At 38.3% G+C, this 116,999-nt stretch overlaps 1 protein-coding gene and 2 long non-coding RNA genes across 4 annotated transcripts; 2 read left to right on the forward strand and 1 right to left on the reverse strand.

The window, feature by feature from the left end:
• Positions 1-219: 219 nt before the first annotated feature.
• On the reverse strand, positions 220-77,253 carry LOC129446070 (NLR family CARD domain-containing protein 3-like). Of its 2 annotated transcripts, XM_073873774.1 has the most exons (11): positions 77,198-77,253; positions 56,751-56,858; positions 56,523-56,630; positions 56,370-56,427; positions 38,709-40,759; positions 37,587-37,760; positions 36,070-36,243; positions 29,323-29,496; positions 27,015-27,188; positions 26,507-26,680; positions 220-2,149 (listed from the first exon to the last, which is right to left on the reverse strand). In XM_073873774.1, the coding sequence occupies exons 1-11, from the start codon at positions 77,245-77,247 to the stop codon at positions 2,053-2,055; spliced, it is 3,342 nt and encodes a 1,113-aa protein (XP_073729875.1). In that variant the 5' UTR covers positions 77,248-77,253; the 3' UTR covers positions 220-2,052. The 2 variants fall into 2 exon arrangements, with proteins under 2 accessions (XP_073729875.1, XP_073729876.1); XM_073873775.1 differs by lacking the exons at positions 36,070-36,243; positions 37,587-37,760.
• LOC129446079 (uncharacterized) lies at positions 33,818-35,507 on the forward strand. The gene is made up of 3 exons (XR_008645034.2): positions 33,818-33,971; positions 34,123-34,224; positions 34,306-35,507. It is a non-coding gene; the product is annotated as an uncharacterized lncRNA (long non-coding RNA).
• A 29,956-nt stretch (positions 77,254-107,209) lies between the features above and the next one.
• Positions 107,210-111,891, forward strand: LOC129446075 (uncharacterized). The gene is made up of 3 exons (XR_012372335.1): positions 107,210-107,411; positions 108,146-108,228; positions 110,946-111,891. It is a non-coding gene; the product is annotated as an uncharacterized lncRNA (long non-coding RNA).
• The last annotated feature ends 5,108 nt before the right edge of the window (positions 111,892-116,999 follow it).

Consider the following 116,999-nt stretch of genomic DNA (forward strand, 5'->3'; position numbering starts at 1 on the left):
AATATTAAAATCGCCAATAAGTAGAATTCTGTCAAATTTAGAATTAATACTGGCTAAGAATTCAGAGAACTCAGAAATAAAGTTTTTGGTGGTTTTAGGTGGATGATAGACCACTGCCACCATCAGCGAATTCATCTGATCAAATGAGAAAAGTTGAACTTCAAAACTTGTGAAAGTGTCAGTTTCTGTTGCAGAACAATAGAAACAATTTCTAAAAACTAGGGCTGTCAATAGATTAAAAAAATTAATCTAGATTAATCGCATGATTTCATGAGTTAACTGCGATTAATCGCAAATTAATCGCACATTTTTATCCATTCTAAATTTACCCTAATTTAACACTTTTCAGGTTTTTAATATTCTAATCATATATACATATATAGATGCTTTATGCAAATGTATGTTAACAACAGCCTGTTTACATTTTAACAGAATCACCAGCCATTGTTTTGTATATGATTTTTCCTTTCAGAAGATTTTTCTTTCTCCATTTTTGTTTGCTGCTGCATCATTTGTGACCTGTGCTGGCAAGTTGAGTCGGAATTAGCAAATTTAAAAAAAATAGTTGTTCATATTTTGACATTCTCTATTAAAACATAGAACAATGCATGATTTGTTGAAATATAACAAAATATGACAGAACTACACGTGTTTGAAGTTGAAAGAGTCAAATTACCACAAACATTTCCACATCCATACATTATATTACCACATCAATACCTTAAAATCACTGGTAAAACTAATAGATTTAGCACACACAAAGCAAAAACATTATCAATGTATGTTCAACTTTTTTTCCTTTTGTTTGATTGACATTGAGACATACTGCTTAAAATCTAAGTGATCTAATATAATGTTACACATCAGATAGTTTTACCCAACAGTTAACCAAACATTTACTTAAAACATAACAGATTATAGAGCCTACCTGCGTGAATTCTTATCAAAACAGATATTTGTAAAACTGTAATTTTGTGTAGATGTCTATATATCCAGGTCGCGCACTCGCGCGTCTGTGTGAACGCGCTTCAGATATCAGTCAGTCAGCTTGAGGGGATCGCTTTTGAGTCTTGTCGCTCTTAATAACTCTTTAACATTAATCAGGTACCGAACTTTATCTCTCTTAATGACTCTTTTAACATCAAGCAAGTCCTGCAGTCTATTTTCTAAGTCATGCATAAAAGCGAAACCAAAATGAATTGAGACGCATCTTTGTATTACATTAAGCATTAGGAGGACGGTAACGTTACACAGACGTATAAATAAAGTTCATATCAGATGTCCAACGAGCATTTAGAGCATTGGATTTGGTAGACAATTTGCTTAATGTTCTTATTTCTATGAAAACCTTTTACTCATTTAGAGAGAGTCACATTTGTCTGCGTCTCTGTTCATTCAACTATGGGCTGGACCAAGGGTCAAACAGAAATTGCGCGTTGCGTTAATCTCCGTTAATAAAATTAGTGGCGTTAAAATGAATTTGCGTTAACGCGTTATTAACGCGTTAATTTTGACAGCCCTACTAAAAACGGATGCCAGTCCTCCACCCCGGCCAGAAGAGCGGGGAGAGTTAAAAAAAAAATATAATTGGGAGGTGTACGTTCTGAGAACGGGCTATTGTTTCCTACAGAAAGCCACGTTTCTGTCACAAATAAAAAATCTAAGTTGCCAGAGTTTATAAAATCATTAAACATCCTTTAAAAAATGTTTTTTAAACGTTTAACAAGCATGTCAGTAGGACGTCTAATTTCAACACAAAAAAGACGTCTAAAAAAGGCGTGGCAAAAACTTTCATTGTGGATACTCAGTGGATGTTTTTTGAACGTTCAACAAACAGGTCAGTAGAACGTCTAATTTCAACACATAAAAGATGTTTAGAAAAGACCTCGTATGAACCTTGTCTCTGGCTCCCCACTGGACGTCTTTAAAACGTTCAACAAGCATATCAGTAGGAGAGCTCATTTCAACACATAAAAGATGTCTAAAAAAGACGTTGCAAAAACTTTCATTTTGATTACTTAGTGGACGTCTTTTAAACATTAGACAAAGATGTTAAAATGACATCTTTTGGATGTGTTTTTGCTTAGTGGGTTGTTTGATGTCGTCATCTGTAGCTCTTGTAGATGATTGATACGGTCGAGGCTCAATACTGTAAAACATTGATCAGACATTAATATACACTCATCACAGTCATTATCAACAGACATCATGTCAGAATCATGTTTATATTTATCATCTTACGTGACTTTCATCATTATACATTTATTCATTTAACAGACCCTTTTATCTAAAGTGACACATAAAAAAAATAATACAAGCAGGGGCGGAGCGAGGGGGTGGCTTCTGAGGCTCAAGCCCTGAATGTTTTGTCAAAAGCCCCAAATCTTTCAGATCTGTAAAATTAATTCATCCAGTACGCCAGATGGCGGCATTCAGCTTTAAACTCTCCAGTCCCCACTCCGTTGAAAACAATGAGAGATTGAAGGAAAAGGCAAATTAATATGCTGAATCTCCCCACAGTAAACGCATTTTTCAAAGTGTTTATTATTACAGTGCCTTCTTTATTATTACTGTAAAAGTGTATATTAATAGTTATGTGATGTATAAACACAAATCAGAAAAAGTTGGGACACTGTATAAATTGTGATCAAAACAAGGAATGGAATAATTTACTAATCTCATAAACTTATATTTTATTTACAATAGAATATAAATAACATATCAAATGTTGAAAGTGAGACATTTTGAAATGACATGCCAAATATTGGCTCAATTTGGATTTCATGAGAGCTACACATTCCAAAAAAGTTGGGACAGGTAGCAATAAGAGGCCAGAAAATTTAAAATGTACATATGAGGAACAGCTTAAGGACTAATCATCATCATCAATCGGCTGCAAACAGGGTAGGTTGACAGTCGGTCACTAATTTTGTCCAGTCCTCGCGATTTTTGGCAACTTTTCGTAGTTCGCTCATTGTTGCTGGTACATCCTTGTTGATAAGTTCCCCGATATATTGGTGGTATAGTTTTCGCGCTCTGCCTTGACCTCTTTTGCCGTGTCGCTGTTGTGGGGTGTACAGGACGTACTTGTTGATCAAGTCACTCTCATGTCTTCTTAGGGAATGTCCTACAAATCTTAACTGCCTCTGTTGTACTTGAAGGACAAGTTGGTTGCGGCCGACTCTTTCATAAACCTCTTTATTGCTTTTCTTGTCCAGACATTTTATGCCTAGCATGATTCTGTAACAGTTGGTAGCAAAGCTGTTAAGTTGGTCTCTGAGTTTGCTGTTAAGGATCCAGCTCTCGCAGCCATAGACCAGGATTTAGACACACGCAGATTCAAATATATTAATTTTAAGTGTAATTGGAATAGTTCTTGACTGGAATACATTCTTCATCTTCCAGAAGGCCCCCCATGCTTGACCTTTTCGGATTTTGATGTCAGATTCGCTAGAGGTGATATGGGAGCCAAGATATTTAAAGTTCTTTGTCAATTTGATTGTTTGTCCATCTAGCTCTATGTGCTGATGATTATGTGTTGCCATGTCCAGACTGGAATGTAGTCATAGCTTCTGTTTTGCCTATATTAACTTGAAGGCCTACTCTCCTGGCCCACTGTGCTGTTGTTGTGAGTTGTTCCTGTGCTCTATCCAGGGTGTTTTCAAACAGGGCAATGTCATCGGCGAAATCCAGGTCAAATAGTGATACTTCTGGATTTCTGCTGGATTCTTTTAAATGTGTTATGATTCCGTGCGATGATGTGTTCCTCGCATGCTCTTCTTCAGCTCGTGTTAATACATAGTCTATGACGATTATAAATAGGAAGGGAGCTAGGGTGTCACCTTGTAAGACGCATGTTGTAGTGTGGAAGTGGTCAGACAGCTTCCCTTCTACTAGTACGTGACTCTTTGACTTATTGTATAGTGTGCGGATCGCACTTACTATTTTGTCTGGGATCCCATAATGACGTAGTATGTCAAACATGGTTGATCTCTTGATGGAATCGAATGCCTTCTTGAAATCTACAAAGGTGATGTAATAATCAAGTTTCTTGTCTTGAAAGCCTTCGATTATTCTACGCAGAATGTGGACTTGTTCTGTGCATCCTCTCCCTCTTCTGAAGCCAGCTTGATTGGCACGTAGAATCTTATCGATCGGATCTCTTATTCGGTAAAGAAGGACTTTGTTGTATACTAATGTGACCGACATTAGGCTGATCCCCCTGTAGTTGTTCATTATTGTGAGGTCTCCTTTTTTGGGCAGTGGTACTATCAGGTTCGTGGTGAACTGTTCTGGTGCTTTTTCTTGACCGTATACATCGTTGCAGATGTTACAGATGAGATCGGCAACATAGTCTCCTCCATATTTGAGTGCCTCTGGTGTGATTGCATTATCGCAGCCAGGTGATTTGCCACTCCTCAGTTCTTCAATTGCACGCTTTATCTCTAGGATAATGAATGGGCTTGTGTTGATGTCTAGATCTTGAGCAGCAGGTTCGATTGGCAGGTCGTCAGGAATTACGTTATTACTTAACAGTGTTTTAAAGTATTGTTGCCACTCCTTTAGGAGTTCTTGTGACAAGTTGATGTCTTTACCGTCTGCTCTTTTCATTTTATGTTTGTTTGTCGACTTAGTCTTGCCGCTAATCTCTTTGACTATCTCCCAAGTTGTTCTTAGTTTATTTGCTTTTGCTGCTTCTTTAAGTCGCTGTAGTTTTTCTTCCAAGTAGTTGATTCTGTCCTGCTCGTATGAATCAATCAGATCTTGATTGAGCTGTTTCATGTTCACACTTTTATTTCTCTTGGATTTGTTTCGTGCTTTGAGAAGTTCGATCGTTTCACTCGAGACCCATGTCTTTGGGGCTTTTTTCTTGACTAGGCCGACCGTGCTCTTTGCAGCATCTCCGATAGCTGTAACGAATCTATCGTATTTTAGTTGCATATCATCGCGGTCGTCTTCTCTTCTAAGAGCGTTGTAGCGATTTTGGATAGTGATGGTATATTGTGCTTGTAGCTCCTCGTTGTCTTTAAGCTTTCTCCAGTCAAACTTGAGGCGCTTGTTCTTGTTTTCTCTTGGCGCTCTCAGGCTAATCTTGATCTCTGTGCTTACTATTCTGTGGTCTGACCCAAGATTGATTTTGTCATACGCTCTCATATTCTTCACCGAATTGATCCATTTGCTGTTGTTGAGTATGTGATCTAGTTACATCTGGTTGCCATGTCCAGATTCTGGATTTTGGATGAGGGAATCTGGGCTGTATTGGCCTTGTGTTTGTTGCTTCACAGAAATCAATTAGTCTGCTTCCATTGTCATTTGTTTCTTTGTGCAAAAGGACTAATTTGCAACTTATTAGGTAATTTGGCAACATGATTGGGTATGAAAAAGCCTGTGAGAGTGGCAGTGTCTGTCAGAAGTCAAGATGGGCGGAGAATCACCAATTCCCCCAATGTCGCGGTGAAAAATTGTTTTCTGAGTTTCTCCGAGAAAAATTGCAAAGAGTTTAAAGTTATCATCATCTACAGTGCATAATATCATCCAACGATTCAGAGAATCTGGAACAATCTCTGTGCGTAAGGGTCAAGGCTGGAAAACTACTTGATGCCCATGCTCTTCGGGCCCTTAGAGGGCACTGCATCACATACAGGAATGCTACTGTAATGGAAATCATAACACGGGCTCTGGAATACTTCCAGAAAACATGAACACGGTGAACACAATCCACCGTGCCATTCGCCGTTGCCGGCTAAAACTCTATAGGTCAAACAGACGTCGTCTCTTTCAGGGAAGACCTTGCATTTTCCAACATTTCCTTATGTGTAGATTTAACTTTTCCGGCCTCTTATTGCTACCTGTCCCAACTTTTTTTGGAATGTGTAGCTCTCATGAAATCCAAAATGAGCCAATTTTTTTGCATGACATTTCAAAATGTCTCATTTTCTACATTTGATATGTTATCTATATTCTATTGTGAATAAAATATAAGTTTATGAGACTTGTAAATTATTCCATTACTTTTTTACTCACAATTTCTACAGTGTCCCAACTTTTTCTGATTTGGGGTTGTATCAAATTAACACTCTGGGGTTGACGGCGGCGCGGGTGCCACAAACTCTTTATTTTTCAATCACTCCACAAAGAGACTTAAATTACTGATTTTTGACATACAGATATGATTTACACATCATATAAAACGTTAAAGTGTCTAGTTTTTTTCTGTCCGCTCCCAATAAAAACAGAATGTTGTGCTTTTCGCAAAATTACGAAAATAAACATGATGCATGTTTTGTTCTCTCTCCCTCAGTGAAGTCCTTTCAGAAACGCGTCAGAAAAATAAACTGTAACTTAACGAATACTTGTCGTAGAAACAAAAGATAAATGTCTACATAATGCTTGGAATGTCTCCTTTTAAATGATGTAAGTGAGATTAAAAACAGATATTGTCATTCGGTGTAAACTGTATGAGAAGGAGGAGAAGTACCGTATTTCTCCAGTAAACTCATTATGTTTAATGAGATCAGATCGCCACACCCCCGCGCCATTGAAGTGAACGAGCAGAAACATCCATATGCATAACTCGTGCCTCCTGCAGTCAATGCATTTCACAATCCATTCTCTCCATTCCTTGATGTTCCATCCGATTGCACCAAACATGACATCTAAATCCTTATTTACTTGCGTATGTGTGTCAGTATCTCCAGACGCGAGTGTTTTCTTTGTCTTCCGTCAAACAGTTGACGCGACGGGAACGCACATACACAAAAACGCGAGTCAGGAAACTCGACGCGCTCTTTGGTATTCTTATAAAATATGTGATTACAAACAGTACAATCCTTATTTAGTTGCGTCTAAGCGCATATCTCCACACAGCATGTTTATTAAACACAGGATCACTCGCGTGTGCACACATTCACTGCATTCATGAACAACACGTGAGGTAATGGCGGCGGCTGTAAACTAACATTGATAGGTTTATCACGCGTGTCCCTTGTTGTGTTTCTAATAATTACAAAAACACAAATAAGAGTCCAGACACCGATAGGCAGTTGTTCTTTTGAGCTTTTTACTGCACAAAAGTAAACCTCTCGCTGGCCAACCAAACACTAACCCTGTGTTGAAGTGTGTTCACTTTACGATGGCCAAACAGTACCTTTACCATGATTAGGCTACTATGGTTTTAAAAAGGTAACTTATACTTGTGAAATTAATAGAAATATATATATATATATATATATATATATATATATATATATATATATATATATATATATATATATATATATATATATATATATATATATATGAAGAGTTTGGTTCCAAAACGCGATAAACGCCATTTTTGAAAAAAATTAGTTACTGCCAAAATCAGTATTATCAGGTCAGTAGTTAAAAGTAAATTCTTAATTTTATGCAAAATCCAATAACCGCCTTGATATTCTATCATCTTTTCTCCCTTTTTTTCCCAAAATGCGACAAACGACACTCCTCCTTTTTTACAGAACGCAATAAATCCATTCCTGATATTACAGCCCAGTCACGCAATGTAAACAAACATGGCGGCACGCTGAGTACACCGAGTCCTAGTTTTCATCATCTACTTTGTACTTCGTGATCAACAAACAAAACAAAATAATACTTAAATTGCATTGCTAAACCTGTGATGGTTTTTGAGAGAAAAATGTTTATGCGTGGTTTTTGAAAAAAGCAAAAATTTGAAGTCACTGATATAAGTCCACAAAACTAATTCTAAACATGTTTCCCAAGACTTTTCAAAACAGGATCTAGTAGTCTAGAGTTTTTTCTTCAAAATGATGTGAAAATCATTCGGCCTACTCGTTCACATAAAGCAAGATATTGATTTACAATTTCTAAGACACTTTTGCTTGGGAAAGGCTGTATACGGACTACCGGCACATCCGGGAACTTGACTGTAAATTTCGTCACCGCCCCTTTTCGGGGGTTAAAAAAGCAGCGCCTCCACCGGCTTCCATTCAAAATAGCGGAACAAAGCAACGGTTTAACACAGCCGGCAGGCGTAAACAACCCATGAAATCACTCGGATTAAACATGTCGGGTATTTGTCTGTCCATCCTGCCTGCCGTGGAGCGCGAGAGATACATTGACACATTTGATTTGGTCAATGTGGAAACATGTCCCTTTCATTCTCACAGCGTCAAATTTGTGTAACAACGCCATCCAGTGATTGCTGGAAATATCGCTAAGCCAGTTAGTTGTATGGCTGGACGGAAAAGTGCACTCATTACTCTAAATATAAAGACATAATAAATAAATACGAAGTAACTTTCAAATACGAAGTAAAATCATTCACTTGCTTCCCTGTTGACTTGATGAGGTACGTGTTTAATGTCCGGGTAAGACACCTCTGGCCAATAGGGAGCGTTGTTGCACAAATTTGATGCTGGGAGAATGAGGGAGACATGTTTTTGTATTGACCAGATTGGGTGTGTTGGTGTGTCTTTCGCGCTCTGTGGCCGGCAGGGTGGACAGACAACTACTCAACGTGTTTAATCTGAGCGATTTCATAAGTTATTTACGCCTGCTGGCTGTGTACGAAGGTTGCTTTGTTCCGCTATTTTGAATGGAAGTCAATGGAACGTCTAGTGCGATTTCCCCCAAAAGTGGGCGTGAACCTGTTCAGAGACATTCTATGATGTTGCGCCGGTTGTGCGTATGCGTGGAGGTGGGGAAGCTCCTGAATAATCAGTGATTGACAGCTGAGAGACAAAAGGGTTGCATAATGAGCCACATGAGCCTTGTGGGGATGTTCAACAGGAATGTAACTTTCTCTGTTGTAAAACCATGATGGTTTACTTTTCAATTTAAATGTAAATACACACACACTATATATATATATATATATATATATATATATATATATATATATATATATATATATATATATATATATATATATATATATATATATATATTACACATTAATTTCACATGTAGGCTATAAGTTACCTTTTAAAAACCATAGTAGCCTAATCAAAGTTAACACAGGGTTTGTGTGCAGCAAAAAGCTCAAAAGAACAACTGCCTATCGTTGTTTGGACTCTTAGTTGTGTTTTTGTAATCATTATATCATTATAGTAGAAACACAACAAGGGACAAGCATGATAAACTTGCACGATAAACTTGCTCAATGTTTGTTTACAGCCGCCGCCATTACCTCACGTGTTGCTCATGAAAGCAGTCGGCTTGTTCGACTTCATGCGGCGCTGCAAAGATCGACAGCCGGCTGACGTCAAACTACCGCGAGAGTGATCCGCGAAATCATATGGAAGAGTTTGCTTTTAAATCGCTCTCGCGAAACTCTGACGTCATTCGGCTGCCGTTTCTTGTGGTGCCGCATTAAGTCGAACAAGCCTATTAACTTATGTGTGCACATGCGAGTGATCCTGTGTTTAATAAACGTGCTGTGCGGAGATATATGCTTAGACGCAACTAAATAAGGATTGTACTGTTTGCAGTCGCGTATTTTATAAGAATACCAAAAACCGCATCGAGTTTCCTGACTCGTGTGTTTGTTTATGTGTGTTCCCCTCGCGTGAAACGGAAGAACAATGAAAACACTCGCGTCTGGAGATACTGACACACATACGCAAGTAAATAAGGATTTAGATGTCATGTTTTGGTGCAATCGGATGAAACAACAAGGAATGAAGAGACTGGGTTGTGGACTGGATTGCGTATCCATTGACTGCAGGAGGCACAAGTTATGCATATGGATGTCTCTGCTCATTCACTTCAATGGCGCGGGGGCGTGGCGATCTCTTCTCATTACAGATAATCAGGTAACATTAGAAAGACGGTCCCTCTCCTACTTCTCATACAGTTTACACCGAATAACAGTATATGTTTTCGATCTCACTTACATCATTTAAAATCTGACATTCCAAGCATTATGTAGACATTTATCTTTTGTTTATATGACATGTATTCGTGAAGTTACAGTTAATTTTCTGACGCGTTTCTGAAATGGCTTCACTGAGGGAGAGAGAACAAAACGCGCATCATGTTTATTTTCTTAATTTTGCGAAAAGCACAACATTCTGTTTTTATTGGGAGTGGACAGAAAAAAAACTAGACACTTTAACGTTTTAAATGATGTATAAATCATATCTGTATGTCCAAAATCAGCAGAGTTATCTAAGTCTCTTTATGGAGTGATTGAAAAATAAAGAGTTGGCGGCGCCCGCGCCGCAGCCGACCCCAGAGTGTTAATATAACAAAGTAAGTGTTTTGGTTAATGCCATTAATGTTTATTTTTTAATCATTGTATACCACTAGTCAACTAAATAAATATAAAATGGTAAAGATGAATGCACATTTATACATTGATTTAATAGATTTATAGCATTTTGAAACAAAAAACTGCATTTTGTGGAAAAAAGAATTAGTTTTTATAATAAATCTTTGAAAATCAAGTTATGGATTTGAATTTTTTATGTTTTTATAACCTAAAGATGCTATGTGAAAGTTTGTAACAGAAAATAGTGGTTTTCATCTTGTCACTTTCTTGGTATAGAAAACACGTTTTTACCGAAATTTGTCAAAATGGATTTATTGCGTTTTGGAACCAAACTCTTCATATATATATATATATATATATAATGTTTGTGTGTGTATTTACATTATATTAAAAAGTAAACCTTATCATGGTTTTACTACAGAGAAAGTTACATTCCTGTTGAACATCCCCACAAGGCTCATTATGTGGCTCATTATTCAACTCTTTTGTCTCTCAGCTGTCAATCACTGATTATTCATGAGCTTTCCCGCCTCCACGCATACAGCCTTTCCCAAGCAAAAGTGTCTTAGAAATTGTAAATCAAAATCTTGCTTTGTGAATGAGTAGGCCATATGATTTTCACATCATTTTGAACACATCCACTTACGCCCTTCTAGCTCTGAACAATACAAGAGCCTACAGTATTTAGAAGGGCGTAAGTGGGTGGTGCCCCTAAACAGCACTAGCTAAAATGTCTGACATGCATGCTGCACACATGGAACTGACTTTTTTTGAAGACCCTTGATGTGTCAGACAAATTTGCCCATAAAAAGACCTGCAAAAGAAGGGGACAGCTATGGGGGCAGCATATGCTCCTAATTTTGCAGGTCTTTTTATGGGCATGTGGGAAGGCCAGTACATCCTTGGCAGTTGAAACCCATTCAAAGAGTGGATTAAGTTGTAAGGAAGATACATAGATGATCTCTTTTTCCTTTTTACAGGCTCCCCAGAGCAGCTGTTGGATTTTCACTGTTACCCTAATTCCTCTAACCCAAACATAAGACAGAGTTTGGAGTACAGTCAATCAGAGATTATCCGTGTGTGCTGTAACTGACGCAGCCCCCGCTAGCTTAGCTTAGCACAAAGTCTGAAAGTGAATGGCTCCAGCTAGCATACTGCTCCCAATAAGTGACAAAATAAAGCAAACATTTTCCTATTTATGTGTTGTGATTTGTATACACATTGTGTACAAATAACAAGGTCATATGAGACGCAGCCATCTTTTAACAGTATACATACTGGGAACTATATTCCCAGAAGACGAAGCACTGCTACTTGGACGGAGTGACTCTGACCGAACTCTCTGCTCCTCACCAGAGGGCTTCTCTGGTGCTGCGAGCAAATCACTTCGCCCAAGTAGCAGTGGTTCCAATAAATGTTCGCTTTATTTTGTCACTTATTGGGAGCAGTATGCTAGCTGAAGTCATTCACTTCCAGACTTTGTGCTAAGCTAAGCTAGCGGGGGCTGCGTCAGACAGAGTTAAAGCATGCACGCAGATGAGAAAGGTATGTATGGACTTATCTAACTCTAGGGGATAGGATGAATAAGCCAAATTCCCAAAATGTGGGCGCGTTCATTTAAGGACAAACTGATGAATAGTCATCTCCCTTCTTCTAGACCTTCGTTATGGCTTCGGAGACCTAAGGGCACATACAGTTGTGGCTCATGTAATCATTGTGAAAATGTTGCCTGCCAAAGTTCATTTATTGATGTGTTTACGCAAAGAATGTTTCATTGTAAGGACTTTGCTAACTGTAACACCACCTATGTTGCTTACAGACTTGAATGTGAATGTGGGACGTACTAAGCGAAGACTCAAAGAATGTCTTGGTAAATCCTAACTACCCTATGGCTGTGCAATTCAAAGAGGCTGGGCACATGAATTTGAATAATTTGAAGGTAATGGTCATTGGAGTAATTTCTAGGAATGTAAGGGGTGGTGACAGGCTTTGCCGTCTTCTTCAAAGGAACACCTGGTGGATTGTAAAACTTAGAGCCACTACTTTTCCAGGATTAAATGATGATGTGGATTTCTCACCCTTTTTATAGGGCATTTTGGTGATCTTGGTATGTCTTTGGTAATACTTTTCTAGTGTTTGTTTTTAGACTTATTATGGGCAGAGGTGGAAAAAGTACTAAAATATTGTACTCAAGTAAAAGTAAAGTTACTTTAATAATATTTTACTTAAGTAAAAGTAAAGTTACTTGTCTAAAAATCTACTCAAGTAAAAGTAAAAAGTAAGTCATTGTAACTTTACTCAGAGTAAAAGTTACTTTTTTTACAGCGGGAAGAGGTGGAGGAGTCTAGTATAGTTCAAAAACGACAAGGGAATATACATCTCAAACTAGTTGTGATTAATTGTAGGAACATCTTTACAATGAAAGTGCAATAAAAAAAGTTAATAAAATAAAAAGCTTTTTTAAAGTAAGAAACATTTATGGATTTGTTTAATGATTTTTTACATGGTCAGCAGCTCGTAAATACAATCACTATAGTAAGGTTGTAATTGATGTATTGCTGGTAACATACATTATTTTATTAAACTATATATAGTTTAAATGAGCATTTAATGATATGAGTTCCAAGTGTTTATACATTTGAAAAGTTTATTATCTTCTTACTTCCCTGACCAGGGGACCTGATGACCTTTATTCTTCTCTCCCTCTCTCTCTCTCTCTCTCTCTCTCTCTCTCTCGCGCTCTCTCTCTCTCTCTCTGCAATGTCTAATGACCGGCGCATTCTCGACGTTTTGAAGTTGTGTTTGACTTGACGCGAAGCTGCTAGACCTCGGAAGATAATGCGCATGGTATTAAAAACGCATCGTGCAATTTCGTACTTAAGAGCATGAATCCTACCTTTCATAGAAATGAAACACTCGCTTTAAGATTTGAACTGAGGCGGGTCTGCATTAGCGCGCGCCTGTCTCGTCCGTCTCCATGGTTCTTTTTGCGCGTTCCCCCGAGCCCCGCCCATTTACATCCGTTGCGCGTCTTTATCACCTTGCTTTTTAAAATATTTTTTTACTCAGTAACGGATATGATTTAAAATGTAGCGAAGTACAATACTTTAAATAAAACATACTTAAGTAAAAGTAAAAGTACAGATTTTAAAAACTACTCAAAAAAGTACAAATACACAAAAAAACTACTCAATTACAGTAACGTGAGTAAATGTAATTCGTTACTTTCCACCTCTGATTATGGGTAATATGTTTTTGATATGTATGTGCAAAGTAATGTTCAAGTATAACAAATAATTTTTGCAATCATCACTTTGTTTTTTACTATTTGTGTATTCTTTGTGAACAGCTCAGTGTGTTTGGCTGTTATGATGATAATAGTGATGTTAGGTTCTTGAACGAATCGTTCTTTTGAGCCAGTTCTCAGGAAGTAACCGGTTGAGCCGGTTCACAAATCAAACTGAATCGAACTTTAGTTTTGGGCATAGGTTGATGATGCATGACGCACAGCCGAAATAGCACGTCGGACTCAAAAAGAACCAAAATAAGTTTGCAGATGATTGCCGAGGCGAGGATTGCCGACGATTCTGACGGCTTAGTTGCTGACACTGCGTGTGTATCACCGAGGATTTGAACGAGCCTGATGCGCGAAGTTTCTTGTTTTAATAGTTTCTTGATATGCTTGTTTTATTAAAAAGCTTGAATCGGCTTTTTGAACCCGTTCAATGAGCCGAACTGTCCGAAAACAGCCGGTTCACGGAAATTAATCGGACTTTGCATCACTAGATGACAATTGAAAAAGTTTTACTTAGTTGTTGTTAAGGTTGGGGGTGGGGCTTAGGTCATGTGACCATTCCCATACCTCTCAACCTGATAAATGCACTCACCTGTGTATAGGGTGACCATACGTGCCATTCTTCCCGGACGCATCCCATCCAGGATTTCGGTGCGTCTTCCGGAAGTCGTATTTGTTGACCGCATACGCCATTCAGTTAAAAACATAAGATATACAATCGTAGTTTCATTCTTACCTAAAAATGTAACGGTTGCTTTTCTGTAGTAATAATAATAATCCTCTATGTCGACATATGCGGTCGACAAATACGACTTCCGGAAGACAAACACAAAATCCTGGACGGGATGCATCCGGGAAGAATGACACGTATGGTCACCCTACCTGCGTATGTTTGGCAAGCCCTGATGAAAACTGTTTAGTTGAGACGCGTTGGCATGTAGCCATTTTTGATTAAAGGCTTTTTAACATTTATCAGGAGTGCCTCATTTTTCTATTTTCTTAAATGTTAAACTGTCTGATCACACAGTAGCCTTTACATAGTGATACAGTTGTTAGCAGTAAAGTTAGCAAAATAACGTTAGATAGACACGGAAACATGAGGGAGGGAAACACTGTCATTCAGAAATACTGCCAGGTTTTTACTGATACAAGGCTGAATGCTAAATTGGTGAAGTATTCCTTTAAGAACTTACTCATATAAGTATGTATGTGGTTGCAATGTTGTGGTTGAAGGTTAATAAATACAGTTGATTGAAGTGTGGTCAAAATTTTGTTTTGGCTCTCCTCTAAAGTTGCCAAATGCCACTTACGCCCCTCTGGTTCAAAGCCCTCGATATTTAAAGTACATTAAATCACAGTGAATTAAAACTTTGAAAAAAAAACCTTGCTCATTAGACATATCCTTTTTTATACACTCTCAGAAATTAAGGTACATAAGTTGTCACTGGGACAGTACCCTTTCAAAAAGGTACACCTTTGTACCCAAAGAGTGCATATTATTACTTAAAAGGTACATATTGGCAGTTCAAAGATACATATTTGTACCTAAATGGTACGTATTAGGACCTTTTTTAAAGGGTACTGCCCCAGTGACAGCATTGAACCTTTATTTTTAATAATCAGAATCACTTTATTCGCCAAATGTATCAGCAGATACACAGGAATTTGATATGGTAACACACAACTCAACATACAACATACATATAGCTACAAAACATGCCACAAAAACAATCAATTAAATAATAAAATAGTCCAAAAATAATGCTAAAATAGTGCTAAATCAGCTATTCATAAGGGAAATGGCTCTTGGGAAAAAACTATTTAGATGATGTGAGGTCCTTGTCCTCACTGCTCTGTACCTTCTCCCTGAAGGAAGCAGATTAAAAATGTCACTTGCTGGGTGGGACTGATCAGCAACAATTTTAGCTGCCCTTTTCCTAACTCTGGCCTCATATAGGTCATTAAGTGACAGCTGCCTCTGTCCAGTCAGCCTCTCTGCTGTGTGCACAATACGCTGTAGTCTAACCTTCGCCAGGGCTGATGCTGAAGCAAACCAAACAGTAATGGATGCTGAGAGAAGGGTTTCCACAGTCGCTCTGTAAAAACTGGACCGAACAGAGCTGGAAACATTCAGTTTATTTAACTGTCTCAAGAAAAACATTCCTCTCTCTTAAGAATGGAGGAACTATTTTCCTCCCATTTTAAGTCATTTGTAATGACAGTGCCAAAAAATTTAATAGACTCAACCTTCTTCACAACAGTACTCTTGATAATTAAAGGAGGAAGGGTGGCTGGTGTTCTGCGAAAATCTATCACCATTTCCACAGTCTTTTGCTGATTAAGCTCTAAGTTGTTATCATCACACCAGGCAACCAATTTAAACACTTCCTTCCTGTAAGCAGACTCGTCGTTTCCCTTAATAAGTCCGACTAATGTGGTATCATCTGCAAATTTAATCTGCTTGATGGAATCATTATTGGAAGTACAATCATTAGTGTACAGTGAGTAGAGAAATGGTGACAACACACACCCCTGAGGAGCTCCGATATTAGTAGTCTGACAATCAGACATGTGCTGTCCAAGCCGCACATACTGTTGTCTGTCACTAAAAAAATCCATTATCCAGCAGCAAATAGAGGGTCCTACGCTCAACAGTAACAGCTTCTCCCACAATCACTCGGGTAGAATGGTATTAAAGGCTGCACTGAAATCCACAAACAACATCCTTACATACAAGCCAGTAGAGTCAAGATGGTCCAGGGCATAATGCAGTCCTAAATTGACCGCATCATCTACCGAACGGTTTGCCCTGTAAGCAAACTGTAGTGGATCAAGATAAGGTGCTGTGATAGGTTTACGATGTGACAGAACCAACCGCTCCAAACATTTCATGACCACTGATGGAAGGGCCACCGGTCTGTAGTCATTTAAGTCCACCGCTTTGTCTTTCTTCGGCACTGGAATAATAGTTGATGACTTAAAACAACTCGGAACCCTACATAAAACAATTGATTTATTAAAAATGTCTGTAAAAACTGGAGCTAGCTGACTAGCACAGTACTTGAGGGTGGCAGGCGAAATCCCATCAGGGCCACTCGCTTTCCTTACATTTTGTCGGCTAAAAAGCAGATACACATCCTTCTCCGCAATCTCAATGTCAGAAGTGACCTTATCCTGCGTGGCAATATTCTCCCACTTTCTAAGTGTGCCACCCCCCAGAGGGAATCTTTTGTAAAAAACATTAAATTAATTGGGCAATTTGGCAGATGGAGTGACTTGTTGTCTTTTATTTTTATAACCTGTCAAGTGCTTTAGCAATCTCCACGCTGAAGAGGAGTCATTTGTGCTAAATTTTTCGTCCATATTCACCTTATAGGCACTTTTTGCCTTCTTAATGGCTTTATTTAACTGTTGTCTGGCCAGCCTGTATTCATCTCCATTTCCTTCTCTATAGGCCTGCTCTTTGGTTTCCCTAAGCAGCCTAAGGGATTTTGTGAACCAGGGTTTGTTGCTATTATATTTCACCACAGTTTTAGTGGGAATACACGTTTGCTCACAAAATGAAATATATGAACACACATAGGCTGTCTACACTTGGCATTAACATGTGTTTTCGTCGATCGGATCACAAGTGGACGACGTTAATGCCAGGTGTAAACGGTGTTCAAAACGTTTTGAGCTCGTCCACTTTCGACCACTTTCAACCACATCCAGAGGTGGTCGAAACCACTTTCGATCGGATCGCTTTGGAGTTGCGGAACGCGCATGTGGTTGAATGCGTTCGAACAGCCACACGCGACCGCCTTCTCTCCGCCCATTTATCTAATCTGAGGTATTAAACACAAGTTTTACGTCTTTTTTTTACTTCTGGCGTGAACATTCGGTGAACAGCGCTATTTTTAGCCTTTCATTGATAAAACTAAGCGGCTGATCTCCGTAGTTTCGTTTTGAAAGCGGGTGAAAGTTGCGCGATCCTATTTCATCAATTGCGCTGAAAATTCAAAGAAAGCTCTTACTCATGTACAAAACATTGTGCAGTATATTTACTTGCTAAACAAGCAGTGGACACTGCCATTATATTAGATCGCGTCCATATAAACTCATAATTACTCCCGCTCGGGTTTGAATGACAGCAGAGAGACTCGCCCACCGTCTCACAGACCACCCCTCATAGTATTCAGCACAGAAGCGGTCGAAAGTGGACAAAAGAGACGGATTTAAATACCAGGTGTAAACGTCATGGGTCTCTCTCGTCCACTTGTGATCCGATCGACGAAAACACATGTTAATGCCAAGTGTAAACAGCCTCACAGTGTCTGTATATGAGTCTATAGAGTCACAAGAGGCACGCATGGATTCCCAATCGGTGGTGTCTAAACAGCCCTGTAACATCCAAATTGCCCCTGTCGTCCATCTTTTAGATGTATACTGTACCACCCTTGCTGATTTTAGTTTTGGTTTGTAGGTGGGGACCATCTGAATTAAACAGTGATCTGAGTTCCCAAGAGGAGCACGGGGAAGTGAACGATATGCTGCATTATGAACAGAATAAAAATGATCAAGAATATTTCCTCCCCGAGTCGGACAACTAACTAGTTTTTTGTATTTGGGCAGATCATGTTTCAAGTTGCATGCGTTAAAATCACCCATAACAATAAGTACAGAATCAGGGTGCTTATTCTCAATATTTATAATTAGCTCTGTTAAAGCGTACTGCGCTTCCAGTATGTTAACTTCAGGTGGAATATACACGCATGCAAATATAACAGAGGTAAACTCTCTAGGGGCATAAAATGGCCTACAGTCTATAGCCAGAAACTCCAGCACGGGCAGCAATGTTCATGTAATACTAAAACGTCAGTGCACCAGTTAAAATTAATGTAACAACACAGACCTCCGCCTGATGTTTTCCCACTTCGTTCTTTGTCTCGGTCGGCTCTGATTAAGTTAAATCCAGGCAATTCCACCGCCGAATCCGGAATGTCTGTGTTCAGCCAGGTTTCAGTGAAGACAAAGGCCGAATTCATGCGGAAGTCTCGATTGGTCCTCAACAATAAATTAAGCTCTTCGATTTTGTTACTAAGGGAACGCACATTAGACAGGCAAACAGGAGGGAGAGAAACCCGATGTCCTCGCTTCCTCCACCTGTGGAGAGCCCCAGCCCTCCTTCCTCTCACTCGGCTGCGTCGTTCAACTCTTGTCGCTGACTTAATGATATCTTCCTCAAAAGTAAGGAATTCGGGGATCAAGCTGGCAGGCATTGTTCCCTTAATGTTCATAAGCATATCACGATTGTAACTAAACCGCATGTTTAAAAAACAACAACGAAAAACAACAAAACAAACAAACACACAGCACTGAAACGCCGCGGCTGCCCTGCATGATAGGAGGCGCCACCTAAATGTAGATGGATATACAATTTATTTTTTGAAAGACCTCAGAAGTAAGAAGGTGAGAAAGTTACATAGGCAGCTTATGTTTTGTCCATATGCATTTCACTGAAATTCGCAGTGATTTTACCTCAGAAATACATTGATAGACAGTTATAAAATGTTAATCCTCAATCTCTTACATTACAATATGCTTATGTGTGATAATTGTCAGTGCAAAGAAGGAGAGAGGAGGGTGGAGAGAGAGAGAGAGAGAGAGAGAGAGAGCTTCCATAAGCAGGTGACAAATTGTTCTGTTAGTGAAGTAAAAAAAAATTGTTATTCTTCTTATGTAGCTTCAGTTACTGGATTACAGCAAACATATTTTGCTTATTTTTAGATAAGAGAAGTTAAAGTGTCATTGTCAAAATTTGTTATGTTACAGTTTCAAAATAACAATACAGAGAACACTTAGATTAAAAAATAGTTTATAAAGCTGCTGTAAATGGAGAAAAAATATCAGCAGGGGACCATGCTTTGAAACCCCTAGATTTGGGCTAAGCCCCCAGTAGCCGTGTTTGCACTATCGGGCTTCAAGCGGGCGTGCCAGTGCTTGCCGAGGCCTGTGGCGTTTGCATTGTCACTTCCGGGGCATGATTGTGCTTCACTGGTGCTTCGTTGGTGCTTAAGGCCCGGCTTTTCTGGCCCGCCGAAATCGTTGGGCCAGAGCGGGCTTCTCGGGGCTAGGGGAGTGGTAAAGGTCAAAGGCAGAGTTTATCTGAGTCTCTGGCAAGATGTGCATCCATCTGTCTGCAGATTTAAAACTTTAAAAATAACCGGGATCACCAGTAATTTACCAGGGCTCTCAAGTCTCACGCATTCACCGTGAGACTCACGCATTTCAGTCAGTTCACACGCTCACACGCCACACCTTGTATTTCTCACGCTGAAAAAATAAGAAAACTTTTCCCACTCTATACAATTAATGAACGAGGCACAGGAGAGAAGTTCTCTGCCGAGTTCATATCTGTCGAGTCGCGGACACGGTCACACTAGACATCCTGATATAATTGTCACCTACCAGCCAATCAGAAATCAGAATTTGTTGTTTCTGGGTAAATTTCGTGATCCTGCTGCAAGCACATTCGTTACTAGGCAACATTAGCCCTTTTCACACAGTAATTCCGGAAAATACACGTAAAACGTGTCTGGGTATTTTGCGGGATTAGTTTGATTTTGGTTTGTTCACACAGACAGTCTTTTTCCGGAATCTGTGTGAGCGTTCAGACACATCCCGGATAATTCCCGTATAGACACGTGAGGGTGTGACGTATAATGTACGAGTATTTGACGAGCTCCCTGATTTCTGCTTTGATACAGTTTTCAGACATTTCTCATCGTGATTGTTTATATGCATTTAAAACCCGCATTTTGAGGAGCTGAACGATATTATCTTGTTGGCATGACGTGTGGGTATTTTCGTTTATTATAGCTCAAATGAGCACGTGACGCGATATTCTTTTATGCTGCTGAATGATCTCCGTTTCAACACAGTAAGTAATAAGCTAACTTACATGATATCTGCTTCAGTCCAGTTTGCTGCTATTTCTCGTCGTGAATGTTGTAAATCCCTCATTTTAAAGAGTTGAACCAACTTCATGTTGCCATGACACGCGCGTCCTCACTACGGCACGTGCGTCATTGTTTATGCATCTCATTTATCATTTCCTTATAACTGCTTCAATCTAGTTTGCAACATTTCTCGTGGTGAATGTTTATATGCATGTTATCTCTCGTTGTAAGGAGCTGAACCAGAACTTGCGTTGTGATGATGACGCGCGCGTCCTCACTTCGACACGCCCTTTATGGCATTGTTGCGGCTTCTGTTCACACAGAGGGTCACCCGTGTATCTGACTAGGTCCTCTTTCCGGCAACGATCCCAGAAGATTAACGGAACGAGTTTTTGTTCACACAGACCCTTGTCTGGCAATTTTACGGGTATTTTCTGGGACCAGAGGTCTGTGTGAATGAGGTTATAGATTCTCACGTCACACAGACGAAGTGGCAGTTGGAAGAGAAGAATCCGATGAAAGCGGTAGGTAACGCATTCTTTTTTTATAGCAATTTGATTTTACGATTCTTGGATGACATCACAAAAATGTGATCAAAGATAATAAAAACTGTTGTTGGGAAATATAGCCGAGGTAAATTATTATTGATTAAAAAAATCGAACTGCTTTGCAATCAGAATTAGCTTTAACTTTAGGAAAGTACTAAACACTAGAGGCTACCTGAAACAATCCCAGGTGAAAAATATTATAGGAAATACTATAGTGTGAACCATACTAATAGTATAGTAAATTTTAGTATATTATACAGGGCTCGAAATTGCGACCATTTTGGTCGCATATGCGACCGAAATTTAATCTGTGCGACCTTAAAATATATTTGGGAGCATTTGTGCGACTGCCCATTTTGTTGTGACGCGAGTTGATTGTGATCCTGCGTGCTGGCGCTGTCCCGGGTTCAGTGTTCTCTCCAACGATACATAACCAATCAAACTTCACCATTAAGTTCTTGCGTTTAATGAAGTCCGCAGATTGGCTAATATGAGCGTCAGTCATTCCTTGTTTCAGTGAAGCGCGGAAATGTGAAAAGACGAACGCGTCGCGAGCATGACGAGAGCGAGACGATTACAGCCAAGGTTATTACTGTTTCTTTGACGACGATCCGGATTCAAATGTAACTCCACCACCGGAAAATACGAGTTGACGTTAAACCTTTCAGAGAGAGTGGCTTAAAGATTTCGAGCGTCTCCGCTATGAAAATGTAACTTACTCTGTTTACTGTAAATCCTGTAAAACGTCGTTAATGGCGGAATCAAAACATTTAAAGCGCCAGACGTACCTTGCTTAAACATTGTGAAAGTGCCAAAAACACAAGACGTGTCATGACAAATGTGTTTATTATTGATGGAGACACCGACCTGTCTGTCAGTGTGTTTAATGGTGTATGTGCGCATGCGCTGGTGAATGGACATTCGACAAACATCCTTGTGGTCCATGTTGCTGTGGAATACGACAATGCTGATGGTATGTTTTTGTTGTATTTTTTAAAACATTGCCTATTTAGTAGTAAAAGCATCCTGGTAATGCAGTTATCAATACCAATATATATTAGCCTTCTATATTAGGGTCACTTTTGTAATGTCACAATTAATCAGTGTTTTACGTGTTTGCTAGATTTTCTATGTAATCTTAATCATGTTACCTGTAATTGTTAAATTATTATTGCTGCTATACTATTTCAACAGCATTTGGGTATTAATTTAGGAATTTATGCAGCAAAAAATAAAATAAAATAAAATAGAAGACCAACTTTTAAATGCTGGCCATAGGACGTGTAAAGCCCGGTGGTGGTGTTTTATTTTTAATAAAATAAATCTATTAACATTTACATTGTAGTTGTGGTACTTTTTAATTTTTGGATGGATGCGCCTAAATTTTTGCTGGTGCTCCTAACTCTTTAAAGTTGGGAGCACCAGTGCTACCAAATAAAAAAGTTAATTTTGAGCCCTGATTATAGTATTTACAACACTTTGTTAATGATTGCTACAGCATACTCTGTATTAACTATAGTAGTGAACTGATAAACTGTAATAAATACTCTAACGTTAGTATTCTTTAGTTTATACTACAGTAATCTGTAGTGTATATTCTAGTATATTATACCCTATAGTTGTAGACAATGTAGTACAGTATTGGATAAAGTAATACGTTTATATTACTATAGTTGATGTTATCACAGCAACTATAGAATTACCACAACAAATTAATTCAAGTACATTACTATAGTATGGGTCAAAAACACTATAGTATTTACTATAAATTACTATAGTATTTTTTTCACCTGGGAATGGAAAGGACAAGATATTTCATTTTCATTTATTTCATTATTTTCAAATTATACTTTATTCATACTCTTTTTAGCTATTCAGCTATACTCTGGCTTTTATTTTAGTAATGTTTATATCCTGCCAATGTATACATTAATCATTGCATTTATCTGTTTAAAAGATGTCACACAAACACACCTTGTATTGTAAGTATGCTCAGGGCAAGTTCTGCAATGTTGCTGTTCAGTTGGCTCATTTGGGGCAATTTTTTATATATTTGTATTTTTGAAATAAAACAATGTATTTAATTTCTATGACTTTGTCTTTAATTAGATTTCCCAACTGTTATAATTTCTATTTGTGCTAATCAATTATAAAAAATATATTAAATTTAACTGCTACCAAAAACCTGTGAGAATTGGTTGGGGCCGAGGGGTCGCTGCTGCAAATATTTAAGTGGCTCCTCCCCTAACAGATGAAATCTCACTCCAAACTTTTGATAAAACTTGAGAGCCCTGATTTACTGTTTCACGGAAGATGCCTGCTATGTTTGTACTTTGGACCAGTGCTTTAAGTGGCCCAAAAGAGGTGGCGGTACTCTATTTTTTTTTTTTTTTTTTTGCTGACTCGACTCCTATATTGAAGGGGTTTTATATTTAGCAGTCAACAGACGACCTTGTAAAAAATAATTAATCCTTTTATAAATTTGTGGATTTGCTTGAGCTAGAAATAGCTACTGAACATAAATAAAATGTGCAAAAGGATTTTGAAAAAATACCATTAGAAAGAGCTACTGTAGAAAGAGTTTTTGAACATAAATAAAATGTGCAAAAGGTAGATATGCGAGTAAAATTTTCAGCATGGTTAAATGCTAAAACTAGTGGTTCAGATAGAAAAAGCTTGAAAAAAAACTTTAAAATGACACCAAGACCATGTCTATGGGGTCAAGAATAACAAAATACTGGCCATTTGAAACTCTAATTAAAGTCATTTATTTTGTCCCATTGTTTTCCATTTTGCGGGTGGTAAAACTACTGTGCACGTCGTTCAAATTCATTGAAATTTCGTTTACTTTTAGTTTAGCAATTAAACTAAATGTATATTACAATTTCAAGAATGTTTTCTGCACATCGCCTGAGGAAATCCGAAGTTGCGTCGAGGGGAACCAAACTGACAGCCGCGACATCGGAGATCATCACGTACCTACATAAGGCTTGCGTCTGACCTGCAGCTATCATTCTGGCTTGGTGGGATGTCAGCGAGTCCTCTGATTCTGACGGCGTTCTTTTACTACTCAGAGTCTAAAACAATGAGGGCATATTAAGTGTTCATTGTATTTTCATTTTAACCGAGCAGCTATGGTTGCGCGTTTCACACACAAACACACACCTCTCCAGAGCACGTTGACACTGACTGAAGGACGCATGCGCTTTTAACTTGTAAACGCAAGGGTGTATGGGTAATGTAGTCTCTGCTCTCGGTGGAACGAATTAGGAAGCGTACATTAAGGGCGCTCTGAAAAGCGGCAGCGCAGCCAAATGATTAAATTAAACCTCTGATTTTTAAACAGATGAGCGTTCCGGTACGCTAAAAGCACGTTCTGGGCGCACGTAGAGGTGGTGGTACGCTCAAGAGCTATTTTTAGAAGTGGCGGTACTGAGTACCGGGGCGTTCCGGCCCACTTAAAGCACTGCTTTGGACTGAAGAAAATGATCTGCATATGTAAAAAACAAACACGCGTTACAACGCCGAACTCGCCATGCTAAGGATCCGGCGCACATCGCTACCGGTTCGGGAGAAGTTTATAAAGTTTCGGGCACAGAACAAAGTTTTTAAAGTGCAACAGTGCTGAGAAATTAAGATGTGTGTTGAATCATCATTTCATCGTCCATCACTCCATGTATTAAAGCGATCGAGTCACGATGGTATCTACAGTCGGTGAGTTAACATGCTACATAACGTTTGCATACAAAACACTTAAAATACAAATACAAATGCTACATTACGTTTGCATACAAAACACTTAAAATACAAATAACGATTGCAGAAGTGTCTTACATGGGTGTTTGTTGTGTTTTTTGTGTTATAGTGTCATCTCTGTTGAATTTTTTAGTCAGCCCTTAGAAAAAGTAACCATGGTTTTATTATAGTCATAGCCATGCTTTCTGGTATTTTGGAGATTAATTAAACTCTTATATGAATGTATATGTCGGTATACTGTATGTGTATTTACAAACCCTTTATACAAAACGTCACATGTGCTGCTTTCTTTTGTGTCCGTTTTACAGAAAAATGCCAACGTAAAGCTTTCAGTTTGTCATCCAGGAGTTTTTATTTTGTATATGAGAGATGATACAGCAACAAATGAAAGAGCAGGAGATGAAACGAAGATGATGATGATGAGACGACAGGAGCCATGGATGTTGAAATCCGTCCGGAGGAGATGTCTTTAAATACACCTGTCTGTGCACTGATATAAACTTCATATGTAAATAAAGTAACGTTACCGCGCTATTATTACTACGGCTGCTTGTCAGTTTATTGAAAATGATTGCTTAATAAGGATCACATCTGAAACACAGAAATGGTAAGATGCCACAAAATGGTAACCATCATTAACTTAACCACTGTAACATAGCTTTTAAAATACTTGTGTATATTCAGAGTTGATTCTTAACGAGTACATTTTCTAATGATTTCTCAAACGTTTTGATTTTTGAGTTGCAAGTAAAGTGATTTTCAGTCCTATCCAGCTATTCGAGGCAGTTCTTTATAGACAAAAGTATTTATTGATTGACACATTATTGAAATAGCTATTAGACAGTTACCTTGTGTTTCGTGTGATGCTCAACTAACGTTTTCATGATTAAAGATATCAAAGATATCTTATAATGTGTAAGTATGTTTACATCGCCATAGAACTATAATTACAAACTTAACGTTACATATTTAGACACACGTGCATATTTTAAAATAATATTATTTTACATAAATGTAAAACGAGGACTCGTTATATTCTTTAAAATATTGTGTATATAGTATAATGGCACATTAGGTAGATGAACGCTTTATTTGTAATTATCCTACTTCATAAAGCTTATTGATCTGATATTGTCTCGTCCTGAGATCGCTCGTGTGCAGCCAACATAAACTTCAAGAGTAACACCGCGGATGGAGCAAACATCTATCTTCTCATCTTGGCTTTCACCGTGCAAACAGCTGCCTCAGTTATGTTCTTTGTTTGTTGTATGATGATGCGATCTCACTCCCGTCTCCTGTCAGATTGAAGTGACTTCCTCACAGTAAAACAGGCGGAGTTGTGTGACGTTACATCCAGGTAGGCGTATTAAGGGCGGGGTTTTCTGAAGCGCTGTGACGCTATTGGCTTGACAATGCAAACGCGTCGTGATTTAGGCTATTGGCTCCGTGAGGCCCGTTTGAAGCCCTGGCTCGCACAGGCCCGATAGGGCAAAAGCGGCTAATGTCTACAATGTCTGGCTCCGCCCCTGAATACAAGTAGTGCTATCATACCTCATTTACATTAAATACCAGAGTAAAACAACACTGCAGCAGCAGCGTGAGTAAAACAATTACATGACAGTCAATTGTAGTTCATAATGATTCATGAATTTAATAACAAAACTATAAATCAAATGGTAAATGAATAACTCACAGTAGTTTGTGTAGTTTACAGTGTGGATCCTTCAGTAGATCAGAGATCAGCTTCACTCCTGAATCTTCTGAATTATTATAGCTCAGATTGAGTTCAGTCAGGTACGATGGGTTTGATCGTAGAGCTGAAGCTAAAGCAACAAAACCTTCATCTCCAATACTGCAGGACATCAGCCTGAAGAGAGAAGAAAAACTCCTGACACTTACAGTAAATGAAGTCATAAATTATAATTATATGTGTGTGACTATTATGATCAGAATATACACAGTCAGAGAGAGATTAAAAGCAGAAGTTCAGTGGATTCTTAACACTCATTCATCTGTTTAATAATAGATATTGGATTTAGTTGGTGTTGGATTTCTAAGAGTTTTGTGACACAAGTACATTGGATTATAAAACAGAATTGTGTGTTTTGTCTCTCATTGAGAAAGAGATAAAGAATTCAGAGATGTTTTCCTCATTTATTGTTTCTCATTATTTAATCTTATTAGTTTGTGGATTTTCTTACTGTAATATCTTCAGTTTACAGTTTGTATTTTTCAGTCCATCAGAGAGAAGCTTCACTCCTGAATCCTGCAGTTTATTTCCACTCAGGTTCAGTTCTGTCAGACTTGAGGAGTTTGAGATGAGAACTGAACTCAATGATGAACAACTTTTCTCTGTCAGATTACAGAGACTCAGACTGAGAGAGAAATAACAAGATAGCAGTGTGTAAACTACAACTTTTACTATCACTTTCACGTCTTTGTAAACGAAAGTTTAATGCATTTTAGTAAGGATTGTTCCAGTGCACCATTAAACCCATTGTAGGGGTGGGAGGTGAAACACAAACACACAAAAATTCTCAGGGCAGCCGCATATGTCGAAATTTCAGTCAAAACCGTTCTATTTCATCATAAACAATCTGAAAACAGGGCATTAAGTGTAAAATACCGAACTTGTCCTTTAAACATTGTAATAGTCTTTTGACTAAAATTGTATTTAGTTTTAGTCATATTTTTGTCATCTAAATTGATTTAGTTTTAGTCTAATTTTATTCAACTAAATGCCATGAGATTTTAGTCTAGAAATCTACATTAAATTTAATTTAAACCATTTAATTTTAGTCTAGTGTCATTGTGTACTTGAATATGCCATGCTGACAAATATATAGCCTAACTTTGTGATATTAATATATGGTAACACTTTACAATACGGTTCATTAGTTAACATTAGTTAGCTACATTAGTTAACATGAACTAATAATGAACTGCACTTATACAGCATTTATTAATCATTGTTAATGTTAATTTCAACAATTACTAATACTTCATTAACATTAATTAATGCACTCTGAACTGACATGAACAAACAATTAAAGCTTATTTTTTATTAACTAACATTACCAAAGATACATAAATACTGGAACAAACCATGAGCAATACATTTGTTAAAGTTAGTTAATACATTAACTAATGTTAACTAATCAACCTTATTGTAAAGTGTTACCAAATATTCTTATAAAGGCCAATCCTAAAAAAGATATAATCTTAATATTTAAGAAATTCCAGTATAAGAGTCCAGTAGGTTGTTACAGTTAATATACAGTAACAGAAATTTGATAATGCATATTAAAAACGTGAAGTTGTTCATTTAAAAAAATAATTGAAAACACATGTAGTAGACGTAACACCACTATCTCACATTAAGTGCACTACATTTCTTCAGTCATGCACCCCTCTTTACAGTAAATACATTACAGCATACTTGATTAAATGTGAGGACAGTGAAATTGCACACTTATCAATCTTATAATGTACTTAAATTACTCAGGCAATCAGTACAGGACATCGCTGGTTTATTTTGGATTATATAGTAAATTATATCAAGTTATGTACTAGCTCAGGTTAGCTGATAAACATCAGTATATAAAACATTTGTGCTTGCCTGTAAGTTGCGGGATGACCCTCCTGCAATCGCCGTTCACTTTTGTTTTGATTGTAGCATCACAAGTTTAATAAAGGGTCCCTTGACAGAATTAAATGTGATATGCATCTATATGTCTGCTCTTTATCTCTTCTCTCAGATCAGACGCGAACTTTTCTCTACAGTTTATGACATACGCAGCACGCAGTTGTCCCGCTACGGTGGCTCAACGCAAGCCATTCAGCGTTTCACATCAAAGTACCGCGAGACCAGCCCTGCTGAAAAATCCAGCATACCAGCAAGACCAGCATATGTTGTGTTTTGGTGCTGGTTTGCTAGTGAACACCAGCTAAACCAGCATCAAACCAGCACCAGCATTAGCACCAGTATCCCATGCTGGTCATACCCGCATATGTTGTGTTGTGGTGCTGGTATGCTGGTGAGCACCAGCTAAACCAGCATAGACCAGCATAATTCCCATGCTGGTCCATGCTGGTTTGATGCTGTTTTTATCAGCAGGGAGACTTCTCCATATGCATTTGATTCGCTCTCGCAGTACTTTGATTTCATATGATTGCCCTGCGTAGCGCCACATGAAGTCCCTCAGTTGTGTGTGTGCGTCTAACCACGCGACCACAGATTCTATCCATCGTCACCCTCTGACACTTTCGTCTCGTTTTTATTCGTTGATGAATAAACAATGTAGCGAGTAACGGTAAGTGTCATTTCAAATGTAGTGGAGTAAAGAGTACAAATACCCAATCAAAAATGTAATTGAGTAGAAAGTAAAAGTTGCTTATATTTTTGATACTCAGTACAAGTACAAAGTAGCCCAAAAAATACTTAAGTACAGTAACGAAGTACATTTACTCAAGTACTTTACACCTCTGATTTTTAGTAACTTCACTTACTTTAATATCTTCAGTTTACAGTTTGTATTCTTCAGTCCATCAGAGAGAAGCTTCACTCCTGAATCCTGCAGTTCATTGTAACTCAGGTTCAGTTCTGTCAGACTTGAGGAGTTTGAGATGAGAACTGAACTCAATGATGAACAACTTTTCTCTGTCAGATTACAGCCACTCAGACTGAGATAGAAATAACAAGACAACATTGTGTTAAACTACAACTTTTACTATCACTTGTCCGTGACACAAGCGGGAATGCTGCATTGATCTGCTAACAAATTCTCTCCCATCAGTGAGGGTTGATCCGAAATGAGCAGGTGCCTGCGGTCACCCGCAGTTATGAGTTATCCAAAAATATTATTTATGATATTCTTTTCCGTTTTGGCGAGTTCATTATCCACCGTCATTTATTTATTACATTAGGCTACTTCAATGCAACATTTTCTTGCTTTAAAGGAACAGTATGTAAGAAATGTATATCAATTAATCATAAAATGGTCCTGAAATGTCACTAAACATTAAGAAATCATTTCTATTTCAAATACTTATATTACTGACAATAGTAGTCTGGCCAGGATATTGTCATTTAAAAAGTGGAGTTGCAGCCCTCAACTGATGTTTATGTTGTCATGTTGTGTATTGGCCACCAGTTGTGTGATTGCAGTACCAGTTTTAGCCACAAGTTTTGTGATTGCAATACCAGTTTTGGCCAGCATCCTACATACAGTTCCTTTAAGTAGTGTATTTAGGCTAATAGGATGTCAATTAACCAAGCAAGTGTTTATGCAATGTCATTTTTCATTATTAGGCTATTTGCGGTTTTCATTAGGCTACCTTGATTTAATTTCATTTCATTCACAACTTTTCTCTCTCTCTCTCTCTCTCTCTCTCTGCCTTTTTAGAATTAAACTTCACTGAGGCCTGCACAAACATGACATAATATATGCATTTCGATGAAATTACTATAATTATTTTGTGTAGGACACAGACATATATCGATGTCGTAATTCCATGATTTGGTGCGTCCCCAGATAGCAAAAAATATCCGCATGGCTTTTTTTTGCTGCCAGCCCTAAGCTGTCGGCTATAGGTGCGTCCCGCTGGCGGGGATGAAACGTTTGCCACCGAAAACGTCACTCCCATTTCTTGCGATTTGCCGCCCGCATACAGCCGGCGGCCCACCTGCTTAATTTTCTCTGGCGGTTGCCTCCGTCTAATGGACCGCGGCAGGCTGGCGGCAAGCCGCTTTGAAATGTTCTCAAAATTGACCATTGGCCATAGGAGTTTACTGACAGCATAACTACCTTTCACATTTGAAGCGGCTATAAAATCATAATAGCCTATATATGTAAATTATATCAAATAGGATAGGTGTTTTGCTCCAAAGCAAAGATACGTTATGTTTAGTGTATTTTCAGTTAGTTTCCTTTTTTACAACCTGAGTTCAAGCATGTTTTACATGCATCTAAAGCCGGTAGGGTTTATAACAGATTCTTGAAGGTTCAGGAAATGACATTTAAGTTACTTTGAAACTCTGAAGCGATTATACAGTAATATGTGTAAAATATATTGAAAATATTTCATGCACTTAGGTGAACATTTTTGCATGTCTTTGATTTATGCACTTGACTGGAAATTTCCTTTATGTCTTTCATTATTTTCCAACATCGATTTTACCTTTATCTTACTGGGCAGTGTTTTAACAGTGTTGAAAATAGTGCCTTTAGTTATTGTTTTTTTTTTATAATGTAGATTTCTAGAGACTCCAGAATGAATACCAAGCCCTGAGGGGGGAGAACCAAGCCATGCACTGCAAAAAAATGAATGTCTTGCTTAGTTTTCTTTTGTCTTGTCTTTTAATGTTGATATCTGAAGGTTCTTAGGTTGAGATGCATTGACTTGGTAAGCAAGTGGCTTAAGATATTAGGTTTTGTTTATTGAAATAAATGATGAAAATCAAGAGTTTTTTAATTTATATAAAACAAGTCAAAATATTTGCCTGTGCAGTAAGAAAAATAAACTTAATTCCAGTTTCAACTTAATTCAATCAACTTCATTTAAGTTTATTTTTCTTAGGGTTAGGCACCGGTAGATATTTTAACTTGTTTTAAGTAAAAAGAAAAGCTCTTGATTTTCATCATTTATTTCAATGGACAGGACCTGGTATCTTTGGCCATTTGCTTGCCGGGTCGATGTGTTTCAGTTTGGGAGTTTTTAGATGTTTGTATTAGAAAACAAGACAAAATATAGCTGCAAGCATCAACACGGGGTCAAGCACCTTCGGCGCAATGCACACAAAGCACAGCAAGCACACAAAGCACAGCAAGCTCACAATGCACAGCAAGCACACAAAGCACAGCAAGCACAAAAAGCACAGCAAGCACACAAAGCACACAAATCACAGCAGGCACACAAAGCTCACAAAGCACAGCAAGCTCACAAAGCACAACCAGCACACAAAGCACAGCAAACTCCCAAAGCACAGCAAGCACACAAAGCACAGCAAGCACACAAAGCACAGCAAGAACCACCACAATGCAAAGCAACAACAGCAGACATGGAAAAATAGAACACATGTGAACTACAGACAGGTTGAGAAGAATTGATGAGGAAGAACAAAACGTCATGACTCAGGTGGGATTCGAACCCAGGAACTCAGAATCTCAATGGATCTGGTTAACTAGATGTGCCACTCAGTTGACAAAGTTCATGAGGCAGCAGACAAGAGATTAGAGAGCTGAAAGGATTAACATATGTCAATCACCAAAGATTGCAGGAAAGACACAGCAGAAGCACCACAATGCAGAGCAACAACAGCAAACATGGAAAAATAGAACACATGTGAACTACAGACAGGTTGAGAAGAATTGATGAGGAAGAACAAAACATCATGACTCAGGTGGGATTCGAACCCAAGAACTCAGAATCTATATGCGGTTTCCTTACTCGCCACGCCACTCAGTTGACACAGTTCAAGGGACAGCAGAAAAGAGATTACAGAGATGCAGGATTGATATATGCCAATTACCAAAGATGTAGAAATGACACCACAGAGCAGAAATAACAGAAATAAAATGTATATGAGAATCAAAAAGCTCAAGTGAGATTGAAGACAAGAAAAACATTCTGTAGAGCAACGCTATAAAATGTAATATACAGTAATTAACTATGACAAATAGACAACATCACAGGCACGATCAACTTTACAGAGGTATTTCTCAAAAAACTGCCTAGGTGCCAGAAAAATCTGTTCAGTCATTCCTGTGCGGATTGCTCCAAACATTATACCAGCAGAACCTGGCATAAAATAAACAAAATTTGTAAAAGGAGTAGCGAAAAGATCATTTACCATATGGCTTACAATAACACATGAATAGAATGTTGGAAAATGACAAATGAGGTATCGTTGCAATCGGCATAAACCAGTGAATACAATTTCACAAAGAAATTAATATCAGACAAAGTATTCAGAAGTTATAAGCAGTTCCATAAGAACTGTTATAGTTTATAACCCCTAGGTGGCGCTGTACTCTGACTTCCCAGGTACCTTCAGGACATCATGTCGAAGCTCCTTACTCATTTTTGCGCGGATATGTCCAATAGTTCAAAAAATATACCACAAATTATGTGAAATTTCAAAATGGCGGACAGGCGGTTTGGTAAAACCCGGCATAATACACATCGACAGATGCGGCATGATGTAAGCAATCCATAGACATCAAGACCATAATTTTCTGACAAACAGTTCAGAAGTTATGGGCAAAAATAGCCTATTTTCATATCTCATGACCCATAGGTGGCGCTGTCACCAAATTTGGCATGAACCCCAAGTTCATGGTCCACATTAAGTGTACCAGATTTCATTTCAATTGATCAAAGAATGACCGAGGTACAGCTTCAGAACCATTTTTGCGTCAACCTCGTTAAGTTTGCGCATTTATTACTTTTGAAAAAAGATAAATATCAAAATTCTGTTCGGTCATTTCTGTGCGGCTCACTACAAAGATCACCTGTGCCAAATTTCATAACAATTGAACCAAATTTGAAGGAGGAGTAGCGAAAAAACTAAATACTGTACATTTCAAAATGGCTGCTACTGTAATGGGTGGAGTCTTACTGTAAGGTATTAAAAACAATAAGCATGAGGAGAGCAATCACGTGTACTAAGTAGAATTTTCATAGATCAAACGGATCTGCAGTTATAACCATTTGAACATTGAATTTTTGCACTGCTGGTGGCGCTATAGAGTTACCGCTAGAGACCCCATTTTTGACCACCTGACTATTTATGACCTCCACTACAACTGTGCCAAATTTCATCATTTTCCTACATCCGGTTCATAGGGCTGCCATAGACACCAATGGCTAAGAAGAAGAAAAAAGTACAATTCCAATAGGTGTCTCAGCACCTTCGGTGCTTGACCCCTAAAAATCATTTTTTGTCATGTAAGGGAGAAGAACCAAACCCTGAGGGAACGTAGTGAACGAGCAGGTAAGAAAATGCACTCTTTCTTAAATTTAACCTTTTTTTTGTCTGTGATGTAGGTCCAAAATTACCATATGCCTTTCATTTTGTAGCTTTGGATGACAGCGGCTCACGTTTGGCGTTGCTTGACAACACTTGGAGGCAGGATAAAAAGCTCCAGGAACAATTTGTAAGTGTGCTAATGTCACAATAGGGTAATCTAAAAAGTACAATTAAGTTTGTACACTGCATATACAGTCTGAATCCACAGCCTGTCTCACATTTATGTATAAGAAAATTCAGAGAAATGTAATTTGTAACTTTTTTTTTTGAATTTTCAGCTTTAGAGTATCTTCTCTAATCACCTTTCCATTAATACAACCTGGACTGGTGTAGGGAATCAAGCATGTTTTAGAGACCTGTTTCTGAGACCATTGTTCAAAGTAAGTTAGATTTTTATATTTAAGTAGATGTGTATGGGCTTATGTTATTCAAATAGAATGACAGTTCTGTATTTTCTACAGGAGCCATCCGAAAGAACCCGGCAAAACCAGGATGCCACTGATGGGGCTGTCCAGGTTAATGTTACGCGTTACCTGAAAGGAGCATCTGACCGTGAATGTGGAAAAAGGCGGCACACAGCTGTGAGGGACCCGCAGCTGACCCCTTAAACCGAGGCTGACTACTTTCTTTATCCTGCAGTCAGTAACATCAAGAACCCTAAAGAAGCTTGAAGTGTCACACTACACTCAACCAATCCACACTTCACTGTGAAAATTACTTTTCTTTTTTTTTCAAATTCCCTGGGACCCTGCCTTGATGGCAGCTCCTCGGATAGATACAGAATGGCGAGGTTGTTTGTCCTTTATACAGGTGCACGAGATAAAGTACTGATCATAAGCGCCTCATGCTTATACATTACATTAATGTGGATCTTCGTTTTAATATCTTAAATGTCTTTTACTGTTTTTTTAAGTCATGTGGATTTGTTTTTCTATCAGTCTGTTTATGTTGATGTGTGTGGTTATAAGCTACTGGGACCTTGAATTTCCCATTGAGGATCAATAAAGTATCTGTTTATTTTTAATTCAAAAGAGACAGATCTTATCGCAGCAAAGTGAAAATATTGTGTCCCAGGTCAGCAATGCCATTATAATAGTGTATTCTAGTCCAGAGCTTTACTCTAAATTATTAACACTTATCCTAATGTTAGAAATGACGATTTATTTGGTATGCTGCACATTCTTTGGTACCAAATATCCTCATTACTTAATATTATGTTTACTGGTAGCCTAATTCTTTTCATCCCAGAGATGACCTCTAAATTATTAACAATTGTTGTAAATGAAATGTTTTAATTTGCTTGTAATGTTTTTTTTTAAATAGAATTTATTTTGAAACCTGCATGTTCTTTAGTACTTTTTTATTTTTCAGTTATTTATATTTCAGTGCTCTTACACATCTTGGTTCAATGACTGTTACTGTACTTTGAAATGTGGAATAAAAAAATCCAAATGAGAATTTGTCTGGTTTATCAATCATTATTTTTGATAAACTGCATGCTAGAATTAGCCTATATAAATATTATTTAAATATATATATACAATAAGCGGCGGCAAATCGCTCGAAAATAGCGTTTGCCTCCGACGGGCCGCGAAAGAGCCGCCTTCAATATAAAGGCGGCCAAACGGCGGTTGCCCGGCGGGCCAGCCGCGGATTGAAGGCGGTAGACAGGTGGCTGCCGTCAAACGTGTTTGCAATTACGCCCTTATGACGCTTCTACTGCCTCCAGAGAACCGCCGGTGGTCCGCCGACTCATTGCTATCTGGGTCTGTGTTATGTTCAGCATGACAGCCTTGTCATCTAACAACCAATCACCGTGGTTGTTAGAGGAAGCTCATGCATGGGAATTGACGTCATCCGTAGTAACAAAGACTCACTCTTAGTTTAGGAGTTGTCATTTTTCCTTACTAAAAGTAGGTCTGAAAGGCGTTGTGAATAACTTGTAAGAGAAAACTCCTAGCTAAAATCTTTTAGTGCGATTTAGGAGTACTCTTAGTGGTAAGATAAAATTCTTTATGAATACGGCCCCAGATCAGGTCAGTCAGATGAACTTAAGATGACTTTTTACATCAAAACACACAAACTTCATCTATTGACACTAAAGTGATGTCTAATGTGTGATTTTATTGGCTGACATTTTATAAAATTTATTTTCAGTAACTGCACAACATTGAAGTCAATTCAGATCTGATGAACACATTACAAATCCATATCACTTCACTTACTTTAATATCTTGAGTTTACAGTTTGTATTCTTCAGTCCATCAGAGAGAAGCTTCACTCCTGAATCCTGCAGATTATTGAGACTCATGTTCAGTTCTGTCAGACTTGAGGAGTTTGAGCTGAGAACTGAACTCAATGATGAACAACTTTTCTTTGTCAGATTACAGCGCCACAGACTGAGAGAGAAATAACAAGATAACAGTGTGTTAAACTACAACTTTTACTATCACTCGCAGTCAGATATAAAGAAAACAAGTGTAAATGAATATAGAATGAGAATCAGTTGTGTGGGAATGAAGATGACAAACATCAGATCAGTTCAGTCAAGCCCTTTTCACACAGACATTCTGGAAAATACACGTAAAATGCATCCTGGATTTTTCTGGAATCATTAGATTTTTTGTTCATTCACACTGCCATGATTACCCGGCATCTGATGGTCCCGGAAAGACACGTGACCTGTTAAAAGTCCCGCCCTCTCTTCTTCGCAGCGTCTGAAGTTTGCATATTATTTATTATGTCTCTCTCCAGAAACCACTCACGTGGATTTTTGTTTATAATAAGACTACAAAGGAGCGCATGAACGCACAGTTCTATGCTGGTGAATGATCTCAGGTTCAGAATGGATATTTGACAAGCTCCTTGATCTCTGCTTTAATACAGTTTTCAGACATTTCTCATCGTGATTGTTTATATGCATTTAAAACCCGCATTTTGAGGAGCTGAACGATATATCTTGTTGGGATGACGCGCGAGCATCTTCGTTTATTATAGCTCAAATGAGCACGTGACGCGATATTCTTTTTATGCTGCTGAATGATCTCCGTTTCAACGCAGTAAGTGACGAGCTAACTTACCTGATATCTGCTTCAGTCCAGTTTGCTGACATTTCTCGTCGTGAATGTTGTAAATCCCTCCTTTTAAAGAGTTGAACCAACTTCATGTTGCCATGACACGCGCATCCTCACTACGGCACGTGTGTCATTGTTTATGCGTCTCATTTATCATTTCCTGATAACTGCTTCAATCTAGTTTCAACATTTCTCGTGGTGAATGTTTATATGGATGTTATCTCTCGTTTTAAGGAGCTGAACCATAACTTTTGTTGTGATGACGCACGTGTCCTCACTACGACACGCCCATTACGGCATTGTTTCGACTTCTTGTTCACACAGAGGGTTTTCCATGTATCTGACTAGGTCCTCTTTCCGGCAACGATCCCAGAAGATTAACGGGACGAGTTTGTGTTCACATAGACGCTTGTCTGGCAATTTTACGGGTATTTTCTGGGACCAAAGGTCTTTGTGAATGGGGTTTCAGATAAACACAAGATGACTTTTACACTCATACTTCAGCAGATCAAACATCACAACACACAAACTTCATCTATTGACACTAATGTGATGTTTAATGTGATTTTTATTGGTTGACAGTTTATTTCATTTATTTTCGGTCACTGCACAACATTGAAATTGATTCAGATCTGTTGAACACATTACAGATCCATCACTTCACTTACTTTAATATCTTGAGTTTACAGTTTGTATTCTTCAGTCCATCAGAGAGAAGCTTCACTCCTGAATCATACAGATTATTTCCACTCAGTTTCAGTTCTGTCAGACTTGAGGAGTTTGAGATGAGAACTGAACTCAATGATGAACAACTTTTCTCTGTCAGATTACAGTCACTCAGACTGAGAGAGAAATAACAAGATAACAGTGTGTTAAACTAAAACTTTTACTATCACTCACAGTCAGATATAAAGAAAACAAGTGTAAATGAATGTAGAATGAGAATCAGTTGTGTGTGAATGAAGATGACAAACATCAGATCAGTTCAGTCAGATGAACACAAGATGAGTAAGTTGACACTGGACATTCAGAATTTTAGATCACAAATAACACTAAGTCTGTAAATATTTCCTGCATATTCAAATATTTCAACCTTCTGAAGTTTTAATTTTCAGGACAAAATAACATTTTCATCACACAGTGTTGTCTTTATAATATCTTGAAAGTATTCTTTTTGACCTCTTGGATTGAAAACATAGAGCGAACTTGAGGCAGCGCGTGATCTGCCTCCGAAAGCTTGCACAACGCACACGCCTTCCTCTGCTCCTTTCATCTATGCACGCTAAAGGTGATGTGTAGCCACCTCTCACACCACACGCAGCCTCTACAACGTCTCACGAGACTTTCGAACAAGTCATTTAAACTTATATTAAATACATATATTCATTACTTATTACCATTTGATAGTAGCGTAGTAAAGCCACCGAATGTTGCGAAGTACAATTATTTTAGATCACCGCGCTTAAGGTAACGCAACTCCTCTCCCCCCGCTACACCAGAGCGCGCCCGCGCCCCCAACACATCTGTTGCCCTAGGCAACCGCCTAGTTTGCCTATAGCAATTGCGGCCATGGAGACATCAACACCTCACCAATGACCAAACACCGAATAACACTGATTCATAACTGACTGAATCTGTGTCTGTCTTCACTCCTGAACACTAAATATACAGACATATTAAACTACACAAACTTACACCAACATAACAACAACGCACTGTTTATCATCTAACATACAAACTCTCTTCATAAACTCATCTCTATTATTTAATTTAAAGATTAAATGACTCACTCAGCTTTTCTGGATGCTTTGATCACTGGCAGCAGCCCCTGAAGACATTCATCTGATGTATAATATTTACTCAGTATAAACTCATCCAGCTTCTGATCTGAGTTCAGTAACACAAACACCACAGCCGACCACTGAGAGGGAGAGAGTTTGACTCCAGAGAGATGACTGTTGTCTTTTCTGTTCAGATATGTTTGTACCTCGTTCACTAGAGATTGATCATTCAGTTCATTCAGACAGTGAAACAGATTGATGGATTTCTCTGGAGATTGATTTTCTCTAATCTTCATCTTAATGTACTCAACTATTTCCTGTCTGCTGTCAGATCTTCTTCCTGTCTGTGTCAGTAGATCTCGTAAGATCATCTGATTGGACTCCAGTGAGAGACCCAGAAGGAATCGGAGGTAAAGGTCCAGGTGTCCGTTCTCACTCTGTAAGGCTTTGTCCACTTCACTCTTCAGTAAATCACTCATAGTTGATCCTGATGTTTCTGGAGGAAATGTAAGAAAGACAAATAAAGCAGCGAGAAACTCCTGAATGCTCAGATGCACAAAGCTGTAGACCTTCCCCAGGTTCAGTCCAAACTCCTCTCTGAAGATCTGAGTACAAACTCCTGAGTACACTGAAGCTTCTCTGACATCAATGTCACACTCTCTCAGATCCTCCTCATAGAAGATCAGATTCCCTTTCTCCAGCTGTTGAAAAGCCAGTTTTCCCAGTGATTGAAGACTCTTTTTAGCCTGCTGGAGATCTACTTCACATTTCCCATCATACTTTTGACTCTTCAGTTTTGTCTGAAAGATCAGGAAATGTGTAAACATTTGAGTGAGAGTCTTGGGGATCTCTGCTTGACTCTCTGATTCACTCAACATTCTCTCTAGAACAGTGGCTGTAATCCAACAGAAGACTGGGATGTGACACATGATGTACAAACTCCTGGATGATTTGATGTGTTTGATAATTCTGTTGGCCAAACTCTTATCATTTATTCTCTTAATGAAATACTCGTCCTTCTGAGGATCATTGAATCCTCGTACATCTGTGATCTGGTGGACACAGTCAGGAGGAATCTGATTGGCTGCTGCTGGTCGTGATGTTATCCAGATCAGAGCAGAAGGAAGCAGATTCCCCTTGATGAGGTTTGTCAACAGCACATCCACTGGCGCTGTGTCTCTTACATCAAACAAACTCTGATTGTTTGAGAAATCTAGAGGAAGTCGACACTCATCCAGACCATCAAAGATAAACACAACTTTATAGACATCAAAGTCTCTTGATCTCAGTTCTTTTGTATCTATGAAGAACTGATGAAGAAGATCCATCAGACTGATATTTCTGTTCTTCATCAGATTCAGTTCTCTGAATGGAAGTGGAAATATGAAGTGAAGATCCTGATTTGCTTTTCCTTTACTCCAGTCCAAAATGAACTTCTGAATAGAGACGGTTTTTCCAATTCCAGCAACTCCTTTAGTCAGCACAGTTCTGATGCGTTTGTCTTGTCCAGGTAAAGCTTTAAAGATGTCATTACATTTGATTGGTGTTTCTTGTGTCTCTGATCTTCTGGATGTTGTCTCAATCTGTCTCACCTCATGTTCATTATTGAGTTCTTCACTCCCTCCCTCTGTGATGTACAGCTCTGTGTAGATCTCATTCATAAGTCTTGAGTTTCCTTGACTTGATATTCCTTCATTTATTCTCTGGAATTTGTCCTTTAGTCTGGATTTGTGGTTTTTCACAAACAAAGGTAAAAGATCTGTTGTGTAGATGAAGAGAAATGGATGTGAATGCATTAAAATATATTTCAAATAAAAGTAAATTAAGGTAATGTACAGGAAAGAGTTCGTGACTCTCTTACTGGTCTGTATTTTATCAGCGAAGTTTGTCTGGTTCATCTTCTGTAGGACATGTAGTGTGATCTTCAGAAGCTCCTCTCTGATCTGATCTTCATCCTCCTCCTCCTCTCTCTCGGAGCATGTAGGATAATCTGAGCTCAACAGTCTCTTGAAAAACTTCAGTTCTTTCTTTATCAGAGAGATGATGTTGTATTCAAGATCCTGAAATAAATTTTTAAACACAGAGTTTTATTCACTTATTCACATGCAAAAAAATGTTCTAATGTTGATGGTGCACGCACACATATTTTTCTCAGTCTGGTTATATTGTAGATAAAAGGAGGAATTATACGCTTATACCAAACTATGATCATAATCAGGGCTGACGACTTTTGAGTTATGCATAAAGTGAGATTTACCAGAGGAAAAGGGTGTTCAGGGGTGCGTAGAAGGTTGGCATTTTGTGGTGGTTAATATACTTTAATTATTATTTATTAAATGATTAAGACCAGTGTTGGGGAAAGTTACTTTTAAAAGTAATGCATTACAATATTAAGTTACTCCCCAAAAAAGTAACTAATTGCGTTACTTAGTTACTTTTCATTGAAAGTAATGCTTACGTTACTTCTTCGTTACTTTTGCTTGATCTCTTTCAGGCCTTGCAGGTGTTTTTATGACTGAAAACTTCTGCATTCAGAAATTGCATATTTCAACACAAAAATGTCGAGCTTTGGCCTGCCATCTTAGTTTCTGACTCAAACGTTTAGTTTAATTCAGTACATAATATTTTTTTAATTAATTAAACTAAAAAAGTAACTTGCATTACTTTTTTGAAAAAGTAACTAAAATATTAATGTGTACATTTATAAAGTAATGCGTTACTTTACTCGTTACTTCAGAAAAGTAATATTATTACGTAATGCACGTTACTTGTAATGCGTTACCCCCAACACTGATTAAGACTAAGATGATGCCTCTTTAAGTAACCATTTGCCAAACATCTTATTTGATAATAATGTAATTTTTTTATTATTTCTGTGTTGAATTGTTGTAAAAGTCTGCAGAAGAATGGTTTACAACACAAATCCAATTAGATTTTAGATATTAAATTGAAATAAAAGCTTTTACAGAGTTTATAGTCCTGAGCGTATAGTTATTATTTTACATCATTCTATTATACTTTTCCTCCTGATAATAGTGCCCAAAACATTCTTTAAAAGTCTAATGACTGGTCTGTGTAAAATATATATAACTGCAAATGACAGCAGATTTGATTCAGTGTATCCACTGAGAAAGAGGAGAAGCATAAAGTGATGATTTCTGATTGATTGGTGCTAATAGAGGGACTGTCACACTCAAAATACACCAAACCAAATGAGATTTTGTAATATTTTGACTTGCTCTCGCGGTACTCTGATGTCATACACTGATCGGTCTGTGCAGCGCCACATAAAGTTAAACACCCTTTGACTCTGCGCTAGGGATGAGCGAGTACATCATTATACTTTGTAATTCTTTAAAAAAATTATCATTTAACAAATTAGTGTTAAAATGCCAATATGCGCTTTTTGGTTTAATTGAGCTTAAAATAAGCTTACAGTGCACCATACTGTGATCTGAGAAACTTACTGGTGTTATGTAACATTTGTTGAAAATACTAAGATGGTGATTAAAACTATAAAATCTGTCCAGCCTAGCCAATGACATAGCATTATCACGCATATGAACCCAAGTATACTGTCTCTCATTACCATTTAAAGATCTCCAAACGTCACATAAGTCATACTTTTTAATAATATGAATAAGACGCGTGAAACCAAATTAGGCTCAATGTGATTTCGATCTAAATTGTGCTCAGTACAATTAAAATCACCACCTAGGAACAAAAAGTCTTCAGAGCAACAATTTTGTAAAGTGGAACACAATGTGTCTAAAAACACAATTCTTTCCACAGGTGCAGTTGGGACATTACATTGAAGGATAAATGATGCAATGATGGCGGCGCGCAACAGTGCAGCGGCTTCTCAGCTACCGGCACGCGGATTACAAATCCCTTTTATTAATACCAGTATGAGGAACTGTGTGGTAAAGTATAGTTTAGATGGACTTCTTAAACTTAATAATACCAACATAGCGCTTAAACCACAGCTTAAAGCAATGTTGGGCAGGCTAAAGCTCCTAAACACAGCGAGGTGGAGAAGCGATACACACCGGCTAAAGGGAAAGAGGAAGCGCTGTGTAAGGAGGCAGAAGAGGGGTAAGCGGGCTGGTCTTATAGCCAGATTAAAGGCTAACAACAGACCTATGTTTCCGACGCTTTTTTTGGCAAATGTCCGCTCGCTTGACAACAAGATGGACCTAATGCGACTCAGACTGAGCAGCTATAAGGAAATGAGGAACTGCTGTGTAGTTTTGTTAACGGAGACATGGTTATGCAACAACAATCCAGACTCATCTTACCAAATTGATGGTTTACTCCTCTTCCGAGCCGACCGAAACCATCTCTCGGGGAAAACTCGTGGAGGAGGACTCTGTGTTTACATAAACAAAGGCTGGTGTACAAATTGCTCTCCGGTAAGCAGCCACTGTTCTGAAGCGGTGGAATATCTGACATTGAAATGCAGACCATATTATCTGCCCCGGGAGTTCACAGTTGTGTTTATTGTGGCTGTTTATATCCCCCCGAGTGCTAATGTTAGCACGGCTCTTGGGGAACTTCACGACCATATCGGTACGTTACGTTACAGAACAAACATCCAGATGCATTTTTTGTGGCAGCAGGTGATTTTAATCATGTAAATTTGAGAGAGGTCCTGCCTCAGTTCCATCAACACGTCTCCATACCAACCAGGGGGAACAACACGCTGGACTGTGTGTATACTAACAGACGGGAAGCATACAGAGCGGTGCCCCGCCCCCAATTGGGTTTTTCTGACCACATTTCCATCTTGCTGGTTCCAGCTCATCGTCCCTTGCTGAAAGACATCAAGCCTTTGGTTAAAACCATCACGGTGTGGCCAAAGGGAGCCGACTTTATCCTCCAGGACTGCTTTGAGCGCACCAACTGGCAGATTTTCCGAGAAGCAGCAACCAGTGTTGGTGGAGTGGACCTAGAGGAGTATGCATCTTCTGTTTGTAGTTACATTAGTAAATGTACTGATGATGTTACTACTACCAGGAAGATCACTATCTGTCCAAATCAGAAACCCTGGTTGAATGGAGGGGTGCATTGTCTTATAAAGGCACGGGATTTAGCCTTTAGGACGGGGGACGCACTTGCACTGAGAAAGGCGAGGAGGGATTTAGATGTGGGGATTAGGAGGGCAAAGACTAAATATGCACAGAAAATACAGGGTCATTTTTCCACCAATGACTCACGTAGAATGTGGAAAGGCATCAAGAACATTACTGCCTATAGCAGGAGAGACGATGGTTGCCCTCAGGATCCATCACTTCCTGATACCTTAAACACATTCTATGCCCGCTTTGAGACCGCAAATGCCACCCCTTTTTCTGGACTTAAACTCCACCCAGGTGAATTGCCTTTAAGTGTGTCCGTTGAGGATGTAAGGAAAACACTGCTGGGAATTAAGACACGGAAAGCAGCAGGCCCAGATAATATCCCAGGCAGGGTTCTGAAGGACTGTGCTCATGAACTGGCTGGAGTGCTAACTGACATCTTTAATTTGTCACTCTCCCAGGCTGTGGTGCCAGTGTGTTTCAAAACATCAACTATTATCCCTGTTCCAAAAAGCTCGGCCGTAACATGCATGAATGATTTTCGTCCTGTGGCCCTGACACCGATAGTCATGAAATGCTTTGAAAGGCTGGTTATGGCCCACATGAAGGATATTATTGATGTTAATGTGGACCCCCATCAATATGCCTACAGGGAGAACAGGTCTGCATCGGACGCAGTTTCATCAGTTATCCACTCTGCTCTCACCCACCTGGAGAATAGGGATTCCTATGTCAGGCTGCTCTTCCTGGATTTTAGTTCAGCCTTCAACACGATTGTTCCACAAACTTTAGTAAATAAATTGCTTTTACTGGGACTTAAGCCGTCACTTTGTAATTGGGTTCATGATTTTTTAACAAATAGGTCACAATCAGTTAAAATCCATGGCATTTCATCTTCCTCTGTCACCCTTAACATCGGCTCCCCCCAGGGATGTGTCCTGAGTCCCCTGCTGTACACCCTTCTAACATATGACTGCTCAGCTAAGTATCCGGGTAGTCATATCGTGAAGTTTGCTGATGATACGGCTGTGGTGGGACTGATATCCCATGATGACGAGTCCTTTTATAGACAGGAGGTGGAAGAACTTGTGGACTGGTGCAGAGCAAACAACCTCTGCATTAATGTGGGGAAGACAAAGGAAATGGTCGTGGACTTTAGAAGAAAAAGCCGCACCCCCTCTCCCCTGTTCATTGGAGGATCAGCTGTGGAAATGGTTTCAAACATTAAGTACCTTGGAACATACATCTCTAATGATCTTACATGGGTAATTAATACCGCCAGCATTGTAAAAAAGGCTCAACAACGTCTTTACTTTCTACGGAGGCTGAAGCAAGCCGGTCTTGGGACTTCGGTCCTGCTATCTTTCTATCGGTGTGTAGTGGAGAGTACACTAACCTTTTCTATCACTGCCTGGTACGGAAACTGTTCTGCTGCTGACAAGAGGAGATTGGAGAGGGTAGTCAAATCAGCCCAAAAAATTACTTTGAGCAGCCTACCTTCTCTGGAGGGAATTTACATAAGCAGGTGCAGAAGCAGAGCATCCTGTATTATGAAAGATCCCTCTCACCCGGCAAACAAACTTTTTGATCCACTCCCCTCGGGCAGGAGGCTAAGAAGTGTTAAAACCAGGACAAAAAGACTGAAATGTAGCTTCTTCCCAGAGGCTGTGAGACTTACAAACGTATTGCCTTAGGGATTGTTTTTAAATTTTTAACTTGATGATTAATTTGATTATTTATTACAGAAGGTGCACTTTTAGTCATTGATATCCTATTAAGTTGTTATTTTAAAATAATCTTAGTCTATTAAATTGTAATTTAATTAGTTAATGTACATACTATGTTAACTTTATTACGCTGCTGGTCCTGAGTACATATTTCGTTCTCATGTGTCAACATGTACAGAATGACAATAAAAACTAAAAACTACTACTACTACATACACACAAATAAAAATAAACACATAACTTTCAAAAACAGCTCTAACTTTTAAAAGCCTACCTTTTACAATTTCATCAACGTCATAAGAGATAGGACTAAAATTCTTTGTGAATAAAATGGCAACTCCCCCACTTAATGCAGTGTTATGGCTTAACACAGGGAAACCATCAAACTCCCTTGCCCAATCAGCAGCATTTTTCGTGTCGCTATGAGTCTCTTGTAACAAAACAACATCAATATCTTTCTGCTTTATTACTTCATATATTGTAGCTCTTTTTTTGGAATCTCTTGCACCGTTAACATTTAAAGTAGCTACATGAACTTCACTCATAAAAAAGAAAAAAGAAAAGAAAAAACACCCAAAAAACAAAAAAACATCAGCTATTTTAAAATTAACAATCATCATTGTTTAAGGCAGTATTGAGATTCCTCACAATTTTCTTAAGTCGATAGACTTCTTTGTTAGTAAAGCAACTCTCTGCCATTAGGCTTTTTGCTTTATCAGCGAACTGTTTAACATCAGGAAAATATTCCTGCACATGCACACCTCTTTTATTTTTTGTTGATCTGAGAAACAACTTAATATCATCAAGTCCGTAATCCCGACCAATGAACTCCCCCTGAGAAAGTGTTGTACTAGAGTCAGAAGAACCACCATCACTTTCTGTATCCTGATATATATTGTCTTGCACCTCACTTGTTTTACTTATTTTAGCATCAAATGCTTTATTACTCATCTTCCTTTTATGCGGGATTTTGAAAGAGTGCTCTTCCTCCACACAAACCGTTGCACATGCTTCTTGCGATTTCACTGAATCAATCTCTAAAGCGCTTTCATTTTGTTCATCTCTTTTATCCTCAGAAACCTGTGCAACAGTTGGCGAATCATTGACACTAGCTTCTGAAAGTGTTTTGTTGCGTATCGTGCACGAAAGTTCACACTGCGGTGGAGCCGACGCAACAACGCTCTCACCGGGAACGCCTGTAGCCACCTCGGCCGAGCTCGGCTCCGACACTACCCCCTCGACTATGTCGGCAACACCAAAAGCACCACCACTATCCTCAGTACTCTCATTCACTACGTTTACTTCCTTTTCAGAAACTTTGTCAGGACAATTGCAAATTAAATGTCCAGTTTTACCGCAGCTAAAGCACTTAGATTTCGCGGTGGTAACAAAAATAACGTATTCAAAATTGTCAATACGAAAATGTAGTGTCATATCTAGCTCAACATCATCCTGAATAATCATATACGCAAAACGCCTAAACGAAACAATATGTTTCAGCAGGGGCGATCCGCTATTGATTGAGATCTTTTTAATCGGAGATACCAATTTACCATATCGGGATAAAGCTAGTGTCAAAATTTCATCACTTACAAACGGTGGGACATTTGACAAAGTGACTCTCTTAGCTGGCGATGAAAGAGGAAGAACAGAGACAAAGTCACCATCAATAACTAGTCCGTGTTCGACTACTTCATTGACTTTGTCTACGCTATCAAGAAACACCACAATGGCACTATTCATTCTGGAGGCGGAGAGCACGCTCTCATGCCCCACTACCTCACCAATGGCAAGACAACATTCCTCCAGGCGGTCTTACCATAGAGGCATAGGTAGGCGGTCAAATTAGGGGGGCCCCCAACCAACCTAATAAATAGCCTACATAAATAAATAAAAGACTTATCATCACGAACACTTCAAAAGCATTGTAAATTGTATTAATATTCTTAAGAAATACGTTGAAACTTTGAAATAGTAGTTAAAATGTCCAGTTCATGTTCTCTCATTAAACACTTACACCCCCTTCTTTCACAATGAAATGGACTAGTCCATAACGGTGCGCGCTGCGGCGCGAAAGATAAACACAAAGTGACACGGGGACTGGGAAAGTACACGAACAGAGACTTAAAGACAAATATAAACGCGAAAATGGGGCTTTTGGTAAGCTAGTAATAGCTAGTAATAGTAACAGCTCAGGTGCATATCACCTCTCTAAATCCGTCTCTTTTGTCCACTTTTGACCGCTTCTGCCCTGATTGTTTTGAGGGGTGGTCTATGGAGACTGCGGGCGAGAGCCTCTGCTTTCGTTTTCGGGAGAAATGACGGGTTTAAAATGACGCGAACTAATATTATGTGATGTCAGAGTCCGGTGTTGTAATTAACGATGCTGCACAGTGTTTTTTATGTGTATGTAAGAGCTTTCTCTGATATTCCAGCGCAGTTGATGAAATAATCTCCCCACAACCTCCACACACTCGCAAAATGACACTAATAAAAGAGGCGGAGATCAGATGCTTTAGTTTAATCAATGAAAGCCTAAAAATAGCGCTGCACACTGCGTATTCACGCTAGAAGTCAGAAAAAACGTAATACATTGTGCTCAGTACCTCAGATTACAAGTCCTGGCCAAATGATATCTTCAGAGTGCATGGAGACATTTTGTAGTGATTACAGCACAAGAATGTGATTTCTTTACTCAAGTGTGTGTTAAAGTAGCCTAAAGCTTTTACCACAAAGTAATAAAAAGTTGATTGTAAGTTTAATGGTTTACAGTAAGGCAAATATATGTTAAAAATAATACGTATGGTAAAGTAAAAAAAATTATAAAGAATACAATTATTTGTATTTGTAATTAATTTGTTAATGCATTAAACTTGTTTGGACTTAGGTTTTAATGAATTATTCATGCATTAAACATGTTTGGACTTAGTTTTAGTGTTTATTTTTTGTTTTACACCACCCAGTGACTGGTGCCACCAAATTGAGGCCAGTGCAACGTCTCTGTTAGTCTGGAGCCCTGCTGATGTTATGTTGGGGATGTTTTCGTTCACTATGGGGTGCTGTTGAGTGTTAATTTGGCCACAACTTTGAGCACATGGAATGATTTTTGGTGAAAAATCTTATGTTGACACATATTTTGGGAAAAAATGCTTTGAACATTTTTTAAAAACTCAACAATACACTGTGGTAAAATTCACAACCCTTTTGTTATGTTTGTGAAGAAAACATCAAAGAAAATATAGTTTTAATATAAAGTGATTGTAGACTGGATTTTTTTAAACCTTTTATCACAGTCTTGGGTATGTGAAAGATTAGTAACAACATTGGCTTTGATGAATTGCTAGTTTTTGTGCAGCATCAGATTTAAATTATTTCTCCCTCATTTACTGTTTGTGGCTGTTTTTGTCCCATTGACTTACTCTCTATTGGTTTGTGTAGTGCTGCACTTTGTGTGACCTCTGCTTTCCATCTTCATTTTGGAGTAAAAAATACCTTCGCCTAGGGCCCCTAATTTGCTAAATCCGCCACTGCACTCACCGCGGCGCCAACTTTAACCGCATTCCGCCGCGTGAGTGAGCTCAAATCCTGCACGCGTAGGGGCGACATTCTTTCCCAATAAAGTGGATAGCACGCGGCCCAACAAAAACAAACGAAAATACTAAACAAATTTAGTAGAAAGACCAGAAAAACAGCAAAGGGAGAAAAATAGATAAACAGTTCACACTCACCACACACTCCTCACAACCAACGCTTGCTCAACAGTCGCACACGCATGCGCACAGAGAGAGAGAGTGTGTGTGTGTGTGTGTGTGTGTGTGTGTGTGTGTGTAGCTTAATAATTAATTTGTAATATTTATAACACTAGCTTAATACCTTTATTTTTGTATGAAATACAGCAAAAACGTGCCAGACACTCAGTGTCTGGTTACTGGTTAGAGACAGCTGAAGGTTTAAAAAATTCTCAGACAGGCAGAGACGCGATGCGCGTCGCATTCACGTCTGAACGAACCCACGTTTACCAGAACTCTGCTGGTTAGTACGTATTTTAACGTTACAACCCAAAGTAAAAAGCTAACCGTTAACGAAAAAGAACCGCGAACCCGAGTGACTGAGGGAGAGAGACAGAGAGCTTTTCTGTGTGTGAATGAGCAGAGCGGGACACAGCAACACAATACATCTGTATGTGTGTAGAGGAGGGGCGTTGTTACTACTAGCCTATCACAGAACACTGACACAATCAGCTACCCAATGATGAATTTCATTAAATCCGAGCACACATATTGACTCGTATTACTCGTATAATACTCGTACTCGGCAGAAGTGCTTTATCCGTACCGAATACTCGTTTCAGCCGAGTATCCGGCTCATCTCTACTCTGCGCCAATGTAGCAGCAACGAGAAGTAATGGTACACAAGAGAAAGTGAAGATATGCTTGAAAGCCTAAAATACAACATTTCCAGTACTGCGAGCACTGGTTTAGCTACTTACATTGTGTATTGCTCTTTCTTACTTTGATTTAATTTGCCATCGCATCATTTTGACATTGACAAGCGCTTTTAGACTGCTGATTGAGGCAGACCAGATAGAGATAGGCGTTGTACAGTATTTACAGTTAGGCATACTAGGCAATTATTTCATGACTTTTATTACAAACCACAAGAATCTCAATGGTGGGCATGGCCCTGCGTGAGAAAATGGATGTGTGGCGTGAGAGTGTGAGAATGGGTTAAATTGCATCTTACCCTAAAATTGAGTCTTTCCTTGTGCAAGCATGTTTTAGTATGATGTTAGCACAGGGGATCTCAAAGTCTAGGAAAGCAGAATTAAAGGTATAGCGGAAGATTTTCCCGAATTATTTAAAAGAACCGCCCCTCCACATTTTTTTAAAAAAAGCACACGCGCAACTCTCTACCTCCTCCCGAGAGGGAACGCCTGTTAAACGCGTGCACGAGACAGAGAGAGAGAGCATGCAGGTAGTTCTTCTCTTCGTTCTGTTTACAAGTTGCTGTCAGCATGTTTACCGTGTCTGTGCGGTTCGTGACTTGTGCCAGGGCTAGCATCGCTAGTCATAGCCTACATCAACTTTTACTAGCAGTCACTTTAAATGGATTTCTCCAAATAGCATGACAAAATGTACCTTTCCAGTAGAAACTTCGCATGGGAACCCCAACCGGTCCTATAAACTCACGCCAGCGTGTGAAATACACTCTGGTCTTGTTTTTGTCTTCATAGTCCTTTCTCTTCTTGTCATACAATTCGTAGACACTTTTTCTCTTGCGATCCTCAGACATTTTGGAAAAAAAAACACACAGCGAGAACGCAAGCTTCAATGAATGGTTGAAACCGTAGCACCTGAAAGTGCGCATGTGCAGAAAGCGAACCTAGGGACAAGCATGTACGACGGTTATACGTCAACATATCATCAGAATGATTGACATCTGGGATGACCAATAATATAGATGATCCACCCGGAAAAAGAAAATCTTCGCTATACCTTTAAAGATCAAAGAACCATGCATTTGGAAAATTAATAACTGCATTATTTATAGTATATTTTCTATAGACATGTAAAACTTCATTTTGGCGGATTGTTTTTTTTTACTTTCATTGTTTCATGAGCTTGCCTGCACAGTTAGTCTTAATAATTAATTGTAAACAAGCTTGTCTTGCTGTTTTCGAAGGCAGCTTGAACCTTAGGTCGGATTTAAGCTCCAAGTTCAAGTAACAGAACTGAAATAAAAATTTGCAGCAAAGGAGGAGATGAGGAGGAGGGATACCAGAAGAATTGCGGCTGGGCGCAGAGACTCCCGTTTACCATATGATTTTAATGATGATTGACACAGGACTAAATGTTTAAGTTCCTTTCAAACCTACATAAAAAGTGTACCCATTAAAATATAATTACTGCAGTAACAGAGTTTATTTTGATCATGGTGCCACGATAATTTTGTAGTTGTTTTACAAATGCCTGCAATTGCTTTTTAGTCATTTGCGATGTCACAGAGTTGAACCTCTTCACATATTTACATGATTTGCGAGGTACATTTGCAAATGTTTCATAAAATCATACCTTTGCAATTCTTTGATCGATTGTGTTTTAGAAGTACTGTCTGCTCAAACTTTAATGACAGCAATTTGATCGCCGATGCGCTGGTAAAGATAGAAAGAGCGACAGAGAAAAAGAGAGAGCACGTCTCAGTCAGCTCTTAAATAGTCTCGCGTAGGCAGACCTTCAATACTGAAGGTCTGTTGTTTTTCGCTGCTTTCTTTGGCCAGTGCCCGCCCACAAAGCCGTTTAACCGACATGTCAAACAACAAATCAAAGTTTGTTTCATCTTGCGTCAAGTTTCAGGTCTTGGAAGTCTACCCAAAATTACAGACCGGCGTGCAACAAGTCGAGAAATGGAACAAGTAGTGAGTAATTTTTGTGAATGTTGCAAAAGTGCCTAACAATGGCTCATCACTGTCTATCTCCTAACAAAACCCCAAGTAAAGTTGTAGGAAACGTATGCAGCAGTGGCGGCTGGTCACTAGGGGCGCCGCCCCCTTAAAGCTGGCCAGAGAGGAAAGCTACTTTAACATGTTCCCAAAAAGTTAAATATATAGTGCAAATTAATACAAAATAAAATTATTTAGTTGTACTATTTCACTGTTAGTCATGTTATAATTTATTTAAAAATTACAAATTACAAATCAAAACTGAGTTCGTTGTGTGTGTGTCATGTTTGTGTGTCTGGGCGCACCCCTAATGAGTGTCTATGTAGGTCAGGAAAAAGGGTAAAAACATGTGACCTAAGGCTAAGCTCTAAGTGGCTGGTTTCGGATCCGCCCTAGGGCACAGGACTGTGCGCCCCAAACACTCCCACTTATGTTGTAAGCGAATCAATATTGCTTTTAATGTTTTTTACCTCCTGTGATTGGATAGTTCTCAGAGTCTCATAACCGCTTTGGAGATTGCTGTGTTAACTGATAGCTTCAGTAGCGCCTCACTGCAGAACGCGACATCCAGGGGGCGGGGTTGGATTTAGATCCAGGGGCGGAGCTGGATCCTGATCCAGAGATCCCATTGGTCGGCAGTTTTACCACAAGACACGTCATACACGTGTTGCTGCGTTACCATTTCCGCATTAAGTCGTAACTAAATTAAGTTATTATTTTGACATAAAAACTAACTTTACTTATGACTACAATAAAAGTAGTGCCTTTAGGGTGAAATGTAAGTTTTTTGCTATAATGTTTTGGAGTAAAACATTTCGGGTAAGCCTACTATGAGTAATTTTACCACATGCAGTTTAAGACCTATTAATGGATATAAATATGCATAATTATTAAAATATATAGGCTATGGCATGTTATTTAGAAATTAATAAATTGAATGTTTATCTTGTATGGACTTTGAACTTGTTTTAACACGTCTTTGCTTACAGCCATTAGGAAACAGGTTTCCCTCGTAGATGGTTTACTTTTTTTATTTGCTAATAAAAGATATCAAATAAATTTGTTTTTATATTTACTCGTATAGGAATAGCTGTGTTATAAGTGGGATAATGTACAAATAAATCTCTTCAGTGATATCAAACTGTCGGGAACGTGTCCGTACCTCTCCTTACACCTAACTGTGATTTCTAAATTATGAATCTTTCTCAACTATATTATTAATCAAACATACACTTAAATTGATAAGAGCAAACGTTGGCGACCACAGGTTGCAACTAATTGCGGGCTGCAACAACGCAAATATACTGGTTCATTTGGCGGAACAAAGTATATAAAGTGGGAGGAGTTGGATCTAGATCCAACCCCGCCCCCTGGATGTTGTGTTCCGCAGTGAGGACCATCTCGATAGCTTACCTACAGTACAGATCAGTGAAACCAAGTGAAATATCTTGAGATAAAGGAAAATATGCTTTTATCCAAAATCACCCTGTACAAGGTATTTAATTGATGAATAAATAAAGGATTAAGAAGCTTGGAACAGATCGACCAACGGAGTCAAATGATGGCAGTCTGTGTTCTCAACCACTTCTAATGGCAAACGGAGTTGGCTAGATGTATATAGCATGTAAGTCTTGAGATTTATTTTTTTCCCTGTTTTGTGTTTTAAAGTCTGAATGCGTGATAGACGCACAACATGAATTTTTGTGGCGCGTTTGAGCTTGTGTTGCGTGGACATAATGAGAGCGAGAACTCATATAATCCGGTATATTCCGTGGCTTGGTCAACTTTGTTGTTGTTTGTTTTGTTGTTGTAGATTTTTAAAAAGCACCCATGAGAAAACCACTGTTTTTAAGGAAACTTCACGAACCGTGCATATTGAGCTGATGGACTGTATGTACTCCCTGTTGTGAGGGGAAAATGTGCTTGTGCTATTGCTATAAAAGCAAAAAGAAAAGTACGAGCCTGTGATTAGGCAACTTTAGTGTCTCTTTTTGTGTGTGTTCTGTCGTGTTAAACGAAAAGTCTTTGACGGAAAAAATTGAAGCAGAATAAAGAAAAATCTGAATGCCATTTTGGCAGATTGCCCATACAACTCAACTTGAGAATGTAATTCCTATGTATGTCCAGTTGGTGGTAGTGTGTTGCTCAAATGACGCCCTGGTTTCTAGACATTCTCGCGATATTCTGATGTCATACACTGATTGGTCTGCGCATGGCTGCTGAAGTTAATAACATTAGACAAATAACCCCATACAAGACAAACAAATTAGATACATTCAATGAACACAACATACAAAATCTTACTTCATTGTGTGCTTTGATCCCCTCATGCCTCTGTCTCTGCTGTTCTCAGTTAGTACAAATTAGGTTTTTGCCGCCAGCCGCAGCATGCGCTTTTGAAGAAGCGCTGAGAGCGGAGAAGCGCCCGACGTCATTTGCGTCGGTCGCAATGTCCAATCGAATGAGGGCAGAGGCGGGCCTTAAGTTGTGGTAAGGGAAGTTTACAGTTGCTTTGAAGAACCGGACTCCACTCACTCGCTCACTCTCTCCTGCGTGTTTGTGCACCTCTTACCCTCAAACAAGGTCAGAGCAAGCGTCCTCTTTTTAAAGTTTCTGCTAATATGACAGTTAACAGCAAAAGAGCGCTCACGCGTCAATATTTGATTGACAAGACAGCTGACTCTGTGGTTGCTTAGCAATATAAAAAGCCGCACTGCTTTTTTTTTTAAAACGCCTTGCGTTTCCAAGCGTTTAAAGCGCATTTGACGTGATTAGCCCCTTAAAGTGACAGAAGCTGCTAATAAAGCTGCTGTCGCCATTTGTGTCAATAATGTTAATCATTACTGTCATTACATTACTGTTTGGGGTCAGGCCAATCAAACAACCATTACACCCATTAGGTCATTGTATAAAGAAGCCTTAAAAGTAATGGACCAGAAACCTATAAGATGGCACCATTGCATAAACCTAAGGAAGCATAATATATTGAGTTTTGACAGTTTTTTAAATTATTCATTTTTAAAACTAATTTTTAAGTGTATAAATAACCTTGTACCAGAAATATTCGCTCAGTAGCGCAACAAAAGGGTGGAATAAGAACTAGAGGAACAATAAGTGGAAACTGTATAGTCGCAAAACGTAGAACAACATTTGGTCAGACATCACTTTTAGTAAGAGGCATAAAATGGTGGAATGCTTTACCATCAGAAATTAAAACACTGAAAGGACTCAAGGTTTTTAATACAAATTTAAAGCAATGGCTAAAACTGAAACAACTTTTTGAACACTGATTATACAGGCTACAACTCAATGTATTTGTATGTTAAATTTGTACAGATCCTGTTTTATAGTGACTACTACATCTATTTAAGCCCACATCTTATTTTATGTATTTGATGTATTTATTGTATATATTTTAATAGCTATAAATTTGTGCTTCAATACTCTGTAATCTCTGTTTTAACCTTACAAGCCTAACCAGGGACAGGGGTTGCAAATTAGTCTTGGCAATAAACCTGTATGCATGCCACCTTCTTTGTATTTTTTATAAAGCAGTTTTATGCATTTGTCCCTGTCAAATAAACATTAAATAAATATAAATAAATAAATGAATAAATCAAACATCAGAAAGAAAGTAATTTACTGCCATTGACTGAATAACTTTTGTGAAATAAATAAGAATGAATGTTGAATTTATAGTGAAAGATATGTTTTGTATATTCGATTACTTTACACAATATAATATTATTCAGTGCTTTAAGTTTTTCAAGTAGGTCGATTTCTTGTGTGTCTTTGTTCTATTGTTATTAATTGTAACTCTTGTCATCAGTAAGCTTGAGATTATTTTCTTAAGTGACTATTATTTTTTTGTGATATGGAAATTGGTCAAAAGAATTCTGAAATTTTAGTGGCATTAAATTTCCATATGATAAAATTCTTATTAAAAGTAAATAACTTGACTGTGAAGTATATCATTATTGTTAGATAAAATGACTCGTATAATGATATAACATTTAGCTCATCGCCCACCCCTATATTCGCTATTAGCAAGCCATGTTTACAGGTTAGTGTTAATCTAACATCTTTTTTCCGTGCAACTGTTATTCCGAATTATTCTAGATTATATTTATGTAAAACAACTTCAGCAGTGTTTTAGAAAAATGTTTTCTCTCTGTAGTTGGTGACCTAAATTGGTGGTGGGGGGGGGGGGGCTGCAGTAACTCATAGCCCCGGGGCCCAGTGAACTCTTAATGCGGCCCTGCCACTAAGCCATAATCCTTTTATATCCTCATTATTTTGCATTATATAATCTTAATTGAGATTATGTTATGATTTGATTAGTGTTATGATGTTTATGTTAGTGCAGCAGGTTATATTGATTCATTTACACCAACTACAGGACACAAACTAACACAAAAAATCCTACCTGAAAAACAGAATCCATCTGCTTCCCTTTGATGGACTTTGATTCATCTGTTGTGTTACTGTAATTTAACAATATGTTATGTATTTACAAGACATTCATGTGTAATACACAACAGTAAACACATAGATGAATGTGTTGTGTATTTGTCCTCACCTCACATCTGTACCAGAATCTCCTGAACTGAACTTAAGTGGATCATCCATTGATCGATCGCTCTTCATAGACACACAGCTGGGTTCAGCAGATTCTCTATCAGTCAAACTGTAAAATACAGCCACAATAAAGACTTTCAAAAACAAGAAGAGTAATAAACTCTCTTTAGAAATAAAAGATTAGAAATAAAAGATCTTGAATGGTTACAGAATAAGGATCTGTGTTCACCTCAGTTCTGCTACAGATTTATTTTCACTGAAGCGACTCATGGAGGGAAAAGTCTTTGTGGAAACAAACTGAAGATCAGAAGACTTTGAGTTAAACGGCTGAATTGTCCTGAAACACAGAATTAACAGTAGAAGTTTTCATTTTAATGTGAAAGTACTTTTGCTCTTATTTTCTTCAGATTCATATATTGATAGTAAAATCTGTGCCGTTGGATTTTGAATTCTAATTCTTAGCACTGATTTTTTACATCGAATTTTTAACACTGAATTTTATTTTGCATCTAAATCAGACTTTAAATTTTAAAAGCCATCGAATTTCTAGCACTGCTTTTTTGCCTATGACATTTTTTTCAATGTTTTTAAAAAAATCAGTGTAAAAATATTCAACATCTGGGGAACCAAGGAGAAGCAATCGATCCCTGTATCAAATCATTCAACTTCCAGCCAATTATTTACGCTCCATTGATCATGTGACGCCGAAACAGGAAGGCAGTGAAGTTCATGCAAAGGGTTTATTTGCATTAACACATGAAATCTCTCATTTTTCACATCTCGCAGATCGTATCATCAGTATATCAGGACATAGCGTGTTTACATTCATCAACATTCATCATAGAGATCCTGAGTTCTTGGGTTTGAATCCCACCTGAGGCAAGTGTTAATTGCTTCTATTAAAGTTTTGTTCTTTCTGACCTATTCTTCTCGACCTGTCTGTAGTTCACATATGTTCTATTTTTGCCATGTTTTCTGTTGCTGCTCTGCACTGCGGTGGTTCTGCTCTGTGATTTCTACGCTTTGGGTTCTTTGCTGCGCCTTGTGTTCTTGATGCACCTTTGGTGCTCAATGCGCCCTGGGTGATTGATACGTTGTATGTTTCTTGCTGTGCTTTGGGTGCTCATTGCGCTGATGGTGCTTGGCCCCGTATTGCTGCTTGCAGCTATATTTAGGGGTCAAGCACCGAAGGTGCTGAGACACCTATTGCAATTGTAAGTATTATTAGGGGTCAAGCACCGAAGGTGCTGAGACACCTATTGCAATTGTTAGTATTATTAGGGGCCAAGCACCGTAGGTGCTGAGACACCTATTGCAATTGTTAGTATTATTAGGGGCCAAGCACCGTAGGTGCTGAGGCACCTATTGGAACTGTCAGTATTATTATTCTTCATCTTCTTCCCCAATGGGAGTCTATGGCAGCCCTATGAACCGTACGTAGGAAAATGATGAAATTTGGCACAGTTGTAGTGGTGGTCTTAAAAAGTCATGTGACCAAAAATGGGGTCTCTAGTCCTAACTCTATAGCGCCACCAGCAGTGCAAAAATTCAATGTTCAAATGGTTATAACTGCTGATCCGCTTGATCTATGAAAATTCTACTTACTACACATGATTGCTCTCCTCATGCTTGTTGTTTTTAATTCCTTACAGTAAAACTCCACCCATTACAGTAGTGGCCATTTTGAAATGTACAGTATTCAGTTTATTCGCTACTCCTCCTTCAAATTTGGTTCAATTGTTATGAATTTTGGCACAGATGATCTTTGGAGTGAGCCGCACAGAAATGACCGAACAGAATTTTGATATTTATCTTTGTTCAAAAGTAGTAAATGCGCAAACTTAGCAAGGTTGACGCAAAAATGGTTCTGAAGCTGTAGCTCGGTCATTCTTTGATCAATTGAAATGAAATTTGGTACACTTCATGTGGACCATGAACTTCGGGTTCATGCCAAATTTGGTGACAGCGCCACCTATGGGTCATGAGATATGAAAATAGGCTATTTTTGCCCATAACTTCTGAACTGTTTGTCAGAAAATTATGATCTTGATGTCTATGGATTGCTTACCTCATGCCGCATCTGCCGATGTGTATTATGCCGGGTTTGACCGAACCGCCTGTCCGCCATTTTGAAATTTCACATAATTTGTTATATTTTTTGAACTATTGGACATATCCGCGCAAATATTAGTAAGGAGCTTCGACATGATGTCCTGAAGGTACCTGGGAAGTCAGAGTACAGCGCCACCTAGGGGTTATAAACTATAACAGTTCTTATGGAACTGCTTATAACTTCTGAATACTTTGTCTGATATTAATTTCTTTGTGAAATTGTATTCACTGGTTTATGCCGATTGCAACGATACCTTGTTTGTCATTTTCCATCATTCTGTTCATATGTTATCTGCCGATATGTATTATACCGAACCGCCTGTCCGCCATTTTGAAATCTGTGATAAATTGCTATAACTTTTAAAGTATCGGATATATCGGCGCAAAAATCGGTAGGGAGCTTCGGCATGACGTCCTGAGGAAATCAGAGAACAGCGCCACCTAGGGGTATAAACTATAACAGTTCTTATAGAACTGTAAGCTCTTTTCTGCTGCTCCTTGAGCTGTGTCTACTGAGTGGCGCACCTGTTAAGTCGTATGCAAAGAGATCATGAGTTCATGGGTTCGAATCCAACCTGAGCCAGGTGTTAATTTCTTCTATTAAAGTTTTGTTCTTTCCCACCTATTCTTCTTGACCTGTCTGTAGTTCACATATGTTCTATTTTTGCCATGGTTTCTGTTGCTGCTCTGCACTGCGGTGGTTCTGCTCTGTCATTGCTACGCTTTTGGTTCTTTGCTGAGCCTTGTGTTCTTGATGCACCTTGGGTGCTCAATGCACCCTGGGTGATTGATACGTTGTATCTTTCTTGCTGTGCTTTTGGTGCTCATTGCGCTGATGGTGCTTGGCCCCGTATCGCTGCTTGCAGCTATATTTAGGGGCCAAGCACCGAAGGTGCTGAGGCACCTATTGGAACTGTCAGTATTATTCTTCTTCTTCTTCCCCAATGGGAGTCTATGGCAGCCCTATGAACCGTACGTAGGAAAATGATGAAATTTGGCACAGTTGTAGTGGTGGTCTTAAAAAGTCATGTGACCAAAAATGGGGTCTCTAGTCCTAACTCTATAGCGCCACCAGCAGTGCAAATATTCAATGTTCAAATGGTTATAACTGCTGATCCGCTTGATCTATGAAAATTCTACTTAGTACACGTGATTGCTCTCCTCATGCTTGTTGTTTTTAATACCTTACAGTAAAACTCCACCCATTACAGTAGCGGCCATTTTGAAATGTACAGTATTCCGTTTATTCGCTACTACTCCTTCAAATTTGGTTCAATTGTTATGAAATTTGGCACAGGTGAACTTTGGAGTGAGCCGCACAGAAATGACCGAACAGAATTTTGATATTTATCTTTGTTCAAAAGTAATAAATGCGCAAACTTAACGAGGTTGATGCAAAAATGGTTCTGAAGCTGTAGCTCGGTCATTCTTTGATCAATTGAAATGAAATTTGGTACACTTCATGTGGACCATGAACTTGGGATTCATGCCAAATTTGGTGACAGCGCCACCTATGGGTCATGAGATATGAAAATAGGCTATTTTTGCCATAACTTCTGATCTGTTTGTCAGAAAATTATGATCTTGATGTCTATGGATTGCTTACCTCATGCCGCATCTGCCGATGTGTATTATGCCGGGTTTGACCGAACCGCCTGTCCGCCATTTTGAAATCTCACATAATTTGTTATATTTTTTGAACTATTGGACATATCCGCGCAAAAATTAGTAAGGAGCTTCGACATGATGTCCTGAAGGTACCTGGGAAGTCAGAGTACAGCGCCACCTAGGGGTTATAAATAGGGATGCACCGAATCCAGATTTTTTAGGTTCGGCCGAATCCCGAATCCACCGTTTAAGATTCGGCCGAATCCGAATACCGAATCCTACTCGCATCCTTATTCCAACACAGTAAAACACATTAATGAAGTAAAAAACGTCCACAGCAGTGTATTTTTCATTTTATTTAATTTTAACTGTACATTATGCCTGGATGACAAGTTGGAAAAACTATTTTGACAATTACCATAAGCCTATGCATAATGAAAGCGAAGCGTTGCGACACGCTCGTTTTTCCAATAAGCAAGCAGCTCCGCACTGAAAACTATATTTAACTTTGAGTGAGAAGCTCCGCTCGTCAATGTCAGTCTTCACACGGCCGTCCAATTACAGTGGAGGAGGGGCAGGACATTACCACAGCAACCAACCGGCTCACAGCTGAAGCATCACAGCTACCAAGCGCTCGGCTGAAAAACAGCTGGCATTTGGGGTCCTCAAGGCGTTTTCAGCCGTGTTTAAAAGTTTTGGTGTGTCCAGCTGACCGAAAGAAAAAGCTCATCTCCACGTCAGCACCCGATGTGTGTAATCAACGGCTGCGTGACGTCGACCAGCGTAGCGCAAGCCTAGGGTTCGGTTCGGTGGAAAAAAAATCTAGGATTCGGCCGAACCCGAACCCCGCCAAAAAGCCCAGTATTCGGCCGAATCCGAAACCGAATCCTGGATTCGGTGCATCCCTAGTTATAAACTATAACAGTTCTTATGGAACTGCTTATAACTTCTGAATACTTTGTCTGATATTAATTTCTTTGTGAAATTGTATTCACTGGTTTATGCCGATTGCAACGATACCTCGTTTGTCATTTTCCAACATTCTGTTCATGTGTTATTGTAAAGCATATGGTAGATGATTTTTTCGCTACTCCTTTTACAAATTTTTTTTATTTTATGCCAGGTACTGCTCGTATAATGTTTGGAGCAATCCACACAGAAATGACCGAACAGATTTTTGATATTCTGTTCTCTTTCTTAGAAATACCACTCCAAAGTTGACAGTGCCTGTGACATTGTCTATTTGTCATAGTAAATTAATGTGACTGTATAGCATTACTATACAGAATGATCTTCTTGTCTTCAATCTCACTTGAGCTTTTTGATTCTCATATACATTGTATTTCTGTTAGTTCTGCTCTGCACTGTCAGTTCTGCATCTGAGTTGATTGGCACATGTCAATCCTTGCAGCACCTAAGCTGTTTTTTGCTGCCCTTTGAGCTGTGTTAACTGAGTTGTGCATCTGGTTAACCACATGCCATGAGATTCTGAGGTCATGGGTTCGAATCCCATGTGCAGTGATATTTTGTCTTAACTTTTTTCTCACTCATACTATACATTGTATTTCAGTTATTTGTGCTCTCTGTTGTCATTTCTGCACTTTTGGTAATTGCTGGATATCATTGTTTATAGCTCTAAAGCTCATTTCTATAGCTTGGACACACCAACTCAGTGGTTTAATCGTTTACTCAGTGGTGCATGCGGTTAGTGCTGTGCTTTGGGAACCTGAGGTCATGGGTTCGAATCCCAGCTCTTACTTTAACTTATTGAGATTTCCTTTTGCGTTCCCTTTAACACGTTCTTCTAGACCTGTCTGGTTTTCCACACAGGTTATATTTTTGCCATCTTTACTGTTGTCGCTCCGCACTGCAGTGGTTCTGCTCTGCATTTGCTTTGCTTCGGGTTCGGGCTCTGTATTGCGTGCTTTCTGCGCTTTGCGCATTTGCTGCGTCGGGTGGTTTTTGCTGTGCTTTGGGTGCTCATTGCGCTGATGGTGCTTGGCCCCGTATCGCTGCTTGCAGCTATATTTATTATTATTCTTACTCTTGTCCAATGGGAGTCTATGGCAGCCCTATGAACCATAAGTAGTAGAATGATGAAATTTGGCACAATTCTAGTGGTGGCCCTAACTAGTCATGTGACCAATAATGGGGTCTCTAGCAGTAACTCTATAGCGCCACCAGCAGATCAAAAATTCAATGTTCGAACTGTTATAACTAATGATACATTTGAACTATGAATATTCTACTTAGTACACGTGATTGCCCTTCTCACATTAATTGATTTTAATACCTTACAGTAAGACTCCTCCCATTACAGTAGTGGCCATTTTGAAATGTACAGTTGTTTGTTTTTTCGCTACTCCTCATTCAAATTTGGTTCAATTGTTATGAAGTTTGTCACAGATGATCTTTGTAGTGAGCTGCATAGAAATGACCGAACAGAATTTTGATATTTATCTTTATGCAAAAGTAATAAATGCGTGAACTTAACGAGGTTGATGCAATAATGGTTCTGAAGCTGTACCTCAGTCATTCTTTGATCAATTGAAATGAAATTTGGTACACTTCATGTGGACCATGAACTGGGGGTCCATATCAAATTTGGTGACAGCGCCACCTATGGGTCATGAGATATGAAAATAGTCTATTTTTGCCCATAACTTCTGAACTGTTTGTCAGAAAATTATGATCTTGATGTCTATGGATTGCTTACATCATGCCGCATCTGTCGATGTGTATTATGCCGGGTTTGACCGAACCGCCTGTCCGCCATTTTGAAATTTTACATAAATTGTTATATTTTTTGAACTATTGGACATATCCGCGCAAAAAGTGGTAAGGAGCTTTGACATGATGTCCTGAAGGTACCTGGGAAGTCAGAGTACAGCGCCACCTAGGGGTAATAAACTATAACAGTTCTTATGGAACTGCTTGTAACTTCGGAATACTTTGTCTGATATGAATTTCTTTCTGAAATTGTATTCACTGGTTTATGCCGGTTGCAACGATACCTCATTTGTCATTTTCCAACATTCTGTTCATGTATTATTGTAAAGCATTTGGTAGATGATTTTTCCGCTACTCCTTTTACAAATTTTATTTATTTTATGCCAGGTTCTGCTCGTATAATGTTTGGAGCAATCCGCACAGAAATGACTGAACAGATTTTTGATATGTTATCTTTCTTAGAAATACCACTCCAAAGTTGACCGTGCCTGTGACGTTGTCTATTTGTCATAGTAAATTTATGTGACTGTATATTACATTGTATAGCATTACTATACATAATGATCTGCTTGTCTTCAATTTCACTTGAACTCATGTACATTGTATTTCTGTTATTTGTACTTCTGCTGTGTCAATTCTGCATCTTTGGTGATTGACATACGTCAATCCTTGCAGATATCTAATATTTTTCTGCTGCACCATGAACTGTGTCAACTGAGTGGCGCATCCAGGAAATCACATGCATTGAGATTCTGAGTTCTTGGGTTCGAATCCCACCTGAGTCATGTATTAGGTTTTTCTATTAATGTTTTGTTCTTCCTCATCAATTCTTCTCAACCTGTCTGTAGTTCACATATGTTCTATTTTTTCCATGTTTGCTGTTGTTGCTCTGCATTGTGGTGGTTCTGCTCTATGATTCCTGAGCCTTGCTTGTTTGATGTGCTTTATGGTGCTTGCTGTGCTTTGTGAGCTTGCTGTGCTTTGTGTGCTTGCTGTGCTTTGTGAGCTTAATGTGCTTTGTGTGCTTGCTGTGCTTGGTGAGCTTGCTGTGCATTTTGAGCTTGCTGTGCTTTGTCAGCTTGCTGTGCTTGGTGTGCTTGCTATGCTTGGTGTGCTTGCTGTGCTTGGTGAGCTTGCTGTGGTTTGTGAGCTTGTTGTGCTTTTTGAGCTTGCTGTGCTTTGTGTGTTTGATGTGCTTTGTGTGCTTGCTGTGTTTTGTGAGCTTACTGTGCTTTGTGTGCTTGCTATGCTTTGTGAGCTTGCTGTGCTTTGTGAGCTTGCTGTGCTATGTGAGCTTGCTGTGCTTTGTGTGCTTGCTGTGCTTTGTATGCTGGCTGTGCTTTGTATGCTTGTTGTGCTTTGTGAGCTTGCTGTGCTTTGTGAGCTTGCTGTGCTTTGTGTGCCTCCTGTGCTTGGTGAGCTTGCTGTGCTTTGTGTGCTTGCTGTGCTTTGTGAGCTTGCTGTGATTTGTGAGCTTGCTGTGTTTTGTGTGCTTGCTGTGCTTGCTTTGGGTGGTCATTATTGCGCTGAAGGTGCTTGGCCCCGAGTTGCTGCTTGCAGCTATATTTATTATTCTTACTCTTGTCCAATGGGAGTCTATGGCAGCCCTATGAACCATAAGTAGTAGAATGATGAAATTTGTCACAATTGTAGTGGTGGTCCTAAATAGTCATGTGACCAATAATGAGGTCTCAGCAGTAACTCTATAGCGCCACCAGAAGATCAAAAATTCAATGTTCAAACTGTTATAACTGGTGATACATTTGAACTATGAAAATTCTACTTAGTACACGTGATTGCCCTTCTCACATTAATTGATTTTAATACCTTACAGTAAGACTCCTCCCATTACAGTAGCGGCCATTTTGAAATGTACAGTTGTTTGTTTTTTCGCTACTCCTCATTCAAATTTGGTTCAATTGTTATGAAGTTTGTCACAGATGATCTTTGTAGTGAGCTGCATAGAAATGACCGAACAGAATTTTGATATTTATCTTTATGCAAAAGTAATAAATGCGTGAACTTAACGAGGTTGATGCAATAATGGTTCTGAAGCTGTACCTCGGGCATTCTTTGATCAATTGAAATTAAATTTGGTACACTTCATGTTGACCATGAACTGGGGGTCCATATCAAGTTTGGTGACAGTGCCACCTATGGGTCATGAGATATGAAAAAAGGCTATTTTTCCCATAACTACTGTAATGTTTGTCAGAAATTTATGAACGTTGTGTCTATGGATTCCTTGGCTCATGCCGAATCTGTCGATGTGTATTATGCCGTGATTGATCAAACCACCTGTCCGCCATTTTGAAATGTGTCATTAAATGTGATATCTTTTGAACTATGCCACATATTGACACCAAAATTGGTAGAAAGCATCAGCATGATGTACTGAAAGTACCTGGGAAAATACAGAGCAGCGCCACCTAGGGGATATAAACTGTAACAGAACCGCTTATAATTTCTGAACACTTTGTCAGATATTAGTTTTCTTTGTATAATTGTATTCCCTGGTTCATGTTGATTGCAACAATATGTCATTTGTCATTTTCCAACATTTGGTTCATGTCTTACTTTAAAGCATATGTAAAATAATTTTTTCCTACTCCTTTTACAAATTTTGTCTATTTTATGCCAGTTTGTGCTGTTATAATCTTTGGAGAAATCCGCAGAGAAATGATTGAACAGTTTTTTGATACTCTGTTTTCTTCCTTAGAAACACCTCTCCAAAGTTGACCGTGCCTGTGACGTTATCTTTTTTGTCATAGTAAATTAATGTGACTGTATATTACATTGTATAGCATTACTGTACAGAATGTTCTTCTTGTCTTCAATCTCACTTGAGCTTTTTGATGCTCAATATAGATTTATTTCTGTTATTTCTGTTCTGCAGTGTCAGTTCTGCATCTTTGGTGATTTGCATATGTCTGTGTTGTTTCTGCTGCCCTCTTGAACTGTGTCAACTGAGTGGTACATCTAATAAATCACACGCATTGAGATTCTGAGTTCTTGGGTTCGAACCCTGCCTGAGGCATGTACTAGTTTCTTCTTTTAAAGTTTTGTTTTTCCTAATCAATCCTTCTCAACCTGCCTGTAGTTCACATATGTTCTCTTTTTGCAATGTTTGCTGTTGTTTTTCTGCATTGTGGTGGTTCTGCTCTGTGATTGCTACGCCTTGCGTGTTTGATGCGCTGTATGGTGCTTGCTGTGCTTTGTGTGCTTGCTGTGCTTTGTGAGCTTGAGTGCTTTGTGTGCTTGCTGTGCTTTCTGAGCTTGCTCTGCTTTGTGTGCTGGCTGTGCTTTTTGTGAGTTGTGAGCTTGCTGTGCTTTGTGAGCTTGGTGTGCTTGCTGTGCTTTGTGTGCTTTATGTGACTGCTGTGCTTTGTGTGCTGGCTGTGTTTGTGTGCTTGCTGTGCTTTGTGTGCTTGCTGTGATTTGTGTCCTTGCTGTGCTTTGTGAGCTTGCTGTGCTTTGTGAGCTTGCTGTGCTTTGTGGGCTTGCTGTGCTTTGTGAGCTTGCTGTGCTTTGTGTGCTTTCTGTGCTTTGTGTGCTTGCTGTGCTTTGTGAGCTTAGTGTGCTTTGTGTGCTTGCTGTGCTTTCTGAGCTTGCTGTGCTTTGTGTGCTTGCTGTGCTTTGTATGCTTGCTGTGCTTTGTAAGCTTGCTGTGCTTTGTGTGCTTTGTGTGCTTTGCTGTGTTTTATGAGCTTACTGTGCTTTGTGTGCTTGCTATGCTTTGTGAGCTTGCTGTGCTTTGTGAGCTTGCTGTGCTCTGTGAACTTGCTGTGCTTTGTGTGCTTGCTGTGCTTTGTATGCTTGCTGTGCTTTGTGAGCTTGCTGTGCTTGGTGAGCTTGCTGTGCTTTGTGTGCTTGTGAGTTTGCTGTGATTTGTGTGCTTGCTGTGCTTTGTGTGCTTGCTGTGCTTTGTGAGCTTGCTGTGTTTTGTGTGCTTCCTGTGCTTGCTTTGGGTGCTCATTATTGCGCTGATGGTGCTTGACCCCGTGTTGCTGCTTGCAGCTATATTTATTATTATTATTAGGGGCCAAGCACCTATGGTGCTGTGGCACCTATTGTTATTGTCAGTATTATTATTAGGGGTCAAGCACCGGAGGTGCTGAGACACCTATTGCAATTGTTAGTATTATTATTACTATTCTGACTCTTGTCCAATGGGAGTCTATGGCAGCCCTATGAACCAAAAGTAGTAGAATGATGAAATTTGGCACAGTTGTAGTGGTGGTCCTAAATAGTCATGTGACCAAAAATGCGGTCTCTAGCAGTAACTCTATAGCGCCACCATCAGCTCAAAAATTCAATATTCAAACTCTTATAACTGGTGATACATTTGAACTATGAAAATTCTACTTAGTACACATGATTGCCCTTCTCACATTAATTGCTTTTAATACCTTACAGTAAGACTCCTCCCATTAAAGTAGCGGCCATTTTGAAATGTACAGTTGTTTGTTTTTTCGCTACTCCTCATTCAAATTTGGTTCAATTGTTATGAAGTTTGCAGCTCACTCCGAAGATGATCTGTGACATAGAAATGACTGAACAGAATTTTGATATTTATCTTTATGCAAAAGTAATAAATGCATGAACTTAACGAGGTTGATGCAAAAATTGTTCTAAAGCTATACCTCGGTCATTCTTTGATCAATTGAAATGAAATTTGGTACACTTCATGTTGACCATGAACTGGGGGTCCATATCAAATTTGGTGACAGCGCCACCTATGGGTTATGAGATATGAAAAAAGGCTATTTTTGCCCATAACTACTGGAATGTTTGTTTATGATTGTGGTGTCTATGGATTCCTTGGCTCATGCCGAATCTGTCGATGTGTATTATGCCGTGATTGATCAAACCACCTGTCCGCCATTTTGAAATTTGTCATTAAGTGTGATATCTTTTGAACTATGCCACATATTGATACCAAAATTGGTAGAAAGTACCTGGGAAAATACAGAGCAGCGCCACCTAGGGGATATAAACTGTAACAGAACTGCTTATAACTTCTGAACACTTTGTCAGATATTAGTTTTCTTTGTATAATTGTATTCCCTGGTTCATGCCGATTGCAACAATATGTCATTTGTCATTTTCCAACATTTTGTTCTTACTTTAAAGCATATATAAAATAGTTTTTTTCTCTACTCCTTCTAAAAATTTTGTCTATTTTAAGCCAGGTTCTGCTGTTATAATCTTTGGAGAAATCCGCACACAAATGATTAAAAAGTTTTTTGATACTCTGTTCTCTTTCTTAGAAACACCTCTCCAAAGTTAACCGTGCCTGTGATGTTGTCTTATTTGTCATAGTAAATTAATGTGAGTGTATATTACATTGTATACCATTACTATACAGAATTTTATTTTTGTCTTCACTCTCACTTGAGCTTTTTGATGCTCATATACATTGAATTTTCGTTATTTCTGCTCTGTGGTGTCATTTCTGTACCCTCAGTGATTACCGTATGTCACTACTTGAAGCTCTAAAGCTGGTTGCTGCAGCCTGTTTGAACCATGTCGACTTGGTGGTGCATCAAGTTAATCCCATGCATTGAGATTTTGAGGTCATGGGTTTGAATCCTGTGTGAGCCATGGGTGGTGCTTTCTGTGCCATTGGTGCTTTCTGAGCTTTAGGTGCTCATTGCGCTGAAGGTGCTTGGCCCCGAATTGCTGCTTGCAGCTATATTTATTATTCTGCTTCTTCCCCAATGGGAGTCTATGGCAGCCCTATGAACCGTATGTAGGAAAATGATGAAATTTGGCACAGTTGTAGTGGTGGTCATAAATAGTCATTTGGCCAAAAATGGGGTCTCTAGCAGTAACTCTATAGCGCCACCATCATCTCAAAAATTCAATATTCAAATGGTTATAACTGGTGATCCATTAGATCTATGAAAATTCTACTTAGTACACGTGATTGCTCTCATCCCGCTTATTGAATTTGATAATTTACAGTAAGACTCCACCCATTACAGTAGCGGCCATTTTGAAATGTACAGTATTTCGTTTATTCACTACTCCTTCAAATTTGGTTCAAATCTTATGAGTTTTGGCACAGGTGATCTTTGGAGTGAGCCGCATAGAAATGACTGAACAGAATTTTGATATTTTTCTTTATTCAAAAGTAATTAATGCATGAACTTAACGAGATTGACGCAAAATTGGTTCTGAAGCTGTATCTCGGTCATTCTTTGATCGATCGAGATGAAATTTGGTAGGGCTGAAACGATTCATTGAGTTACTCGATTTACTCGATTCAAAAAATTCCTCGAGGCAAAAATTCTGCCTCGAAGCCTCGTTAAATTCCTATGACGCGCACTACATGCGCCGAGATCTGATTCAAACGGACCGCTGTTCAATGTTCAGGAAGCACATCATAGCGCGTGGTACATTTTGAATTTAGTTGGCGCGATGGCGGAGCGAATATGTCCATAAACGGCAGAGAGAGAATGTCTAAAGTTTGGGATCATTACATTATCATTTCATTCAGCATCGAACCGAAAACATCCACTGCTGTTTCACCAAGCGTCGATGAAACAAGGTAACGTAGCTTCCGCTGATTGTAATCCCATACTGTATTTGTAGCGATGTCGTTATGCGGTTTGACTAGATATGATGTTTAGCTTTGATGTTTTTAAGTAGTAAACGTATTCACGTTCAATTGCAGGAGAGTATAGCTTAAAAAAGAACCCCTTCACACACGCATGCACTTTACAGATGTGTGTACCAAAAAACGGCACAACAGTGCAATCATATATGGGCAACTTGTAATCTGACATATTTTGTTCACTAATAATAATCTTTGTCTTATTGGAGTTTAGCATAAGGAAGTTATTCTCTCTCACGCGAGTCAGACCGATCGCGCAATGCATCACACATGCTTAAACTTTTATGTAGCCACGCAACAATAATTTCAGCATGCATTCACTGTATACAGCGGGACGTGATGTTGTGATTTTTCGAACGGATTCTTAACCTAAAATGCACCGCAATGCAAGTGATGCAAACCAAATGCAGCTTTCTATTGAAAAGTAATGTATTTATTTCTGCCGTACCAAAATGCAATGAAGCAACTGAACATCTGACTGGGGTGTCACTCTTCCTCAGGCACAGCATGCGTGCACACATACAAACACAAGTGCACGTGCGCGCATACACACATGTTGTTACCATAGCAAATAGGCTCACCCCAGAAATAATATATTATATGTTAGTAGCCTAATGGTAAATGCTGCAAGTGTAGAAATGTATATAAACCAGATATTTACTTTGATGTCAGGGCTAGATTACAGCATGAAACCTGTTGTGCATATTAATAAATTAAAGTGTTTAATTGATGGCACTGGCACTTATAAACACTAAATGGGTAAAAATTGAAATAAATGGGCTTATTTTTTGGAGCCAAATACCTCTGTTTTTTTTAGAAATAAAAGCCAAATGCTTGAACATTTTACAGCCACGTCATTTTCGTTATGCATTATTTGTTTTGGTTGTTTAAAAACACATAAAAAATTATCCGATTACTCGATTAATCGATCGATTTAGTGCTAGATTAATCGATTACAAAAAGAATCGATAGCTGCAGCCCTAAAATTTGGTACACTTCATGTCGACCATGAACTGGGGGTCCATGCCGAATTTGGTGACAGCGCCACCTATGGGTCATGAGATATGAAAAAAGGCTATTTTTGTGCATAACTTCTGAATCGTGTCAGAAAGTTATGATCTTGGTGTCTACAGATTCCTTGGCTCATGTCGCATCTGTCGATGTGTATTATCCTGGGATTGAAAGAACCGTCTGTCCGCCATTTTGAAATTTGTGATAAATTGCTATAACTTTTAAAGTATCGGATATATCGGCGAAAAAATTGGTAGGGATCTTCGGCATGATGTCCTGAGGAAATCAGAGAACAGCGCCACCTAGGGGTTATAAACTATAACAGTTCTTATAGAACTCCTTATAACTTCTGAATTCTTTGTATGGCATCTAAGCTCTTTTCTACTGCCCCTTGAGCTGTGTCTACTGAGTGGCACATCTACTTAAGTCGTATGCATAGAGATCCTGAGTTCATGGTTTCGAATCCCGCCTGAGGCAGATGTTAATTTCTTCTATTAAAGTTTTGTTCTTTCCCACCTATTCTTCTCGACCTGTCTGTAGTTCACATATGTTCTATTTTTGCCATGTTTTCTGTTGCTGCTCTGCACTGCGGTGGTTCTGCTCTGTCATTGCTACGCTTTGGGTTCTTTGCTGAACCTTATGTTCTTGATGCACCTTGGGTGCTCAATGCGTCCTGGGTGATTGATACGTTGTATCTTTCTTGCTGTGCTTTTGGTGCTCATTGCGCTGATGGTGCTTGGCCCCGTATCGCTGCTTGCAGCTATATTTATTATTATTGCTATTATTAAAATACAATACACTTTAGAAATCTAACATCTACATCATAAACAAAATATAGGGCAAGTGTGGCGTGTGTGCCGGCAAGGCTTTTACTCTGACCTGGTTTGGCACTGCACATCACATTAATGCACTAAACACCAGTAGATTTTTTAGTCGATATATTAATTCAGTATCAACCTAAAATTACAAATATAACATAGGGTAAGTGTGACGTGTGTGTTGACCTGATAACTACCTGGGTCTGGATCTCCACTGCATGCACCACACATTAAAGGTTTTCATTTATCATCATCAAAACAAAACATGGTAAGCCTAACATGCAAGCGGTGGCCTGGGGTGGGAACTGTCCTGTGGGGTCATGAGGGGCTGCTCTTTGGGCCCGGTGCCACATCTGTCCCCAATACCTCAAAACACACAAGGGATAGGTGCTTGTGGCGTATGTATTTTCCTCATCTTTCAACCCCTCTGTCTGTGCTACCCCCCCCCCCTTTTTTCTTCTTCTTCCTTCCTCTATTCTAACCGAATGAATTTATCTAAATGTATCTATTAATTGGATTACCTACTGTTAAACATGTATGCATTACTTTAAATAACCCCTTATTCTTTACACACACATACACTTACAACATGATATGTATGGGCAATGGCTATATTTATTGTTTGTTTGTCTTATCTGTTTTCTGTTTTGTTCTATTCATTGTTATTTACCACATGTAAATAGAGTCACTTTCTGTGTTTGCACTATATAAAAAAAGCACAACAATCATTTCTTTAAATAAATCTAAGGATCTTTAGATTTATTTATGTAATAAGGCAGGTAAAATGTTTTCCATTTATTCGTTATTGTTAAACCTTCTCCTTAATATAAGCGAGTCATTTTAGTCATTTGTTGTTGTTCTGTTTTAATAAAAAAAAAATACTAAGCATTCGTAGAAATTGAAAATTATGTCTTCATTTATTTGTGTTAGAACACACATACCATCTGTCAAATTTGTTTTAATAATAAACAAGCTGTGTCAGCGAGTTTGTCATTGTACTATTTTATTGGTTTTGAGTTTTTTGTTAATAATAATAATAAACAAAAATTTAAAAAACTATTTTAATTCAAGAAATGGAAATATTTAATAATCTGACTTTAAAAGCAAAAGTAATCTAGTACAGATGAATGTCTTTGCCAAATATATTTCCTATAAAGTATGCGGTTTGTTTAAGGTGAAAAAATCCTTACCTGCATTTCCCTAATAATACAAATACAACACATCTATGTAAGAACGTAAGTCTCCTTGTTATTTTTACATTCTGACTTAAAAGAACAAAAATGCCCCAATTACACTTGCTTTGAAGGCAGCTTATTTTGCCAGAGAAAGATATGGTAACATTTCTTCAGAAGAATTGCTGAAACCTATTAATTTACTGATGTTTTTATTAGTACTCCAGCTGTTTTATCGACCTTTGAGATGGGACGCGGCAGTCAAATTCATGCGGAAAGCGGGGTGAATTCCAAATGCCGTTTTAGCTCCCTTGAAGGGCACTTCAGGAAGGAGATGTCACACAGTCGATCTAAAAGAGAAACTGATGTGCGTATTTCATTGCTCTATTCGCCAAGTGTATTTGAAATGACCACAATATGAGACAACATAGAATTTTGCTTATTACCTAATCAGTTTAAGTTGGTTCAACTTGTTGGTTTAAGTTGACATTACTCAGTAAATTGAATTAGGTGAACTACATCATCCAAGAGTTGAGTAAACTCAAAAAAGCTGTGCAGCAAGTTGCCTTGAAAATTTAAGTCAACTTTTTATTTTTTACAGTGTATCTCATTTAACACATTTTAGGTTAACACGTACAAACCATAATAACATTAACCAAATACATTTGTTCAGTGTTGCTTTTATGCAAAGTAAGTTACTTATACCTAAATGTGTTTGTAAATTACATTACTTCACTTCTTACGCACTAGACTAGAGGGAGTCATGAACAGGAAATTTAGGAAACTGTTAGCTCTTTTATTTAAATCATATTAAACTTATAAGAAAACATAGGCAGCAAAAGTTTATGGTTGATATAGAAATATGTGAGTGAACAAAGTAGGCTACAGAACAAAAACATATATGTTCAGGCAGAGCCAAAAGCTTGTTATCAAGGCAGACCAAAACAGTGGAGTCGGGATGGTCATCCTAATGTTTCACATGGATTTTGTTGTTGATAAAAAGCATGCGGGTGAAAGTCAAGTTCAGGTAAAGTTACACCGGCAAAAACATTCATTCGCGGTGCGGACGGTGCAGATAAGCAAAATAAAACCTTTAAAGCTAAAAATATAAAGCTTAAAATGTGAAATCACGGTTGTTGGGGTTGCTAATTATTCTCTGCTGTTTGCTTCTCAGTATAACTGTACAATACGAGAGTGCGGTTACCCCGACAACCCTAAATCATATGGTTAAAGCCAGTTATAGCCATTTGTGATTGACAGCTATTCATCCAGCGCGTCTCCCCGCATGGGATCAATCACACATCCAGATACAGAAGCCACTTTGATGTTGATGAATGTAAACGCGCTGGTCCTGATATACTGATGATACGATCTCCGAGATGTGAAAAATGAGAGATTTCGTATGTAAATGCAAATAAACCATTTGCCTGAAATTCACCGCCTTCCCGTTTTGGCGTCACATGACCAATGGAGCGTGAATAATTGGCTGGATGTTGAATGATTTGATACAGGGATCGATTGCTTTTCCTTTAGACCTGTTTGAGTCGTGACTCACTCGGATCTTTCACCCGATCTTTAAATTAACTCATGAGTCGGGAGTCTCTAGTATCATTAACCCGGATCAGTTGAGTCCTACTACAATTCAATGTAAAACCATAAACAGCGCCATCACACACACACAAACCTCTTGCAACATTATTGATGAGACTTCGCTCGCTCTGCAGATCCACTCGTAACCGGCTGATCTGCGCGAGAACTGACCCGAGATTCTCACTCAGAGCCGGACACATTGCGGACTCGAGAGACATGTGAATCTGCAATGTTTCCGGCTCTGACTCAAGAATCTCTCAACTCGTAACGGGGTGATACGCGCGAATTGTCTCTCGAGTCATAGCCGGAAACACTGCAGATTCGTAGAACTCTCCGGTTCTGATTCATTGTCTCTCACCATAACGTAGTAGGAAGAATCACTATTTCAGATGTGGTATCGAAGTTTATGAAAAATAAACCCCTTTTCAATGTTTTTAAACTTGACTTAAAACATTCTATTATATTTCTGGATTAAAGGGTAAATCGGCATCAAAATGTATTCAATACTTAACTGATTAAACTTAATTAATTTAACTGATAAATAAAAATAAGAAATATATATTTCAGATGTGGTATTTTTTTAGTCTGCCATGTTACCGGCTTTACTATGACAGCAGTTTCATGAGTCCCATGGTCTGCGAGTCTGCAATGTTCCCGGCTCTGAGGATCAGCCAGTTACAAGTGGGTCTGTACTGAGTTTCCTTGGCGATTTAATAATATTGACCCGAGTGACTCAAGTGACTCACACAACCTGGATCACTTTAGTGAGTGACTCACAATAACCCGGATCCTTAAAAGGAATCGAGTTTGCCAGGCCTATGTGTTGACTCCATAGACAGTAAAAGAAATGGACACAGCGACCCCATTGGATTCAACGGAGACAAGTGAAGCCAATTAGAAGCTCACACTTCCGGGGGGTCGAGCGTACTGCGCAGACTCAAACTGAGCTTGGTCACGTGAGCAACCTGTCTGACAATTGTAAGTCTTCTAATAGCTGTGCCAAGAGAAATCTGAATCACCCACCGAATCTTGCAGAAACGGCGAGCGTGAACAGGAGTACATTTTGTATTAGGGCTGGGCGGTATATCGGATTTAGGGGATATAGCGATATGGGTTCCCGACGCGAGGCGGAATTAGCCAATACCGTTCATATCGATATGGTTTCATGCAACGGAAGCGCACATACACGCGCTCTGCGCGAGCCCGCCAGTCACAGCAAGTACGCGACATGTAGAAGCACACAGAAACTCTGTGACGGTTGGATGCGCCTCATGAATGTGGACATTCAAAAACTGCGGCTGCATGCACTCGGATGATTGTAATAATTGAGTTCAAGACTAAAATAAAATGTCTCCTCAACCTGCTTTTACAGAGAGATCATTGGAATTAAGTTACCGCTGCATATGTGTGCTTTCATCCCAACAACATGTCTGACGCTCCATCACAACACCTATTTATCTAATACGCTATTGCAGTTATTCCTCATCACTATTATAGCCATATCAGGTGAGTGATACTGCGTTTATATTTTAGTTTGACGGGACAAGTACGTAGATAAAACAGAAACTCCGAAGGAGTTATATTTTGTGGTGAACTTTTTCCTCAGATTCAAAGCCGAGTATAACAGCCACAAACAAGTTTCCGTTATTTAATTTTAAAACGTCACTTTAGAATTAGTAACGAATGATTGTGCAGCCCAGTGAAGCTATTAGTGTGAATTAATGAGATTATTATTAAGAAATAATAAGGGTGGATGTGTGTGAATGAAACAGAGACAGTTTAAATGTGCTGAATGTGTGCGCGTTATAGTTTCAGTTTGCACGTTGCCAATCAGATTTCAGAACCACATCTGTTCTATAAACTTAATTATTTTGGATCATATGTTTTTTAAGTTTTGTCCATTTTTGTGACTGGAATACACTGTAAGGACAAAAGGACTGTGACACCCCCTTCTAATGAAGAGGACTGACTACTTTAGTAAATTCTGTGAAAACAAATCTTAATGCTACAGACAGTTCAGTATATTCATGAGAATTGTGTTTCTAATTTTATTGATAATAATTTCAATAGTATGGGCAGGACACTTTTGTGGTAAGATAAAGACTCTAACAAAGATTATTTTTTATATGGTACTGCATGGTATAGCATTAATTTTTGTTTTGATTTGAAGTGGAATAGATAGTTTATTAGGGAGTGTTTACAACTTTATGGTACAACAACTTCAGCCACAAAGATTATCAAGGCTTTGACTTTCAAGTAACATTTTTATCCTTTTTGTAAGAAATACCGGATATATATCGGATACCGGCATTCCTAAAAAAAAAACTGGGATATGAATTTTTGCTCATACCGCCCAGCCCTATTTTGTATTAAGTATATTTAGTATTCTGATTAATTACTTTGTCATTTTGCATAGTATTTATTTATTTTAAAGTTTAACGCCAGTATGCCATATTCTACATGCGCTTCTCCTCCTGTCCATACGGTAATTTCTCAACTGTGCGACAGAGAGTCGCGTGGTTATGACGCAATCGTTAGCATAGTTTTACTAAAACTGCTTTTACTGGGCCATAACGTAAGATACAAGGCAATGGAGCCTTTTATACATTTTCGTGTTTCTTTAGAAATAATTGATGCACAAATTGAGTCTTTAAACGCCTCAGATGTAAAGTTATTCACTGTCAAAGTGACGCCAAAATGAATGGGAGTCAATGGAATGCTAAGAGCAGGTGGGGGTCCGCTAGCTAATGGCGGTGCCTAGGGCGGCTTCAAGAAAATATGAAACCCTGCCCCCCTGGTTGACTCTGAATATTTTTACACTGAATTTTTTTAAAACATTAAAAAAAATGTCATAGGCAAAAAAGCAGGCTAGAAATTCGATGGCTTTTAAAATACAAAGTCTGATTTAGATGCAAAATAAAATTCAGTGTTAAAAATTCGATGTAAAAAAAATCAGTACTAAAAATTAGAATTCAAATCCAATGGCACAGTTTTACTTCTATAGATATTCTCTCACCTCTTGACCAGTGCTTTATCTGAAACATCACTGAGATTTGTGGAGTTCATGACTGTGCACCTGTGAAAATAATATCTCTACATATTAATGTACAGTTTCAATTTGTAAAATCTATGAAAAGTTGTAACTTCATCACACTGTTTTTTTTTTTTTTTAACTTCATCACACTGTATAGAAGCTAGTTCTAGTTCCTTAATTTATAAAGCACATTTAAAACAGTCACAGAATTGACCAAAGTGCTGTACAACTCAAAAACACAAGTAAGACACATCTATAACAAAATAACAAATAAAGCAGAATTAAAGCTATGTCAATTGTCATAGGCTAAAGAAAACTGATTGAGAAGAAGCAGCTCTTAGGTTTACTGTCAGGCTGTCGATTGTCCATCACTGAGAAAACTCGATCTCCTCTCCATTTCAGCCTTGTAGAGGGAACCAGAAGTAGGTTTTTATTACCAGATCTTAGATCTCTGGGAGGATTTTAAGCGAGCAACAATATAGATAAGCAACGCATGGCAAGATTGTGTATGCATTTAAAAAGTAATAAAAGGATTTTAAAATGAATCCTAACTGGACCAGTTTTGAGATGTTTGACATGAGACAATACAACAAGTTGCAACATGGCAAGTAAAAACCGAGACAGTGAAATGTCAACTAACTATAGACATAATATAGTCCAGTTACTGTATTAGTAACCCACTTTGACCCTAAATAACCTTTATTTATTGAATTTGGTTACATGCTGTTTTTGCCAAAATTATTTGGAGATGTACGACATTCCTAGCCTGGCTCCAGTGGCGGAGCCAGAGGGGTGTCCATGGTGGCACTGGCCACCCCGTGTGCCACCCCAAATTTAATGCGCTTGCTTCACTTAATCGCTATGTTTATTTTCGACGTGCGGCAGCGCAGCACATTGTTAAAAACAAACATTATGAATATTAACCCTCCCTGCGGTCGCGGCGCAAACTCTTTATTTTTCAATCACTGCGCAAAGAGACTTGGATTACTCTGCTGATTTTGGACATACAGATATGATTTATACAGCATTTAAAACGTTAAAGTGTCATTTTTTGTGTTTCTATAAAAACTGAATGTTGTGCTGTTCACAAAATTTAGAAAATACATAATGCGCGTTCTGTTATCTCTCCATCAGTGACGTCTTTTCAAAAACGCGTCAGAAAAATTACTGTAACTTAACGAATACTTTTCATACCATCAGAAGATAAATGTCATGTCTACATAATGCTTGGATTCTCTTTAAAATGAGGTCGTACATTGCTAATACTACATGATTTCAGCTGGAAGTGTGGCAATTTTCTTGTGGACAAGTCTAAGATTGCCAATTCTTTTTACAACAAAACCCAGCACCATGTTTTCATTCTTGACGTGATCTTTATAGGCTACTGTACTATTGTTAATTCGACTGGATTGCACATTGAACTTGAAAGGGCGACGCGCATATCCGATAGTGCGCGTGCACAGAGCTTAAACGACTTAAACGACTTCATGTTCGCGTCTTTTTGGCTTAAATGGACAAATGCTCATATGTCAAAATAGCTGTCTTGGTGATTTTCATACTAAACATTTGGTTACTGTACGTCTTAAACGAATAAACATTTTATTGGATTCGGTCTTAGCCTAACCTGTTGAAGTCTGTCATTAAAGTTAATTAAATATCAAAAGAAAAAAGAAAACTTTTGCATCTTCTGTATCTTCGTAAATAAAGATTAATGCAAACATCCTTTGTGTTGAGCTCTGCTATTTGTTGTAAGTTTAAGGTTTATCATGGAGTTTAGATTTCCTGATCTTTTGCTTCATTAAAGGGATAGTTCACAAAATGAAAATTCTGTCATCATTTTTACATCCTTATGTTGTTCTAAACCTGTACGAATTTCTTTTTTCTGATGAACACAAAAGAAGATATTTTAATAAATGATGGTATGCACACAGCTGTAACCATTGACTTCCGTAGTAGGAATAAAAACAACATGATGGAATTCAATGGATTGTGTGCTTACCATCATTTATCAAAATATCTTCTTTTGTGTTGCTTAAAATAAAATACAGGTTTAGAACAACATGAGGGTGAGTAAATGATGACAGAATTTTCATTTTTGGGTGAATCCCTTTAACAGACAGTAAATCAGATGTAAGAAATACAGTATAAAAAAATTTAAAATTCACCCTTATTATGTTTACATCTAATGCAACCAAAATATTCAATTCAATTCAATTCAATTTTATTTATATAGCGCTTTTCACAATACTCAATTGTTTCAACGCAGCTTTACATTAATAGAAGAAATCATTTATGCTTTCTTGATACATGGTTACACGTCATTTTCTTTTATGGACTATGGACCCCCTAAAGCAGCTTTGGCCACCCCTTGGCCACCCCAATAAAAAAATTCTAGTTCCGCCACTGCCTGGCTCCGCCCTCCTACGTTCTTCCGCTTAATTTTCATTTCGCTTTAGAAGAACGTATGGGACTGCTGTGTAGAGTTTCGTTTTCTCCGGCAAAAATCTGCAGGTCCAATCAGCGAACAGCGGGGTGTGGCTAACAACGCAGACGTTGAGGTTGTGCGCCAGACTGAGTGACATACGTCACGACCAAACGTTAGCGATTGGTTATGGCAGATTCAGAGTGACTCTGGGCAGATCCAATAGTTTTAAACTTCAACAGAGGACCCTCCTTAACGGAAGTAACGCTTTGCAAGGGAGCGTGGCCAGACTCTCTGTACAAATGAAATGAATGTACGAGAGTCTGGTTGCACCAGGCTACGACATTCCATCATGTAAGCAAAATCAACAGGTGTTTGCATGTTCTAAAAGTTTACGCATCGTCTATTCTTGGGCTATCGTTGGACGTCTATTAGACTTTCACTGACAGACCAGATTTTGCCTTCTTTAACCAAAATTGCTTGCTGAAAATAGTCCAAGAGAGACAATAAATGCATAAACAGCCAGGGTGGGATTTGCCGGGGGGAGATGCGTGGGATTTCCCCCTTTCTGGTCAATGTATCCCTGCCTCTGCTTAATTATTTTCATCCCCGGTGGGGATAAATTTATCCCCCTCTCAAAGTGATCAGTGCTATTACAGAAGTGGCTCTGATAGAGCTGCCGCGAAGCCTCTCTGTATTCACCAAGACTTGCTGAAGACTGAAGACCATGGCTGAAGGTTCTGAAGACTTGCTCAATGTCCCGCACACGGCGCTATCTGATTGGTTACACACCTGGTTACAAATCACGAGTAATGGCCTATCAACACTTGCGAGATGGTTTTGGAGCTGTGTGTCGAAACGATGGAAGGCAGCTTATTCAGCAGCATATTATTCAGCATATTAATAAAGCAGGAATAAACATCACAATCTGATTATCTGTTTATGATGACAAGCAGAGTTAGTGTCCCAGTCACACAAAGAATGGCCGAGGTTACACATATGATAAACCCAAATGAGGCGTTTAGTGAGGCGCGGGCGCGTCCAGTTCGTGACTAACGTAATGCATCTGTATTTTCTATCATTTCACTGTAGCATAGTATAGCAGTGTTTCTTAAAGTTAACGTTATTACTTTAAAAGCAACAGTAAAACTGTTTCTACTGTAATGGTTTGACTTTGCAACCAATCCATTGTTCATATTTATGTTTAAGTTGACACTACATTGTGCCATATAGTTTTGCCATTCAAGATTTAATTCTTGCGTGTTTTTTCGTTGTGCATGATCACAGTTCATATGTGTGGGAAAAGAAAAGCTATTAGAGAAAAAATTGGCATTAGGCTGCTTCATAAGTTAATAAGAAAAAATATTTGACAATTCCTGTAAATGCAGTGATGAAGTTCATGTTCTCATGATTAATTTTTATGAATTAAAATGTTTTGAAATGTGCTGTGGACAGAGGCGCATTCATTCGCGCATGTTACCGTATTTTCCGGACTATAAGTCGCTTCTGAGTATAAGTCGCATCAGTCAAAAAATGCGTCATGAAGAGGAAAAAACATATACAAGTCGCACTGGACTATAAGTCGCATTTATTTAGAAAATTATTATTCTTTTTGGGGGCATTTTGTTTGTTAAGTCTTTCTCCGTTGTCTTTAAGTTAATGTTTCAGATAACAGTTTTTTTCAGGTGTAGGCTACAGGAGCAACATATAGCGCCCTCTCTTGGATGTAGATGGTAATGTTTTCCTTTGGTTCATGTTAGTCAGTATGAATTAATTTTGACATATAAGTCGCACCTGACTATAAGTCGCAGGACCAGCCAAACTATGAAAAAAGTGCGAATTATAGTTCGGAAAATACGGTATGTTTGGAAAGATGATGTCCTGTAGCTCAGGCACAGACACACTTTTCAACAGGCTCACCTAAAACCTTTTTTCCAAAAAAAAAACCCACTTTTACTATATTCTAATTTTGTCAAGAATTATAAAACATTTTTTAGTTTTAAAACCATTTTAAAAAGCTGTTTATATTTTGATGTTTCTGCGCAAGTTCAGCAGACAGTGAGGTTTGGGTTTGTTCCGATCAGAGCTCGTGAGCTGAGAGCACATGTCTGAATATTAAATTTTTTTAATTAGAAATATAATTTTTTTTGAATAATTAGAATGGATTTTTGTTAGGTCGGACAATGATTACCAAATTTCTCTCTCATGCTCCTCATAACCACTGAAAACAGTCAAAATTATTATGGACGGAAGTTAAAAGTGGTGGGTACAAAATGACTCAAGACAAAATGTCACCAAAAGACGCCTATGAAAACATCCCCCCCTCTGTTTTTTTCACAAATCGCACCCTGTAAACAGCTATCTCAAGAGGTATTTCAGGCTCGACATGCTTAATTTTGGAAAGTAAGCAAAGTAGAGATCGACCGATACTAATTTTTTTTAAACCAATACCGATAACAAATATTTGGATGCTTATGTGCCCGATAACCGATATGCTGAACCAATTTTTATTTACTGTTATACTTCTGTTTTTGACATAAGTACTACAACATGACTGAACTGAACAAACCCTTATAATAATCATTATAATCACTCCCTCTTTGCATACAAAGTCATAAATAGAGGGGTCTGAAAGAGTGATGAATAATATTAATTTAATGAATAATGTAGAAACTATATTCCCAATACATGGACCATCCCAAACACCCCTATCATTTCGTCAGAAATGGACTGATCCAAAGTTCGCGCTAAGGTTGGCAGGTAACGGAGCGGAAGAGAGAACAGTATAGCGGAGTTGGCTGCATATTGTACATAGAGGGTTTTCACCGATGTCACGTTCTGGGCGGTAACCCGGATGCGCGGCCATTGTGGAGGCACTCGGTGTAAAGAACTGAACAGAGTACAATGGATTATTGTGCGCTTTTGATATTTTAAGTGAATGTAGACATGTCTAAACAACAGAAAACACGTCCAAGATACAAAGGCATATAGGGAAGGACTTGTACCACAAGAAAAGGCACGATATTTCGAGAAATTACAATTTATAGGCGGTGCAGATCCTTACGAGTTAGCTCCCTCTTCATTGGATCCGTGACGACCCCGCGATTCTTTCTTCAGTTGCATATGCCGATATAGTCAACTACCTGGTTTTCATGCCGAGCCCATATGTCAATGTTAGCTTTATTTATATAGCAAATTTAAAATAGCCAGTGTCCTACCAAAGTGCTTTACAGTAATATGAGCACACAGTAAAACAATAAAAGCAATAATTGTTTTTACCATCTACTATTAAAAATATTATTATCATTACAATAGAAAATTTGTTATGAGCAATATAAGCAGACTGACATTAAGGCATTGCAGCGCAAATTTTAGTTGTACATTTTGTGCATACACTTAAAGTATACTTTATATTAAATACTCTTTAAATAAAGCACAACCAGTAGAAGCATACTTGTTTTATACTTTATGTACATCAATCATATTTCTAATACAATACTACTCTTTTCTTGAGCTTTGCCAGCCATAAGCGCCTCCTCTGATTATTTCTTGCATTCCTTTCCCTGGTTTTTAATAACTTTTGGAAGTCGATAATATTCTAAATGTTTTTCTCGAACTGTCCTAATGGTACAACCTCAAACACGGCAATAATTAACCATTTTCCTTGACGACGTTCGGGATATACTTCAGTGTCTGTGCTCTGTTGTGATGCGGAGTGCCTCCAATATGGTGACTACCGCTCTGATGACGTGTTGTGAAAACCCTCTATAGTTTATAAAGTAAAACAGGTGGATTAAGTGCCTTTTTTGAGATATAATATTGTTGTCTTGACCAGCAACCTGTAGCCTTTAGTAGGGCTGCACGATTCGGAGAAAAAATCTAATTGCGATTTTTCTGATCAAAATTGCGATTTGTGATTTAAAGTGCGATTCATTAGTATATAATAAAAGAGGTACATCCAGGTTTGTTGTGGTGGTTTTAATAGCACCAAAGAAAGATGCTGTGCTACTGTTTATTTAAAACCTCTTAAACATTGTACCAAGCTGTCTGCAGGACTTTGCTATTCTGCAGACAAACTTTTTTTTTTAATCTAAGAACATTAAAAAAAATACAATTTAAAAATTTTTTTTTGAAAGTTTTATTTAAAATAACATATAGGCCAATGTATTTTGGCTGTCACTACAACAATGCATCTGACAAGCAAATGTTTAGTTTTTCTTTTAATCATAAGACTATACTCATCTTGTTTTACTTTTCAGGCATCTGTAATAAATGTAAATATATTAGTTATTAGAATCTATGATTTAACATAAGCAAAAAATACAAATAAAACACTGCACAGTCCTCACTGTAGGATTTTAAATGTGGAGCTGCAGAAGCTTGTTCAGTTAAGAGTAAGGAGTGATTTTAATTTTTGGTGTGTAATAAACATTTCTGACACAGAAAGCACCATGTTACTGTCACTTTAAGACACAAGACAGCTAAACTGCTCTGCTTCAATATAGCCTATTGATAAACATCCAGCTGTTTATGTTCACTTAGACAAGAAAGAAAACTTAAGTTTAGTGATCACGCGTGTGCTGACTGCTCTCTGTGTGCGCGCTTCATGAACCCTCATGCCTGTAAATATTCAAAGCGGTGCAGATGTGCGCGTGCAAGAAAGTATAATGTACCGGTTTCGTCTGCTGTGTTCCGGGCTTTAATGAAACCTGCTTATAGCCTGATGAGGCGTTTGTCATTGTTTGCGATGCATGACGAGAAATATACACCTTTCTTTAAGTCCAACATTACACAAAAGGGAAATGTTTTCGCGCATTTCTGTACTTTCATTTGCCGTTTAATGAGTTATAATGCGTTTTTAAAATGACTGAATCCAAAATCTGCCAACTTCATGACATTCCGCGTTGTGCAGTTATTTCCATTTGTATGCATTTCACGATTCTGTCCGTGTTTTCCGCATCGCGGAAATCATATGGCCGTACACTTTGTTTGTTGAGGAGTTGAACTGCTCGCGCTCATGTTTTCCAAATGGTGTGATGACGTGTAGTCAGCACCTCAGTGTTCATGCACTCTATTGGTCTAAACTGCATCAAACGAACTGTCAAAAACTGCGTACTAGATGATTGTTATATTTAATAGTTTTGAATCGAAATAATCGCATTTCTTGCGATTCGAAAATCGCATCCATTCACATCGCGATTTCGGTTTAAAAACGATTAATCGTGCAGCCCTAGCCTTTAGCAATCCAACCAGTAGTTGGCAAAGAGATTTTACAAATAATATCACTGACTGTAATACTACATTCAGAAAAGTAACAAACAAAACGGCTTATATATCACTGAATTTCTTAACTGGTAATGTTATTTGATGTCAGAATAATTAAAGGAACAGTATGTAAGAAATGTATATCATTTAATCATAAAATGGCGCTGATATGTCACTAGACATTAAGAAATCATTTTCATTTCAAATACTTATATCACTGACAACAGTGGTCTGGCCAGGATATTGTCATTTAAAAAGTGGAGTTGCAGCCCTCAACTGATGTTTATGTTGTCATTTTGTGTATTGGCCACCAGTTGTGTGATTGCAGTACCAGTTTTAGCCACAAGTTTTGTAAATGCAATACCAGTTTTGGCCACAATCCTACATAATGTTCCTTTAATATTTTGTTGTTATGAAATGGCTGTTGACAGCGCTGTTATCTATGCATTTACTCACGCATTAACTGTATCAAACTGTGACCGCTTCCAGAGGTAATAAATAATTCATTAATATCCACAGACATTTATTTAGATATTTTAGCAAAATAATGTTTATCTGGTAAATGTTAATATAACTTAGGGTAAATCTTGTTAAGAATTAGCTACATGTGGCTGTGCTTCAGCCTTCAACCCCTATTGTGACCACGCATATAGCAACGTGACTTGGGCCTGTAACCTCGACTGAGAAAATATTACGAGTTAAGTGTGTGCGCTCAATCTGCACAGACTGCTTAAACTTCAGCAGCAAATAAAGTCACGTATAGCAACGTGACATGGGCGCGTAACCTTGACTGAGAAAATACTATGAGTTAAGTGTGTGCGCTCAATCGGCACAGACTGCTTAAACTTCAGCAGCAAATAAAGTGACTATGGGGCGGTTTCTCAGACAATGATTATCTTAACCCAGGACTTAGCCTTCATTTAATTAGAAAATATAACTAGTTTTAACAAACATGCCTTAATAGAAATATTACTAGTGTGCATTTTGGGGCAAAACACAGGGCACTGATGTATTTTAAAGGTATAGTGGAAGATTTTCGTTTTCCGGGTGGATCACCTCTATTATTGGTCATCCCAGATGTCAATCATTCTGATTATATGTTGACGTATAACTGTCGTACGTGCTCGCCTCTAGGTTCGCTTTCTGCACATGCGCACTTCCACGTGTATGTGTGTTGTGCTACGGTTTCAACCATTCATTGAAGGTCGCGTTCTCACTGTGTTTTTTTTTTCAAAATGTCTGAGGGTCGCAAGAGAAAAAGTGTCTACGAATTGTATGACAAGAAGAGAAAGGACTATAAAGAAAGAAACAAGACCAGAATGTTTATGGGAGACTATTTCACATGCTGGCGTGAGCTAAAAGGACAGGTTGGGCTTCCCACGCGAAGTTTCTACTGAAAAGGTACATTTGTCATGCTATTTGGAGAAATCCATTTAAAATCACTGCTAGTAAAAGTTGATGTAAGCTATGATTAGCGATGCTAGCACTGGCACAAATCACGAACCGCACAGACACGGTAAACATGCCGACAGCAGCTTGTAAAGAAGAACGTCAGGTTACGACTGTAACCGTGGTTCCCTGAGATAGGGAACGAGACGCTGTGTCATGTAATGACATTATGGGGAACGCTATGCAGCGTGACGCGCGTGAATATTGTGTCAACTAGGTCTATATATAGACGCCGGCGGATGACGTCAAGAGTGACGTGGCAACGCGAGGCTATAAATAGGCGGAAATAATATAGGTCAAACAGCTTCTGTTAAAATTGAAGCGAATGCTACAGGCACAAGGAGTTATGGCAAAGGGACACAGCGTCTCGTTCCCTATCTCAGGGAACCACGGTTACAGTCGTAACCTGACGTTCCCTTTCAAGGGATACTTGACGCTGTGTCATGTAATGACATTATGGGGAACGAGATACCCACTATGCCATAATTAATTGTGACTGTCTGTAAGTGTGAAGGTGTCTACGCACAACTTAAGACATAAAGACCTGAGATCCCGGTAGAAAAGGGAGGTCTAAAAACATTATACCTCATAAAAATGTGTGGGGGAGATTATCCCGCCACACCACAAAGCATGGAGGTCCCTGACAAAGGGGCCAGATAAGACGCCATACTCCTAGTCGAGTGTGCCCTAATTTTCGCAGAGGTGAAAACAATGTGCACCTCATACGCTATAACTCCAGTGACAGAAACTTAACTGTACACAAGTCAATGGGTTCGAAAGGTGCCATAAAGAACCCTTTCAGAACTACTGCCAGGTCCCATACTGGAACTCTGATTTGAGCCGGAGGCCTCATCCTAAATATACCACGCAACAAGGCGTGAAGGCAGAGATAGCCGCAGCATATACTCCGATAGTAAATGGATATAAACCGGATGAAAACCCGGTATTGTAAAAATTCCAGAACTGAAGCCAATGGGCAGTTTGGAAGTAAATGTTTGTCACTACACAGAGTAGTGAATAATCTCCATTTAAAACAGCCTTAAATGTCGCCTGGAGCAAAACTCCAGGCATGAAGAAGCTGCTGATAAGCTTGTTAGTCACTCACTCTCCTCAGAGAAGTGATGCTACTACCCATAGAGCCCTCAGGGATATGAGTGTGAAACCAGAGATAGCCTCAGCATATACTCTGGGTATAAACCAGATAAAAAACCGGTATTGTAAAAATTCCAGAACTGAAGCCACTGGGCAGTTTGGAACTAAATATGTCGTCACTACACCAAGTAATGAATAATTTAAAATAGCCTTTATTCATCTGGAACGAACTCCAAGCATGAATAATAATAAGCTGATAAGCCTGTAAGACACTCACTCTCCTCAAAGAAGTGATGGCTAATAAAAAGGCTAACCTCAGTGACAGATATTAATCTGTACATGAGTCAATGGATTCGAAAGAGGCCATAAGGTGCCCTTTTGAAACTACTACTACCCCTAGAGCCCTCAGGGATATGAGTGTGAAACCAGAGATAGCCTCAGCATATACTCTGGGTATAAACCGGATAAAAGACCGGTATTGTAAAAATTCCAGACTGAAGCCACTGGGCAGTTTGGAACTAAAAAATTTTTCAACACACCAAGTAGTGAATAATTTAGAATAGCCTTAATTTGTCTGAAGCGAACTCCAGGCATGAATAAGAAGTCACTCACTCTCCTCAGAGAAATGATGGATAATAAAAAGGCTAACTTCAGTGACAGAAATGTATCTGTACATGCGTCAAATGTGTTCGAAAGAGGCCATGAGAAGGGCTTTCGAAACAACTACAGATAGAGCCCTTAGTAATAAGAGCATAAAAACAGAGATAGCCGCAGCCTATACTCTGGTAGTAAATGGATATAAACCGGATGAAAACCGATTTTGTAAAAATTCCAGAACTGAAGCCACTGGGCAGTTTGGAAATAAATGTTTGTCACTAACCGAGTAGTGAATAGTCTCCATTTAAAATAGCCTTATTTTCATCTGGAGCTCATTTGTGTTCTCTGTATAAACATTAATTACATCTAGATCCTCAGAACTAGAGTAATTCACAGCACTCGCGGTTAAAAACGGGTGAAGCCGACTCGCGGGCACCCGTTGAACCATGATGGCTAATAAAAAGGCTAACTTCAGTGACAGAAATTTATCTGTACATGAGTCAAATGTGTTCGAAAGAGGCCATGAGAAGGGCTATCGAAACAACTACAGATAGAGCCCTTAGTAATAAGAGCATAAAAACAGAGATAGCCGCAGCACAAACTCTGGTAGTAAATGGATATAAACCGGATGAAAACCGATTTCGTAAAAATTCCAGAACTGAAGCCACTGGGCAGTTTGGATCTTAAATCTGGAGTAATCTCCATTTTAAACCATAATCTCTCGAATAGTATGGGCTCTACAACCTCAGCCCCTGCCTCGACAGGGTGTCTGTTCTCATATTCTGGACTCTGGGGATGTCTGAATGACCCAAAATATTTTCCCGTGAGACCAAAGGAGAACCTGATGCGCCAGTCTGTGTAGAGAGCGCGACCTTACGTCTCCCCAATACTGGATGCTGCCGCCAACCGACCTAACACTCTAGAAAGTGCTTTACGGTGTAAAGTTGGCCTTATCTGATCCTAGACACTAATGCCAGGATCGACTCTGTGTGTGTAGGAGACATACGTGCCTACATACTCACTGAGTCCCAAGTTACCCAAAGAAATTATATTTTCTGTTAGGGGATTAAAATGCCCTTTTTGGCGTTGTTCCGTAGCCCTAGGCGCTTCATATGGGCAAGGACGACATGTCGATGCCGAACTGCCATGTCTCGAGACTGGACTAACACAAGCCAATAGTCTATGTAATTAAGTATTTGGATCCCTTGAAGTCTCAGAGGAGCAAGGGTTAAATCCATGCATTATGCGCTGTGAAAGAACTACTCTGAACGGCAGAACCCGATATTGGTATTGCCCGAAAGCAAACCTGGGAAATTCCCGATGCTGCAGGAGGATAGATATATGGACATAGGGGTCCTTTAAATGTATCATGACGAACCAGTCCTCATACCTGATTAACGCCACAATAAAAGGAATTGTCAGTTTTAGAATTTTTATCTCCTCAGAGATCGATCTAAATGGGCCTCAGCCCTCCATCCTTCTTTGGTACAATACAATAATGGCTATAAAGCAATGACCTATTCCTTTAATAAGATGGTCTTTTTCCGGGGCCCACCTCGGTGGGTAAAACCCCTCCGAACCTGGGAGGATGGGAAACAAACTGAATTATGTACCTCTCTCTATAACCTCTAGCAGCCATTTTGTGGCTTTTTTTTTTTTTTACTCATGGAAAAATTCACTAAAAAGGAGATTGACTCCAGAATGCTCACTGCCCTGAAGCGGAGGACCGGCAGGGCACAGCTGAGCTACTAAAAAGCCCTATTGTTCTGTTTTATATGTCTTTTTTAATGGAGACAAAAATTAGGTCTTCTTTAATGAAGACGGAACATAAGGGGTTAACAAATTATTTTGTATGTGAGGGCACATCGGGCACAGGTTTTATCTGTGCTCTATGAAAAATGCCCTAAGAGGCCACTTGTGAACGACAGGTCCCCTTTAACGCAGCCTTATGATTTTGAGACAATGACTGCTCTCAGATCAGCCTTATATGCCTCTCTGATTGCTGGTTGTTGTTTCGTCCCCCAAGCACTCTGAGGGAGAGGGGGGCACGAGAGACAACACTCTGTTTTTGTTATCTGTATGTTGTGTTAATACTGTTTAGATGCAGATTTTCGGGGGAAACTGCGACGAGGAAAAACCCGTTTCTTTAGTAGCACGGAGAGAAAGCTCCGCCGCTCTCCTGAGCTCATCTAATATTACAGGATTCATGTTCACCCTTAATTCCATAAAATAAATCTGCTTGATATGCGTGAAGAATGCCAACATTGCGAAGGCAATCTCCACAGCGACCCGCGACCATATAAACTTGCTTATCCATTTATATTGTTGCTGTCTCTCGCAACAAATAAACCGCGAGATACTTTCAATACGGACATTTGCCGTATCTGTATTATTTAAAAAAAAAAACCAAAAAGGTTAAGAAGCTCGCTGATGTGTTTAACAATAAATGAGAGAAGTCTGCGTGGTCTTCCCTTTAATAACTTATCAGTGTAAATCAGGGAAGAAAGTTAAACCTCTTTTGTCAAGTTCACTGGCAGCCCTCACTCAATATTAAATTGTTACAGCCGATCGGGTCACAACATAGTTTTTCGTAACACGGAGAAAGGGTATAAATCAGTAAGCTCATTTGTGTTTTCTGTATAAACATTAATTGCATCTAGATCCTCAGACTAGAGTAATAAGCAGCACTCGCGGTTAAAACGGGTAAAGCCGACTACCGGGTACCCGTTGAACCACGAGACTTGCGGGGTTTGTTTGATCAAACAAAACCATCGAGAGCGGAGCATTTGAATGGTATTTTCTCACAATGCCCGCACGCCTCCCCCTCGGGGAAAAGCGTGCGTGTAGTCCGCACCAAACACACACACAAAGCTCGTGCTATCCACACAAAGCTCGTGCTATCCACACAAAGCTCGTGCTACACTTCTAAATCCCTTTCTCTTATCCATGTTTCCCTAGTTTTTTAAACTAATCTAATCTAATCTAATTTCACTAGATATAGATTTAGACACATTCACATTCACACAAGCGTTCGCTGAAATAGCAGAAGCTGTTTGACCTATATTATTTCCGCCTATTTATAGCCTCGCGTTGCCACGTCACTCTTGACGTCATCCGCCGGCGTCTATATATAGACCTAGTTGACACAATATTCACGCGCGTCACGCTGCATAGCGTTCCCCATAATGTCATTACATGACACAGCGTCAAGTATCCCTTGAAAGGGAACTGAGCTCCTGCATGCTCTCTCTCTGTCTCGTGCACGCGTTTAACAGGCGTTCCCTCTCGGGAGGAGGGAGAGTGTTGCGTGTGCATGTTTTAAAAAATATGGAGGGGCGGTTCTTTTAAAAAATTCGGGAAAATCTTCCACTATACCTTTAAGATATGTCAGTGCAAGAGGTTTTTAGTTTGAACAGCTTTTACATTTATTTTAGGACTAGTCTAATCCCTATCTGGGAAACCGCCCCTAAATTTCCGATCTACTCCGACTTATTCAGATCCTGTTAGCACCGTATATATTTTTAAGCTATCTAGATAACGTTAAAACACGGAGACACAAAATATTAAGCAATACGTTTTTTACTACCAAGCCAAATTGTGTTTGTTACCTTTTACTACCTTTCAAGGGCCTTAATTTTGCTCAATTTTTTACTACCTTTTACTAACGCGCAGACACCCTGTTATCATTGGCTAGCGCATTTATTGGCTCATCAATCTTACTGCATGTTATAGTTTTGAAACATACATGGATACATTTTTGTACTTTTGGGGGAAAATAAATGTAGCGAAGTTGAATACATAATTTTTAAATGACTCAAGTAAAAGTACCACAATTTAATTGTACTCAAAAAAATAGAAAGAAAATGTACTCAAGTACTGTAACAAAAGAATTTGTAACTAGTTACTTTCCACCCCTGGCTTTTAGACTGTCAGCTCACTCTAGAGCAGCGTTTCTCAACCAGAGGACCAAAATAATAAAACACGTCTGAACAGTTATGTCAAGCTCTAGTATTTTTGTCAAGATCTAGTTTTATTTGGAAGAAATTGTGAGTTGGAACTTTGGGGCCTTCAAATGAAGAGTTTGGTTCCAAAACTAAATAGCTCAAGATTTTTGAAATATAAAAAAATCTATTTTTTATTCCAATTAATATCAGGGTGCTTTCACACCTGCCTTATTTTGTTCGGTTGAATCGTCCAAGAGTTCAATAGCTCACTTGGTGCGGGTTTGGGGAGGTGAGAATGCAGCAATCGAACTCTGGTGTGCACCAAAAGCCAACCAAACAAGCAAACCGAGATTTCTTTGAAGAGGTGGTCTCAATACCATTTCAAACGAACTCTGGAGCGGTTTGTTTGTGGTCAGAACATGATACGAGAGAGAACAGACCTAACTGCTAAAGTATTGCGCATTTTTTGACTAAACCATGTGCCGTAGTCAGCTGCGCTGTGTATTATGGGATGAGGAAGTGTTTGTTGACAGTTTATAATAGCAATATTAGCACAATGGCAGGTCGCGGGCATATCTGGAGTTGTGAGGAGGTGTGGAGCCTCGGAAAATTTGGTAGCTTCGCTGTTTGCAGTGCATTAAAACGTTTTAGCGTGCAGTTGTCTGTCCATGGTGTCTGTTGTATTTTTCTCCTTTTTGTTTACTTTCGTGGTTCCGTTGGAATTTCCCGCGTGTTGTTTCTGACCAATCGAGAAGCAGTTTAGGAAATACGTTCAAAGACATGTGGCCAATGAGTGATGTGGATGTTACCACATGACTGCATTTTGGTGGGTTTCAACAGGTGTGGTCAATGTGGTGTGCTTCTGTCACGGAGTGACTTAAGGTAGCGGAACCTAAAATGGCGAAGAATAGTTCCACCGGCACGACTGTCCGTGAAACACCCTGTTAGTTCTGGTAACTCCGGGCAACTGAATCTGTGCTTTATTGGGAACAGGTGTACAAACGAACGTGGCGATTGGGCAATTCGACGGAGAGGAGGCGTATAAATAAAGCATCTGAGGAACAGGATGGGAAGTTGTTTATTCCGGTCAATTCTGTGGGTGAGACGGAGCGATTGGTGGGCTTGGAGAGACGTAGTATTGTGGATATTGCAGATTTGGCAACATGAACACGGAGGATTGGGCAGAAGACAAACAGAGCTGAGATTTTAAAGCATCCCTGTCGCAGCATTTGTGTTGATATGCACTGCTAACCTTAAAGAGATTGTGTACATTTGAGAAGTCCCTGGGAAACGCATTGGAAGGAACGAGGGAGTGTTGTTCTTGCCATCTTGTATACACCAGACCTCTGGGAGAGAGAGGAAAGCATCTAGCGTCAAGTGAAACTGTGAGTACGTGGAATTGCTGTCTTGTCAGTGCCACCTTTGCTAACATTGGCCCTCATTTATCATTCTTGCGTAGAAACGCGTGTATATGTTGGCGTAAGATTTTGCTTACACTCCTCTCACCGCCTGATTTATGAAGCTGTGCGTACCTCTGAAATTCAGGTGTAAGCGATATCTGCCCTTCATAAATGCCGCGGCTGAAAATGATCGTCATTAGAATAACACGCCCAAATAAATTCAAGTCTCCACCTCGCCCACGCCCTCATTTTACGACAATGACACATGGAAGACGGCAAAGAAGAGAAACCAGGGAAGTGGAAAGAAACAAAATTGTTTTATTTGGGAGTTTAAAAAGTAGGATTAAAGACACATTAATAATTGCATGACAATTTGTAATATTTGTTTTATTATTTTTATTAATAATGACGCTTAATTGATATTTAGAAGTATAATTATTTATTATTATTATTATTATTTACTGTTGTCTACATCTAAATTATATGTCTGCTTAATGGTTCGGTTAAGTTTTAAAAAAATAATATTTTAAAATGATGTAGTAACTTTTGTAGTGTGTTTTTCTGTATTTACATACAGTTGTTTGTTAGCTAAGATCCAGTTTGATACGGAGCCCCGGATATAATTCAAATTAACAATTTGTTTCCACGACATCCTCATGTTTTACTAGGCTAATTCATAATTTGAAGTAATAATAATTGTAATAGTAATTACAAAATATTATAATAATTAATTTCAAGGAACAAACTGTTGAATATTGGGAACGAATTTTATATTTATGGCCATTCTTTAGACTAAATAAGAAAAAGAAGTGTCCATATGTAGCATAAAAGATAATTCGTGGCCATGATTTTGTCCGCATGTCATCATGATCGGATTTATGGCTCCATTCAACACAAACATTTTACCTTCATTTTTATGAAGAATTTTACCTATTCATGTGTAGCTATTTATTTATCATCGAATGGTATGTAACTAGCTTACCTTTTGATGCATTATTACCATGTTTTCGTAGCAGATCCTTGTGCTTTCTTGCAATGTGCCGCTTTAGATTCCAATATTTGCTAACTTTTACAGTCTCTCCGCAGTCCCTTTCAATATTTTCTTCCTCTCCAATCTTAACGTTGATTTTTACTTTACATTTATGTATAAGGCTTGAAGTCCATTACTTATTGCTAGACGTTTTTACAGATTCTCGAACTAGCAAATTATTAAAGGGCGTTCTGGGTTCAACGAGCGGTGCTGAGCGCGGAATTTTCGGAAAAAGGCGCTCTGATGGTATTCCCGCACCGCTCAACGCTCCGATCCGCTCACGTGCTCTGCCCTGAAACGGCTCGCAACTTAAGGAATACATATGCATACAAATCAAATGCTTTGGTAAAGTCACACAAATTAAACATTGAAGTTCATGTTGCAAAAAACAAACAAACAAAAAAAAAACACTTAAGTTTATAAATACTGTTGTTGTTGTTTTTTTACAGTGGGTCATAATATATCATATACTATTTTAGTTTGTCAGTGCGTTTTGTTGTGTAGGAATTTGTTTCTGTGCATTTCCTAACTCAACTTGCGTACACCACCTCCTGAGCAGGCGTAGGATTTGAGCGTGCCGTACGCCAACGTCCATATTGATGAATCTTAAAGTCACCGTGGTTTTGGGTGTATGCCAGGTGTACGCTGGAAATTTGGTGTACGCACTTTTGATAAATGAGGGCCATTGTGTCCCAGTGTGTTTCCTGTGTGCTCGCACAGCATGTATGCGGCCCCACTCGTGGAAAAGAGTGGTGGGTGAGCCGAAGCTAATAAGACGAGGAAGGAGTGTGTTTACAAGTCGTGGATTTGACGTCCCATCTGGTCATCTTTTGCACTAACCCCTTTCTATTGTTCAGGACCAATTCCCGGCCCAACGTGGTGGTTTGACCCTAATTCACTGTGAGTGTGTGGAGTGCAGTGGGTGAGTCTTTCTTTTTGACTTGTGTACACTTCAAGGATTGAAGTGTGGTGCCGTGTCAATGTTGTCAGCAATCACCCCCTAGGCCAAAGAGGAGAGCCCTGGATTAAAGGAAGTGGGCTGGTGTCGGTGGACGACTGATACATTTATATACAACCTGACTGTGACTCGTAATTCCTTCCCCCACCTGGTGGTGGCGTACCAACTGCAAGAAGTAAAAATTTGTTGTGAATGGTGTGTGGAGTAACTGAAGGAGGGAGAGTTTTAATTGGCTGCTGCGTGGAAGAAAGTGGATGGGCTGCCTTTGTGTATGATCATACGCCTGTTCAGTGTTTTCAGATGCCCGCCCCTGTCTAGATCTCTTGTCACGCTGTTGGAAGAGAGGAGAGGGAAGCGATCAGCCTACTCGAACAGTACATCTTCTAGTGTGGTGCCCTAGTCCATTCTACCCACTGTTTGTGATCCCATCTGTGGCCGTGGTAGGCCCAATGTGCAGCAGCCTTGGTCTATGCCTCCATCTGCTCTCCTGTTCAAAGTCAAGAGGTGTTGTAGTTCTCCCTACATGTTCACTGAAGTAGTATATTGTTCAAGAGACTCTGTGTGTTTGTCTGCTGCCAGTCTGCAGGTTTGAGCCAAGGGCTCTGTGTCGACGTGGGACTGTTTCACTACGTGTTGGAAGTCCACGTCCGAGTGTTTCTTTAGAAGGCTGTCCTAGTGAGGAAGGCTAAAAGTTCGTGTGTGCATCTACATCCTCTTTAGCCACCGAAGCCTCAAAGAGCTAAAGCTTGACGTCCGCTTACCTCCTTGTCGGTGAGTCATATTCATTCCAGCTAAGAGTGTTGTATACTCACCTGCACGCCCCGAAGCCAAGGGCCTAGTGTAACTCCCCTGTATACGCACCTGTACGCCCCAAAGCCAAGAGCCCAGTGTACTTTCCCTGTATCCGCACCTGTACGCCCAAAGCCAAGAGCCCAGTGTACCTTGCCAGTATACTCACCTGTACGCCCTAAAGCCAAGAGCCCAGTGTACCTTGCCAGTATACTCACCTGTACGCCCAAAGTTAAGAACCCAGTGTGCCTTCCCTGTGTACTCACCTGTACGCTCAAAGCCAAGAGCCCAGTGTACTTTCCCCGTATCTGCACCTGTAAGCCCAAAGCCAAGAGCCCAGTGTACCTTGCCAGTATACTCACCTGTACGCCCTAAAGCCAAGAGCCCAGTGTAGCTTCCCTGTATACTCACCTGTACGCCCAAAGTCAAGAACTCAGTGTATCTTTCCCTGCATACTCACCTGTACGCCCAAGTCCAAGAGCCCCGTGTATCTTCCCTGTATACTCACCTGTACTTACCAGCGTAACTCCCTGTATACTCACCTGCACGCCTAAGCCAAGAGCCCAATGCACCTCCTTGTATACTCATCTCTACCCCCCAAGCCAAGAGTCCGGTACCCAGCCTAGTATACTTTCACAGACTTACCTGCACGACCAAGGTCCTAGCCCAAGGCTAAGCTAGTGGATGCAATTGGAAATCCAGTGTACTTACCTGTGTACCTTTCAGGCATCTTCAGCCCTAAACTCAGAGACGCACTTGTGGACCTTCTGGACGCCCAAAATTTGAGCCAGTGTGCCCCTTATCCGTCAAGGTCACCTATTTAAGGTACTTACTTATCTACTTACCTGCTTCCATCTTCCACGTTCAGGAAAGGAGGTTGAGAGGTTCCGCCCGCAGCTCTCATGGGAGACACAGGGAAGAAAAGCAAGAATATTCATTCATAAATCACGTGTGGACAAAGAAGAAGAGAAAGTCAGACGACCTACCCATAAATCCCTGTGAGAGTCAGAAGCGACTCAGGACTGACGCTCTCTTGGCCCAGAGAGCTGAATTTTAGTCATCCCTTCCCCTCTTACCTTTTAAAATTATTTAATAAAGATTGTTTTAAACGTACTCTCTCTCGTGTGCCTGGTCATTGGGGTGTTTTTGGGACCTCCTCGAGGTGGAAACTAGGGAGGGGCGAGACCCACGACATTAGCGATCCGCTCCGACCTGTGACGCTTGACATAGCTTTAATTCTGCATTATATATTATTTTGCTTTTTGTTATGGATGTGTCTTACTTGTGTTTTTAAGTTGTACAGCACTTTGGTCAATCATGTGACTGTTTTAAATATGCTTTATAAATTAAAGAACTAGAACTAGCTTCTATACAGTGTGATGAAGCTACAACTTTTCATAGAGTTTAAGTTGAAACTGTAGATTAATTTAAACAATAAACACTGTAAAATATGTAGAGATATTTTTTCACAGGTGCACAGTCATGACCTCAAATAATCTCAGTGATGTTTTGGCCAAAGTATTGGTCAAGAGGTGAGAGAATATCAATATATGTATCTGAAGAAAATAAGAAGAAAAGTACTTTCACATTAAAATGAAAACTTGAACTGTTAATTCTGTGGTTCAGGACAATTCGGCAGTTTGAATCAAAGTCTTCTGATCTTCAGTTTGTTTCCACAAAGACTTTTCCCTCCATGAGTTGCTTCAGTGAAAATAAATCTGTAGCAGAACTGAGGTGAACACAGATCCTTATTCTGTAACCATTCAAGATCTTTTATTTCTAATCTTTTATTTCTAAAGAGAGTTTATTACTTTTCTTGTTTTTGAAAGTCTTTATTGTGGCTGTATTTTACAGTTTGACTGATAGAGAATCTGCTGAACCCAGCTGTGTGTCTATGAAGAGCGATCGATCAATGGATGATCCACTTAAGTTCAGTTCAGGAGGTTCTGGTAAAGATTTGAGGTGAGGACAAATACACAACACATTCATCAATGTGTTTACTGTTGTGTATTACACGTGAATGTCTTGTAAATACATAACATATTGTTAAATTACAGTAACACAACAGATAAATCAAAGTTCATCAAATAAACTGAATTACAGATGTGAAAGCACCCTCAATCACACCGCAGTTGTTTTGTTTTGATTTCTGTCTTCATAACTAAAAAACACAGCTAAATAGCACAATAAAAACACAATAAAAACATGATAACATAATAATTAAAATGTTTTGACAAAAAAATGTGAAACTGAGTTATCTGGTTTTGGAACCAAACTCTTTCAATATTGTTGTGGACAATAAGGGGGAGCCTTGAATTGATAAAGGTTGAGAATCCTTGCTCTAGAGAAGCAAGTCTCCTGGGTTATTGCCTCTAGTTTATTTTAGCTTTGCTTACTTTCCAAAATTAAGCATGTCGAGCCTGAAATACCTCTTGAGATAGCTGTTTATGCATTTATTGTCTCTTTTGGACTATTTCCAGCAAGCAATTTTGGTTAAAGAAGTCAAAATATGGTATGTCAGTTAAAGTGTAATAGACGTCCAAGGGTAGCCCAAAATAGATGATGCGCATACTTTAAGAACATGTAAAAGAAATGAAAGCAAACACCTTGAACACCTGTTGATTTTGCTTACATGATGGAATGTCGTACATCTCCAAATAATTTTGGCAAAAACAGCATGTAACCAAATTCAATAATTAAAGGTTATTTAGGGTCAAAGTGGGCTACTAATACAGTAACTGGACTATATTATGTCTATAGTTAGTTGACATTTCACTGTCTCGGTTTTTACTTGCCATGTTGCAACTTGTTGTATTGTCTCATGTCAAACATCTCAAAACTGGTCCAGTTAGGATTCATTTTAAAATCCTTTTATTACTTTTTAAATGCATACACAATCTTGCCATGCGTTGCTTATCTATATTGTTGCTCGCTTAAAATCCTCCCAGAGATCTAAGATCTGGTAATAAAAACCTACTTCTGGTTCCCTCTACAAGGCTGAAATGGAGAGGAGATCGAGTTTTCTCAGTGATGGACAATCGACAGCCTGACAGTAAACCTAAGAGCTGCTTCTTCTCAATCAGTTTTCTTTAGCCTATGACAATTGACATAGCTTTAATTCTGCTTTATTTGTTATTTTGTTTTTTGTTATGGATGTGTCTTACTTGTGTTTTTAAGTTGTACAGCACTTTGGTCAATTCTGTGACTGTTTTAAATATGCTTTATAAATTAAGGAACTAGAACTAGCTTCTATACAGTGTGATGAAGCTAGAACTTTTCATAGATTTTAAAAATTGAAACTGTAGATTAATTTAAACAATAAACACAGTATAAAATATGTACAGATATTATTTTCACAGGTGCACGGTCCTGACCTTCACAAATAATCTCCGTGATGTTTCAGTCAAAGGATCAGTCAAGAGGTGAGAGAATATCAATATATTTATCTGAAGAAAATAAGAGGAAAAGTACTTTCACATTAAAATGAAAACTTCTACTGTTAATTCTGTGTTTCAGGACAATTCAGGAGTTTAAATCAAAGTCTTCTGATCTTCAGTTTGTTTCCACAAAGACTTTTCCCTCCATGAGTCGCTTCAGTGAAAATAAATCTGTAGCAAAACTGAGGTGAACACAGATCCTTATTCTGTAACCATTCAAGATCTTTTATTTCTAATCTCTTATTTCTAAAGAGAGTTAATTACTCTTCTTGTTTTTTAAAGTGTTTATTGTGACTGTATTTCACTGTTTGACTAATAGAGAATTTGCTGAACCCAGCTGTGTGTCTATGAAGAGTGATCGATCAATGGATGATCCACTTAAGTTCAGTTCAGGAGATTCTGGTACAGATGTGAGGTGAGGACAAATACACAACACATTCATTCATCTATGTGTTTATTTACTGTTGTGTATTACACATGAATGTATTGTAAATACATAACATATTGTTAAATTACAGTAACACAACAGATAAATCGAAGTTCATCAAATAAACTGAATAACAGATGTGAAAGCACCCTCAATCACACCGCAGTTTTGTTTTGATTTCTGTCTTCATAACAAAAAAAACAGCTAAGTAAAAACACAATAAAAACATGATAATATAATAATTAAAATGTTTTGACAAAAAAATGTGAAACTGAGTTATCTGGTTTTGGAACCAAACTCTTTCAATATTGTTGTGGACAATAAGGGGGGGAGCCTTGAATTGATAAAGGTTGAGAATCCTTGCTCTAGAGAAGCAAGTCTCCTGGGTTATTGCCTCTAGTTTATTTTAGCTTTGCTTTAGAGATCGACTGATATATCTGTTTTCCGTTATTTTCCCCGATATTTGAGCATTTTCCGATGATTGGATATTGGTTTTGTAATATTGGATTGATGGCGGAGTGACGCGACTTCATTAAAAGGTCTTTGAGTATACTTACTTTGCATATTTGCAGGCATTTATAACACATCTTAATGCATGTTATGTTAAATAAGTTGATTTATTAAAAGCAATGCATGCAGCTTGTCCAAGAATAGAGACGAACTCACAGAGTCACGCTGGGTCCGTGTACCTTCGGATAATTCGTTTATTCGTTTCTTTCTTCAAAACGGAAAAACAAATAAACAGTTCATTTATTACATATTCCACTCTACTCGTGAACATAAAACACCAGTTTTGGGTTTGTTTTTGTCAGATTGTGATCTAATGCATCAAATAAATTTACAATAAAACCAAAACGAAAAATCAAGCATTTTGTGATCAAGGTTCGTTTTTGCCACCGGAAGTTCACTTGTTCTGATCGCTTGTGTATTGTAAATATTAACATTAAATAGCAACTTAAGGGGAACACTATGTCGCAGTACATCACTTTAGGAAGCGACGGACACATAAAGCTGCCTGCTGTGCTGGAGCGTGAGGGTGTAGCATACACGCGTGTCCCAGCGAACAACATTATTATACTATAATAATAATAGACTATACAATAGGCATATATTATAATATCAATTTAATACCTTAGCAGACATATGCCAATGAAATCATTTTAATAAGGTTGTGCATATGACAGAGCAATCATGCTCTCCTGTAAGTCTTATTCGCTTATACAGTGCCACTTTTAAACTTTTTCTGCTATTATTATTTATTCGGATATGGCATGCACCGTGATAAAAAAAATGTGTAGGCTATTGCCTAAACAATAAATGGTGCACAAACCTCTTCCACATGAGAAAAGACGTGGCTGCGTTGCGATTTCACTGTTTGCAGCATACCGTGTCAAATGCCTATTAGGATTCTTGTGGTGTGGGATTAAATTTAAGAGTATAAATACGTCAGGGGTCGGAACTCTGGTCTCCCCTGATGGGTACGGGCAGTCTGGCCTGTGTTTCCCGATAAAATTGAACTTAGCACTTAGAAGCGCTTTCTACGAGCTTTAATGAACGTTAGTTATTCTTTCACGTGCATTTCCCAAAAAATGCACTTAAACTAAATCGCACAATGGCTGGCTATCCGTTTGTCAAGAGCTGAAATGTCGCCTATAGAATGACTCTTAATTGTAGCACAAGCTTGTTAAAAGTTTAGCCTAATGATCTTCACACAATGTGCATGTAATAATATTGTTAATAATATTGTTTAATATTGTTCAATGACTAATTGCACGTTTTAATATTTTATGTTATGTGAAATCCTCTTTTCCATTTTCAGTTTGGACTCATACCATTGTGCATTGCCTTTTAAAGTTTATATTATTACTTATTATTGCTATCATTACTATATTAATATCTAATAAATAATTTTAAACAGAACAAGTACTGTAACAGATTACAGCCATAATAAGGGCGTGAATTGCACTGTGCTCCCATGTAAGATCTCATTCGCTTACAGTCCGAGTTTTGAATTTTATTTCTTTTTTTATTATTATTTATTCGAGACACACACATACACACCTAAGGTTTAAGAGGTCTGCGCGGCATTTTTTTTTCGTCCCGCACCGTGCACCCACTTAAATTCACTCTGTGTTTCACCGCTTAGAATGCTTTTTTCCCAACTTTTTTTCCCTACGACGTTTGTCACTAATTATTAGCAAAATATGAATGAAGGGAAAACGTAGGTTTGTATCTAGTAAAAAATAACTTTTAACTGAACTATAGCTTAACTGACATTTAGCCTATAAAGAATGTTCCTCTCTTTTAAGGTGCACTCGTGGCATCATCGGGATGCAAAGACAAATTGCCAGGTTTACAGGGCATATTTATAAAAAAACATCCACGGTCAACTCAAAATGTAACAGAGAAACAGACATTAAATAGGGCAAAGCATATCACTAAAAACCATAAAAACCTATTTTCTGCCAAACTATTTCAAACATTCGTGCAGGTGTACATGTGATCAGAATGAAGTGCGGATTCGCCAACGCTAAACGCTGTCAAAAGATGTCGGGAGTGCGCTATTGTCAGTCAGGGCTGCATTTCCAAAAAGCATCGTAACTTAAGTAGCACAGCTCTACCGTGATGATGTTTCGCCTTTCATCTATTCTTTTAAATGTAGAAGGCAATACAGATTTGCAGAGACATTGTATTATTAAGCTCTTATAATTCATTATTTGATTGTGAAGTTAATAATGACCAAAGGTTGTGCTTAATATAATGTGTACAGTATGCATAACAGTGTACATCCGTGCTGGTAAAATAAATGTAAAATAAACATTACATAGAAAGGCATAAGATATTAATATATCAATGATAGCCAAATAAGTAATATTATAAACTTAAAAAGGCAATTCACAATGGAATGAGTCCTATAACTAAATATAGAAAAGATGATTTCACATGGCATAAATTATTAAGACTTGCAATCAGTCATTGAACAATATTAAACAATATTATTAACAATATTATTACATGCACATTGTGTGAAGATCATTAGGCTAAACTTTTAACAAGCTTGTGCTACAATTAAGAGTCATTCTATAGGCGACATTTCAGCTCTTGACAAACGGATAGCCAGCCATTGTGCAATCTAGTTTAAGTGCATTTTTGGGAAATGCACGTGAAAGAATAACTAACGTTCATTAAAGCTCGTAGAAAGCACTCTTAAGTGCTAAGTTCAATTTTATCGGGAAACACAGGCCAGACCGCCCGTTCCTGTCAGGGAAGACCAGAGTTCCGACCCCTGACGTATTTATACTCTTAAATTTAATCCCACACCACAAGAATCCTTATAGGCATTTGACACGGTATGCTGCAAACAGTGAAATCCCAACGCAGTCACATCTTTTCTCATGTGGAAGAGGTTTGTGCAGCATTTATTTTTTAGGCAATAGCCTACACATTTTTTTTTATCACGGTGCATGCCATATCCGAATAAATAATAATAGCAGAAAAAAGTTTAAAAGTTGGACTGTAAGCGAATAAGACTTACAGGAGAGCATGATTGCTCTGTCATATGCACAACCTTATTAAAATGATTTCATTGGCATATGTCTGCTAAGGTATTAAATTGATATTATAATATATGCCTATTATATAGTAGGGATGCACCGAATCCAGATTTTTTAGGTTCGGCCGAATCCCGAATCCACCGTTTAAGATTCGGCCGAATCCGAAACCGAATCCTACTCGCATCCTTATTCCATTAACACAGTAAAGCACATTAATGAAGTAAACAACGTCCACAGCAGTGAATTTTTCATTTTATTTAATTTTAACTGTACATTATGCCAGGATGACAAGTTGGAAAACTATTTTGACAATTACCATAAGCCTATAAAAAGCGATGTGTTGCGACACGCTCGTTTTTCCAATAAGCAAGCAGCTCCGCGCTGAAAACTATATACTTTGAGTTAGAAGCTCCGCTCGTCAATGTCACAGTCTTCACACGGCCGTCCAATTACAGTGGAGGAGGGGCGGGACATTACCACAGCAACCAACCGGCTCACAGCTGAAGCATCACTGCGACCAAGCGCTCGGCTGAAAAACAGCTGGCATTTGGCGTCCTCAAGGCGTTTTCAGCCGTGTTTAAAAGTTTTGGTGTGTCCAGCCCCTAAGGCTCACCGAAAGAAAAAGCTCATCTCCACGTCAGCACCCGATGTGTGTAATCAACGACCGCGTGACGTCGACCAGCGTAGCGCAAGCCGGGTTCGGTTCGGTGGAAAAAAAATCTAGGATTCGGCCGAACCCGAACCCCGTCAAAAAGCCCAGTATTCGGCCGAATCCGAATCCGAATCCTGGATTCGGTGCATCCCTATTATATAGTACATTTCCATTATAGTACAATAATGTTGCTCGCTGGGACACGCGTGCACGCTCCAACACAGCAGGCAGCTCCACGTGTCCGTCGCCCCCCAAAGTGATGCACCGCGACACAGTGCTCCCCCCAAGTTGCCATTCAATGTCAACATCCACAATGCTCCCGTTCACAAGCGCTCAGCACAAGAGAACCTCCGGTGGACAAAAACGAACTTTGATCATAAAATGCTTGATTTTTCGTTTTGGTTTTATTGTAAATGTATTTGATGCATTAGATCACATTCTGACAAAAACAAACCCAAAACTGGTGTTTTATGTTCACGAGTAGAGTGGAATATGTAATAAATGAACTGTTTATTTGTTTTTCCGTTTTGAAGACAGAAACGAATAAACGAATTATCCGAAGGTACACGGACCACGCTGATCCATAAAATCCCAATAACGACGTAGATTTGCATGAATAAAACAGCCATGAATTAATGCTTGGTGGAGTTAAAAACACTAAATTAAATTCGTTTTTCTGTTATTTATGCTTATCATTAGCATCGTAAAATCACGTTCATATGCTGTTCACTTACCGCTTAACATTTGTACACGTATACCGCAGTTTTAAATTAAGTGATTTTAAGCCATTGAATCACAAACAGCAGTGCTATATGCGCACGCTGTTTCTGTTTGAGAGGAGTGGCAAGCCGTGCATCCGCATCTCATTAAGGCTTATGAGTATTTTTGCCGCTGTATTACGCTTTTATCCTTGTATCCTGCCTTTTGCAAGTATCCTCATAAACACGACAAATTAGGTCTTAAGATAAAGTAAACAGCTAAAAGAGAAAACGCATGTGTAACATTAGTATATTATATCTTGACTTTGGTCTTAAAGGGGAAGTTACCTAATTTTGCTCCTGTCTGCTACTCATGTTAATCAAACAACATTTGAGAGAAAACCTCTATCTGCTCTTAACCCTAAGAGCCCTAAGGTCATTTTTACAATGTATTGTCCGTCTGGTTTTATTTTCTTAAAAAGCTTGTAAAACATCAACCCTGCAGTGCACAGACAATCTACAAACATATTTTTTTTAAGGACAAGTTGGACTGTCAGAATATGTGTGTTGTATTGATGTCACATGCATGTAAAATAAGTTATGGGACCATAAAGACAAAAAAAAATTGAATCAATTATATATTTATTGTAATCACACACAAAATAATAAAAGCTAAGCATTTTTCCTCTGTAAAACAGTTGTCTCATGTCTTTGGAGTCCTTGAGCACAGAAATGAACATTATACATTATACAGATCAAAAATTATTTAAATTTTTACAAAAAAAGTCCAGGCTTTTTCATGACATTTATTATTATCAAGCCACATGCGTGATGACGCGCACATGCGTGATGACGCACACAAACAGAAAGCATCAGTGGACATTGTAGCATTTAGCTAGCGGTAAACCCGATAAAAAAAATCGATAAATTATGGACATCAAATGGATACATCTAGGATGTAAGAGTTTGGATGCATTGCTGAACAACTCCGAAAAGAGGGACAAGTTTCAGGCTGGATAAAAAACCTTCTGTAAAAGCTAGAAAGACACCAAATATATCCCCGTGATGGCTAACTCCTCAGCTATTAGGAGAAAAAACTGTAAGAAGCTACGTTTTACGGTTATTAAATTATTTAAATATGAATCAGAGGTGCCGTTTTCAATCATCGACGATTGATTAGGTTTCTGAGGGTTAACTAAATCAGTTTTCTATCTTCAAAGCGTAACTAAACCCCTGGTCAGAGCCTAACTCCACCCACTGGCAATATTTGAAAAATGCAAGAAAAGTGGGCAGATCCCAACGGAGATAGAGGGGACAGACTAAGCTTGTACCAAGTGTGTGGTGAGATCGTAACAAGGGCGTGGTGAGCTTGAATCTGCTTACGTCACGAGTTATTTTTTGGACCTAACATCCAATAGGAAAATTCAACTGCAGTAGCCACCGTTCAACCTGAAGAGGGCAGCACTCAGACGTTTTTACACCATATATTGTAGTATTGAAACACTTTATATCCAAATGTCAAAAAGCGTACTAAGATCAATGAACAGCACTAATAAAGCATCATTCTTACAGATCATTAACTAAAAAAAGCTGGTTTAGGGTTTAGTTACTCTTTAATAAGATTTGAACGTCGAATTGTACACAAGTTTGATTCGAGTTGCTTGTTCAGGGTTCATATTCATACTGTATTAGACTGTACCCAGCAAACAATGACCTAGCGTTCCGCCGGCGGTTTTTGGGTGGCACGAAGTCAGCGGCTTGACGCGGTCGGACCACCGTCGGGGCACCTTCGGCAAACCGACCAACGTCAAAAAGCTGTCGATCTGCCGGCATTTCTTGGGTGGCAAGCCACCAGCGGCTTGCCCCTGCGGGACCACCGTTGGTACACCAGTGGCAAACTGCTAGGTTTCTACTGAAACTAAGAATTATAAAAATCTTAAGAAAATACATGAAAAACAATATGAGACTGCATATAGGGCTTATTTAACGAAATGCATACATATTTTTTTAATATTTCAGTTTAAAAGAATTTTAAGGATAGAATAAAAAATGAGAGATAGTGTTTAATACAATATAGTCCACGTGCAGGCGTGGTAATTTGGACATTTATAGACAACAAAACGAGTTTGTGATTTCATAATCATTTGAGAAGATTTTAAATTGTTGTAGTGATTATGTCAATGTATGAATTTGCCATGACGCGTGTGCTGTGCGCGCCGAACACGTGCCCTTTTTGGCTTGTTCGACTTCATGCGGCGCTGCAAGAACCGACAGCTGTATGACGTCAAAGTACCGCGAGAACGATTCGAGAACTCATACGAAGTGTAATTTCGTCTCGCTCTCGCGGCACTTTAACGTCATCCGTCTGTCAATTCTAGCGGGGCCGCAGGCAGGAAGTCGAACAGCCTTCTTTCTCAATACGGATTACCATGAGGTGGGACTGACGAAGCTCCTCTTTCACGGGTTTCTTTACTGTTTTCAGGTAAGTTTAGTCCCTCAAAATACACAAATAATACACAAAACTATTATTGACACATAACAGAAACGCTTGTGTTGAATATTTACTTCATAGAAATGTTTTTTTGTCTTAGAGAAAGTCTGATAGCATGTGGACGCTTTTCAAAACTGATAATGTTAGGGTGACTATAGCTTTCGCATTGTTTATTAAGTTTTGGCTTTTTAAAAAGCAACTTCGTGTGTTGATGAGATGATGTGATAGCTTTGTTCAGGTTGTCAATGCATTATTGACATACTTTGTTTAGCCTAAAATATGCAATGTACTGCACAGTTAAACGGTGAAAAAACTTTCATATAGCGTGAGTATTTGGTGAAAGTAGTACAAACACATGTTTTATCGTAAACATATATATACAAAAAGTTGTTATTTTATTTTAGGAGTGATCAAAATAACCTCTATAATAGAAGAAAAGCTGAAGATTTCAAAATTTTCTGAAGGGAGCCACAGACAGAGATGTAAACTCAGGCAGGTTGAGAGCATATTAACTCACTTTTTTCACAACATATTACCATGCATCTTGTCATTTTTCTGCGTTTATAGCAATTATTCCAGGAAGGTTTTAACATCCAAACGTGAGTTGCACCATATGAGCAATATTAAATGAACAAGTAAACCTAAAAACATAGATTCTGTTATATTTTGTATACTTTAATTTTCTTTTCAGTGTTTCACATCCTTTTAATCAATATTGATTGTAGATTTTCCATGCTGATATCCGTGCAGCAGAGTCGAAGCAGACCTGTCAGAAAACATCTCTAAGGTGCTATGAATCTCATAACTAGTAAGTACAACCTCAAACTAATACATTGCTGTTTACAGGTTTAAGGTTGTGGTTTATTTATAAAGTGCATCCAATTTCATTGGTAAAAAACAATGTTATTTTGTGTATTTGGTATAATATGCAATGTGTTTGCGTGGTGTACGGTTAAAAACACATAAATTTTTATAGCTTTAGATTTCCTCCCTTCCTCAAACGCACTGATTTTGTACAGAACTCATCAATCTGAAATGCGCTGTGTCCCTGATTGGCCAGCTAATATGTACGTTGTGATTGGCCTGAATATGTCTGACGTCAGCCGGAAATGTGACGCTCCTGTTTGAAAGATTCGGTCACAATGCAATGCTGACAGGAGTTAATGTGTAGGCCATGAGTAAAAGCGGGAGCAATTATAGAGACAGCGCATTATTTGAAAACCACGCCCACCGGGGGAAAACAATCCAACCATCTCAATTTACTTTATATTGCATTTCTGGCTTATAACCAAAAATGAAAACAATGCCTGAAAGCTGCTGCGTGACAGAGTCTACAGCTAACACGCTGAAAAACCCAGAAATAAGTTTTTAGTACCAAGCTATAAAACTCAGCCTTTAAGGAGACAAAAGTGGATCGCTGATTATGTTTCCCTACAGTGGGCGTCTGGGCATAGTTCTAATTATAGTAGTACTATGACAAGTTGCCTGTATCCAGTTTTGTGTCTTTGAAACGCTAGTTTTTTTTTGTGTCAACAGCTTATAAAATCTTATTTCTGGGTTTTTGGCTTGTTAGCTCAAGCCTGGTCCAACCAGACTCTCGTACATTCATTTCATTTGTACAGGGAGTCTGGCCACGCTCCATTGCAAAGTGTTACTTCCGTTAAGGAGGGTCTTCTGTTGAAGTTTAACCCCTTAGGTGGCGCAAATACCTTTAGAGGGGGGGGGGGGTGAAATTGTGATATACATCTTCAAATTAATATAACTCTGGCATTTTTTGGTCTAGAAGCCTAATCTTGGTCTTGTTTTAAAGAAGACACTTTGGGGGTTTTCACAGATGTGAAAGGATATTTGTTATAGGAGTTTACATTTGTTTTAATAAATAAAAATAATTCCATAACATATTAGTTTTATAAATAAAACTATAAAAATGTAAATGTTTCAGAAAAGTAATAATGCAGACATGAAGCCATAAGTCTCAAGTAGTTCTGATCCAAATTTCAAGTTAAAATCACAAAAAATGAGGTGTGTGTCACACTTTTAGTGGTTTTGCCAACAACGGCCAGTAGGTGTCAACGGTTTGCAGCATACACTTGTGACAAATTATTCAATTACTATCACTGCATTATTATTACTGCAAAAATGTTTTGAAATATGAAAACTACATTCTAAGAGCTTTCCAACAATATATAGTTTGTCAATATTTTTGAAGATTTATAATATGATATTAGAATTATGAATATATAAAATTAATATGCATTCCTATGGGGGGTGGGGTCATGTAACTAAAAACTGTCACTACATTATTTCTATCATCAAATGACTTTGAAATATGAAAACTACATTCTGAGAGCTTTCCAGTGATATATAGTTTGTCAAGATTGTTTAGGTTTAGAACAGGGTATTAGTGCTATACATATGCAAAAACAAATTGAGTCCAACTGTGGCAGTGTGACATTTTAGAAACTGACTCTGACTACATCATTATTTTCCCAAAATGGTGATGCAATATGAAAACTACACTCTTAGAGCTTTCCAGTGATATATAGTTTGTCATGATTGTTTAGGTTTGGAACAGGGTATTAGTGTTACAAATATAAAACAACAACGTGGGCCCACCTTTATACTTGTGGCATTTTAGAAAATAGCTCTCACTATGTCATTCTTATTCAAAATAGTGATAATAAATGAAATCTACACTCTTAGAGCTTTCAAATGATATATAGTTCGTCATGATTTGATAAGAATTCACATGCAAAACACTGAAGTAAATGTTGGCGTCCCTCTGGCGGGACAGTGACATTTATCAATGTTTTGAGGCGCACTCTCTTTAAAATTGAATCAATTACTCTCCCTACATAATTTATTTTATAAAACACTGTTGCAACAACGGACTGAATAGCTTTTCTCACGTCTCTCTCCGCTGCCATTACTGAATTACAACTCAAACTGACGCACGACCTCTGTTCGCTGATTGGTCCTGCAGATTTTTGCAGGAGAAAACGAAACTCTACACAGCAGTCCCAGACATTGTACTGAAGCGAAATGAAAATTAAGCGGAAGCACGTAGGAGGGCGGAGCTATGTTAGCTCCACACCCTGTCACACAGCAGCTTTTAGGCATTGTTGTGGTATTTGTTATAAGCCAGAAATGACATGGAGGTTCAGGCAGCCTCACGCAATACAAAGTCATTGTTACTCATTGTTTACGCATACCGTTAACATGTACTAATACATACTTACACACCAAAGTAAATGTAAAATCATGAGTCGGACCATAATTGCTCTTTAATAAAATACAATAAAAAGGCAAGGCTTTTTCACATTTTACTCCTAAATTCTCCCATGCAGTCTAAATCTAGAAAAAAACACTACTTCTAAGACAAGCATTCACATACACAAATACATCTTATGACTTTGTTAGTCAGTAATTAAATAATAAAATGCGCAAATGAGCTTTTGCTTGAAATAATATGAACAGCAGCAATCCTAATCCTTCTCATTTTGCTTTTCTGTTTTTGTCCATCAGGATACACATCATAAGATAACTAGAGCTTACGGCTCTGTTTGGATCCAGCCTCACTTGTGAAGACTTCAGATGACGTAAACACTCACAAAGACATTATATGATGGCATCTACAGATGGACATACACAACTGCCAAATGTAACATATTGTAATTACTGCACCAAAGCGCAACCCTACAGATTTTCAACCCACTTAATATTGTTACAAACACAATATATGTTTATATTTGAAAAAAATATTTTTTAGCTAATTTTACTGATTTATTTCCATTTATTTGTCCACAATACTCTGCCAAATGAGGTTTTGCATCATCCAAATATTGTTAATGTACATATTACAGACATTGTAACAACACAAAGTGGGTTGAAAAAGTTCCTTCTTCTAAGTGCAGTAACTACGCAAACACTAAAACCGAGAAAAAAGTTCTTAAAGTGTTATACACCAGCCAGTCAAACTTGTTACTGCAATTTTGGCAAACACATTTCTCTGATGGGACAAAATTAAACCAGGAGACTTTGTCACAAGACAACAGATCTCACAAAGCCCATTTCAACCTTTACCTCAATTTTGACCAAATACATAGTTACTGTGCTTTGGCTTTGTTGGGCAGTATAGTAGTATTATAGTAATGCTGGAGTGAAAGCATGGTAACCATATATTTTTAAATCATGGTAAAGTTTGTGGTTACTAAAATGTAGTACTATAAACCTATGCTGTTGTAAGAGAATGTTTATTCTTTATTATTGTTGTGAAACCATGGTTGATTTTATATTTACCATGTGTTACTGCAAATGATGGTAAAATCATGGATAACTTTGCATGGGTACAGAAAGGTGTAAACTGGTTGTTTTTATTTGGAAGTCATGTTGGTTTTAATGCATGTGATAAATGTATATGCATTTGAATATTTATTCTGTTTACTGACAATAATAAATTTGCAGTTGCTGATGTAAATTGTTTATTATTGTGTTGAAAGACATTTGGTTAGCGTGATTAAACAACTATGAACCACGGTGGTCCGCTGGAAAAACGATGGGTAAAACTCCAGCGAGCCGCTGGCGGCATTCGCCGGCGGACCGCCGCTCGTCCGCTGGCCTTGTGTTAGCTGGGACACCAGTCTGCTCCCCAGTCACTTTCGCGCCGCTATAGTAATTTCATATGCCGATTGGATCGGCAGAAAGTCAAACACACCAAATATATAGCCTAATATGTATATGCATTTCAACCCGCTAAAGTAGCAAGTGTAGCATGCTAATGGAGCGGCGCGGCTGTGTGAATTTTTTGTGAAATGGGTCAGTTGCTGCTGATTCTTGCCATAGCTCCGTTGCCCAAATGCGCACGCATACGGTGCCATGTCATCATTGTGTACAAACAGTTAAAGGTTCTATTAAGTTTTAAGATAAAGTCAAAATGAAACCGAGATGACCAATAAAATCAAACCAGTCAGACAGAGGTGCAACACAGAGGTCAGATGCGCAGTTAGTGGTAGTGCAAGAAAGATGTAGCCTAAGTAATCAAACGCTGACTATTATATACAGCAGTTTAATGACGAGAAATGTGAAACCGCAGTGACTGTCAAGGTGACAGGACAAGAAACATTACTGCAGCTGAGCACATATGGGTGTCCAGATTTAATGCGCTGCTTTCACTCCCTCCAGTAATTCACTTTCCGTTATTCAGCGTGTTTATTAACAAAATTCAACGCCAACCCTTTAATTCTTGAAGATATGTTTTTTTTACTGTATAATGATTAGATTCACTGTGTTGTACTGGACTGCTGCTAAGCTTGAACTTGAAAACGATGCATCACGTGCGCGGTACAACGCTTCATCCACCCGTAGTGCGCGTGCACGGAGTTTAAATGTTCATATTTTGGCTTGAACATTTTATTGCATTTAGTCCTAAGGCCTACTTGTTGAAGTCATTAAAGTTAATTAAATAACAAAAGAAGAGAAAGTGTGCAGCAGTGTGCGGTAAAATAATTATTACAATGTATTCCTAATGACCAACAAAAGTTTTCTGCATACTAATATGGTTTGAAATCCATAGGTATTTGATTCTTTGGTTTTCTGATTTATTAAAATTCATATGTGTACAGCAGCAGGGAAATAAGAAGTTTTTTTCCTGGGGTGCATGCCCTAGAAAATACTTATATGGACCTCGATATTTATAAAGTCATGCAACGCGGCGTGTTTGTCTTTACATACACATGTTATGAAATTTATTATTTTAAACACACATTTCACAAAGTATATATTGTAAGTGTAAATATTCATAAACTCAACACTTCCGAGGCGTTTTTCTAAAAAATAATGTTTAAACTTTATTGGTGGTGGTTGAGAATAATTCCTCTTTCCATATGTAACGCATTTTAGCGCAATATAAATGTATCATATTTTTATTCTTAATATATAAGAATACTAATATATTTTTTACAACATTTATAATATATTTTTATATATTTATATATATAGAGATGCTTAGTACAATAGCTTTGCTTCATAGAAGTTGCTGTAATAAATCATTAAATCAATCACAAAACGTGTTGACAGTGGCAAATAAAATTCTTGTTAATTTAAACAAGGCAGAAAGGTGTATAAAACCGCTTTAATTAACAATATCTGAACTGTGCTCTTTTGCACACTTCTAATTTTCTCATGTCATAATTTATAATTATTCATTAGATTTAATATAAATACGTTTTGAAAAGTGTTGAATGCGAACGTGTAAGATATCTGAAAGGCGACGCAGCGTGTTTGTCTCTACAGCCCCATGTTATAAAATTGATTATTTTACACACGCATTTCACAAAGTACATATTGTAAGTGTAAATATTCATAAACTCAATATTTCGGAGGTGTTTTTCGTCCGCAAAAGGCACAGTTTCTCTGTCGCTATTTTATTAGATGTAGCCTACGTCTTAATAATAACATAAAAATATCTGTTCTGAGAAGAATTCCTCTTTCCATATGTAAAGCATTTTAGCGCAGTATAAATGTATCATATTGTTATTCTTAAAATATAAGAATACTACTATATTTTTTACAACATTTTAAACTTTAAAACATGTCTTTTTTATACCACATTAATCTCTTTAAAATATTGATACTTTTTGAAAAACTGACAATTATAAAAATTATGAACAAACAATGAAACGGTGTGAAAATTCGACAACACAAATAATTAATATATTCATTGTAAATAGAGTCGCGTTTATTAGGCTCACACTAAATTATCTGTTGCACTTACTATGAATGCGCTGTTATGCTGGCAAGAAGGGGTTGACATATCACTTTGCTGTTTTCAATGTAAAATATTCAGCAATGCCCTTATTAACTTCAGTACGGCGCCCTTCTGGTCACCCCCTGGAAAAAAGAAAACAATCCGTGATCACGGTTTTGTAATTCGTCCCCTCAGTTTATAAACCGTACTCACGGATTATTAAACTGTTCCCTCAGTTTTACAAACCGTGCGCTCGGATTAATAAACCGTACGCACGAGTTAACAATCCGTGCTCTTAGATTTGTAAACCGTACCCTTAGTTTTTGCAATCCGTACCCACGAATTTATAAACCGTGCGCACGCTTTTGCAATCTGTTCTCACAGTTTTGCTAACTGGATTTGTAGCCCCTCCCTCATTTTAGAAATCGCTATTCATTCTTATTCATTCTTTCCAAGTTTCCTATTAATGTTTGATATTTTCGGAAATTAATAAAGTTTAAACCGTGTTAAGCTGTTTTATACGTTCCTAACTGGAAACGTGCTTTAATATTTACGAAATATTTTAATCGGATGCTACAGTAAGATATCTTTGTGTAAAATTAACATATGTTATTTAGATTTCTTCATCAAATAAAATAAATATTTAACTAACAAATGATTTCTACATATCCTTCATATTTTAATCAATATATTTGGGAATGCCACACTTAGGCTTGCTATATATTTTCGTTTTTAATTGCTCATTTCAAATTCATATTTTATGTATTTAACATCAGCGTATTAGGTAAGATTAAAAGATTATTAAGAGCTGCACAATTATATACATATAAGTTTTATATACATATAATTCTTAATTATTGTAAATCAATATTATTATATCTGATTATCAATATATTTGAGAATTTCACACTTAAATATTTACACGTTTTAAAACTTATAATAATAATTGCTCATTTAAAATTAATATTTTATGTATTTAACATCAACATAACATCGACAATCAAACATTTTTACATTGTAGCCTATTATTTGAGTAAATATAGGCAAACAAAGTAGATCACGTGTTAATTTAAAAATCAACAAAGCAAACGGGTTTTATTCAGCAGCAGATGAAATTGTGTCTTTTGCAGACAATAAACATCTCCGAATCTCCTCAAAAATCCTGGTAAGTGTGGAGTATGAGTAATTGCATTTACAATATAGGTGCAGGATTCTGCTGATCCACCTGTCTGGAATTAAGAAGTGATTCTGCAACCTCTCAGAGTTTATTCAGCTCATTGTATTTGTAACATGTACTGTTTGGCATTTTTGGAGTTTCATGATGACTGTAGAGTTATGTCATGTGTAAATAAATGTTCAATAAAATATTTGTGTACAATTGCTTTGTTCATCGTTCATAAAGGATGGTATGAAATAAATTCACTTTACATTAAGTAAATTCAACTCATTTTTTATTTAAATAAAATTCATAAAAAACAGCTACATCTACTTAACATTTGCAATTACTTATTTTTACTCAATTTTATTTTTAATAGGAAATCAATTTAATTATTGTTAATACCAGATTTAAAGCTTTCAAATTTACTCAGTATTTGTAAGTATAAAATGTTTTACCAAAAATTGAATAAATCATAGTAAATGTTTTACAGAGTGTGGCTCATATACCCGCTCATTGTGCATTAAAAATATGACCAGAAATTGATTCTTTTACACACATTTCAAAGAGCACAGCTATTTTAACACTTTGGTGACCTAAATAAATACGTACAATACAAATAGTCACGATTATTCTAGCAGTATTTGCACAGAAAGCTGTTACCCAGTTAATATAACAGTATAACTTCAAGTATTCAGATAAAAAAACTTTACGCAAGGACAAAGACAATATTTAATTAAAAGTACAAATTTTAAGTTTAAATATTAATAAACTCCAAACTTATCTGGATTTTTTAAAGAGTTTCTCTCATGTTTGTCATCCCAGAAGTTTCCTTTGATGATTATTTTCTCATTGATCCTTAAATTAACATGTGATCTACTTAATTTCTAACTACTTTTTTGCTTACATTAGCTCAGATAATAAACATAATGTAAAAATGTTTCACCAAAAAATTAAGTAAATCATAATAAAAGTTTGGCATGAAGTTGATGTTAAATGCAAATAATATTGATTTACAATAATTAAGAATTATAGGTATATAAAACTTATATGTTTATAATTGTGCAGCTCTTAATAATCTTTTAATCTTACCTAATAAGTTGATGTTAAATACATAAAATATGAATTTGAAATGAGCAATTAAAAACGAAAATATATAGCAAGCCTAAGTATATTGATTAAAATATATAGGATATGTAGAAATCATTTGTTAGTTAAATATTTATTTTATTTGATGAATAAATCTAAATAACATGTTAATTTTACACAAAGATATCTGTTTACTGTAGCATCCGATTAAAATATTTCGTAAATATTAAAGCACGTTTCCAGTTAGGAACGTATAAAACAGCTTAACACGGTTTAAACGTTATTAATTTCCGAAAATATCAAACATTAATAGGAAACTTGGAAAGAATGAATAAGAATGAATAGCGATTTCTAAAATGATGGAGGGGCTACAAATCCAGTTAGCAAAACTGTGAGAACAGATTGCAAAAGCGTGCGCACGGTTTATAAATTCGTGGGTACGGATTGCAAAAACTGAGGGTACGGTTTACAAATCTAAGAGCACGGATTGTTAACTCGTGCGTACGGTTTATTAATCCGAGCGCACGGTTTGTAAAACTGAGGGAACAGTTTAATAATCCGTGAGTACGGTTTATAAACTGAGGGGACG

This window comes from Misgurnus anguillicaudatus, chromosome 12, assembly GCF_027580225.2.
Source record: "Misgurnus anguillicaudatus chromosome 12, ASM2758022v2, whole genome shotgun sequence".
Taxonomy (NCBI): domain Eukaryota; kingdom Metazoa; phylum Chordata; class Actinopteri; order Cypriniformes; family Cobitidae; genus Misgurnus; species Misgurnus anguillicaudatus.

What these genes read in the sequence shown, in the direction of transcription:
- LOC129446070 (XM_073873774.1), bottom strand. Translation starts at nt 77,247, where the DNA reads ATGAACTCCACAAATCTCAGTGATGTTTCAGATAAAGCACTGGTCAAG. An exon ending in AAAGCATCCAGAAAAGCTGA is followed by an intron (nt 37,761 to 38,708) that starts GTGAGTCATTTA and finishes TTTCTCTCTCAG; the next exon opens with TCTGAGTGACTGTAATCTGA. An exon ending in TGTAAACTGAAGATATTAAA is followed by an intron (nt 27,189 to 29,322) that starts GTAAGTGAAGTT and finishes TTTCTCTCTCAG; the next exon opens with TCTGAGTCTCTGTAATCTGA.